The following is a 144,179-nucleotide window of genomic DNA, read 5'->3' on the forward strand; positions in this document are numbered from 1 at the left end:
AGGCTTACAGTTGTAATTCCAGGTGACAAAGTAATATACACTACTCAAAAAAAATGGAACACTCAAATAAAACATCCTAGATCTGAATGAATGAAATATTCTAATTGAATACTTTGTTCTGTACAAAGTTGAATGTGCTGACAACAAAATCACACAAAAATCATCAATGGAAATCAAATTTATTAACCAATGGAGGCCTGGATTTGGAGTCACACACATAATTAAAGTGTAAAAACACTACAGGCTGATCCAACTCTGATGTAATGTCCTTAAAACAAGTCAAAATGAGGCTCAGTATTGTGTGTGGCCTCCACGTGTCTGTATGACCTCCCTACAACGTCTGGGCATGTTCCTGATGAGACGGTGGATGGTCTCCTGAGGGATCTCCTCCCAGACCTGGACTAAAGCATCCACCAACTCCTGGACAGTCTGTGGTGCAACGTGACGTTGGTGGATGGAGCGAGACATGATGTCCCAGATGTGCTCAATCAGATTCAGGTCTGGGGAACGGGCGGGCCAGTCCATAGCTTCAATGTCTTCATCTTGCAGGAACTACTGACACACTCCAGCCACATGAGGTCTAGCATTGTCCTGCATTAGGAGGAACCCAGGGCCAACTGCACCAGCATATGGTCTCACAAGGGGTCTGAGGATCTCATCTCGCGGTACCTAATGGCAGTCAGGTTACCTCTGGCGAGCACATGGAGGACCATGCGGCCCTCCAAAGAAATGCCACCCCACACCATTACTGACCCACTGCCAAACTGGTCATGCTGAAGGATGTTGCAGGCAGTAGATCACTCCCCATGGTGTCTCCAGACTCTGTCACGTCTGTCACATGTGCTCAGTGTGAACCTGCTTTCATCTGTGAAGAGCACAGGGCGCCAGTGGTGAATTTGCCAATCCTGGTGTTCTCTGGCAAATGCCAAGTGTCCTGCACGGTGTTGGGCTGTGAGCACAACCCCCATTTCTGGACGTCGGGTCCTCATACCATCCTCATGAAGTCGGTTTATAACCGTTTGTGCAGACACATGCACATTTGTGCCCTGCTGGAGGTCATTTTGCAGGGCTCTGGCAGTGCTCCTCCTGTTCCTCCTTGCACAAAGGTGGAGGTAGCGGTCCTGCTGCTGGGTTGTTGCCCTCCTACGTCCTCCCCACGTCTCCTGGTGTACTGGCCTGTCTCCTGGTAGCGCCTCCAAGCTCTGGACACTACGCTGACAGACACAGCAAACCTTCTTGCCACAGCTCACATTGATGTGCCATCCTGGATGAGCTGCACTACCTGAGCCACTTGTGTGGGTTGTAGAGTCCGTCTCATGCTACCATGAGTGTGAAAGCATCACCAACATTCAAACGTGACCAAAACATCAGTCAGAAAGCATAGGTACTGAGAAGTGGTCTGTGGTCCCCACCTGCAGAAACACTCCTTTATTGAGTGTGTCTTGCTAATCGCCAAAGATTTCTCCCTGTTGTCTATTACATTTGTACAGCAGCATGTGCAATTGATTCAGTCAGTGTTGCTTCATAAGTGGACAGTTTGATTTCACAGAAGTTTGATTTACTTGGAGTTATATTGGGTTGTTTAAGTGTTCCCTTTATTTTTTTGAGCAGTTTATAAATGCAGTTCAAAAAGATGTCCTCGCTGATTAACGTTAAGATTATGCTCCTACACATAATATATTGCTAAATATTAAAATGATAAATTTTATTCAGTGTGTAGCCTTAACAACCTCTACAGTGCAAACAGAATTATAAAATGGACAGATTTTGTTTAAATATCTGAAACCCAAAATTTTAGGACAAGTAATAGAAAGAAAGAAAGAAAGAAAGAAAGAAAGAAAGAAAGAAAGAAAGCTCATTATGTCAAAATCATGAAAAAGGGGAAATCATGATTTCAGCGATTTTGCAGTGTTTACATCAGACCAGCTGATGGCGATAACGCTCACATTTGTTGTATGCCAGCATCAGAGGAAGAACAGGCACCAGCATGGTGAAGATGGGGACGGCTGAGTGGATAAGCTATAGTGATAGGCCCCGCCTTATTGAAACACTTTCCACCAATCAGCGCCGAGTATCACCGTAGTATTCCTCCCATTTCCTCCGTCTACCTGATCTAATGTTAACACGAGCTTCGAAGGTCTTAGCGCAGATAAACGCTTGCCGTAGCTTCTGAATTCTGAAGGTTACATTGTTTCGCAGATGTTTTACAGCTGTTGCAGGAGCTGCTGGCATTGTTAACATTTACCAGAGGGAGAAGGTCTTCAGAGATTCTGGGAAAAAATGGTAAGAGGACATTTCCAGACTAAGCTAATAGCTTTAGCCAACAGCAAGTATTCTCATTGTAGTTGTAAATGGTAAATAATCATTTACTTAATATTTAATGTAGGAACTTTTTGTATTTAACTTTCCAAACCGTTGTTACCTTTGGTAAAAGTACAGAGATCTGTTGTTTTTCATTAATTTTTATTGTTTCTTTGCTCTTTCGGTTTATTGTATTATTGTTTGTCTTTGACTTCCCTTAAAATATTCGATAGGCTAATGTAGCATCATGGACATAGTTTTTAAGTCTTGTTGTCATTATGCTATAACGATTATGAATGGCGTCTCTAGATTTTGTTGTATTTTTTTTTTCTGCAAAATGTTTTTTTTTTTTTTCTTTTTAGCTCGCATATTAATATTTTAGTAAGCCTCACATTTTAAAAGCTGAAATGTACAAAGTTGGATTCCTGGATCCTAGGGAATATTGATAGATTTCTTCTTGTTTTTGTGTTTTCTTATCCAGCCTCATCGAAAGAAGAAATCATTTATTGAGAAGAAGAAAGCTGTGACCTTTCACCTCGTCCACAGAAGTCAGAGGGACCCTCTGGCTGCAGATGAGAAAGCTCCACAGCATGTCCTCCTGCCTGCTGCAAATGTATACATTCACAGGCTTTTCTCTGGTGATGGTTCTTACATGGAGTCTTCAGAATGAAAATGAACTAAACTCGGCTCTTTTCTAATTGCATTTACACTAGAGTCACATTCACCCAATCACACTCACAACAAATACACTATCCTTCACTGACGTGCACAATGGTAGGCAACTTGGGGTCAGGTACCTTGCCCAAGGCCACACTGACATGTGGTGGGGAACTTGTAACCAAACCTACAACCTTCCAATTGCAAGACAACAATCTATTTTAGAGGTGTAAAGTTGCAACCACCATACAAGAAAACTAAGAATCCCACTTTTATTTTTACAAATTGATTTAAAGGTTTCACAATGCATGAACTATGTGTTAAATAATCTAGAATTATAGAAGAATAATTAAGTCCAAGTGGGACCAGTCCATGTATAGTGACATTAGTATCAATCATCTATCAGTTTGCAGGTCAGACTCTCCTCACAATCCTCGCTAAAGATTCAAATTGTGTCTTTCAGTCTGCTGTTGCTTACTTTATTTTTTTTCTACTTTTGTTGAGAACCCCAAATGCTGCCAGACAAACAACTTAAAAGTGGTGAATGCTTCTTCATTGTTTATAAACCGAGAGTTTTCGGCTAGTCCAATGAGGCGTGGTTATTAGTCAGGTCTGTCAACATAACAGTGAAGCTAACCAGATACCTTCTTCTTACCCTAAACTAAGAGTCTTAGTTTAGGTCTTAAAGCAGATACCTTCACATCCAGGCCTCACATTAATACCTCCCTTCACCAGAGGAAATCCCATAATGACAGCAGTGGAATATCATCCCATTTAAGTATTGCAAAATCTAGTGGCTGATCTCATTACACCCTTAATTGATTTATTTTCCAGCCACTTCAGGTTGAATAAATGTTAAATAATATTACTATTTAGACATATTGTCACATGTTTTACTGTCTGTCTGCATGGAAAGTTTATTACACATAACACAAAGACAACCTTTGCAGCAGAATTGCCAACAACTTGTACTGACTGTATGAAAATATTTATCACCATACACTTATTATTTGGACTCCTTATGCGAAGGCAACAAAAAACTGACTTAAATGTAAGGTGAACCACAATACTGCTTTAGTATGTCAAACTTATCAGCTAGCACTTCACATCTGGTCCTGGAAGTGTCAGTGCTGAAGTGATACCTTTTTCCAGGTGGATGCAGAGAAGATGCGTGAAGAGCAGAGACAATTTGGTGTTTTCTTCGATGATGATTACGACTACCTGCAGCACCTCAAGGAGGCATCAGGCCCCACAGAGCTGGTAGCCGCCGGACCTTCATACTTTGACAGTGGATCCTCTGATTTCAGGGATGAAGAGGAGGAAAACAAGGTGGAAACTGTGAGCAAGGACATTCCTGTGAGTTTGTGTGTTTATTTTATTTTTTCTTACACCTGAAGTTACCATATTATAGTTGCACCCAACTATAAGTCACAGGGCCAGCCAAACAATGAAAAAAAGTGCGACTTATAGTCCAGAAAATACCGTATTTTGTCTTAGGATACACTTATCCGAAACTTTCCAACTGATTTCCAACATTCAGCTTTTCTAAAGCTGTGACCTGCAGATACTGGTTTTAGCAGCTTTCACTTAAAGAACTCGGATATAAGAAGATACAACAATGGCATTCAAAATATTCTATTCCCTGAGGTGATGTCACATGGTGAGAGAGAGCAGTCGCTGGAAAATGAGAATTTACTATTTTATAACAAAGGCAAAATGTTCAGTATCTTATGTGAGCGATTAGCATGATTATCGTCATAACTGTTAACAGCAGTCTCTGTGTGTTCCTAGAGATTATGCAGTTGTGTTGATAATAATAGCAGTTTGGAGTTCTATTACATTCATTTTGTGAAGAAACAGGTGTCAGTCAGGTTGCTCTTATTTGAAGATGACTCCAGCACAGGTGGTAAATGCTTTTCTCTGAAAACCAGACAAAAATTGGTCGTTCCAGGCATTGTTCAGAAGAACAGCGTACTTTGATTAGGACGTTGATTGCAGAGGGAAAAACGTTTAAAGAAGTGCTGAAAATGACAGACTTATTTAAAATGGAAAGTAAAACCAGACAGACATGAAGAAAACGAAAGACCCCCATTAGAATGGATGGAAGAACCACCAGAATGGCAAAGCCAATGATCAGCTCCAGGGTGATCAAAGAAGGTCGGAAGTTAGCTGTGAGGACCGGGACAATTAGAAGACGTGTGTGAAGCTAATCTATCGGCAAAAGGCCCCCACAAAGTCCCACTGTTAAAAAAACACATGCCTGTAATGTTTACTTTTCCTTCCCATAGAAAGTACTCCTGGATCAGTGCTTCTGTGTTCTTTTTCCTTCTCTGCTCTGTTCTCTCAAACCCCCAGTCGGTCGTGGCAGATGGCCGCTCACACTGAGCCTGGTTCTGCTGGAGGTTTCTTCCTGTTAAAAGGGAGTTTTTCCTCTCCACTGTCGCTACATGCATGCTCAGTATGAGGGATTGCTACAAAGTCAATGCCAGTGACTGTCCACTGTCTCTACATGCTCATCCAGGAGGAGTGAATGCTACAAGTCACTGACTGGATGCAATCTGCTGGGTTTCCCTAGATAGAAAAACTTTTTAACCAATTTCAATAAATAACTGAATCTGACTGCACTGTTCATTAGGATGAATTTGAATGTATGAACCTGACTTGAAATCTGTATGATTTGATATAATTGACTTAGCCCATTTTAAAGTTACCCACCTTTCACACAATACAACAGGAAACAACACTCACCAATTATTTTTACCTCTGCCTTCCTCCCTGTTGGATGGAGTAAGGGGGAGTCAGGTTTAGCCTAAACCGACTCAGTTATGGTTCAGGTACAAACACACCCTCCATTTCTGCTACCTGTATGACCTCTTCTCTTTTCCAGTGATTATAATCAGTCTGACAGAGAGAGGTATCCCAATCATTGTGGTTTTTAGTATAACAATGGCCACCAGTGAGCTCTACATGGACAAACCTTTATCAGTTTATTATTTTACTTAGTGCCCCTACACATAGCCCATTCTAAAATGTCCAAACTCTAACACTCAGTAGTTTATTCTAACCTCCCCAACAACCCCGCACCAATCCAAACCTTTTTTGAAGTGCCAGGAGACGACGTGTTGTGAATTGGCGCTATATAAATAAAATTGAATTAAATGCATCATCATTGCCTTATGCTGAAGAAGAAAGCCATTGAAATGGGTGTTTCAACAAGGCAACGACCCCAGACTGCTCTAAGGATTTAGTTTTACTCACATTTTTAAACACACTTCTATTAATCTGAGCACAACTGTAGATTCTGACCTGAGCTAAGATTCTTAAAGGATGCCAACCTTCCCAAATCCTGAATGTTTATAACAGAGATTGAAAGCTCAGAAACTCTGTCCTATACCATTCAGCAGTTCTGCTGTCTGTTGAAATCCAGACGTGTTGGCATGTACAGTTTTATACAAGTAAAAAATAACTGATCTTAAAATAAATGTTGTATGTTTTATTCTACAAACTCACAGGTTAAAGTAGTAAACAATCACTCTAGGAAAATATACGATTAGGAAAAATCCTGTGTTGAAAATGCTACTTATTTAGAGTGGTTGCCTAGCAAGGGTAGAGATTTAAAGTGTATGAAAGTCCATCAGTACTTGTGAAGAAGCAATAAATAAAAAAGATCACAAATCCTTCTCTGATCTTTGATTGGTTCAATGACCAGGAAGCTACAATCCACCTGCCATCTTCAGTGTTTGCCTCGGAGTTTGAAGAAGATGTAGGACTTCTGAACAAAGCTGCTCCTGTTTCAGGTAATTCACTCAAAAGTTGGACATTTATTTGATAAACAAGTATCAGAGTTTAAATTATTTTAGAAATCAGCAACTCTACCTTATAAAGTGGAGACTGCACAAGCTGCTATTAAACAATGTTAAACATTTTTTTCTTCCTGTGGAAAAAAATAAATGTGTGTGTTTGTTTTGTAGCATTTATATTATTTTAGATGCATTGTTTTGTTACATACCTATAATGGGCCCAATCCATTCTTGTTTTGTTCTTCACTGTATGGTGTTTCATTTTAGGCCCCCGACTGGACATGGATCCTGATATTGTAGCTGCTTTAGATGAAGACTTTGACTACAACAACCCCGACAACATGCTGGAGGATGACTTCATGCTCAAAGCCAACCGTGCAGATGGAGCTCTGGATGCAGAGTAAGACTTGAAATATAAAAGCCAGAGCAGCTCCCATGCTTGGTCTGGATTGGTGAGAAAATGCACAATAAAGACATCTGATGGTTCTCCTTTAAGTTGGAATACAACAGTATTATTCTAGTGAAGATCATATTTGAAGTTATGATCTCTATGCTTTTTGATTTCAAAATCCAAGCAATGTAATCATTGCACAAAAAAGAGAGAAGCAGGGTTCTTATGCAGTCCTGAAAAGTCTGAAGAAATATGGAATTTGCTTTTTGTTGTTTAAAACCACACTTTAATCTGACAATTGAGCCTCATGGGAACACATATTCTAATTTATTGCTGTACCTGTGTGGAACAAATTTTGTCAGAATGTTTGGCATTCCAGACTTTTTTCCCTCCTATTTCTGAATGAAAAGAAATGTATTAATCTTTGGCAAACTCAGTGGATTTTACTCTGATTTATATCTAATTATGAGCTTTAAGTCACAACTTGATTAAGCTAATTTACCCATCAGTGTTTTGTTTTCTGACTTCAATGAATGCAGTTTTTCAAAGGTAAAATAGGCTATTTTATAACACCTATGGATTCTAAACAACTTCAAATTCAGGTGGTGATCTGTGGTTCTTAAAGTAGGTCTGGTTAAAATGCCAAAGCACTGGTACTGCTACTTTTAGGGTGGGATTTTATTCTCCAATGAAATGAAGGTACCAGTAATCATCGAAATGAAGCTAATTTATTTTAGTCTTGATGCCAAAACACAGTAACATGGTCCCATGACATCCCCAAAAATCAGAAACCAATTTGAGCATAATTTAGTTTTATGATGAAAAGGACCTGGTTAGTAAGAGGTTATTATGTTATACTTGAATGTCTAGAATGTTATAAAGTTTCCTTAAAGTAGACATTTGAGTTTGGAAGACTTTTGGATGTGTGGGAACACTGGACAAGTCATTGCTCTGATTGTTGTAGGTTTATTTTACATGTTTGTGATGTATAATAAGTTTTCCATTACAAATATATTGTATTTTCTAATAATTTCCTGTTTGTGTGTTTCCAACAGAGGATGCTACGATGATGAAGATGAGTGGGAGGACACAGACGAGGAGGGCGACTTTGAGTCTGAGGGAGGATTTTCAGGTGACGAGCACATGGAGGGGGACGGCCATGATGGAGAGTTTCTGTTTATGAACGAGGAGACAAAGAGTCGCTTCACAGAGTACTCGCTGACTTCTTCTGTTATGAGGAGGAACGAGCAGCTCACCCTGCTGGATGACCGCTTTGAAAAGGTCCGATTTGACTTTCTTAACCTTAACCTGCAAACACACTGAGTTCACCTGGTCATACTTATTAGTTTTGTCTTAGTTACAGAATGTTAGGGCTTCCTGTTAATAATCTGAACCAAACCACAGAGTAGCCTATGAAAATACCCTCACTGCCCACATTATAAGGTACAGCTTGCTAATACCAGGTTGCTGCTTTATTCTTTATTGCATTGATTCACCAAGATGTCAAAAACCTTCTGCAGTGATTTGATGATGGTTCCACCACATCCCAAATGTAAAGAGTTGGATTAGGATCTAGTGACTGTGGAGTACAATAAACTCATTCAGTAAAACAGTTTGAGATCATTTGAGCTTTGCGACAGCGCCTTATCCTGCTGGAAGTAGTCATCAGAAGATGAGCACACTGTTCATAAAGGAATAGCTGCTTGGATGGTACCATGAGGATATCCCCCACATCATTATACAACCAACACCAACTTAAACTGTTGATACGAAGCAGGATGGATCCATGATTTCATGTTGTTGATGCCAAATTCTGGCCCTACCATCTCAATGTTGCAGCTGAAATCAGAACTTATCAGACCAGGCAACATTTTTCTAAACTGCATTATTGTTCAGTTTTGGTGTGAACTGTAGCCTCAGTTTCCTGTTGTTAGCTTTAAAGTTGAGGCGCCCTGTGTGGTCTTCTGCTGCTGTAGTCCGTTTTCTTCAACATGTTCTACGTTCAGAGATGGTATTCTGCATACCTTGGAGGTTACAGATAGTTATTAGAGGTACCGTTTGCCTTAAACCAGTCTGCTCATTCACCTCTGACATCAGCAAGGCGTTTTCGTCCACATAACTGCTGCTCCCTGGAGATTTTTTTCTTATCTGACCATTCACTGTAAACCTGAGAGATAGTTGTGTGTGGAAATCCCAGCAGATCATCAGTTTCTTAAATACCACCCTTTCTGGCACCAATAACCATGCTTCATTTAAACTCAAATTCAGATTCTGATGCTTGCTTTGATTTCAGCAAGTTGTGATCCACTTCTGAATGCCTACATGTACTGAATTGCTGTGATTGGCTGCAGTTTTCCCAGCATCCAATTGAACAGGCATACTTACTTAAGCTGCCAGTGAGTGTAACTGTTGTAGGACCGTCAAACTGCATCAGGATGAATTATTTCTTGAAATTAGCATCTAATTACAGTGCAAGAGCCGACCCGAACACTTAAAGGCATGATTTTTATGTGTCTTTTGATAACAGCTATATAACATTTGATTGCTTTCATCAATTTTAACATATTCAACAGAACATTGGCATAAAAAACATTATTATTGCTATTAATGATCTTTTCTTCATTCTTTATTTATCTATGTATTTATATCTATGTTTCTGTCAAAATCTCTGTTTATCTGTTATATATGTATTCACATACTTACTATATGTTGTACAGCTGTTTGTACTGCCAGGGGAGAGTATTTCCCTTTTGACAGCTGCCAGGTCAAAACCTCTCATCTGGTGTGTGCTGCTTGTAAAGGGCGGGGCTTGAAGCACTTAGGCTATTTTCTAGAGTTGGATACAGATTTAGAGAGTTCTGGCTGCTACTCGCAGGAGTGTGTGTGCTGCTAACTTTACCACTCTGGGGGCTTTTAAAAATGCTGCTATATCTCAGCTTGTTTTGCAAGTGGTTGCGACATGTTTTCTGTATCTACTGACAGAGTGTGTGTTCACCTGCGCCTGCCATTGCAGACTCTGTCAGAGAGCACAAAATGACAGTGTTGTGAAAATAACAGAAATTACAAGTTCATAAAAGGACAGTAGAGACCTGTTTCCTAGCAGTAAGGCACGCTGGCAAGCTGAAGGAGAGGTCCTATCTGCTGTCGTTGGCTTGTGGGACTCCAGAGGCGGCTGACGGGTACCGTGAGGCCTAGCGTGTCACGGCCCGGGCTGTGGCAGAGGAAAAACTCGTGCCTGGGAGGAGTTTGGTGAGGTCATGGAGAAGGACTACCGGTAGGCCTAGAAGCCATTCTGGCAAACCGTCCGGCGCCTCAGGAGGGGAAAGCAGTGCACTTTTTATAGTGGGGGTGGGGGACTGCTGACCGCAACTGGGGGCATTATCGGGCGGTGAAAGGAGTACTTTGAGGATCTCCTCAATCCTGCTATTACGCATTCCATGGTGGAAACAGAGGCTGGGGACTCGGGGTTGGACTCTTTCATCACCCAGGCTGAAGTCACCAAGGTGGTTAAAAAGCTCCGTGGTGACAAGGCTTCGGGGGTGGATGAGATCCGACCTGAGTACCTCAAATCTCTGGATGTTGTGGGGCTGTCATGGTTGACACGCCTCTTCAACATTGCGTGGCGGTCGGGGACAGTGCCTCTGGACTGGCAGACCAGTGTGGTGGTGTGGCTGACTTGGAGGGTGTGTTCCAACTACAGGGGGATCACACTCCTCAGCCTCCCTGGTAAGGCCTACGCCAGGGTATTGGAGAGGAGAGTCTGGCCGATAGTCGAACCTCGGCTTCAGGAGGAGCAGTGTGGTTTTTGTCCCGGCCGTGGAACACTGGACCAGCTCTATACCCTCTACAGGGTGCTCGAGGGTTCATGGGAGTTTGCCCAACCGGTCCACATGTGTTTTGTGGACCTGGAGAAGGCATTCGACTGTGTTCCTCGTGGTGCCCTGTGGGGGGCGCCCTAGAAGTATGGAGTCAGGGGCTCTTTTATTAGGGGCCATCCGGTCTCTGTACGAGCGGAGCAGGAGTTTGGTCCACATTGCCGGCACTAAATCGGACCTGTTCCCATTGGATGTTCGACTCCAGCAGGGCTGCCCTTTGTCACCGGTCCTGTTCATGAATTTTATGGACAGGATTTCTAGGCGCAGCCAGGGGCCGGAGGGGTTCTGGTTTGGGGACCAGTGGATTTCGTCTCTTCTTTTGGTCCTGCTGGGCCCCTCTAGCCAAGACCTACAGCATGCGCTGGGGTGGTTTGTGGCTGGGATGAAGATCAACTTAAGAGCGAGGGGAGAATGGAGCGGGTGATCCATAGATGGATCGGTGCGGCTGCTGCAGTAATGGGGGCACTGTGCCGGTCCGTTGTGGTTAAGAGAGAGCTGAGCAGAAAAGCGACGCTCTCGATTTACTGGTCGGTCTACGTTCCTTCCCTCACCTATGGCCATGAAGTTTGAGTCATAACCGAAAGAACGAGATCCCGGATACAAGCGGCTGAAATGAGCTTCCTACTGAGTCTGCTGCCCCCGCGACCCGGTTCCGGATGAAGCGGGAGACGAGTAATTATTAACATGGCCGCCTAGGAAGGGTGGGGGGGTCGTTGAAGGGGCGAGTGGCCCTCTAATATATCGACAGGGGAAACACTGCTTTCATTTATAAATTGTTGCTTGTAGATTAGCTGATATTTAAATGTCATTAGACTATTTTCCGCTTTCTTGATTTACAACTAACCTGTGTCACTAATTGGGACTTCTGGCCTAAAAGCTCTGAGCTAATGGTTCCGTCAGCATTTCTACCCTGAGTAGCCTTAACATGTTTTTTCCTTAGAAGTTTTCACAGTACAGTCAGTGGCACCAACATGAAGATAAGACGCCTGCTTTCCGCTGAGTGTTCCACCGATTGGAGCTTTTCTTATTGATTCAAATATGTATAACATTTGTTGAATTTCCATAGTAACTAGATATATCTGCTAATGAGTCATGTTTGTGACGATGTGGTGTTTTTCAGTTTTATGAACAGTTTGATGATGATGAGATCGGTGCTCTGGACAACGCTGAGCTGGAGGGCTTCATTGAACCTGACAGCGCCCGCCTGGAAGAAGTCATCAAAGATTTCTTCAAACAAAAAGAGAAGGAGTGAGATTCTTTTCTGACCCTGTATTATTGATTTCTATTCACCAAACATTTTTGTAATATTTAATCGTGTTTTCTGATCAGCTCTCTGAGGCCTGAAGATTTAGGTCCTAAAGAACTTCCTGTTGTGAAGGAGGAGGAAGATGAGGAGGAAGAGATGGAGACAGTTGTTATAGATGCTTCTCAAGAGAAATGGGACTGTGAAACCATCATCAGTAAGTCTTTGTCTAACTTAATGTAAAGTCTTTTAGCTACTATAAGAGACACTTATAGGTTTTTATTCACATACAGTGCCTTGCAAAAGTATTCATACCCTGTGAACAATTCCAAATTATGTCACATTACAACTAAACATTTCAGTGCATTTATTGTAGTTTAATGTGATACATCAAGACAAAGTGGCACATAATTATGAATCAAAGTGTTATATGGTTTTCAAAATCTTTTACAAATAGAAAATAAAGATGTGTGAGTTGTATTCAACCCTCTGAACTCTGGTAAACCTAAAAGAATCGAACCAAGTTTCTTTCTTAGTCATCTAATTGGCAAATGGAGTCCACTTGTATGTAGTTTAATCCCAGTAGAAATCTAGATGTACTGTGAAGCCCAAGAGGTTTGTTAGAGAACATTAGTGAACAAACCAACATCATGAAGAGAGAGGAACACAGCAGCTCAGGAGAGACCAAAATAAAGCTTATCAGCCTACATGCATAATGCTTTGTGGCAGAACAATAACACCTAACTTAACACTTTACCTCACAATGAAATACGGTGGTGGCAGCATCATGCTTTGGGGATGCTTGAGCAGGCACAGGGAGGCTTGTCAAGAGTTGATTGGAAGATGGATTGAGCTAAATACAGTGAAACCCTGGAAGGAAGCAGGTTAGTGGCTGGAGTCTGAGGTTCACCTTCCGGCAGGACAACGACCCTAAACATACAGACTGAGCTACAACGGAATGGTTTCTATCAAAGCATCATATTAGAATGGCCCAGTCAAAGTCCAGTTCTAAATCTAACTGAGAAACAGTGGCAAAGCTTGAACATTAACCTCCTGACACTATGCTGTCCATCTAATCTGACTGTGTTTGAGCTATTTTGTAGAGAAGGGACAAAATGTTGCTCAGTGTCTGTCGGCAAACACTGAGCGAGAAGTCCTTCCACTGCACCAGTTCCTACAGAGCTGTTCCTCAGGTGCTCAGAGTGTGACGGAAACTTCAAAGGCAGGATTTTCAGCAGTAAAACTATAAACAATGATTCTGTCACAGCTACTAAACCTTGTAGCTTAACTATAACTAGTTACATATTTCCAGCTGTTACAAAGTTTCCAGGGATTTCACAGACTTCATGTTGTTTTGCTTTTAAGGGAACAGGTCATAGGATATGTGGAGTGGGGGGTGTAGTAACGCACTGAAATGAACTCTTGACAACTTTTAGAGAAAGATGGCTGGGTTTGTTAATTCATTTGAACCTGACATTTACCACTAGATGTCACCAAATCCTGGACAATGGAACATTAAATGTAGTCAGGAACGGCCTTATTTGATCAAACTTCTACAGCAATCCTGCATTATTTTATCTACAATATCTGACATGTTGCAATGGATCTGGATGTGATAAAATGAATGTTCTTCTGAGGCAGGTGGAAACCCAAATTAAAAAGTGAAACTTCTATTCTAAGTTGTTTATTTTGCCCACAACTCAAAATGTCATGCATCTTTTTAAAAGAAAGGTAACAACAGATAGACACACAAATGTTGCATCCGATCTCAATGGAGCGTTTTTAACCATATGTTACTTGTTTACAACAGCCCTGTAAGTATATCACTTTTATGAAGCTGTGAAGTTGGTAAAATCCACGATATAGAGGACTTAAATTGATAAGATTGTTTGTTGTGTTGGCACTTTTATTTATTCAGCCTATTTCCGATTCCTTAGTAACATAACTAATTACATTTGACTCTTATTCTTTATGTCTCCCCCCTAACTAGAGAAGCCCTTTCTCCTCTAACTAGAGAAAACACCTTCAAGGGAGAAAGCTCAATCACAGAGATTAGATATTTTATTATATAGAAGTGTTGCTTTCATCTAAATGTTAACTAAATATTCTTTTCTTGTTTTTCAGGTACATACTCCAACTTGTATAACAGACCTAAAGTCATTAAAGAACCACCAAAGGTATAAAAAAATCTAACCATTTGCACCCATAAAGCAGGAATAAGGGGTTAACTTTCCTTTATGTGCCGTGCCTTTTGTTACGTTGGCTTTAGATACGCCAGGACATATGGTTTGTTTTGATACGTAGAACAAAAAAATCACACAGATGCCAACTTTTGAGTTCAGTTTGGAGTGAGAGATGTTTTCTAAGGTGCAACTTCCACCACCTAATCTCTTGGGTCAAGGAACTATCTGCCTGCTCAAGCCCAGACTAGTTTACTATGTCATGACAACCAAAAACATGTAATATCTTGGAGGATAAAACTTATAGAGCATTAGTTCTATAAAACTACCATTACTGCAAAGAACATAAAAAGTTATTATAAATTTGAAATTATTTTCAGACATGCAGTCTAAGATGCTTGTTGGTTTCAGGCTGCTAGATCATAGATATATCAACTAAACATGCTTAAAACAAATCATACTACGATAAAGATATTTAGAGTGTAGGCTGGTGCCTATCTCTGGAGTCTTTGGGCGAGATGTGGGGTACACCCTGAACAGGTCACCAGCCCATCACAGGACAACAGAGACACAAAGGGTACCAGCAACCATGCACCCACACACTGATACCTGAGACCAATTAACCTAAAAAACATCTTTTCAGACTGAGGGAGGACGGTACCTGGAGAAAAAGACCCCAGGCTGGGATTTAAACCTAGCTGCAAGGCAACAGTTTTCCTAATGATAAATTCAAAGGAAAAAATATTCAACCCAACCTGACCCTGTTATAAAAGGTAACGGCCCTCTAAGCCGAACAACTGATCGTTCCACCTTTGGCAGCAACATCTGCCATCTGATGTCCTCTTGGAGGTCATACCACAGCATATCATTCCAGATAATGCCAGTACCTTCAGTTTTTTTTTTTAGCCATTCAGAGGTGGACTAGTTGGTATGTTTGGGTCAGATTCCTGCTGCAGAACCCGTGTGCTTGAGCTTCAGTCTCAATGGTCAGGCATTTTGTCTTTCTTCAGGATTTTCTGGTAGAGAGCAGAACTCATGGTTCATTTTGTTTTACAGTGATGCTCTTTGAACAATAAAAGTAGAGGAAAGCCATTTGTAGATATCCTAATAAACAGTTCAACACCAGCTGGTTGAGGTAGTTCAGGAGCTACAGAAAACCACATTTCTATTTAGAGTTCAAAGATACAAAAGTCTGAGCTAAAAGTGATGACTTCCACTGTGGGTGAATATACATTTTTCAAATGTTCCCAAAACTCGGTGAAATCCATCCATGTTAAAACCCTTCTGTGATTAAGACCAACAGAACAAATGTAAGAATGGAAAATTGATAGAATACCAAATGTATCAGGCTGTGTACTTTATTACTGTAGTGGTGCATTGATTTCTACACTTCCTGATTATTGTGGTGTTCACACAACTCTACTAGTTTGCTGTCCTCAAACTGATTGTTGAGAAATAAACACAATTGACCTAAATTAGGAATTTGTTTTTAAATTAGCAGAGTTAAATATCAGGATTTGACTAAACCGACACCAACTGATAAGTGCATTCTGACTCTTCCATACCATTCTTTGTCTGCAGCCAAAGCCGATCCGTGTGTCAAATAAGACGGGCATCCCTCTAGACGTCCTGCCCTCCAGGGGCCTTACAGCCAAGCAAGCAGAACGCATGACGAGAATCAATGACTCTGACCTGCCGCGGATGTCAACACAGGCCCGGAGCAAAGAGGAGAGCAAAGAGGAGAGGAAAGCGAGGAAGCATGTCATCAAAGAAGAACGGAAGGTGAGGAAGCTTCTAAGAGCTTCTGCTGATGCTATCAGCTGCTCTCTTCAGCTGCTGGTGTCGCTTTATCTGTTATTTGAGTTTGAAATATTTAGTTGTTTTTTCTGAGCCTCTGTTCTTCCTGGGATCAACATTGATTGTTGATGTAACTTCACGATTTTCAGCATCACAAAGCTGGTTCACGTCTCACCTAGATCTGTCACCATGGTAACATATTCAGATTAGAGATCCAGCCCGTGTGAGCACATCCTGTCAATGGATGCTCGGAGAAAAGGAAAACTGAGCAAGATTTTTTCTCCTACTCACTGGGTTATATCGTTGCTTATTACTTTCAGCAGAAAGTCTTTGAGATCTCAGAATAATCCTCCTATCTACACGAAGCAGAGACTGATTACCCTAACATTAGAAGCTGAAGATTAAAAAGTAACATTGTTACTTTTAAAAATGCCTACCTCTGACAAGATCTACTCATTGTTTAAAATCATAACTCCACATATGGTTTATGTATCTGGATGGCAGAAAGTGGGCCGACACAATTACAATATGTCTGCTGGACTAAATCATTTCCATCTTTAACCCGTGTATGGTTCGTTCTTTGGTTTTCCTGTTTCAAAACAAAATGGCAAAAAGAAAATAACCGTGTTGTTTTTTTTAGCTTTTCTGTTTTTAAAACCTAAATATAAAAATGTAATATCGAACTTATTAAAAATCCACAGTATTTGGTTTTTGCTTTAGCTACCTAAATCCAAAAGAAAATATACGATACCAGTGTTCTGATGATCGCTGCTACCTCATCAGATGTTTCTACCTTAGCTCAAGATGGTTTTATCTGCCTGTTGGTGCTACCCTTCAAAAACTGCTTCCGTCATGTTTACATGCCAAAAACCATCACAGTTAGTGTTGATCATCGGAAAACAATTGTCAATGACGGGATTGAAGTGGCAGTTTAGCAATTATACGTAGCATTGGAACAATTTATCTAAATGACAAAAACTTTTCTGAAACCAGAATATCCTACCTGTTTCATATATAAAGCTGATGCAAGAAATTCCTTCATCAGAATATCAAACCCGAAGAAGAAAAAAAGAATGAAACAGTATCAGACAAGCTTTTATTGCAAATAAATTAAATGGTCATGTCAGTCAGTCATTTTCTACCGCTTATTCCATAGTGGGTCACAGGGGAGCTGGTGCCTATCTCCAGCAGTCTATGGGCGAGAGGCAGGGTACACCCTGGACAGGTCGCCAGTCCATCACAGGGCAAAATAAATTAAATGGACATCTACAAATACAGGTTATCCCTGCATAAATAGGTTGTGTGACAGTCTTTATTATATCTGGCTCAGTCAAAATGTGCCCACCGACCACAAAGGTCACACTGCACCTGAAATGATAAAGTGTATTGATTACAGAATAATCAGTACTCAAAGATATAGAAAGGTAGTATAATTATAAGCACAAATTAGCCAGTGTTTCATGTAGACTTAAGACCAGAATACAAAAACTTAAGGAAAATAAGACATAAAATAAATTATATTTTCAAAAAGTAAATTCAAGCTACTGCAATGAACAGTTTTGAGATATACAGTACAGACCAAAGGTTTGGACACACCTTCTCATTCAAAGAGTTTTCTTTATTTTCATGACTATGAATATTGTAGCTTCACACTGAAGGCATCAAAACTATGAATTAACACATGTGGAATTATATACTGAACAAAAAAGTGTGAAACAACTGAAAATATGTCTTATATTCTAGGTTCTTCAAAGTAGCCACCTTTTGCTTTGATTACTGCTCCGCACACTCTTGGCATTCTGTTGATGAGCTTCAAGAGGTAGTCACCTGAAATGGTTTTCACTTCACAGGTGTGCCCTGTCAGGTTTAACAAGTGGGATTTCAAGCCTTATAAATGGGGTTTTGACCATCAGTTGTGTTGTGCAGGAGGTGGATACAGTACACAGCTGATAGTCCTACTGAATAGACTGTTAGAATTTGTATTATGGCAAGAAAAAAGCAGCTAAGTAAAGAAAAACGAGTGGCCATCATTACTTTAAGAAATAAAGGTCAGTCAGTCCGAACAATTGGGAAAACTTTGAAAGTGTCCCCAAGTGCAGTCGCAAAAACCATCAAGCTCTACAAAGAAACTGGCTCACATGAGGACCGCCCCAGGAAAGGAAGACCAAGAGTCACCTCTGCTGCAGACGATAAGTTCATCCGAGTCACCAGCCTCAGAAATTGCAGGTTAACAGCAGCTCAGATTAGAGAACACGTCAATGCCACACAGAGTTCTAGCAGCAGACACATCTCTGGTTTGCGTTTAGTTGGACCATCATTTATTTTTCAACAGGACAATGACCCCCGACACACCTCCAGGCTGTGTAAGGACTATTTGACCAAGAAGGAAAGTGATGGGGTGCTGCGCCAGATGACCTGGCCTCCACAGTCACCGGACCTGAACCCAATCGAGATGGTTTGGGGTGAGCTGGACCGCAGAGTGAAGGCAAAAGGGCCAACAAGTGCTAAGCATCTCTGGGAACTCCTTCAAGACTGTTGGAAAACCATTTCAGGTGACTACCTCTTGAAGCTCATCAACAGAATGCCAAGAGTGCGGAGCAGTAATCAAAGCAAAAGGTGGCTACTTTGAAGAACCTAGAATATAAGACATATTTTCAGTTGTTTCATACTTGTTTGTTCAGTATATAATTCCACATGTGTTAATTCATAGTTTTGATGCCTTCAGTGTGAAGCTACAATATTCATAGTCATGAAAATAAAGAAAACTCTTTGAATGAGAAGGTGTGTCCAAACTTTTGGTCTGTACTGTATGGTCATAAACTTCACTAAAAAGGCCTTTCCAGACTACTCTGCAATTTAGTTGCGCTCTTTTATGACGTCACAGGGATGTCACCGGGCTATAACGGCGGCAACACAGACAGCAGATTTTTCATTTAGATATATTTCAGACACTATCACAAAGAGACCCAGCAGAGTCAGAAGAAGAAAATCAGTTTTTATCAGATGGCAGAGCATAAGTGCTGCGGCGTGCAGACGGCCGTCTATTTTTGCTGGATACTGGAGCACGGCCAGAGTCGATATGGATGAATCATACCGCACCACCAGGAAACAGAACCAGGACGTCTGGATTTTCAAAATAATTCACTGAGGGACTAAATCTCGCTATATTAATAAATTGACTCATATTTATATATACACATGTAAATATTAGCAGTTAACATTAGATCAATTTGATCAGTTACTGGGTTATCTAAGGTATTATAAACTGAGCAATTAAACCTTAAATGCACCAAATAAAGCAACAAATATAGCTTCTCTCCACTCAGTGAACTCACCCAACAAAACATATGAAAATATCTGGATGCATAAAAGAAAGAATGAATCAATTTAACTGGTTTAACTTCCACAGAATGACTTGTTTTGGACTTGCTACTGCATTTATCACTGGCTTTTATTGCACAATCTGCATATGGTTCTTGGAGCTCCTCAAGCCTTCTCAGCAGACCGGACTGGGCCGGTGTAAATCCAGGATTACAATATATATACGGCACCTATGCCCCTTTTCCACTTGCTCAATTTGGCCCTACTCGATTCCACTCGGCTCGTTTTGCTACCGTTTCCATTACAGTTTTTTCTGTACTGGTACCTACTTTTTTGGTCTCTGCTCCTGAGCAGGTACGACCTGGGCTGAGTAGGGACTACATGTGACGTGACCAGACTGCTTTTCACTGATTGGTCGTGGGAGGAGGAGAAATGAGAAGGTTTTCATTGAGACAGTGCATGAAAAATTTAATTAAACTCAAGAGCAACTACAATAATATTAAGGACCACATTGGCCGAAGCAGGTCATACATGTCATTTTACCATTTACGGGTCATAAACCAGCCTGAAGGCTGACAGAAAAGAAAAAGGAAGAAATCAGCTTTCTGAATTACACGCAGGCAGAGCGCTGTATGTAATAACATCCTGATCACACATAAAATCAGCTGTTCAGAGGCACAAACATTTGCCCCAAAACACACAAAACATAACCACCATGAAACAACGTGTTTGGTTCAGACATTTATTGACGGTCCTTTAGCGAACCAGCGTCTGCAGGAGGAGGGAGCAGGCAGAGAGCAGCTGCCTGTAATCAGACTGCCTGCATCGTACCAAACAGGAGGACGAGCCTGCTGAATCTGCAGAACTTTTTCATAAAGCTCAAAATTGTAACTTCTTCAGGCAAACTTTGGAGCTTCACCATCCAGACAGCGTCTTTCCACTCTGCTTCTCCTGCCGCACCCCTCTCACATCAGAACCCCTGAGCCTTATTTTATAAGTAGCAGCAGACACAAGGGATGATTCAAGACTTGAAGACACTACCTGGTGTCATTTTTTTAACTTTATATTAGAATCTTTAGTTTTCCAGCTCTGATCCTCTTCACTTAGTGCAAACTAACAGCTGCTGTTGTAGTATTGCTGCCACCATCAGCAATGCACAGTTTCACCATATTAACGCTGTTTTTAACACAATGAATGACCGGAGACTTCCCCTTTGATATCATTTCCGGGGCGACTTTGGACTTTTTTCCATGGAATATGCATATTTTGTGTCACAATTGTCTTTTATTACGTCTTTAATCCTAATATGTCAATTACAGCACCATTCCTTCAATATAGATGTTTTCTTTCAATTTCTGCATTTGTGGAAAAAGCGTGTCAGAGGCCCTTTTAAATAAGACCTACCGTAGCACAGATTGTCAGAACACCGGAAATGACAGATGTCACCAAAGAAGAAGCGCTTTGGCTGGAAAACAGCGGAAAATAAATGAGCAATCCCTCAAGATACTGGCAATGGCTGTACTCAATCCCTGCATTGATTATAGAATCTTTGTAGATCATTTATTGTGAAGAGGGTTTAAAATGGGTGGAATTACTGCACAAACATTAAAGCTGGTACAGTCAGGTGACCCCTAAAGTGCTTATTGCAACATTTCTAGTGACTAAATGGTAGATGGATGTAATACGGCTATGATACTGGTAAGCGTATTTATTTGCACATTCATCAGCTTTTTGTGTGTCTAGATTTCTTCCTGCCTTTTCATTGGGATTGGTCCTCTTATGCCATCTCAATCTGTTTTACACCAACACATGAATCCAGTCACAAACCCTCAGTTTACAGGCTGAGAAGATAACCAACTTTGTAGTACCACTTGGGCTCAGTCCTCAATGTTGTGGTTAGTTAGGCCAGATTTAATAGAAATCCAGATATGTTGAACTTGCTTTGTAGTAAAGGGCCAAGGCTTCACTGCTTATGTCTCATTCCTCTTTGTTTTCTTTAGGAAAGAAGAGTGGAGAAGAAAGCTAACAAGGAGGCATTCAAGGAGGAGAAAGCACGACAGGAGAAGCAAATGTTGAACTTAAGGACAAACATTCAGGGCCTGAAGCTTTAGTTGCGGACTGCAGAAAGCCTTGAAACTTAACACCTTTAAATAAAATGACTGCTTTGGCCCATGGAGAATCTGGATGATTCCAGGAAAACCAAAAAACAAGTGACTGGTTGACTGACTAAACCAGATACCTCAGGAGGATTAAGTGTTTTATCTGTGTCAAAAACAGGATTTCTGTTGGAACATTAATTAAACTCCATTCAACTGAACAACCACCCAGTGTCTTGTATGTCTTTATTAAAATACTGTTAGAAATTCTGTTTACTGTCATACTGTACTTTTTTGAGAGAGTTTCTGGCAGCCCAACATGTTGACATTCCTCTCTCATGCAAACTAAGCGCAGAACAAAGAGAGGAAAACCGGTTCTAGAAAAGCAGATGTCAAATCCAGTAAGGAGCCAATTTCTTTCCATCAAAACCAGGCCTCTGGTCCGTCGGAGTTGAGGAAAGCTGATATGAAATTCAGTTAAAGAATACATAAGCACACATTAATATACTAATACAATAATAGCAGCTGTACAGAAAGTTCCTTCAATAAGGTATAAACAATCTTCTATAAAAGGAGAAGAAAACTTCATGCATTGCTTCTGGAGCCGGTTTTACATGTCACATATTTTCCATTGCCGTCACATCTTGGGTGTGAACGTTTCACGCATGTTAATGGACCTTGGAACTAAAGGCAGTTATAACAAGCCCAGATCAGATAATAAAACAATAAAAAGTCAGTTACATTTTAAATTTTCTTTGTTTATCCAGATACATTTTGAATGTAACTATGTGCAAATAGCCAAAACTTTTCACATAAGACTTTATGGACGTATCATCTGTGTGTGCTGTCTCTAAAATCACTAAATAGTCTTAAAAGATAGCCATCCTTTAACATCTAACTGCACTGCTGCATCTGTTCAAACATGTCAGGAGCAGAGAGAGCCTCCATCAGAAAACACCTGAAAGGCTACGGATCGCCTGCTGGTTTGCACCAACCAAATGAGTCCCAACCATGTTGTCATGGATGGGAAAATGATTTGGCCCTATAGCCACTGTGCATCAATGACTTCTGATTTGTTTAAACTTCCAAGTGTTCAACCATTGGCACCTTTTTCCCGCTGTGTCCCTGAGGTACAGCTTAAAACACCAGTTGAGGAGGGGGGTGGGGGGTGTCACAGTAGTTCCTTTTAATTCCCAGTGTAACCAGTGACCATTTCTCCAGCACCCATATCCATGGTCACAAAGTGTGGGCTGTCATAAGGGGAGATTTCCTCTTCAGTGGAAGATATAGAAACACACTCAGTCTGCACAGAGTCATCTGCAGAGTCCTCATCTGTCCCATTTGCTCCGGACATGAAACCCACTGCTTCCGGGTTCCTCTGCAAACGCTCTCTTCTCTCGTAAAGTCCTCTGGCAGGATGGTCGTGATCACAGCCGACGTTGCTCGTCTGGAGGTGTTTAGTGCTCTCGTAAGGCTTAATGATTGACACTGGACTGATCTTCTCTGGGTTCGCAGATATAGTACAGAACCTCTGCTGGCTATCTGCTCCCTCCAGGTTCATCTGTTAAGTGTTGGAAACAAGCAGACAGTCAGCCGGAAGGCATCTCACAAGAAAAATATTCATCCCCCAGATAGACTGTTTACCAGATACGTAGGTGGAGTAACTGTGTTCATGGTCCAGGCGTTCACTTTCAAGATGACGACTACTGCTACGATGAGTATGACAACAAAAATGGCCCCCAGCGTGACAGCGAGCACGATCACGCCTTCCACTGCAGCACCCAGAAATATAAAACAGGAAGCAGGATTAGATTTCAGTGTTAGGGGGATATGTCTTTTGTAGTTTGAAAATATTTTCAGACATTAAAACATTTAATTGTTGGTTATCTATCCAAAAAGCAGAAGAGTTTATCAGAAACTTTGATTCCACTGAGACGGAGCAGCTCGGAAAAAAAAAAAAAAACACAAAGGAAGCTGAGAAAAAGTATTTCACAGTAAAGTCAGAAGAAATGTTGTGGTCACTATTTAAAAAGATAAAACCATGGTTAACTGTGAGATGGATACTAATCCACAGCTTCCAATACCCCAAAACATAAGTTGTTTATAAGTTGAGTTCAGTGAAAAGCTAACCACTATTAGCAATGTAAGCGATTAGTGGATCTATCTGTATTTGACCATAAAGGAACATTGACTGAGGTTCTAATACTCTGTCTGCAAATAAACAGTTAATTACTGGAGGCTATAGCTATGCTTTGCCCCTGACAGCCATATTAGATTTGCAGGCTGAGGTTGGTTCCTGAAGTAGGAAATTTCAATCTGTAAGTTAAACTGAGAGACACACTTAAAATCATACCCTTTGACAAAATATTTAGTGCCAATAAATAACATGAACATCTTTTTCTTTTATAAAAACTCTAATTGCAAAAGGAAAGGTGCGGCTATATTACCATTTTAAATTGCCAGTAAGAATGTTTGCATTTGGAAAGCTTATTGAGGTGATATTTGTGATGAAAAGAAATGGCTCCACTGGTTTTGGTACACTTCAAAGGTTCTGAAATAATAGAACAGCTGTTAAGTTTTAGGCTTTTCTACTAAGCTGTATTAGTATTTGAATTTTAACATTAAGTAGTATTTGCCCGGTTACATATTTCTTCAGTTTCTCCTTTGTCGTCACACTTTAATGTTTCAGACCATGAAACTAATTTTATCAGTGAGATCAATTTCAGCAGCTACATCCAGGCCTGAATACTGCCAGATCTCTGAAATCAAGAAATCCCATAAATAGAAACTTTCTGACAACATGAAGCAGGCTAAAAGATCTCAGAAAGTAAGACATCTAAAGTATTCAATACATGAACAAAATGTCCTAATTGATGTAATCGTCAAAGGAAAATGCATTGGGAGTGGCCTACTTAAAGTCTAGATTTAAATTCGAGTTGTGTGCTGTGGCATAACCCTAAACAGGCAATCCCTTGTTAAAAACCTCCAATGTGGCTAAATTAAAACGGTTTGGCAAAAAGTGGGCTAAAATTACTTCCTGTGACTAAATTCCTCTACAGTGATGTAAAATACTTATTGTTGCCAAGGGTGACATCCAGTCTTTAGAGGCCATTACTTTTCCACATGGGCCAGGTTGGATTGAATTATGTTTCTACCCTGAATGAATGAAATCATCAATTGAAAACAGCTTTTTATATTTACTCTTCGATATTAAAATGTGTTTGCATTTTATGTGTTTTAATGAAACCTTTCTCCCCCTTTCTGGCCCCAGTAGTTACCTGTCTTTTCAGAGCAGAATTTCTCTGTCTCTTTGAATTCTATGAGGTCAACACCCAAGCTGTCAACCAACAGCCGTCCTTTTAAGGTGACACACTCCTCCACATCGTCGGGGAATGTTACATCGAGTTTGCAGTTGTCCTCCGTCACACGGCACAATCCTTCAAACTGAAATCAAAGACAAAACTATCATTTTTGGGTATCCTACCAGGAGTCATATTGTCCTCGGTCAGTTCAGGTGATGCCTTTTGGACAAGTCAGTCCAGACAGTTGAGATTAAAGTTAACAGAAATAAAGAACAACATTTTAATTTAGAGACGTATGGGTGTTTTGTTTCAATTTTCCTCCACTGTTGTACACTACATAGCTGCATAACAGATGTATCCAGGACACCTGTTGCATTCCTTGTGTTAATCCACTTCTGAACCACAGACAACTTCAGAGCTGTCTTACCTGGGCTGAGGAGTAAACAGACTGGACTGTTGCTCAGTGGGCCGAAGTCCTCTTTTCAAGTTAAAGGAAAGTTTGCCTTGAGAGAGACACAACCCAAACTGCTCTAGGTCCAGTGTGAAGTTTCCACAATCAGTGATGATCTGTGGAGCCATGCCATCTGTTGCCATTGTGAAAATTCACAACAGCCATCTATAAGCTAGCTTTAGAGCACTTCATGCTTCCTATAGCCAACAAGCTTTAAGGAGATGCTGATTTCATTTTGCAGCAGGACATGGCACCTGTCCACTCTGCCTATTCCTGCTTAACTGACCATAGGCTAGCCTGGCCTGACCTGAACCCCAGAGAGACTGTGTGGAGTATTGTCAAGAGGAAGATGAGAGACACCAGAAACAACAAGCATATGAGCCAAAGGGCGATATGAAAGCAACCTGGGTCTCTGTTACACCTCAGCAGTGCCAGTGGCTGATCGCCTCCATCCCCCGCCTCACTGGTGCAGGAGTTCATGTAAAAGGTGCCATGACCAAGCTTTAATTGCATATACTGTACAGTCCAGGGACATGCTGTTCAGAAGGCCAACGATTTTATATAAAGAAAATCCACTTTTATTGCTCTTTTGTAATATTCAAATTTTCTGAGGAATTTAATTTATGGTTTTCATTTGGCTGTCAGCAATAATCAAAGTTAACAGAAAGAAAATTTGGAATATATCACTGTGTTATGACTGTATAGAATATCCAAGTTTCCTTTTGTGAATTAAACTATTGAAATAAATGTACTTTTTACTGATATTTAATTTATTGAGCTGCACCTGAAAGTATCCTCTGTGGTATTGTGTTGGCAGGTTTGGACTGTGGTTTACCACCTGAGCTTTAACAAGATATAATGTTCTGCAAATACAGTCTGCATGAATAAAGTTTAACATGTTCCTCCTCCTCCTCTGTACTATGGAACTGTTGGCTCAGACAGCAGCTTTAGAGTAATACAACCAGAAGGTGCTTTCCAACCTCTGATCCCTCTACTGGTCATAAATCTCTAACATCCAAACTCTGCCATTTTATGCAGCTCTAATGGCCAACCACCCCATAAATACTAGAGAACAGTCAAATCAAACCAATAAAACACTGAACTCAGATTGGTTTTAAGGTGGTTGCAGCCTTAAGCATAATTCTCTCCAAACCTTGTGGTGGTTGATAACTGTAACAGCTTGTGGAATGAAATGCACTTCCACACTCACTTGTGCAGCTTCCACAAAAATAAGATGTAAGACACTCTTATAGTGATTACACTGGAAAACCAATGTAAAATCTCTCCAAACTCAGCAAATCTTCAAATATAACAGATTTTAAATGTGTTTTGCCAACAGAAACATGAAATCTGGTTGAGATTACAACCTAGTGTATTACAGCAATGAAACAAATACATGTGATATTTTTACTGTGACTACACTAAAAACATAAACACAAATAATTTCCTCCCCAGAGGTTCAGGCTGAACTGAAACATCCTATACGGCCTATATATTGGGTTGTCCATTTCTCCTGCATTGTTTCTGGCTCCTACAGTCAAAGCATTTACTTTAGGGTTCCTTTTTCAGCCTAAAATCTATATTTATCCTATAATCCCTTATTATTAGCAATCAATACTTGTGACTGTTTTTCCGTGTTCTTATGCTAAAACACTGAATAGTCTTTCAGTCTTGCAAACAATGTGTTATGTCTGCATATATTATATCTATCTATCTATATAAATACACACAGGATGGGTTTAAAAGCAAGTCAACAGTGACGGCAGCTTACTTCTGCAGGTGAAGAAACAGTATACTCGAGTACACGGTCTGGTTTGATGGTTCTCTTCAGTTCATTGTAGAACCTGAGTGGATTTTGGAAACTGACTGAAGCCCCCATCTCCGTCCCACGTACATCCACAGGTGGGAAATCTAACATACCTGAAAGAAGATAATTTCAGTTTTATCTGATCGACTCCTTTTAACTGAAATCCAAGCCAACCATCCTGTGCAGGATGGAAGCTGGCTGCAGACCAGTTCACCCTAATGCAGCCTCTGTCAAGCTTCAGCGCCTAACAAAAGGTATTTATATACCACTATTTGTTTCCTCACATTTTGTCACATTATGACCACAAACCTTAATGTGTTTTGTTATGTATATGATAAACAAAACGTAGCACATAACTGTGAAATAGAAGAAAAAAATTTTTCCCCCCAAAATTGCTTTTCACCATTAGCTTTCTGGGAGCTTCTCTGATTGATGCTCTCCTTGCCCAGCCTGGGTGGACCGCCATGTTTTGGTAGTTTTGCAGTCGTACTATCTTCCTTCCATGTTCAGATGGTTGATTGAACTGGGCTCAGAGATGTTCAATAATTGGGAAATTGTTTTAAAACCTAATCCTAATCTGCTCTTGGTTTTTAATATGTAGTTTGTTCTCAGACAAACCTCTGAGGCCTTAAGAGAACAGCTGTATTTATACTGCATTTCCCTCCATTTTCCAGTGCACTACTTTGAGTTGGTTTATCTCTTAAAATTCCTAGTAAAATACATTGAAGTTTGTGGTTGTAACAGATAATGTATGGGCTATGCAAGTCACTATTGGTTTGCAAACACTATGCATGCTGAATAATTTTACTTACATTTGATATCGACAGTTCTTAACATGTTGAAGGAGAAGGACTTTGATCGTACATCTTCAGACTGTTTGCCTCCTTGGATGGCTGTGACAGTAACACACAGGAAAGCCTGGTAGTGTTCCTGAGATTCCCACACAAAGTGGCTGAGGTCATACTGATGATCTGTGGTATTGGCTTCAAAAGACCTTCATTCAAAGCAAGAAAGCAAAGTGATTTTTTAATCCTGCAATAATGCTCAAAATGAAATACAGAGATCACATATATGATGTCAAGGATCAGTAAACGATGCTTACCTTACAGTATTAGGTACAGAGATTTTTACCCGGAAAATAGTGTGAGGTTGATGTTCGCTGTAATCCCAGCTCACTGTGGTTTGCAGATTTTGGCAGTTCACAGTTACATTTGATGGAGGTGGAACTGAAAAAAAAAACAACCCAAAAAGACTTACAGTACTGGAAAAACAGATTGCTCCTATATAGATTTCTTCTCTGTTTTATTGCCAAATGTAAGTGTTTTGGATTAAAACAAGTTTAAAAAGATAACCCAAGTACATGCAATAGGCCTTTTTAACTGATATCCTTTAGTGAGGTAAAACAAAAAAAAAACTATCCTGGCCCTGTGTGAAAAAGTAACTCCTCATCTTGTTATATAATAAATCTACAGTGACAAACCACATTTTTTATAATAAAGTTCAGTAAAATGAGGCACAGCATTTCAAGATCAGTTTTAGCAGATAAGCGGCAAGCGGAACTGTCATGTAAATCAATGCAAAACTAACAATCGCGGCTCATATGGCCAAAATCCTTCTCTTAAAACTGTTGACCAGCAAAAAAAAAAAAAAAGCATTAAACTGACAACAAACAAAATGTTAGTTTTTTTATTTTTTATTTGTCAGGATTCCTGACAGTTGAAGAGATGTAGCAATATACTGCAGCCACACAACCACACCACTAGAAGGAAAAACAAGGGCACCCCAACTAAGACTGTGACCTCGCAGTTGCACACTGTCATTCTATTGGCTTATCAAAAATATTAGCTTCATCTAAACCTTCAACTTGTATGTTAGACCCAATCCCAACCAAATTATTTAAGGAAGTGTTCCCTCTGATTACCAGCCCCATTTTAGATATGATTAATCTATCCTTAGTAAATGGATATGTACCACAGGCTTTTAAGTTAACTGTAATTAAAGCTTTACTTAACCTTCAATTCTCTTTACTATATTTATGTTTCCAATAGGTCAAATTACCAGGCAGCATGGGATACATTTTCACTGTTATGCTGATGATACTCAGCTTTACTTATCCATAAATCCTTTTGTTGTCCGATGAGCTAAGCCCTCCCCTCCTACTTCCCCATTTCTGACGGGATTGCTCAATCCAGCTCTCCATCTAACACATCCGGACTTCCCTAAACCTGAAAGGTCTTACTAAGCAGGTTTACTGAAAGTTCTGTTTAAGCTGGTGTCGGGAAATGACACGCCTAACCTCTAAGAGCCTGCATCCAGAAGTCTTGCCCTTCTTCAACTGGAGGTCTGGACGACCGATTAGCCCACAGCAGTCATCCACTCCTCAACAGTCACTTCTGTTAACGGCTGCTCATTCCCTAATATTACAACTGGCTCTTGTTATATGGGCTAGGTTAATTTTAGTGACTCGGCATGAGCCCCAAGGGCGCTGTTTTAACAAACGTGGCTAAGGCAACCTATAAAAACCTCCTAAAATCTCTTAGAACCAGGTAACAAGAATTTTTACAACCAAAAATAAGGTGACAAAAATAATTGAATGTCCACGATTTATCTAGAATTTTATATGCTTTCTTTAATTAACAACGCTTTTGCAGGGGTCAGTAACAGCTTAAATTCGGCAACACAAAATAATTTCAATTATAGTAATGAATCAATCAACCCAACCTGTCTTTCCCTAATGCTGAAACTAGTGAGTTTGGAGAGGCTTTAAAGACGGAGGCTCATTCATGCACCCAATGGGGATGTTTCTTCTGGTAACACCGAGCGATTTCTTGAAGGAAAGACGGCTTAATCTTCAGTTTCCTTCCTCTAAGTGGACAGGCACTGATGCTCCAGGTTTCGATGGTCAAACAGGAACTTTGTTGTCATATGTCTCAGAAGACAGTAGCTTCCAGAGGCTGAAGAGATGAAGGAAACCCGGAGACATAAATGAGGTTGATTCAGGACTTCCAGAAGACTGAAACTTAGAGCAATCAGTTGTTCACCGATCAAGTTCACTTCTGTTGTCTGGATAAAAAGGCCGTAGATGAAATCAGATTCTTAATTTTGAGGCACAATCCTTTCTGGGCACATGGGTTGATCCTCTTTTTAATGCAGTCGATCAGCTGTTCCTCTGCTTCATCTGTAGCGTCTTTCTCCATCCGATCTTGTTCGCTGGTCTTCTGCAAGGAAACAACCGCAGTTCCCTTTTTTGGCATTACTTTTATAGTGCAGATGCTCTTACTGGCCAGCCCTTTGTTAGGCTTCTCCGTTATTGCGCAACTTGCTATTGCCCAATACGTTATTGCTCAATACTTAGTCATGGTCTTTGTGACTTCGTGACTGGTGCTGTTTTTTGGCCTTGAAGATACCAGTAATAGCCATGCAGCTGGCTGTAGTCTCGTCCTCCCTTCCTTGCGTTGCTTGTTGGTCTTCAAAAGATTCGCTGTCAGCCCGCAGCCAGCCCTCGTCACTCCTAGTCATCCTACAGTTTTCTTCTTAATCTGCTCAGTCTTAAACTTTACACAGTATTACACATTCCATTCTAAGCTTTCTGCATTTACCTTTATACACAGTTATAAAACCATCACTTCATTCTTTTTATTCATACATCACAACTGATCAACATTATCTCTTTCATATATAGCGGATTGAGAATTATAAACCTTAATGTTTTTTATTTTAATTATCAGTTCTCAATCATATTTCAATCATACGTCTTTTAACTTGATAATCAAAGATTACTCATTTTATTTAATACTTGTAGAAAATGGAAAATCATTATACATCATTTCCTTGGTTATACTTGTTTATACTTCTGCAAAAGATAAGACAGATAATATGTGACTCCATACAGGCCTCTCCAGTCTCTCAGTCCCAGAATATGAAAATATGCTTGTTTCACTCTCTACTGCTTCAACTGTGTATTTTAAGAATTGTTGCATGGATTACACAAAAGGATATTTATTGTAATTGTTATGGATTTAACTGAGCAGTTAATGAATGTTGCATGGATTACATGAAAATATCTCACCTTATTTTGACAATCCCAACGAGCCCAACCAGTTAGATAGACTACAAGCATGTCTTGAAGACATAAAAACTTGGATGACTTTAAATGTTCTGCTTCTAAATTCAGACAAGACAGAAGTTGTCGTCTTTGGACCAGAGTCTTTAAAAAAAGAAACTGCTTAGTCAATCACTTAACCTGGATGGCATTAAATTGACCTCCGGTAGAAAAGTAAAAAACCTTGGTGTTATTTTTGACCAGGACATGTCATTTAAATCCCATATTAAACAGGTTTCTAGGATTTCCTTCTTTTACCTCCGGAACATTGACAAAATTAGAAATATTCTGTCCAGGAGTGACACTGAAAAACTAGTCCATGCATTTGTTACTTCAAGGCTGGACTATTGTAATTCGTTACTATCAGGATGTCCACAAAATGCAGTTAAAAGCCTTCAGCTGATTCAAAATGCTGCAGCAAGAGTTCTGAAGAAAATTAAAAAGAGAGATCATATTTCTCCTTTTTTAGCTTCGCTTTATGCGCTCCCTGTTAAATCCAGAATAGAATTTAAAATTCTCCTTCTCACATATAAAGCCCTTAATGATTTAGCTCCATCATACATCAGAAATCTGTTCCATATATTCCTAACAGAGAACTTTGTTCTCAGACTGCAGGTTTACTGGTGGTTCCTAGAGTCTCTAGAAGTAGAATGGGAGGCAGATCTTTTAGTTATCAGGCTCCTCTCCTGTGGAACCAGCTCCCCGTTTTGGTCCATGAGGCAGACACCCTGTCTTCTTTTAAGGCTAGGCTTAAAACTTTCCTTTTTGATAAAGCTTATAGTTAGAGTTGCTTAGGTTATCCTGAGCTATCTCTGTAGTTATGCTGCCATAGGCTTAGGCTGCTGGAGGACATAATGACCACTTTCACACTCTCTGCTACATTCTCATACTACTCTCCAGTTTTGTGTTATTTGCTGTTATTTCAGCTTTTAACTCAATGTCCTGTTTTTTCTCTTTTTAGAAGATACACCTGCCCTGGCTCTGTGTTTAGTTGTGGCACCCTCCTGGAGGGGCACATCGGCTGAGCTGCTGCTGAACCTTATGCTCACCTTCTGCAGATAATACACTTGGCACTGTTTTTCAATGTTTAACCCTGTCTCTCCTAGACATAGCTACTGGCTGAGCTTCTACTGTGACTCTATGTACTCTCTTTCATACTCAACTTGAAAACTGGCTCAGAGTTCATCTGCTTAGCTGTCTTTCTCTCCTAGATGAAGCCACTGAAGGAACCGTAACCATTAATCTTTCACTTTTCTTTCCTATAGAAAGTACTCCTGGAGCAGTGCTTCTGTGTTCTTTTTGTTTCTCTGATCTGTTCTGTTGCAGGAGTGAATACTGCAAGTCTCTTTCCTTAGATAGAAAACCTTTAAACTAATTTGAATAATAAACTGAATCTGACTGCACTGTTTGATTTATTGGAATGTATGAACCTGATTTGAAATCTATATGATTCGATTGAATTATGTTTGTAAAGTGCCTTGAGACGACATGTGTTGTGAATTGGCGCTATATAAATAAACTTAATTGAACGGTTGCTAGGCGATGGTAGCGCTCCAATCAGACAGAGCAAAAAAACTCCACAAGCAAGGAAGACGGGTTTGGGAGGCCATTTTTGATTCGTGCAAACGGGAAGCTTTGTGCGCGAGAAGGAGGAGGCAAGTGGGAGGGGGAAATATCTGTGCGAGAAGCATTAAATATGAGCGTGGAAACAGTTTTGAGTGAGAACAGAATATATCTGAAAGAAAGCAGAACTTTTCAGTACAAACAATAATAAGTTTCAGTACAAGCAGAATGAAATCCTGCTCTTAAATTGAAAATATCCGCTTTTGAATTAAGTAAATTTCCCCCATAAAGTGGCATCCCAAATCATAGAACATCTTGTCTCAAAGGATACTGCACTGGACCCGAGTTCTCATATACTAGGTCTGTATCCCAAAAATACTTTGTTTACCAAATGTGAACAGCTACAAGTTGATAAGTGTCTACTACAAGCTAAAAGACTGATTGCATTTTCTGGCAGAAAACAACAGGACCAGGTATCATGCACTGGATCAGACAAATGCTGATGACTTTACCCCTGGAACGGATAACATATACTGCCTGGCCAAATAGGTACGAGCCTCCCCATTCGATAATTACTGCATGGGCGATTATGTTTCAGCTGGCAACAAGTTATTTAACCCCATCTGGTGCAATGAGTTGCTTCTCATTTCTTAAACAACCAGGTCGAAAGACACATCCCGTAGTCATGGAAAAGATGTCAGTCTGTTTCAGAAGGGTCAAATCATTGGTATGCATCAAGTTGAGAAAACATCTAAGGAGATTGCAGAAACTACCAAAATTGGGTTAAGAACTGTCCAACGCATTATTAAGAACTGGAAGGATAGTGGGGAACCAACGTCTTCGAGGAAGAAATGTGACCAGAAAAAGAAATCCTGAATGATCGTGCACGGCGATCACTTAAACGTTTGGTGAAATCAAATCGCAGAAAAACAGTAGAACTCCATGTTATGTTTAATAGGGAAAGGAAGAGCATTTCCACACACACAATGCGAAGGGAACTCAAGCGATTGAGACTTAACAGCTGTGCAGCCTTAAGAAAACCACTAATCAGTGAGGCTAACCAAAAAAAAAAAAAAAGGCTTCAATTTGCTATGGAGCATAAAGACTGGACTCTGGAGCAATGGAAGAAGGTCATTTGGTCTGATGAGTCCAGATTTACCCTGTTCCAGAGTGATGGACGCATCAGGGTAAGAAGGGAAGCAGGTGAAGTGATGCACCCATCATGCCTAGTGCCTACTATACAAGCCTGTGGGGGCAGTGCTATGATCTGGGGTTGCTGCAGTTGGTCAGGTCTGGGTTCAGCAACAGTATGTGTCCAAACAATGAGGTCAGCTGACTACTTGAATATGCTGAATGACCAGATTATTCCATCAATGGATTTTTTCTTCCCTGATGGCACGGGCATATTCCAAGATGACAATGCCAGGATTCATCGGGCTCAAATTGTGAAAGAGTGGTTCAGGGAGCATGAGACATCATTCTCACACATGGATTGGCCACCACAGAGTCCAGACCTTAACCCCATTGAGAATGTTTGGGATGTGCTGGAGAAGGCTTTGCGCAGCGGTCAGACTCTACCATCATCAATACAAGATCTTGGTGAAAAATTACTGGGTGGAAATAAATCTTGTGACATTGCAGAAGCTTATCAAAACAATGCCACAGTGAATGTGTGCTGTAATCAAAGCTAAAGGCGGTCCAACAAAATATTAGAGTGTGTTTTTTTTTGGTGGCGACTTTTTTTTTCTGGCCAGACAGTGTATCTGCTAAAAGGGAAAGGCAAGTTGTTTGAAAACATATAGAGACCCCTCAGGAATTTATGGAAGGTGTGGACATATCGCAAGTGGAAAAAACCTACTAAGGACAAGAATGACCAAACAGAATGTTAAGAGGCTTTACAATCACTATTCACTATGCTGTCTCTAGTGTGTCTAGAAAATATGCAGATGTGTATTTTATAAGGGTGCTTATTGTTCTTGTTGTTTGAATATGAGAAGTGTATGTCAATGTAAATGAAAAACAATAAAAAATATTGATGGAGAAAGTAATAAAAAAAAAAATCAGAATTCACTATTTTCATTCAGAATAAATATATCACAATAAAATCTTCAGTCCATATCATTTATCCCTTCTTGCTAATTTCTTTATTCTGCCAAAAAACTCAAATCAGTTGATTTTTTAGATATATAAGTGCTAATACCTACCTACCTATCTACCTACCTACAGTCACCAGCCACTATATTAGGTACACCTGTCCAACGGCTCGTTAAAGCAAATTTCTAATCAGCCAATCACATGGCAGCAACTCAATGCATTTAGGGATATAGACATGGTCAAGACGATCTGCTGCAGTTCAAACCGAGCATCAGAATGGGGAAGAAAGGGGATTTAAGTGACTTTGAACGTGGCATGGTTGTTGGTGCCAGATGGGCTGGTCCGAGTATTTCAGAAACTGCTGATATACTGGGATTTTCATGCACTACCATCTCTAGGGTTTACAGAGAATGGTCCGAAATAGAGAAAATATTCAGTGAGCAGCAGTTCTGTGGGCGCAAATGCCTTGTTGATGCCAGAGGTCACAGGAGAATGGCCAGACTGGTTCGAGCTGATAGAAAGACAACATTAACTCAAATACCCACTTGTTACAACCAAGGCATGCAAAAGAGCATCTCTGAACGCACAACACGAACCTTGAGGCGGATGGGCTACAGCAGCAGAAGACCACACCGGGTGCCACTCCTGTCGGCTAAGAACAGGAAACTGAGGCTACAATTCGCACAGGCTCACCAAAATTGGACAATAGAAGATTGGAAAAATGTTGCTTGGTCTGATGAGTCTCGATTTTTGCTGCGACATTCGGATGGTCGGGTCAGAATTTGGCGTCAACAACATTAAAGCACGAATCCATCCTGCCTTGTATCAATGGTCCAAGCTGGTGGTGGTGTAATGGTGTGGGGGATATTTTCTTGGCACACTTTGGGCCCCTTAGTACCAATTGAGCATCGTGTCAACGCCACAGTCTACCTGAGTATTGTTGCTGACCATGTCCGTCCCTTTATGACCACAGTGGACCCATCTTCTGATGGTTACTTCCAGCAGGATAACGTGCCATGTCATAAAGCACAAATCATCTCAGACTGGTTTCTTGAACATGGCAATGAGTTCACTGTACTCAAATGGCCTCCAAAGTCACCAGATCTCTATCCAATATAGCAACTTTGGGATGTGGTGGAACGGGAGATTCACATCATGGATGCAGCTGACAAATCTGCAGCATCTGTATGATGCTATCATGTCAATATGGACAAAACTCTCTGAGGAATGTTTCCAGTACCTTGTTAAATCTATACCACAGAGGATTAAGGCAGTTCTGAAGGCAAAAGGTGGTCTAACCCGGTACTAGCAAGGTGGCCAGTGAGTGTATATTCTACTGATCTTCAGGTACATTAAATAGAGTTTAGATAGACCAGAACTTCAGCAATAAGCTCTGGCCAATATTATTGTGATTAAAACTATTTCCATAATCGAGTAGCCCTATACAAAGATTTTTACAGAAGTCAGAACTGGACCAAAATATGGCAGCGGATGTGTCTGTATAAATGACCATCTGGGTGCAGTACAGAGCATTCCTTAGTGAGTCAAATAGAGGGTAGGTGGGTGGGTGTCTTAGACAACATGAGAATGGACCCAAATTCAAAGGCAAAACCCACTACTTATTCGGTCATACCTGTGCAGATAAAGATCTGCATAGATTAAACAGCAAAACTCCAGGCCATCAGGGTTGTGATTGCCTTCATGTTACAGTACTGCACAAAGCTACAATAGTGTTTTACACAAAACTTAAATTAACACCACAATCCTCTGTACTGCACCCAGATCCTAACAGCGTGGTGTTGACAAATGAGAGTAACTGGTTTACTCTGTTGCTCTTCAGCATTCCAGAGTTATTGTTTTTCAATTGCCAGCCAGCAAGGACATTTAAATACTTTATGTTTTGAAAAAGAAGCTGGGTGGGTTGAAAAAAAAGATCACAGAACAATGTGATGCCATCAAATTATGCCGTGTTTTTCAGAAGACCAACTTAATTTAAAATTGTGTTTAGTCATTCAAAGTGGCAACCAATTTTTTATTTGTTCTCCTTTGCTTTAGGAACACTACGTTAATGGTTCTATGTTCTATGGTGCAGGTTTTTTGTACTTTGTGATGGACATAGGATTATGTATCGAACATGATAAATGGCTTAAAGGAGAAACTACATCAGCAACTGCTGAGGAGGCAGCCAATGGCCTGAGGTGACCAAGTGAGGATGCATTCCAAAATGTAGGACTTCTTATACTAAAACTGCCTTCCCTTTTGTTGCCATGAGTGTTCATCATGCTAAGGAATGGTTACTATCAAAACAGATGTGCCCCCATTAGTGTTGAATGTGAATGAATGAAGCCATGGTTTTCACAAAGTGTGTGTAGGGCTGTAGTCTGAATGATTTCACTGGTTCTAGAAAGATTGTAATTTATAAATGTATTGAAACTGTATACTTGTACATTGTTCTACCATTACATTCATACATTTCTGTAATTTTTTTTCTCATGTTAAAAACAACAACCTGCCCAGAGAGTACAGGTGGAAATGAGCATTTATTGCTATAAGCTGGTACCATGCATTTTACCTTTATTAAGGTCAATGAAATGTTGTACATTGTCTTGGTAAAAATAAACACGGTCATCATCATCATCATGGAATGTGGTGTGCCCTGAATTGGAGGGTGGGAAGCAGAGCCATTAGCTGACTACCACTGCTTTGAGTGTTCACCCCATGGGTAACAGGATGAATAAGTTCTGGCACACACCATGAACATCAATTAAAACACAGCTGTGTTTTTGTTTGTGACCAGCTCCATAGCTACATCTATCAATACAGCTATCATCCTCCCATCCACACATTAACAGTGGTTGGTGTGCTGGGAGACCCTGACCCTGATACTTTGGTGCATACCTGGGTTAAAACTCAGAGCAATAATAGAAATATTAAAAACTATTGTCACCAATCAGCCAGTACAAAAACTGGCTACCATGGAGACAGAATGCATGCTAGAAGAGACATTGCTGACAAAGGACTCACACTGATTTCTTAGACCAATGTCCCTGTAGCTAAGGTGATGTGACAGGTTCGGCAGCCCCACCTCTAATAGAGCATACTACTTCGTCAAAATCATCTGGACAAGACAGAAACTGCTGACTTTCACTGTGTGTGTTTTTTTTTAAAAAGATTTCTTTAGGCGGCACTAGTGGCCTTTATTTTTTCCTGAGTTTTTCCAACAGTGGCCATAGAGGAAACAGGGGTGGAGAGAGGGGAAGACATGCGGCAAATGTCGCCAGGGCCAGGACTCAAACCCAGGACCGCCGCATCTAGGATCAAAGCCTTTATACATGGGCCACGCACTTCAACCCCTACACCATCAGCACCGCGCCCTGTTTTATATGCATATGAAATGACAATGATCATACAGCACAACAATGTTTATTTGTTAACAAATGTTCTTACTATTGTACTTTGTCATTTTGTCTGATTGCTCTTTATGTGTGTTTTAACGATGAGGTATATTTGTTGCAAAGGTTAATGGGGTCAGAGGTTATGTCCTGGGTACTTGATAAAACTGGAGTTCACCAACTTGAGGCCAAATGTAAAGGGATGAATCATTATGACTGCAACTCTATTCAAAAAATAAAGTCCACATCTAAAATGACTTAATTTAAACACTTGACTCTCCTGAACAGAAAAAAGTAAGGACTTGATTTTTATTATAGATTCAACATTGAGTCATGGATGGAAAAGTGTTTTACACCAGTGGGAGCTGGAATGAGTGCGTGACTTAACTGAACATGAAGTTCCTACTTAAAACTTTTCATTTACATTAGAGATGCACAGCTAAAGCCCAAAAATAATGGCATGTTAAATGTGACTTGTAGGTAGAAGAAAATTAGAACATATACACAAACAACACATAATATAAAATACACGGTCCTTTGTATGGATGTTCTAGTTAGAAGATGTCAAGCATGATTTCGGCATTTATTTAGCATCAAGCATAGGAGAAGAAATATTCAATATAAAATGCCATTACTAAATAAAGGTTTAGGATCACAGCTTTTGATTACTGGCCAAAAGCTTGCTTCAATACTTCATGACATTTAACAAATTACATTAATGTTTGCAGGCAAACCAAGACCTCGCTCAGTCTTTATTTTTATTTTTAAAAGGAGTTTGCAATTATACATATTTAATGCTTTGACCTTTGCTTTATAAACTGAAATGTTTATAGCTGTAAAGGTGTTGAGTTGCAGGTTAAACTCCACAGTCCAAATGAGCCAACAAGGAAGCTTAAAGAACCCACTGATAGGCAAAGCAGAAAACAGCCTCCGACTGGTTAGTCATTTTCCAAGAAGCACAGCAGCACAACAGTCAACAACAAAATAACAAATAAGTAATAGTAAATAATAGATGCCTGCTGTATCCCTAGTTTCAGAGGTTGAACCTAACCCTGAATTAAACTTCTCCACAACTTTCTCCCTGACCTGCTGTGTTCCTTGGTCCTCATGATGCTGTTTGTTCTCCAACAAACCTCTGAGGCCTTCACAGAACAACTGGCTTTATACTGAGATTAAGTTTAATGCACCGGGTTTTATTTGGATGTATGAGAATAAAGTGGCTGTATACAAATGCATGCCACAAACATTCAGATTTTTTATTAGAAAAGAAATATGTGAAAATTGTGTGCATCATTTGCTTTCCACTTTAATTTTTCACTACTTTATGAAGACCTATCACATTAAAAACCCAGACAATACACGGTTTACTCAAACTGTTTCTGTTTGTAATGTGAAAATGTGAAAAGTATATGAATGGATATGAACACTTTTGCAAGGTATTTTAATTACCATACCTGACAGACCATTACTTCTCCAGAAGTACTTTCCCAAACATCATTTCATTGTCTTATAATAAGAAAATTCTAACGCCAAAGATAAATCTCTCATGTTTGGCTCTTTAAATCCAATCACTGACAGAAAATGAAGCAGTCAGAAGGAATGTTCTGACTTGGACAGAAGTTTGCATGATGGGTATGCAAGTAGTTTGATTGGGAAGAACCTGGCACCTGTAGAACTGACACCTGAGGGTATCACACATGCAGGCAGATACAGTGCCTCATAGATGGATGAAACAACCTTTCCAGTACTTAGAGCTTGAAAGGGGTTGAACGGTTAGGCCGGGTGGGCCTATCTGGCAGATGTCCGATATGTGGGCTGAACAATGATCAACACACATGTTATCACATAGTGTCTTTTCACAGTGTTTAAGTGTTGGGCGATCACCTAACTGTCAACACTTGAAACATAAAAACGTATAAAGCATAAAGTGTTTTGGATGGAGGTCAAATGAAAAGTAGCAGCATTGTTAGTTTGGTAGTTTTTTTCTACGCAGCTTTCTTGTAAAAACAGTTTCTGATTTAGAAATAAATAAATAGATACAAAATTTAACACATTTTAGCATTTCTCAGCTTTGATATGTTTGGGTACGAGACTCCACTGCAAACACTTTCTGTGTCCAGTGTTCCCAAACCAATCAGTTCATCCTACCAAGTATTCCACTAAAACTGCCTCCTCCACTTTGTAACAGTTAAAGCAAACCTGAATGTGCAGTTTTTCCCCCAGTTGGACCAAATTACACAAATCTAGCCTTGTTTCAGCATGATGTCCCAAACATAATTGGTGGAAAAGTACAAGTTACAGCAGAGTTGCATTTAAACAGGCTGAGCATGTATTAAAAGAGGAAGAAAAAACTACTTTCAGCACCTCTCATCAAGCAAACAGGTCGGCCCAGATGCCTTTCACAATCATTCACACCTCCGGTCAAGTGATTACATCTCAAAGGGTGTACTGACAAGTTAGACAGTCATAGATAAAAACAAAGGTGTAGCTTATCGACCTAATCAATGACAAATATATCAAATGAGAACCTATATATCTGGAATTCCCCAACCCTGTTATAATAACGGAGCAAAACTTTCAGATTTTATTTTTAAGACCTAAAAAGCTCAGATAAAGTCAATTTATGAATTTCATACTTACTTAGCTGTTAACTGCTAAAGGAAGAGCCCAAAACTGTATTTACATCACAGAAACAAACAAACAAAACTTCCACTAAAATTTTGAAGGTTATTTTCTCTCAATCGTGGTTTTCTTTGTGGTGCATTCATATCGATCAATCTTTATTATAGACAACAAATAAAATATCGGTAACAAGTAACATTCCTTTTCAGTAAATGCAATTTACTATTGTTCTAACGTACAAGTTGAATAGTTTTTTCTTTAATATCACAACTTATTCAAGAATAGTTAGAAATATTACAATGACTTTATATTGTTGATGTTCTATTTCTCAATAAACCCTTTTTATTTAAAGATGGTGGTGTTTGTAGCATTGATATATCTTTCTAAACTGTCTACATACTAGCTATAGAGCTCTATTTAAAATCTATGTATCTATATTTTCGCCTTTAAAACTGACCAGAAAACTTTCTTACCAGCGACAGAAGAAACCCCGCAGATGATAAGAAGCAGGGCAGTGAACGCACCATCCAGCTGCATGGCTCAGGCCTCGGAACAGTTCTGATAAATATTCAGTTTGGACTTCCTCTTCAGCCACAGACTGCGAGAAGTAAATGAATAAAACCTCAGCTCCCCCCCATTTGGCAAAAGAATCAAAATCTCAACAACTGCAACACAGCGTGATTTCACATAGAAGCTATTTTTCCTCGTAAGTCAGTTTCTTCACACACGTCCCGTCAATGGAAGGTGAGTCTGAGCTCTGATGCGTCCTCAGGCGTGAGTCGTAGAGACAATGATCGCTCATTAACCTGTAAAACACCTTGATGTGACGTCACCAGGTGGATCTGTTCACCAAAATGTCTGTACACTACCGCCGTCTAGTGGTAGAAGCCAGAATATGAATAAAAGAGAAATGCTAAAACAAAGTCTCAAACGCTTGAACAAAAGGGCCTGACTTACAAATGGACCTTGTCACACTGTCACATTTTCTTGTTTTCTATGTCAAAAGTTGAGGCCAGTGCAGTTGCTGTTCTTGGGCCATGTAACATTTTAAAATGAAACCTCAGGGAAAAGTCCTGGTGTAATTTTTGACAGTTCTTATATAATTAATAAGCAGATGATTTCAAAACTAGCTTCTGAGCAATTATGTCTTGTTGCCAGGGTAAAGTCTTGTTTTTCAAAGCCTTTGAGAAAGTCATTCATACATTTTTCTCAACAAGCATAGACTACTACTACATAATCCTTTCATCATCTTCAGGTGTTTCAGAATGCTGCTGTTAATTTTTTCTTGCTTCTGTTTAATAACTGCTGTGCTGCACATTGGTGCAACGTCTATTTGTTAAAGTGCTACATAAAGGAGTGTGAACTTGACACTACCATTTCCCTGGATAATGTACACAACTCACAAAACGTTAGGAATATTTAGCTTTCGGTTAAGATTTATGGAAAAAATAAAAAGCTTACGCTACAGTGATATTATATCATGAAAGTAGGACATTTAAGTAGAAGCATATTATGATGATTTCATCATTTCAAACAATTGATCAAAAGAAAAGCCAATAGTGGTGGGTATACCACAAGAAAACATTTAAATACCTCAATAACGTGTCATGTGTCCTTGAGCATCAATCACGGCTTGACAACAACATCTGATGCTGCTCAGAAGTCTACTTATTGTCTTCTAAGGCTGACATTCCACTCTTCTTGAAGGGCGGCTCTCAGGTCATTGAGTTTCTGGGGTACATAATTAAAAGCTTCTAGAGCGCGACTCAGATGATCCAATAGGTTGTCTATGGGATTCGGGTCTGGAGAAAGTACAGGCCACTACATTTGAGGTACCCCAGTCTCCCGCAGCACTTCCCTAGTGATGCCGCCTCGACCGGCTGGAGCATTGTCGTCCATGAAGATGAAATTAGGCCTGTGTTGTTCATGCAGGGTCCAATGACTGGATTAATGATGTTATTCATTATTTTGGGCTTGTCACTGTGCCATTCACAGTATCTAGGGCAGTTGCCCGTGTAGGGCATTTCAGCTCAACATGAATCGATTTTTTTTTTCCCCTCCTTGAACCACCACCTTAACGTGGTGGAGGGGTTTGAGTGCTAAAATGATCCTAGAGGCTATGTTGTCTGGGGCCTAAATGCCCCTGGTAGGGTCTCCCATGGCAAACAGGCTCAAGGTGATGGGTCAGACAACGAGTGGTTCAAGAATCCCTCATGAAGAATAAAATATCGAGGCACGTGACGTCGCCCGGTACGGCGGAGCCAGGGTCCCACCCTGGAGCCAGGCCTGGGGTCGGGACTCGTCGGAGAGCGCCTGGTGGCCGGGTTGCTCCTCGCGGGACCCGGTCAGGCCAAGCCCGAACGAGAGACGCGAGGCCATCCCCCAGTGGGCCCACCACCTGCAGGGGGAACCGTGAGGGACCGGTGCAAAGAGGATTGGGTGGCGGACGAAGGTGGAGACCTCAGCGGCCCGATCCCCGGATGCTTAGGCTGGCTCTAGGGACGTGGAATGTCACCTCGCTGGGGGGGAAGGAGCCTGAGCTTGTGCGGGAGGTTGAGAAATATCGACTAGAAATAGTCGAGCTCGCCTACACGCATAGCGTGGGCTCTGGAACCCATCTCCTTGAGAGGGGTTGGACTCTGTTCTACTCTGGAGTGGCCTACGAGGAGAGGCGGCGGGCTGGTGTGGGTTTGCTTGTTGCCCCCCAGCTCAGCCGTCTCGTGTTGGGGTTTACCCCAGTGGATGAGAGGGTCGTATCCCTGCGCCTTCGGGTTGGGGAGAGGTCTCTGACTATCATTTCAGCCTACGGGCCGAGTGGCAGTGCAGAGTACCCAGCCTTCTTGGCGTCCCTGTTGGGGGTGCTGGATAGTGCCCCTCCCGGGGACTCCATTATTCTGCTGGGGGACTTCAACGCCCACGTGGGGAACGACAATGACACCTGGAGAGGCGTGATCGGGAGGAATGGCCTCCCCGATCTGAATCCGAGTGGTGTTTTGTTATTGGACTTCTGTGCTAGTCACGGATTGTCCATAACGAACACCATGTTCAAACATAAGGGTGTCCATCAGTGGACTTGGCACCAGGACACCCTAGGCAGGAGGTCGATGATCGACTTTGTTGTCGTATCATCAGACCTTCGGCCGCATGTTTTGGACACTCGGGTGAAGAGAGGGGCTGAGCTGTCCACTGATCATCACCTGGTGGTGAGTTGGATCCGCTGGAGGAGGAGAAAGTCGGACAGACTTGGCAGGCCCAAGCGCATAGTGAGGGTCTGCTGGGAATGTCTGGCAGAGCCCTCGGCCAGGGATGTATTCAACTCCCACCTCCGGGAGAGCTTCGACCAGATCCCGGGGGATGTTGGAGACATAGAGTCCGAGTGGACCATGTTCTCCGCATCTATTGTCGATGCTGCTGCCCGTAGCTGTGGCCGTAAGGTCTGCGGTGCCTGTCGCAGCGGCAATCCCAGAACCCGGTGGTGGACAAGGGCAGTAAGGGTTGCTGTCAAGCTGAAGAAGGAGTCCTATCGGCTGTGGTTGGCTTGTGGGACTCCTGAGGCAGCTGACGGGAACCATGAGGCAAGGCGTGCTGCGGCCCGGGCTGTGGCAGAGGCAAAAACTCCTGGGAGGAGTTCGGTGAGGCCATGGAAAAGGACTACCGGTTGGCCTGGAAGAGATTCTGGCAAACCGTCCAGTGCCTCAGGAAGGGGGAGCAGTGCTTCGCCAACACTGTTTATAGTGGGGGTGGGAGGCTGCTGACCTCGACTGAGGACATTATCGGACAGTGGAAGGAGTATTTTGAAGATCTCCTCAATCCTGCCATCACGCATTCCCTGGTGGAAACAGAGGCTGGGGACTCTGGTGACAAGGCTTCGGGGTGGATGAGATCCGCCCTGAGTACCTCAAATCTCTGGATGTTGTGGGGCTGTCATGGTTGACACGCCCCTTCAACATTGCGTGGTGGTCGGGGACAGTGCCTCTGGACTGGTAGACAGGGGTGTTCCAACTACAGGGGGATCACACTCCTCAGCCTCCTTGGTAAGGCCTACGCCAGGGTATTGGAGAGGAGAGTCCGGCCGATAGTCGAACCTCGGCTTCAGGAGGAGCAGTGTGGTTTTCGTCCTGGCCGTGGAACACTGGACCAGCTCTATGCCCTCTACAGGGTACTCGAGGGTTCATAGGAGTTTGCCCAACTGGTTTACATGTGTTTTGTGGACCTGAAGAAAGCATTCGACTATGTCCCTCATGATGCCCTGTGGGGGGTGCTCCAGGAGTATGGAATTGGGGGCCCTTTATTAGGGCCCATCCGAACCCTGTACGAGTGGAGCAGGAGTTTGGTCCGCATTGCCGGCACCAAGTCGGACCTGTTCCCGGTGCATGTTGGACTCCAGCAGGGCTGCCCTTTGTCACCGGTCCTGTTCATAACTTTTATGGACAGGATTTCTAGACGCAGCCAAGGGCCGGAGGGGGTCTGGTTTGTGGACCAGTGGATTTCGTCTCTTCTTTTTGCAGATGACGTGGTCCTGCTGGCCCCCTCTAGCCAAGACCTACAGCATGCGCTGTGGCGGTTCGCAGCCGAGTGTGAAGCGGCTGGGATGAAGCTCAGCTCCTCCTCCAAGTATCTCGGGGTCTTGTTCATGAGTGAGGGAAGAATAGAGCGGGAGATCGACAGATGGATCGGTGCGGCTGCCGCAGTAATGGGGCCACTGTGCCGGTCCGTTGTGGTGAAGAGAGAGCTGAGCCAAAAAGCGAAGCTCTCGATTTACCGGTCGGTCTAAGTTCCTACCCTCACCTATGGCCATGAACTTTGGGTCATGACCGAAAGAACGAGATCCCGGATACAAGCGGCTGAAATGAGCTTCCTCCGTAGGGTGCCCGGGCACTCCCTTAGAGATAGGGTGAGGAGCTCGGCCATCCCGGAGGGGCTCGGTGTAGAGCCGCTGCTGCTCTACATCGAGAGGAGCCAGTTGAGATGGCATCTATACTGGATGCCTCCTGGACGTCTTCCTCTGGAGGTGTTCCAGGCACGTCCCATGGCCCAGAACACGGCCCAGGACACGCTGGAGGGACTATGTCTCTCGGCTGACCTGGGAACACCTTGGGCTCCCCCCGGAGGAGCTGGAGGAGGTGTCTGGGGAGAGGGATGTCCGGGTGTCTCTGGTGAGTCTGCTGCCCCCGTGACCCGGTCCCGGATAAGCGGAAGACGACGAGTACGACTACGAGCATTGTTCAAGTGTTAATGTAAAGGAAGACTAACACCCGAGTGGTTTGTCCAGATAACTCCTGGTCTCTCTCTGGTCTCAGAAGTTTGCCTTGAAGCCATCTTTTTTCTATAAAAATACAAATCAGGAAATCAATTAGCAAAAGAAAGAATCACAAGATATTCAACAGCCATAAAGAAGTACAATTAAACTGCTTACCTAAAAATGATAAAGGCAGACAAAAATAAACCAAAGAGGAATATAAAAGTGATTGATCCAGCAACAGCAGTTGTAGCTGAACCTAGGATAAAGGGATAAAATTAAATAAACATTTAATGAATACCTAACACTCCCAGAAATAGAAACATGCAAATGGACAGGAAAGTGCCAGGCCAGTAAGGAAATTAATACATAAAACAATATTAAAGGGAAGTTGAAGTAGGAAGTCACAGAATTAATAAATTAAATGGTTCTTTGACTTTCTTGTTTTAGCAGTTGGCATAAAAAGTATAAACTTCCAGCCAGCTAACAGTGAGGATCTGCCAAAGGATATGGAACAACAAGGTGTAATTCACACACATGGCGTGTACCAGCTGATACAATACAGGTAAAGCAATTTGCAAACATAGCCTAGATGTGTATAGACAGCAGAATGTAGTCCGTCTAAAAGCCTTTCACATGACAGCTCTATCATAATCTCCAAAGACCCGCTCTTCTTGAAGCCGCTTATTTGGACCACATCCTGCATATTCTCAGTTCAACCCCCTCCCCCATGCTACCTTAATCCTTACAGAGGTCACACCGAGACGATGTACCACAGACTGTTATATGCACACCACGATGGACCCAGATGTCAGCAGAGACATAAACAAGTGATGTTTAACTCAGGTACGGTAAAGGCCTTAGGGCAGCCTGTTTTTAGATTGTTTTCATCGCCAAGTTGGGTTCACATTGAGAAGAAAAAATTCAAAGTGAAGATAAATGTCTGTTTTTGATTTTTTTGTGTGTGAAGTTCTGTGCCAGCCTGAAGAAATGGGAAATTTTTAATTTGTATTGCTTTAGATGCAAATGAGCATCTTTAAAGAATTCAGTTTTTAATATTGAATATATTAAAATATTGATTATTTTGACTAACTTGTCGGATTAATTAGCTATAAAGAAAATAAGAAGCTACTATTTTTCATATATGTTTCAAAGAAGTGGCAGTTCAAAAGCACTGAATAACACAAACTTCTAGCTGGAGCTGCTGCCTAAATTTTCGAGATCTAAGCCAAGCTTCAAAAGTATCTAAATCTTGTTTAATGGAATAACTACTCCTAAATTATTATGGATTATATTAAAAGGTTCATGAATTCTAAAATAGCAGATATAACATATTTACCTTGAGAAATACCCCTTTTTTTAAAGAACTTTGACATATATTCACACGGATTCAAACACACCGTTTCTTGATTGTTACACATCTGGATCATAAACATTGCATGCTTTGACAATCTCAGGAAGATCATCTGCAGAACCAAATATTATTTTAGCTCCATCAGACCTTATGCTGAAGACCTGTGTGTGCACGTGTGAAGAAAAACATTTAATTCAGTAAATATATTCATTGTAATTAATTAAAATAGCTTACTTAAAACCACAATCAGATATAAGGTGGAGTTATGGTGTCCTCTGCTATTTCTGGCCTGACAGTAATAATTTCCACCATGTTCATGTCTGATGGCCTCAATGGTGAACATTTGTCCAGATGCTGCTGGTGAAGTTGTGCTTTCTTTGTACCAGGTATAGGTAGCTGCTGGGTTAGCAACACTGCTGCAGATCAAGTTCACTGAACCACCCACTGCTATCTCACCAGGAGGATTCACAGACACAGAGGGAAGCCTTGGAGAATCTGGAGGAGAAGGAACATAAAAATGCTTCATGTTTAGAGCAACTTTTTATCAAGCAGCCTAATTTAAAAATCATATGTCAGAAGAGTGGTAGTAAATATTAACAAAATTTTACATGTTTTTAAAAATAAGCTTCACATTTTAAAAATTGGAATTCATTGCATATACAGTATAATGCAGTTTAGTATAATAGTTGGAACAAACTGCATCTTTGTTACAAGGCTCCATACAAAAAAGTCTCTAAAGGTCTGATTTAAAACTGGTGCTGGTGGTTTGGGGTGACTTAGGCATTCCAGGATATAATCAGTAATATTACAAGTTTGGTTCCTCTGTCAAGGTTATGCAAAAGTATTTAGACAAACTTTCTGATGGTACCAATTTTGTACTTACACTCCACATTTATATGGACAGATGAAGAGCTGATCAGTCCATATTGGTTCTCAGCTTGACAATTGTAGATGCCGCTGTCCTCAGACCTGACAGAAGTTAATTGATACACACCTTGTTGTCCTTGAAGCATCATTTGGTTGTCTTTGTACCAACTGTAATTAGGTGCTGGGTTACCATCACTGCTACAGGTCAGATTTACTGAAACACCCTCCACTACTTCCCTGTGACTCTGTGACACATCTGCACGCTTTGGAGCATCTAAGAGAAAAGGAGAAACGTCTGACAATGTGTCGAGAGACTTGTTATTACTGTACATGGAAAGTAGCCAAGAGCTAGAGTTCTAGAACCTCTACTCTGCCAGTGAAAGCGAGTCATAATCTACAACCTGGAAAGGAGATGTAGACCTACAGCCTAAATACGACAGAAGGGATTTCCCTGGGTTAAACTGATGCACAATCTTAAAAAACAAAATTTGTAGTCAAACCAGCTGGATTACTTACATTTCACATCAACATTAAGATATTTAGATTGGCTTTCCCCCAACTGGTTCTTGGCTACACAGCAGTAATCTCCAGAGTCAGACAATTGGATGGAGCTCAGGAAAAGCTGTGAATCTTCACTAACATGTTGAAGAGCTGAAGTTTTAGTCTTCTTGTACCAAGTGTAGTAAGCGGGTGGATTAGCTTGACTCCTGCACCTCAGTGTTGCTGGCTTGCCTTCAAATATGTCACCTGAGGAATTGACTGACACAGAAGGAGAAACTGGAGCATCTGGAGAAGATGGAAATAACAGGCTATTTTAGATTTTTGTAGGAAACTGGTCATGGTCTGTGTCTGCAGGTGTGGGAGATGTGGAGAACCGTTAATTACTTTCTTCAAATTCCGAAGTCTACATACACCAAGATTACTATTCCTTTAAACTATTGGGAAAGGCACACATAATGATGTCATTGCTTTGTAAGCTTCTCATAGATGAATTCATAACATCTGAGTTCAATAGAGGGACATCTGAGGATGTATTTTAAGGGAACACCTTGAACTCGCTGCTAGAAATCAGAAATCAGGAAAAGAAATCGGGGCAAGATATCAGGAAGAGTGTCATGGACCTCCAAGTCTGAAACATCATTGGGTACAACTTCCAGAAGCCTAAAAGATCCCCATTCACCTCTTCAAACAGTTAAATGCCGTTACAAACATCATGTCCAGCCATCATATTGTTCAGGAAGAAAATGGGTTCTATGTCAAAAACATAAATTCCAGAAAGAATCCCAGAACGAAAGCATAGATGGTGAAAGAAGCGGATAATTTTGGCCATTATCCAGAGTGAAGCGAGTTCCAACATGGTCTGAAAGGCCACTCAGAGAGGAAGAAGCCATTACTCCAAAAGCAACATAAAAAGCCAGATTAAAGTTAGCAAACTAAGGGACAAAGACCTTCATTTTTGGAGACATGTCCAGTTGTCTGTTTTTGCCCACAATGACTATCTTTACTTTTGGAGAAAAAATGGGGAATCTTTAAAGACTGAGAATCCCATCCCAACCAGTGAAGGTTTATAAAATGAGCAGTCATGCAGGGCGACAGAGAAAGGCAAGCAAGTGCCCCGGATAAGAATATACTTCTATAATAATAATGATCTGTCAGTTTGTCAGAACAGGTTTTCTGTTGCTTTTATGCATGTGCTGTTTCACATCCTGCTGGCTTTTGTCCTAAGAAAGATTAGCTCTGAGTCTGAATTTCAGTTATCCCTGCAGTGACAACTGAAAATGTCAGCGTGATTGTGTGTTTTTTCTGCCCTTAGAGTCAACTCACACACTTCCGGAGCTCTGTATTCCTCATGCTCTGATACAGCACAGGAGATTTTATCTGTAGTGTTAATGGGGCCTTTATAGGTAGATTCTGTATGGCCAAGGTTCTGTCCATTCTTGAACCAGATGTAGTGATAGACAGCTGGAGTGCAGCTGCTGTGACACTTCAGCTCTGCATATGTTGTGTCCTGCAAAGCTGAAGTTTTTGTCACTTGAATCTGGAGAGCTGGAATAGGACACAAAGAAGCACATGAGTCATAAACCACATTCTCTCAGTAGCAAATAAGACTGTACGGTTGGTTTAAATATTCAGCAGTTAATGTTCATCAGTACCTGTGACAGTTAGAGTTGTTCCATGTAAATCACTCCCCCACTTAAACCTATGTGTTTGGAACATAAATCGATACTCTGCTGAATCACTCTCTCTTAAGTTAGTAATTGTCAGGTTGGACTGCCCTGTTGTGTAAGTGACATCCACACGACCTGCATACTGAGAGTCTTCTATGAGGGTCTCTGGGTTCAAGGGATCCATCCATTTCTCACTGCGTCCAGGACTGAACCAGAATGCTGATACGACATTGAATCTATTGTAAAAGGAACCAATGGTCACAGAAGAACCTTTGAATGCACAGATTCTTCCTTTACTGTACGTTACTTTATAGCAGTAGTAGCCGGTACCTGAAAGATAAACATTTGTTTCATCCACTGTGATAATTTTTACTTTTGTAGTTTATGAGTGTAAATCAGACTTTGGTGTAAAACATGAAGGAAATCATCAAACTATAACTAACCCTAACCAAATTTAAATAATAATAATAAACTCACAGAATAAAGGGGAAGGAAAGTCCTCGTGTCCTTTAACAGCGCAGGCCATGCTGTCAAGGTATGAAAATGGGCCAGAATATACAGACGTCACTGTGTCGATTGTTTTTCCATTTTTGTACCACACATATGTAGAACGGGGAGGTAAAAGACACAAGGTGGAACATTCCAGCCTTGAATATGACTTTTTGACAGTTAAATGTGGGTCTGTGAGGAAAGAAAATAAATGTAATTTTTGACATACAGCACAATGATAACTGTTTTATCAGTGTTAAACATTTAGACATGCCAACCTGAGACATATAATTGGACTCCTGGTTCACCAGTATAACGTCCATCTACTTTGTTAGTAATGAACCTAAACTTGTACAAAGCTGAGTCGCTTTCTTTCAGGTCTTCTATTATCAAAGTGCAGCGTTTCTGCGTTCTTTGGTATTGCACACGACCTGCATACTCCTCTTGTGTTTCCAAATCAACAGGGTCCTTATTAGTTTTAGTAAACCAAAATGTTTTCTCAACATTGATGGTTATGCCATCTTCACTGTATGGGTGACTATACGTGCAGTAAATGTTCACTGTTGATCCTTTTATGGCACACACTGTCTTAGAAGGGCAAGTCACACTCCACTCGCCGTAACTCTGTACAGCTGTAACACAGAGCACAACAGAAACATATTTAAGGATGTGAAACTGTCTTGCTTTTCTAGCATGACCCTACATGACCCCCCTGAAAAGAAAGAGAAACAGACTAATGTGATCATTTTAAACAGTTAACTTGAGTTTGTTCAGGGATGTACATTTTGTTTTGTTGCCATTCTTGTAGTTCTTGTGAAACATTAAATGTCCTGTATGTTCTGAAATTTCATCTCTTCACTTTAAAAAAAATAATCTGTTCAAATTACAGTATTGGATTAGTATTTAAAGATAATCCAACAAAACTCACACAGCAGAGAGGAAATACAAGGCTAATATATAATTTATAAAAATGATTACCAGTTCAAGTAAAGAAACAGAAGTGAGTTTTTTTTGTTGTCAGTCACTAAATATAAGTTCAGATTTATATATCACAAGGGTGTGAACCAGAGCCTGCTTTGCTTGGCTGCTCAACAGGCAGCTGAACAATCTCAAATGTAAATTGGGAACTTCAGCAGAAATTACTATAACATGGTTATACAGTATATAAAAACAACCATGGTATGGTATATATAAACTGTTTACACCTTTCTGATTTTTAACAATGACAATAATATTAGGTATAAAATATGTTATTTAATTTAACATTGGTTTGTTCAGCATATAAAATACCAGACATTGAACAGGCTTGCCTAATACCTCCAGTTACTTTAAAAGATTTTCACTAGCAACCATTTATCTTCAGTACACTTTCAAGGTCTTCATACATCACCATCATCTTGGCAATAGATTCAGGGCAGAAACTTAACCTGGAGGGGGTCGGGTTTGGGGACCAGTGGATTTCGTCTCTTCTTTTTGCAGATGACGTGGTCCTGCTGGCCCCCTCTAGCCAAGACCTACAGCATGCGCTGTGGCGGTTCGCAGCCGAGTGTGAAGCGGCTGGGATGAGGATCAGCTCCTCCAAGTCCGAGGCCATGGTACTCGACCGGAAAAGGGTGGCTTGTCCTCTTCAGGTTGGAGGGGAGTTCCTGCCTCAAGTGGAGGAGTTTAAGTATCTCGGGGTCTTGTTCACGAGTGAGGGAAGAATGGAGCGGGAGATCGACAGACGGATCGGTGCGGCTGCCACAGTAATGGGGGCGCTGTGCCGGTCCGTTGTGGTGAAGAGAGAGCTGAGCCGAAAAGCAAAGCTCTCAATTTACTGGTCGGTCTACGTTCCTACCCTCACCTATGGCCATGAACTTTGGGTCATGACCGAAAGAACGAGATCCCGGATACAAGCGGCTGAAATGAGTTTCCTCCGTAGGGTGGCCGGGCACTCCCTTAGAGATAGGGTGAGGAGCTCGGCCATCCGGGAGGGGCTCGGAGTAGAGCCGCTGCTCCTCCACATCGAGAGGAGCCAGTTGAGGTGGCTCGGGCATCTATACCGGATGCCTCCTGGACGCCTTCCTCGGGAGGTGTTCCAGGCACGTCCCACCGGGAGGAGGCCCAGGGGACGGCCCAGGACACGCTGGAGGGACTATGTCTCTCGGCTGGCCTGGGAACGCCTTGGGCTCCCCCTGGAGGAACTGGAGGAGGTGTCTGGAGAGAGGGACGTCTGGGCGTCTCTGTTGAGTCTGCTGCCCCCGCGACCCGGTCCCGGATAAGCGGAAGATGACGACGACAACGATGAATCGATTTTCATCAGAGAGTAGCAGACCACGCTGATGGAAATGGTTTTGAATGGTGAGACATGAAACTCAGATATATCATGTTGAATTTTTTTTTCCTGTTGAATTAACTGAGACTTTTAGTAAAACCACTGCAAGCTAATTTTCAATCTCTATAATCATTAAAATGCTGTTGTAAGCCTCATGATTCAATTCAAATTCAAAAATACTTTATTAATTCCGAAGGGTATCTTTTTCATCGATTATGATGGGCAATGTGAGATTGTTGGGAAAGAAGTTGGATGAACTCCAAGCCCTACAAAGGAGCCAGCCAGAGTATCGGGAATGCAGTAATATGTGTTTCACTGACACATGGCTGCAGGATCCTATCCCTGACTCCAGCATCTCTCTGCCAGGCTTTCTGACCAAACGAGGAGGTTTTAAAGAGGAGCGGCAAACACAAAGGAGGTGGACTAGCAGTACTTGTGAATGTTGTGATTATGAATCTGAGAATATTATTTAATATTTAATATTAATATTTTATCAAATAATATTTCGGTCTGTTAAGGGTTATCCTGTGAATACCAGCCCAGTAAAGAGATGGTATTAGGACAAAATAGAAAGGTGGGAGACGAGCTCTGACATTATTGAACAGCAAAAACTCTGCACACACATGGAATGAATTCACACAATTTCTTAAAATACAAGAATTTATTAACAAAAATAAGTCAACTCAACTCTTTACTATGCTAAACAATCCAACTAATTACCTATCAGAATTAAAGAATGACGAAGACTAATGGGCTATGTACAATATAAACAAGTTGATTAAAGATGATTGAGAACCCTGACTGAAGGAGTGATGCAACATTACCATGCAATGTTATTTATTCAATTCAATTCAATTCAAAAATAATTTATTAATGCCAAAGGGAAATTAGATGTTGTTATAGCTCATATTATGAAGGTTTCTTCAAAGAGCCGTTGTAGATGCTGATGGCTGTGGGCAGGAAGGATCTCCTGTAGCGCTCCGTCTTACAGCAGATCTGAAGAAGCCTCTGACTGAAGACACTCTGTTGCTGTAGGACAGTCTCATGAAGAGGATGCTCAGAGTTCTCCATAATGTTCTTCATTTTATGAAGAATCCGTCTTTCCACAATGATCTCCAGAGGTTCCAGAGGAGTCCCCAGAACAGAGCCAGCCTTTTTTATCAGCTTGTTGAGCTTTTTTTAAGTCCCTGGTTCTGATGCTGCGTCCCCAGGAGATGATGGTAGAAGAGATCACACTTTCCACAACAGACTTATAGAAGATATGCAGCATCTTGCTGCAAACACCAAAGGACCTAAGCTTCCTCAAGAAGTACAGTCTGCTCTGTCCCTTCTTGTAGATGGCTTCACAGTTACATCTCCACTCTAGTCTGTTGTCCAGGTGAACACCGAGGTATTTACACTCCTCCACCACCTCCACTTCTTCTCCCATGATAGAAATAGTTTTTGACTTATTCCTGTTTCTCTTAAAATCTACAATCATCTCCTTTGTTTTAGTCACGTTCAACATGAGATGATTGTTTCCACACCATGCCACAAAGCGGTCCACCACCATCCTGTACTCAGCTTCTTGTCCATCTCTGATCCACCCCACAACTGCAGAATCATCCGAGTATTTCTGCAGATGACAGGAGTCTGTCTTGTACTGGAAGTCTGAGGTGTACAGAGTGAAAAGGAATGGTGAGAGTACAGTCCCCTGTGGTGCTCCTTTGCTGCTGACTACCTGGTTAGACTCACAAACCTTCAGTCTCACAAACTGTGGTCTGTTTGTCAGGTAGTCTTTAATCCAGGAGATTGTTGAGGCCTCCACCTGAGTCTTCTGGAGTTTCTGACAAAGCAAATCAGGTTGGATTGTATTAAATGCACTGGAGAAATCAAAGAACATGATCCTCACAGTGCTGCTGGCTTTGTCCAGATGACAGTGGGTTTGTTGAAGCAGGTGTATGATGGCATCTTCAACTCCAACTCCACAGCGCTAAGCAAACTGAAGGGGGTCCTGATGGTTTACCGTTTGCTTACTCAGGTGGGCCAACAGGAGTCTCTCTAGGACCTTCATGATGTGAGATGTCAGGGCAACAGGTCTATAGTCATTGAGGACTGATGGGTGAGTTTTCTTTGGTACCGGAACAAGACAGGAGGTCTTCCACAACACCGGAACCTTCTTCTGGGCCAGGCTAAGGTTGAAGAGGTGCTGCAGAATCCCACAGAGCTGCTCTGCACAGGCATTCAGGACTCTAGGGCTGACATGATCTGGACCTGCAGCCTTATTCCTATTCAGTCTCTCCAGTTGTCTCTTCACCGGACTTCTTGAGACACACAGGTGGAAGGGGGAAGCAAAGGAAGCATCAGCATCTTCTGATATGGTTGATGGCAAACATGTAGAAGCAGAAGGGTCTAGGGCTGAGGTGGAAGATAAAAAATGTCAGGTGTTACTGGACAGCTGTGGGTCCTGTGGGTCAAAGGAGGGTGGGATGTCTGTTTGGCTGTGAGCAGGAGAGGAGGATGCTGAGCTTCTTTCTGAACTGAACCTATTGAAGAATAAGTTCAGTTCATTGGCTCTGTCCAGATGTCCATCGGTCTGATCATCCTTCTGCTTGAAGCCTGTGATCTTCTTCATCCCTGTCCACACATCTCTGATATTGTTTTGCTGGAGCTTGCTCTCCAGCTTCTTCTTGTACACCTCCTTGCTGTCTCTTATCTTGACTTTAAGTTGCTTCTGTAAACTCCTCAATAATTCTCTGTCTCCCTCTCTGAAGGCTCTTTTTTTCTTGTTAAGCAGGTCCTTCAGGTCACTGGTGATCCAAGGTTTGTTATTGGGGAAGCATCTCACGGTTCTGGTGGGGATGATGTTATCCACACAGAAGTTTATATAGTCGGTTACACACTCAGTCATGGCATTGATGTCCTCTCCATGTGGCTGGCACAGTGTGTCCCAGTCTGTAGCCTCAAAGCAACCTTGCAGAGCTTCTTCAGCTTCCTGTGACCATTTTCTCACAGTCCTCTTTATTACAGGTTTCCTCTGAACAAGGGCCTTATATTTCGAGCAGAGAAAAGCAAGATTGTGATCTGATTTGCCTAGCGGAGGTCTTGCTGTAGAGATGTCAAGAGAGTCCTTGACATTTGCATAAAACAAATCCAATGTTTTGTTTTCTCTGGTAGAGCAGCTGACAAACTGTTGAAACGTTGGAAGTATAGCAGAGTGAAACGTGGTTAAAATCACCAGAAATTGCCACAAAATCATTGGGGTTTTGTGTCTGTAGCTGAGCAACAACTGAGCTGATGGCATCACATGCAGTGTCGGCAACAGCGGAAGGTGGAACGTAAACTGTTGCCAAAATAACACTGGTGAACTCTCTGGGTAAATAATATGGACAAAAACTTACTGCCAACAGTTCAATATCTGGACTGCAGAGTTGACACTTCACAGTAACATGTCCTGGATGACACCATCTGTTGTTCACAAATACTGCCAGTCCACCTCCTTTACATTTGCCGCTCCTCTTTAAGTCTCTGTCTGCTCGTATGGTTAAAAAGCCCGACAGAGAAACGCTGGAGTCGGGGATATGATCCTGCAGCCATGTCTCAGTAAAACACATAATACTGCATGCCCGGTACTCTGGCTGGGTCCTTTGTAGGGCTTGGAGTTCATCCAACTTGTTTCCCAACGATCTCACATAATCGACGGAGGAGATGGTTTGAACTTCCTCCTTCTCTCTCTTCTCTTAGCTCCTGCTCTGCATCCACGGCGTCTCCTTTTCAACTCATCAGGGATTTGGGGTTGTAGTTGAAGTATTATTTGAGCTTTTGAGATATTAATCAGCTGCTCCCGGTTGTAAGAAACAACCCCGTTGCCATGGCAATGCATCCTAACAAATGTCCAAAAATAGAAAGTATCAAGAAAAATCCTCCAAGCTGCACAGCATCCGACACCGGAGTGGACAGTAGTCCAAAAGAAAATCAACTGTATCCACCACAAGAGGAATAGTTCCCAAAAAATAATAAATCAGAATCAAAAGTAACAGAGCTACTCCAACCTGCTGCCACCTTGAGCAGCGCAATTGAATTTATTGCAAAAAATTGAATTTATGTTTGAGAACCAAGGATTATCTTGAAGAACCTGGAAGTGAAGTTAAGTTAGTCTTGGAACTAACGTAGGCAGTAATCAGCATACCTGTAGACAAACATTCACAATGCAAGATCAGATAAAATATTATTTTAGTAAAATAATGCTTTAAAGAATGATCTGCTGAATAAAACCAACCTTCTGGATGACTAATTCTCAATGGTGTCTCATTAGCTGCCTTTATTTATTAAAATAATATTTAAAGAAATATTGTTAAGGAATGGTAAAATATTTAAGGAAATATTTTGGAAAAGAGCCAAATTTTTCTGGAGAAATGGGGCTTAATGGTGTTTATTTAGTTATCAAGTTTAATAAAACAATGTTTAGGGAACTATTATTTACTGGATTGAAAACTAATAACCTTTCTGGGTAAATATTCTTTAACAGGCAAGCACGTGTCCTTAGCTGTTAGCAGTTAAAGCTAACAAAGGAAGCTGAAAGCTTAGCACTAGAATCAAACACACACCTTTAAAAATACCGTCAATAAAAGGGTTAAAATCGCGGACGGCGCGTTATGGACGATCTTCTCTGTTTAAAGTCACCCTTTAAATAAAGTTTTTCTTAACTTTAAAAACCCACAAACACAGAACACTAGGGAACAAAGGGTTAGCTTCCAGCTAACCTCCGTAGGTGTGGATCAAAGACGGCTCACTGTGTCCGCCAACCAACTGCACGTTACCGTAACCACGGTGATGCGGCTCCTCTTGTCATCCTTTCAGACTTGGCTTGTAGAGACAGCGTCTCTGCAGGAGATTCTCTGGAACAGTTTGGTTCTGCAGGCCTCAGAGACAAAGTAAAGCAATGCTTATACCTTAATTTCCCCTCTTTATGAATGAAATCACCGGGTACACAAACAGTGATTCACTCGTACTTAACTTTGCATATGATCGCGTGATCTTATGACACCCTCGGATCCAGTTTGAAGAGTTTATGTCTTTTTGCCAGCAAAGAGACATTAGCACGCTGTTTCACCGGCCAGCCTCACACAGAGTCCGGATGGTAGAGAAAGGACCATTGGAAAGGTGGGGGTTTTATACGGCCTGTGGCATCATGGGAAGTCCGCTGCTACCCCCCTTTCCCCTTCTGAAGTTGTGCTGAAAGTCGGTTAAATGCAATTTATTTTGAAAGTTCCAGAAAAGTTTGTACCGGAGTTTTCATGTTGAAATCCATGGCTGTGGTCCCAACATGAACAACAAATGGTGTAATCAAGGACATGTTACTGTGAAATGTCGTCTCTGCTGCCCAGATATTGAACTGTTAGCAGTTAGTTTTGGTCCATATTATTTACCCAGAGTTCACCAGTATTATTTTGGCAACAGTTTTACGTTCCACCTTTAGCTGTTGCTGACACTGCATGTGATGCCATCAGCTCAGTTGTTGCTAACCTACAGACACAACACCCAATGCGTTTGTGGCAATTTCTGGTGATTTTAACCATACTTTACTCTCTGCTAAACTTCCAACATTTCAACAGTTTGTCAGCTGCTCTACTAGAGAAAACAAAACGTTGGATTTGTTTTATGCAAATGTCACATCTTGAAGGTCCTAGAGAGACTCCTGTTGGCCAACCTGAGTAAGCAAACAATGAACTATCATGAGACCCTTCAGTTTTCTTATCACTGTGGAGTTGGAGTTGAGGATGCCATCATACATTTTCAACAAACCAACTGTTATCTGGAAAAAACAGCAGCACTGTGAGGATCACATTCTTTGATTTCTCCAGTGCATTTAATACAATTCAACCTGATTTACTTTGTCAGAAACTCCAGAAGACTCAGGTGGAGACCTCAACAATCTCCTGGATCAAAGACTACCTGACAAACAGACCACAGTTTGTGAGACTGAAGGGTTGCGTGTCTAATCAGGTAGTCAGCAGCACAGGGGACGGTACTCTCACCATTCCTCTTCACTCTGTACACCTCAGACTTCCAGTACAAGACAGACTCCTGTCATCTGCAGAAATACTCGGATAATTCTGCAGTCGTGGAGCGGATCAGAGATGGACAAGAAGCTGAGTACAGGAAGGTGGTGGACCGCTTTGTGGCATGGTGTAGAAAAAATTATCTCATGTTGAACGTGAATAAAACAAAGGAGATGATTGTAGATTTTAAGAGAAACAGGAATAAGTCAAACTCTATTTCTATCATGGGAGAAGAAGTGGAGGTGGTGGAGGAGTATATATATCTCGGTGTTCACCTGGACAACAGACTAGAGTGGAGATGCAACTGTGAAGCCATTTACAAGAAGGGACAGAGCAGACTGTACTTCTTGAGGAAGCTTATGTCCTTTGGTGTTTGCAGCAAGATGCTGCATATCTTCTATAAGTCTGTTGGGGAGAGTGTGATCTCTTCTGCCATCATCTGCTGGGGAAGCAGCATCAGAACCAGGGACTTAAAAAAGCTGATAAAGAAGTCTGGTTCGGTTCTGGGGACTCCTCTGGAGATCATTGTACAAAGGATTCTTCATAAAATGAAGATCATGCGAACCCTGAGCATCCTCTTCATGAGACTGTTGTACAACAACAGTGTCTTCAGTCAGAGGCTTCTTCAGATCTACTCTAAGACAGACCTACAGGAGATCCTTCCTGTCCGCAGCATCTACAACAGCTCTGTGGAGAATCCTGCATAATATGAGCTACAACAACATTTAATTTCCCTTTGGGATTAGAGTTTTTTTTTATTGAATTTTTTAATTGAGTTGAAATGAAATGTGTTAAAACTCTTATTCTCTCCTACTCCCATGTTTGCCACATGAGCCCCAAGCACAGCCATCTTTTCCACATTGGGAACAGTAATCCTGCACCTCTTCATCCCTGAAAGGACTGGGCATCCTGCTGGGTCAGTTTCAGACCGATTTTCAACTCAGCTGGACTGGGAACATGTAAGGAGAGCTTTAAACAACACTGCTGTCAACTCAATTTGTTTGGTTCTCTGCTGTGGTCAGAAATGTTTTGTGATTTATTCTGATTTACCAATTCATGCTACATTTTTTTCTATCCAGCTGAAATAAATGAGACTTCTAGTAGAATGATTACCAATAAATACCTAAATCACAAAATTTCATTCAAACCTGTGGGAAATGCAGGAAATACAACTGGACAACATGGTGGTGTAGTGTCTGTAGTGATGAATATCACACCCATGTCAGGGTGAACGTTAGCAGAATGCTACCTGGAAACCTCCCTTTGGAGGTTTTCTGGATATGTTTCACCAGGATGAGACCCTGCCCAAAGAAGGGGCATATATCTGGCCCAGGAATGCTCCAAGATCCCCCTGTCAACCCTTTTGGGATTTGTCTGACCCACATGCAAACCAAATTCAGGAGAAAAATAAAGTTGAGAAAAGATTTATTTGAACAGCTCAGATTTAAGTTCATGGGCTCCTTGGTCAGGCAACCACAGGTAGGAACACAGGCTTCTAGGATTCTCTGGACAGAGAAGCACAGGTTACTTTGGAAGGTTCTTTCAAAAAAAAAAAAAAAAAAAAAAAAAAGGCCAAATTGGGCTTACTTGGTCTCAGGTTGTTACTGAACCAGGGAGGGCTTCTGAGGAGGTTGGGAGTCCGGTAGTCCAGGAGGTGATTCAGCAGTACGATATCCACGCCAGGTGTGAGTTCTCCCAGGGACAACATCCTTGGAGGTTTAGGAGCCAAGTCAACATCCAAAATTGCAGGAAATCCAAAGTCACAAACTGTCAGTAGGGAGTCCAGGTTTGATCAAGGTCAGGGTAGCAATAATCTGCCCACACCTCACAGGTACTGGAAGGAAGCAGGAAAAACAAGGCACTGGTTAGTAACTAGACACAGAGAATGACTGGTAGTTACTCAGGCTTGGAGATTACCACATGAGCAAAACACTCAGGCATCGAAGGACTGGTGGCTGGCTCCTACGTACTCCTCCAAGGCACCCACAATTAGCCGTAGATCAGGAACACCTGTATTAGGAGCATGTTGCGGCTCGAGGACGACCTCTGGTGGACCAGCACAGCATGACACTCCCGAGCCCCAACACCCCCAACAGGAGCTGAAGAGTGTCACCTGAAAGAGGGAAATCTGTCTGCTTACATTAAAGGCCGGACTTTTCAAAAATGTCAGTGTGAGACTGAGCTACTTTAATAAAAGATACATTTACAATATTTTATGACTTTTTTATACATGTTTACTGGGGTGACAGTGAATGTAGCCAGCACTGTAGATAAAGTTCATCCATGACATTTAAACAAACAGGCCTGTGTAGTGGACATCTCATTGAGGATTAATGAAGGTACTTGGATGCCACAGACTTGCAGCAACTACAGGTCCTTCTCAAAATATTAGCATATTGTGATAAAGTTAATTATTTTCCATAATGTCATGATGAAAATTTAACATTCATATATTTTAGATTCATTGCACACTAACTGAAATATTTCAGGTCTTTTATTGTCTTAATACAGATGATTTTGGCATACAGCTCATGAAAACCCAAAATTCCTATCTCACAAAATTAGCATATTTCATCCGACCAATAAAAGAAAAGTGTTTTTAATGGTCAGTAAACCATTTACCAGTGGTTTTGGCACTGTGAGCAGGTGCCAGGTTGTGCTGAAAAATGAAATCTTCATCTTCATAAAGCTTTTCAGCAGATGGAAGCATGAAGTGCTCCAAAATCTCCTGATAGCTAGCTGCATTGACCCTGCTCTTGATAAAACACAGTGGACCAACACCAGCAGCTGACACGGCACCCCAGACCATCACTGACTGTGGGTACTTGACACTGGACTTCTGGCATTTTGGCATTTCCTTCTCCCCAGTCTTCCTCCAGACTCTGGCACCTTGATTTCCGAATGACATGCAGAATTTGCTTTCATCTGAAAAAAGTACTTTGGACCACTGAGCAACAGTCCAGTGCTGCTTCTCTGTAGCCCAGGTCAGGCGCTTCTGCCGCTGTTTCTGGTTCAAAAGTGGCTTGACCTGGGGAATGCGGCACCTGTAGCCCATTTCCTGCACACGCCTGTGCACGGTGGCTCTGGATGTTTCTACTCCAGACTCAGTCCACTGCTTCCACAGGTCCCCCAAGGTCTGGAATCGGCCCTTCTCCACAATCTTCCTCAGGGTCCGGTCACCTCTTCTCGTTGTGCAGCGTTTTCTGCCACACTTTTTCCTTCCCACAGACTTTCCACTGAGGTGCCTTGATACAGCACTCTGGGAACAGCGTATTCGTTCAGAAATTTCTTTCTGTGTCTTACCCTCTTGCTTGAGGGTGTCAATAGTGGCCTTCTGGACAGCAGTCAGGTCGGCAGTCTTACCCATGATTGGGGTTTTGAGTGATGAACCAGGCTGGGAGTTTTAAAGGCCTCAGGAATCTTTTGCAGATGTTTAGAGTTAACTCGTTGATTCAGATGATTAGGTTCATAGCTCGTTTAGAGACCCTTTTAATGATATGCTAATTTTGTGAGATGGGAATTTTGGGTTTTCATGAGCTGTATGCCAAAATCATCCGTATTAAGACAATAAAAGACCTGAAATATTTCAGTTAGTGTGCAATGAATCTAAAATATATGAATGTTAAATTTTCATCATGACATTATGGAAAATAATGAACTTTATCACAATATGCTAATATTTTGAGAAGGACCTGTGCTTACTACCATCCATCCATTTTCTATACCCACTTCTTCTGTCCAGGGTCGCGGGGGAGCTGGTGCCTATCTTCAGCGGTCTACTGGCGAGAGGCGGGGTACTCTCTGGACGGGGCGCCAGTCCATCGCTGGGCAACACACGGCACAAACAACCATGCACACAGCCATTCAGACCTAAGGGCAATTTAGAGAGACCAATTAACCTAACAGTCATGTTTTTGGACTGTGGGAGGAAGCTGGAGTACCCGGGGAGAACTCACACATGCACGGGGAGAACATGCAAACTCCATGGAGAAATACCCCTACCTGGGAGTCGAACCCAGGACCTTCTTGCTGCAAGGCAACAGTGCTTCATTTACTACCATTTTAGACTTAATACTCACTGTGACTCACTCATTTGTGTGACTGTGACTTTATTTCCGCAAAGCATCTGTAATACACATATGCACAAAGACTCTTACTGCAGAGGTCCCAAGGTTACTGTTATTTCATTTTATCATTTTATTGCCTGTTCCATGTGACTGAGGTTTAAGACAAGCCAAACCCTTTTCTCTCACCAAGCTTTCCCCACACACATCTCAAACAGTTACTGTGATGAAGGGCAGACACAGCCAAGTTAATCCCATCACTGGGCGGTTTCTCTTCCTCATGTGTAAGCATGTGAGCAGCTGCTTAAACCCTGGTCCCTCCCACCACATCCTGCTACACACAGCTGCACAGAGGGTCACTCATCTCGCCGTTAACTCAAAGCTGCCTCTCACTCCCCTCCTCCTCAGACTATTTTGTCCAAAACACAAGACCAAGTGGCTGATCAGCATACACAGTTGCTCCATACAGCCTTTCACCATCCATCCATTTAACCATCATGCGGATGCTGCTGGACAGCAGCTGGATGAGGTTTGGAGCAGCAGGCGATGGGCAGGATGACTGGGTGACAGGACCGCTTCCAACACGGGAGCAGCAGGTGTGTGGAGTTCTGGTTCAACTGGATTAATATATCAATTATGCCTCTTATCCCTAACCTACAGGTCCTTCTCAAAAAATTAGCATATTGTGATAAAGTTCATTATTTTCCATAATGTCATGATGAAAATTTAACATTCATATATTTTAGATTCATTGCACACTAACTGAAATATTTCAGGTCTTTTATTGTCTTAATACGGATGATTTTGGCATACAGCTCATGAAAACCCAAAATTCCTATCTCACAAAATTAGCATATTTCATCCGACCAATAAAAGAAAAGTGTTTTTAATACAAAAAACGTCAACCTTCAAATAATCATGTACAGTTATGCACTCAATACTTGGTCGGGAATCCTTTTGCAGAAATGACTGCTTCAATGCGGCGTGGCATGGAGGCAATCAGCCTGTGGCACTGCTGAGGTCTTATGGAGGCCCAGGATGCTTCGATAGTGGCCTTTAGCTCATCCAGAGTGTTGGGTCTTGAGTCTCTCAACGTTCTCTTCACAATATCCCACAGATTCTCTATGGGGTTCAGGTCAGGAGAGTTGGCAGGCCAATTGAGCACAGTGATACCATGGTCAGTAAACCATTTACCAGTGGTTTTGGCACTGTGAGCAGGTGCCAGGTCGTGCTGAAAAATGAAATCTTTATCTCCATAAAGCTTTTCAGCAGATGGAAGCATGAAGTGCTCCAAAATCTCCTGATAGCTAGCTGCATTGACCCTGCCCTTGATAAAACACAGTGGACCAACACCAGCAGCTGACACAGCACCCCAGACCATCACTGACTGTGGGTACTTGACACTGGACTTCTGGCATTTCCTTCTCCCCAGTCTTCCACCAGACTCTGGCACCTTGATTTCCGAATGACATGCAGAATTTGCTTTCATCCAAAAAAAGTACTTTGGACCACTGAGCAACAGTCCAGTGCTGCTTCTCTGTAGCCCAGGTCAGGCGCTTCTGCTGCTGTTTCTGGTTCAAAAGTGGCTTGACCTGGGGAATGCGGCACCTGTAACCCATTTCCTGCACACGCCTGTGCACGGTGGCTCTGGATGTTTCTACTCCAGACTCAGTCCACTGCTTCCGCAGGTCCCCCAAGGTCTGGAATCGGCCCTTCTCCACAATCTTCCTCAGGGTTCGGTCACCTCTTCTCGTTGTGCAGCGTTTTCTGCCACACTTTTTCCTTCCCACAGACTTCCCACTGAGGTGCCTTGATACAGCACTCTGGGAACAGCCTATTGGTTCAGAAATGTCTTTCTGTGTCTTACCCTCTTGCTTGAGGGTGTCAATAGTGGCCTTCTGGACAGCAGTCAGGTTGGCAGTCTTACCCATGATTGGGGTTTTGAGTGATGAACCAGGCTGGGAGTTTTAAAGGCCTCAGGAATCTTTTGCAGGTGTTTAGAGTTAACTCGTTGATTCAGATGATTAGGTTCATAGCTCGTTTAGAGACCCTTTTAATGATATGCTAATTTTGTGAGATAGGAATTTTGGGTTTTCATGAGCTGTATGCCAAAATCATCCGTATTAAGACAATAAAAGACCTGAAATATTCCAGTTAGTGTGCAATGAATCTAAAATATATGAATGTTAAATTTTCATCATGACATTATGGAAAATAATGAACTTTATCACAATATGCTAATATTTTGAGAAGGACCTGTATAATTCACTCTCATTTAGATAAAAGTTTCACCAAAAGAGACAGAAATAAAAAAATTTCAGATCTTTCTTATAGCTTTTAAACTAAATAGTCCAATCTTTGTCCTTTCTGTATATCTTGTGCCACTGACTCCCATTCAAAATGCATTTTTTGAATACACTACTGTTGCATATTGATAGGTATTCTTAATTTTGCTTTATTTTCTTGAAATGTTTTCAGTTTCAATAACAAGTTTCCTAAAACTTGTTGCTTTTAAGGGGTTAGAAATATCTGAAATGACATAAATACTTCCTCTGCGTGGTAAGGACTGAAGTTTAAAATGTAATTCATTAATATTTTAAGGGAATCTGTGAAGGAACATTTTGTGAATCATATGAAGTCAGCTCCAAGACTTAACAGAAACCACCAGGCCCAACTTCATGAGGCATTTCTCAATACTTTAAAGACAACATTTAAGTAAAGAAATAATGATGCAACCGTATTTCTAAATCCATTAATGATGGTGCAGATTGTAACACAACTGAACAATTTGTCCCTTTTAACTGATTTATTCAGAAATAAAAAGCATTAATTGTAGTTAGAAAGACATGATATCATATAATTATTATTTGTAGTCTACACAAATGGGATTACTTTTGTGATTAGAATTAAAAGAAACACTGCAATAACATGCAATTACATGCTTTGATATTTCACTTAATTCTGGGTAGCTGTGCCACCTCCTGCATCCACCATCAACAGTGCCCCCCCAACCATTGCCACTCCTCATTGCAACAGTGGAAGAGATCCTGACCCATCTCTTGAATACAGATGTTTTTTGTTACAATGTGTATTTATTTTGAAACCACTTCTTAAACTCAGCATGTGAAACATGTTAGAATGTTCCACTATCAAAGGGTTTGTATTTTAGATCTCATTACAAGACAGGACCAATTCTCTGACCTGGTTTTTGTAATGCCAGCAATGCAATCTCTGCTATTTTGCTCTTTTTCTTCTATTGCAGCAAAATTACCACCAGTCTTTTCCAGTGCAATCTGTATAATGCAAATGCTTTTGGAGAATGAGGAGTTATTTGCAGGAATACACAAAAACTTTGCAGGTTTTCAGATGAATCCACTCATAATGCCTCAGTTAAGTGTGAACAAACCCCACCAAAGCAGAGAGTAGCTGATTCTTGGGAGAGGTATTTCTGCTTCTGCATTTAGTTTAAATAGCTTTCTGTTGCTGTCCTTCAGTTTTATTAAATATTATAAAATTCTATGGATTGAGGATAAAAAGATTAAATAGAGTTCACCTAAGAGTTAAAAATACCTTGTTCTCATGATAGTACATGGCCTTGTTTGAGAGAAACCAACTTTCCACTGAGAGGAGCTTGGAGTGAAACGGTGGGTGCAAATGCCATCTGTATTTAAAAAAGTGGGATGTCATTGATATATATAATTTTAAAGAAACATGTACAAAATCAATTTTGGTCAATAATACTTTGTTATGAGAAAAGACAAAATCAGTTCTTTATTATTTTCTTTAATGAAAGTCTACATGTGCAAATGAAGGTCTTGGTAAAATACAAAATTATAATTTATCAATTTATTTAGAAAACACTCCCCAAGAGTTGTCACCTTTTGCACATTGGATGCAATTCTGTTTCGAGCCTACATTTTCTTTACATTGTATTTGTATTAAGTGATGGATTGGATTTAATAATATAGTGTAACAAATGGGAACATATTTTGTTAGGTATTTTGAATAAAGCCTCATGTAGCTGTGATTTGGATCTGAATAGTGGAACAGTTGGTTGCACTATAGCCTTGCAGCAAGAAGGTCCTGGGTTTGAATCCTGACCTGGGGCCTTTCTGTATAGAGCAGGGGGGTCCAAAGGCGGTCCTCAAGGGCTGGTGTTCTAAGTGTTTTGATGTTTCACCTTATTCAGGTGACTGCAATTCAGCAAAAGCCTGGTGATCAGCCATAGATAGAAATCAGGTGTGCTGAAGCAGGGAAACATCTAAAACATGCAGGACACCAGCCCTCGAGGACCATTTATGGACACCCCTGGTATAGAGTTTGCATGTTCACCTTGTGCATGTGTGAGTTTTCTCCAGGCACTCTGGCTTTCTCCCACAGTCAAAAAACATGCCTGCTAGGTTTTATTGGTCTCTCTAAATTGCCTTTAGGCATGAGTGGGTGTGTGCATGGTTGTTTGTCCTGTGTGGCTCTGTGTTGCCCTGCGATGGACTGGCAATCTGTCTGGGGTGTACCCAGCCTCTTGCCCAATAACCACTTGAGACAGGCACTAGCCTCTAGATGGTGGATGGACAGGTATGATTTGTTGAATCTGTATTCTTTTCGTGATCTAAACAGATTATTGTCCTAGTTTCCAAAACTGCTGGCCTGACTTGATTTTCCCTGACCGATGACTGCCATAAACCAGAGAAAAACACAGAGTAGAAGGGTACACAGCAAATCTGAAATTGCAAATTTAACACCCTCAGAGTTAAAATGAACACTTTCCCAGGGTTTATATGGGAACCACAGGCAAAGTGTTAAATTAACACTTTTTAATTAGTTAAAATTATAAACAATAGGCAGTGATGCTTAACAAACTCTTACAGTGTTAAATATTAACACTACAGGATGACTTAAAATTATTAACACTGTGACAGTGTTGTCTAATAAACTCTTACAGTGTTAAATATTAACCCTAACCCCTAACCCTAACCCCTAACCCCTAACCCTAACCCCTAACCCTAACACCCGCTACACGACCGAGGACGTTTAGAAAAAACATTTAAAATTAATTGGCTACTTAACCTAAATTGTTCAAAACTATATTTTAGAGAGGAATTTAGTTTAACGTTAACACACAATGTCTTAACATGACATGAAATAAACGTTAACGTTCAGGCAGGTCTGCTTAAAGTTAGTAAAAAACGGCGACGAAACCTTGTTATAAATGCCAATAAATTTTAATCTGTCTCCAAATTTAGAAACAACGAGTCAGCGTAAACACATTTTAATAAAAGTAGCAATGGTACGATGACTAATTTGTGAAATTTTACTCACCAGTCTCTCCTTCTCGTGCGCCATGTGAGTGTGAGAAAATGGCTGCTGACAAATTCCTTCACGTGGGGTACTTGTCCAAGTACCCGGATGTTCAAAGTGTCACTCATTAGTGTTAAATACCGTCAACTCTGTGATTTGACACCAACACTCTTACGTTTCATTAGTGGAGAGTTGATACTACCAAAATCAACACCAATACATCAACACTTAACACTGAAAAAGCCTAACACCAGCATTTTAACACTGATGAATTTGCTGTGTAGTAAACGCCATTCTCTAATTTTCTTTTCCTTTTTGGGTCTCTGATAAAATCTGAAATCTTCAGCAGCTCTGTGTTGTTCAAGCATCTTTCAGTGTTAAGAGATGACTAGCAGAGCACTGGGTCATCCAGACAGCATAAGTGATTACTGGAAGGGAAAGGGGAATTAGGGACACTGATATAAATAGCTACACAACATGCTGTAGGCCTACCGTCCCAGCTGGAAACGGACAGGATCAGCCTCATGTGTGGATCAAACCCAGATCAAGCTTTTATCATATGTGCTGATCCAGCTTTATATCAAGACAAAATCCAACCTTTCTTCTGCAGCTTAAGGCAAATCCCCAGAAGCCTTTAATTTCAGTGCAACATAGTTAGAGGGTGCACAGTTTTTCTGTTTCCACACAACAGGCCTTCATTAGGGTCATGGCACTGAAAATGAAACAACATGGCCATAAAGACTTCCATAGAGAGGTAGGATGACTGTAAAAAATTTAAAATAACAGAAAACAACACACGTTTTGGTCAGCTGTGCTGAATAAAATAGGACACCATGTTAGGTCTAAAAAAAACCCAAAATAACAAAACAGGAAAAAACAGCCTACAAAATACTTACATATAATCAGTAATGATTTTTGATGTGAGGGATATGGCTCACCACCTACAGCGCATTTCTATATGAGCGATGAGCACCCAAAGAAATACAATTTGGCATTAGGGCTACTAATATTAGACACGCATAAAAAATAAAGAATATGAAATGAAACATTCTGCATTGACTTCAAATTCTTTAAAGGGAGAGTTTGGATCTTTTGAAGCAAAGTTTGGTCAGTCAGTCAGTCATTTTCTACCGCTTATTCCATAGTGGGTCGCGGGGGAGCTGGTGCCTATCTCCAGCAGTCTATGGGCGAGAGGCAGAGTACACCCTGGACAGGTCGCCAGTCCATCGCAGGGCAACACACATACAACCATACACACACTCATTCATACACAAAGTTTGGTGAGGTTCTCATATAGCAGTGAGTTTGTAGGAAAGTGAAATAACCTATAGATCAATAGTCAGACAGATGCCCCATCAGAGATTATTTTATCTATCTGCATATTTTCATATCTCTAGAAAAAAAGCTATATAAGTGGAATGTAAATGTCTGCATTTTAATTAGAGACTATTAAGTTTTTACTGTTTTTTCAGACAAAAAATGCCTCTATTCCATCACCCTACTCTTTAGCCCTCTCTACATATTCTCTAGCATACTTATTGAGTCAATCACAGTTACAACTCTTGAAAGTCTTTCTTCAAGGTTTAGGAGTGCGTTGTCTTCTCTTAAAAGTGCACTGGTGAGGTCAGATGGTTACACTGAATGAAGCCTGATTCACAGCTCTCTGCTCTAATGCATCCCAGAAGGAGCTCTATTTGGCTGAGGTTAGGTTCATCCTTATAAATCAACACACTCATACAGCCTTTAAGCAGTATAATAAAACCGCAAATCTCTTCTCATGTCTACTAAGATTTTCTGCTCTGATGTTTTTCAATAAAAACATTAAAACTGTTATGCAGCTTTTCTGTATAATCACTGCTTGTATATATGTGTTACTTTGCAGATATTATTTTGGATAGAATAGAATAGAATATAATATAATAGAATAGGGCTGCACGGTAGCGCAGTTGGTAGCACTGTTGCCTTGCAGCAAAAAGGTCCTGGGTTCAATTCCCAGCCAGGGGTCTTTCTGCATGGAGTTTGCATGTTCTCCCCGTGCATGCGTGGGTTCTCACCAGGTACTCTGGCTTCCTCCCACCGTCCAAAGACATCCCTGTTAGGTTAATTGGTCTCTCTAAATTGCCCTTAGGTGTATGAATGAGTGTGTGTGTGGATGTTTGTGTGATGGACTGGTGACCTGTCCAGGGTGTACCCTGCCTCTCGCCCATAGACTGCTAGGCACCAGCTTCCCCACGACCCACTATGGAAGAAGCGGTAGAAAATGACTGACTGATGAGAATAGAATAGGAAGAAGGGAAAATCAGGTGTGCCATTAGCAAATTGAAGTATATGTGTAAGAAAAGCAGTGTTTTAAAATCTTATCTTTTCTTGCTGATCTTCAGAACAACTGGCCTGACGTGACGTTAGAAGAGGACAGACGTTTAGAGCTGGCACTCTACATTGGTCTCCCTATCGTCACCATCTTCCTGCTGGTTCTCTTGGTTGGTCTGATCTATCAACGTTGTTTCCGCCGTAAACTTAGCCTGGCCAACATAATCGCCCTGGATACCCAGGTTGCAGATGGTAATGAAGAGTTTCTTGCCTCACTGACCAGAAACGTTGAGCGCCACACCAGCACCAGCTCTGACGGATCAGATGGAGTCTTCATCATGGTTTATCTCCCTCCCCCACATGTGGAAACGCTCACCAAAATCACCCGAGCTGCCAGCCTGTCCAGCTCCCAAGACATAGAGTCAATAAAGATAGAAGATCTGGAGGCCATGCTGTGCCCTGAGCTCAAACATAACAGGCAGTGTGTGTAATATGCACTTTACTCCAATATAAAAAAAAACTATATAACTACAGGTTTATAACCTGATGGTCTGTAAAATGTACTCAGTGTGTGTGATCAACCACTAAAGCTCTGAAGAGTATGTTGCCTCCTGATTTTAGTTTTAGAGCTGTTTAATTTACGATTGCATGTTCAATATTAAAAGTATATTTTTTTCTGTAACAGAAAAACTGGTCAGAAAAATTCATTGCCTAACAGCAAATGGAAACAACAGACAAGGAAGCGATGCTGACCCAAAAGAGATCAACAGGAACCTCTCAATGTGTTTTTGACATTTTCAGCACTCTGATCTCAAAGGAATAAAGAAATGTTCAATAGGCAATCTTCACATATACTTAATGAATAATAAACATATAGAAATCTCTGCAGTGATCTGTTTGTTTGGGTGGGAAATAAAAACCGAGGATATGGGAACAGAAATAATTTTTGTTATCAGTCCACACGTGACAGTACAGTAACTGTAAACACTTGGAATTAAATTCCTTTATACTAAGTTTCACTACAGGCAAATAAATCCTCATATAAACAATAACACATGATATTGATTATGTAACATAAATCAAGCTAAAATGCAGAACTACAGCATCACCAAAATATTCAACAGCTTAATGAATTCTACACCAGACACACACTTGAAAGGTTTAAAAGTTTAAAGGTAGTCCTCTTCCTCCACCATTACTTTATCCACTGTGTGCAATGTACCAGTACTTTAAAGTACTTTAAAGTACTTTAAAGTAATCATCTCCCATATGAGATTTTTGACAGCCAGGCTTCAGCTGACATACAGACTGTCAGAATGCTAAGATCATTGCTAGTCTTTTCTCCTGAACAATGGGCAAACACACTATTGTAATTGGTCCTTCCACATGATATTAATCAGGTGATCTGTCCTCTTGATTATTAACACCAATCATCTTATTATCAAAGGTACATATTCTCTATATGGCAGACTTACTTTCCTTTCAGAGACGAAATATTAAAAATAAGATTAGAATAGACCCTTTTTTTGTGTCTTTGTAATCTAATGTAATGATGTTATGTAATGATAAGCCATGTAATGATTTAACAAACTTTCCAGCCTGTCCTCCAACATAAAACAGGAAATAGACCCATACAAATACTTCTTTTGCTACATTTGCTAATAACCTATAGTTATCCTCGGCAGGAAAGATTCAACATTTTAAGATGGGTTTGGCAACGGATTTAAAATGTAATACCTAAATTCAATGGAAAAAGAGAGACTTTCATGTGTTGAGAGAAAAACATGCTGAAATTAAAGTTGATTGGAGAAGGTATAACATGAAGAAGGGCAGAAATGATAGGTTGCTAACCTAAAATGATCTTAAATGCTTTGTAATGAAAACCAAAACCAGGAAGGCTTAAAGGAAAATGAAAAACTAAGATTAAAATGGATCAGAGAAAAGCCAACTTGTCTTAAAGGATTCGCAAGCGCCTGCAAAGTTTGATCCTGGTCTAAACAGAAATAAAGCAATGGACAGATGAAAACCAGACTGTTATTTTTGTGTCTAGGGCCCACAGACAGTTTATCAGATGACCCCAAACCCAAATCTGAATTTCAAGGAGGGTCAACAGAGGTTTTATTTATAGCAGAGACCCACCATTTGTGTCTACAATTATATTTGTGGTCCTTTTTGAGATTGATCTTTTATTGAAAGCTGTTTACTTTTTCTTTGCCAGTCAACAGGTTGTCGTTGAAGATGAAAAACTGCCTGTAATATTAGTAGTATAGTGAATATTTGCTATAAGATTATTGGAGCTAAATACTAAACTTTTTTCTATTATATGTTGTTTTTTACTTTGAGGATACATACTAGAGGTCAATGTATGGCCTAAAAGGCTGCAAATGTTTTACCAATTGGAACTAATGAAAGTGTCTGAATCTGTATGACAGTGGTCATACAGAATGTACCTAAATGCTGTGTTATTGGGTCATCCAAGAACCTCAAAGCAGACTAAAACGTGGATTTATGCAGTTCAGAAAACTGTTTCTAAATAACCTGGAGTAGACGTTAAACCATTCAGGGTGGCTTATGTGTAACTATGATGCCTACTTATGCATAATTCACAACATACCAATGATAGTACTGGAAGCTTTGTAGCACCACCTAGCTGTGAGACCCCAAATATGCTTCATCTTACTATTTGCAAACCAAATGCCTACATTTATATTTATTGTTTCTTTGTGCTATATTCATAATTTACAATTTGTAATTATTTAAGAACCGTTTTGACAGCAAAAACACAAATAATATAGTTTTTATACAATTGTACCATAAATAAATTTAGGTTGTGACGGTATCACATTCAACATTATTCATACAACTAACTGTATGTGAGCAGCAAACTAAAAAAGTTCCTTTTTTTACTGAAGTCTGGAAGAAAGAATGTGCTGTAACAAACATTTTTAAAATGTCTTCTTTAATGTTTTAGGTCAACCAGAGTCCAGTAACCATCATCTGGTAATCTATTACTGCATGCTGAATATAAGTAAATTAAAGGTGGAATTTCTTTCACATTTTGCTGTGTGAGATTATAAGACTGTAGTAAAAAAATGTGAAAGAGTTGATTGAATATTCCCAATTAAGCAGGAAAAAGTGATTTGTATGTATCTGCTAAAATCAACTTTTTTGGGTAAAAAAGGCCCATGCTTTCACCCATCCAAAAGTTACATTATATCTTGTCCATAATTACCCTAAAGTATTTGTTATCACTTTGCAAAAGTGATCGGAAACATGAATTTTCTTCTTCTAAACACAACAACACATGGCACATGCTGCATAGTTTTATTTATTTATATTTCTGAGCAGTGTGATGAAAGAAGACTGATCATTCTATTGAGATTTAAAGATGATACAACGTTTTCAGCATTCACCGAAGTACTGATTAAGATTCTTGCACTTGTCGTCTATGAGTTGCTTGACACTGTAAACAAACAGAGAGAATCTGCGTCACTCAATGTCAGGACATATCATTTGTTAACTAAAGTGTCAACTTATTGAAAACAACATCTAAATATCTAAGAAAAGTAAAAACTAGAACTTACACATTCCAAACCTTCTTTGAGTTCTCCGTCATAAAGCCATTTTTGCTGTTTAGGAAAGTAAAAAAAAAAGAGGTTTGTCTGTTTGCAATCATTTTTCATTGTCTTGTTTCAGTTAAGCAAGGTACAGTGCTCTGAAAAAGTGTTCCCCACCCCTACACATTTCTTTTTTGCCACATTCGAATGTTTTACATCAAACAAATATTAATACTGGATAATATTAACCTGAGTAATATAAAATTCAGTTTTCAAATGATAGATTCATTAAAGGGCAAAAGCTACCCAAAAGAGCCTGGTTACAAAATCTAGAGCTTTGGGAATCCAGTGAACCACAGCAAGATTGATTATGCATTGATAAAGAAAACAGAACATTTCCTTCAGGTAAAGTCCGTGGTCATGATTGAACATTAAGAGAGAGACTAGGCAAAGAGGTCATCCAGAGGAAAATATTAAAGCCAAGACCACTGCTTACTAAAATGAAGACAAAGGCCCGTCTCACAATGGCCAAAAAATAATATTGATGATCCCCAAGACTTTTGGGGAAACACTCTGTGGACTAACGAGACAAAAGTGGACATTTTTGTGTTTCCTCTTACAACTGATCTAAAACTAAGGTAACATTTCATTTAAAAAAATGTTAAACTCACAGTCAAACATGGTGGTGGTAGTGGGGCTGCTTTGCTTCTTCCAGACCTGGATGATTAGCTATAATTGATGGAACCATGAATTTTGCTCCCTATCTGAAATTCCTTAAAGAGAATCATCAGTTTGTGACCTTAAGCTCAAGCTGACTTGTGTATTGCTACAGCACATTGATCCGATGCAAATCGACAAGTTTTAGAGTAGCCTAGTCAAAGTCTAGACTTAAATCCAGAAACAGATTGGTTTGTATAGCTTTTTTTGTAATAAATTAAATGATTATTTTAAAATAACATTTTATGTTTATTCAGGTTATCTTTATCCAAGACTTAACTTGTTTGATGATCTGAAACATTTAGGTGTGACAAAAAATCAAAAAACGGAAGAAATCCATAAGGGGGCAAACACTTGAAAGAACAGCCCCCCACCACAGCAACCCCAATTCCCATGTAATCATCAGATTGAACTGAGGCAGAAATAAAATTTCCCTTTCAGATATCATGCTGTTAAAGAAAAAAACACAGTAGTATTAGTTACAAATAATTGAGAATAGTAAATGACATGCCCGTTACCAACAGGACATTGATGTCCCACTTTGCTACAACATCCAGAATGTAAAACCAAAAGTGAAATAAAAAACTTACACAATATCAGTGAGGAGCTTCACCACACAGCTGATGTCATCAGAAATATCATCATCAGTTAGTTCTAATAAATAAGCAAAACAGTATTTTCTGGTTTAAGATGGTAGAACAAGCTTGGCTTGAAACTTACAAACATGAAGCAAAAAAACTTAAAAACAGTAAAAAAAAAATGTGACACTCCTCATGGCATGCATATATTAAATGTAACACTGATAGTTAAACAATTAGCAACTTAAAAAAAATGCTTACTGTTGCAACTGATGCCACACAGATTGGGTAATGTGATGTTGTCGCTGCAAACCAGGCCTTCTGGGAGTTGGAAAAGGCCGTAAAGAGTCGTATCTTTATCGTCCTTCTTGCTTATTCCCCCCTGTTTTTGCGGGGACCGTTGTTTGCGATTAGGGGGCGTGCTCTTGCCCCCCTCATTAGATGCAGATCCACTCTCACTCGACTCCTGACTCTGTTTTCCCAGCTGAGTCACAGCACTGGTGTTAAAGCCTGAAAGCTGCTCCACATGACAGACCACTGAAAAGTGCAAAATGGAATCAATAATCAGTCTATGACTGAGGTCTTTTCATCATTTGTTCATGTGGAGTTTTCCTAAATCATTTTTCAACAAAAGATACCAACCATTAAGAAAATGTATACAGCTCATTGCACTGCTGACAAAAAGGGTAATTTGGACATTGGTTTTAACTAGTTATCAGTCTTGTACAATGGGTTACTCAGTTGTTACCAGGCGGACTATTTTCCCAAAGTGTCAGTTCAATTTTAGCAGTTGCTAAGACATAACAAAGTCAAACATTTCGGGGTGGGCGATATGGACTTAAAATGTTATCAAGTTATGATAAAAAAAGTATTTACAACTTCTTTGAGGTCTCTTTTAGGTATAACTGTTATGATATGAACAGTGACAAAAATATTAAAACTAACAATTCTGACAATAATGTCAGTCTTTGGGATTTTCCAACACCATGAAGTGGAATTTATTGTTGTCACCATAAATTCAAATTCTTGTCATGATGAGTAATTTTTCCCAATAACAATTAATAATACGATAATCGCCCACACCTATAAACAGTATTAAAGAGTGAGACTGGGTTAGTTACCAGTCATGGCTTCTTCCATCTCAGGTTCTAATGAAGAGAAACACTTCTAATTCTGACTATTTCATTTTGTTTTGTTGAATTTCTCACTGAGACTAGTGATGGGAAGGTTAGTTGTCTCAGGGTTGCAGTCCTCCATAACATCCAAATACAGTCAGATGCTGCTGCTTTTTAATATTGGTTTTCCCTTCAAAATAAAGTCCTGCCTGTCTGAGCAGAAGTGGTCGTGACCAGCTCATCACGAACTGAGAAACATGATTTAACCACAGTGTCTTCCAAGGGTTTGTGAAAGTAGTGATCTTGAAGCTGAAGGTGTCTAAGAAAATCTTAGTTACCATCACAAAATGTTAAAAATCTATATATAAAAAAAATCAGCTTAGAAGTAATGATTTATTGTTGTTAATAAAACAACAAATATTAATCTCACGTGTTTCTTATCTAGAAGGAACATTTGGTACCAACCCTTGGCCAAGAATCTGTCTCCACTCAGTCCTGATTGCTTTATGTTGTCCGGCAGGGAGTTGAAAACCACCGCAAGGTGCTGCTTCAGCTCACATTTGGACACAAGTCGAGCTCCAGCCAGGCTGCAGCCCAGCACAGCAAAAGCAAAAAGCACAAGTACCTTCATCTTGACAGCAACTATCTTTTCTGACTCTGAGACTGTGTTACACAATGCTTATATGTGCTGTTAGCATCATTCGCAGCAAAGAATCACGGGACATCTATTGTCCTCCTGAATAAAGGCCACTCCCTAAGCTCTCAATGCTGATGTAAAATCTCACAGCTAAACTGAGTTTTAGATTACCGAAGGGGCTCAGCGAGGAAACTGATACATTCACCTGAAATTATCTTTTCTCATTTATAGGTCACATCTGTTCCAGCTGAAAGGAGACTGTAAACCTGGTAAGATGAAACGATTTATCTTCCCACGTCACCATAAGGCATCTATGCTTTCCGCGAAAATAGAGCTTACTGACTGAAAGAACATCCTTACCACAGCTATCAGGTTAAAACTGCTTCCAAAGGAAGAACAAAAGCAAAAACAACAAAAAACAGCATAATTAATTCCTGATCACACTGTGCCCCAGGAATCTAAAAGAAAAATTAGGTATTGTGGTAAAGGTTTTATTGCACAGAAAGTTACACTGAGAGATAATAATTAACCTCAAACAGCATTATGTGCTGTAAACACAAACCAGCAGGGGGTGGTCATATGTTAACACAGCTGTACTGCAAAAAAAATGAATCCATGCAGGTTTATTGGTAATGTTATGTATTTTTATATATGAACATTTTTCCTGCTGTCATAAAGTGGGTTTTTGATGGACCAAAATGCAGGGAAGAACTCCTGAAGCTCAATGTTTTCAGGTAAGATGAGTCTTTATTATCCATGGCAGGACACAGACAGGGTAGCAAACACAGGAGATCGCACATAAACTCACATAAGGAACCAGCGGGGAACAACGGGAACAATCGGGCTTAAATACAAAACTGAACAGCAGAGGGAACCAATGACAAACGTGACCAGACAATCAGTGGAAAACACAGAACAGGTGTGGGCTTGGGGTGCAGGGAGACAGAAAACAAAGGACAAGACCAGGTAATATTACAAAAACACAAGCAGGTATGACACCTGCAAGTTATATTTGAGTAACAAAATCAGTGAGAGTTTGCATGCAGTGGTCATTTTTCCACACATGATGGCTGAAACCTTCTGAACAGTAACAGCTTTGTTTAGAGTATGTGCAGTTTTCTGGGTTAACCAGCTAGTGTTAATCACTTAGTAAAATTTAGGACACTCTTGCTGCAAGGCAACAGTGCTAACAATATGCAGCCCTACATTACTGACATTCAAAATGATGCACTACTGTTTACTGCACTAAGTACCATATGTTTCACCCAAACGTTTAGCTTCTGAAGCTGCACATTCCAGTTGATGCTTCTTCTTGGTCAGGCCTCTGTCACTGTGGACAGTGTTAATGGTGTTTCAGCAGTTACCTGCTCCTTGAAGGTTCCTGGGTTGTTCCTGAACATCCTAACTAACTAACTAACTACCAACATTTAATTGAGGGTGACAGTTTGTCTCTTCTTCCAGGCTTTCAAGTGGTGACACATCTGAACAATAATGTGAAGTTGTTTAAAAATGGCTCCTTGTTCTTTCCCATTGTTTTCCGCCTTGGTTAGTCCAGTGAGTGCTGTCAAACAAAAGCTCTTTAAACAGACGAATACAAACTACCAGCTGGCAGGCAGTCATGCTCACTAACCAGAAGTAAATTGATTTTGGCCGTATCAGGTTAAAACACATTGTACAACCTTTATTATCACAAAAAAGATTCAATTCAATTTAATCATATATATTTGACTTTGTATGCACAAAGTCGATTCAGTGTGGACTAGAGAAAAATTCAAAATGCAAAAAAGTTTGCACAAAATGCAAGCTTGTGCAAACTTAATTCAAGTTAAATTAAAAACATGTGCATGCCCATAAATAGTTTTTTATGTACAGTAGACTAGAAGTGTACCTAAATCCATCTTTTCACATTTATTGGTCAAGACTGGTCACACTGAAAAGAGAGAAAACCTGCTCAGGTTAAACAGTTTATCTTTCATGTAATTATAATGTATTAAAGGAGAACAGAATGTACTAAATGTAAGAACACACTGAGTGCAGCTATCCTGTTAAACCTGACAAAAGTAGAACAAAAGCAGCAGCAACAACGCAGCATGATAAAAAGAAGAGCAGTCATTTTGGTTGGAGAAGTGTTTCTGTTACTTTAATCCCATGTTTTCAAAATGCCTACCTTGGCAGTATTTTAGACCTCTATCAGAGCGGTTAGGAGAGTAGAGGAAGAAAAATTATTGTGTGGGAGAAAATACTATACTGAACCTAAACTCTGCTTTAAACCCAGTACAGCTGAAGGTTGGCATACAGTGTCTTTAAACAATTTGAAAATGTTTCCATTTTACTCAAATGAATTAGTCACCTTGGCAAATACCTTAGTTTCCAACCATAATATACTACCAGCTAGGTAGGTAGGGAGGTAGGTAGGTAGGTAGGTACAAATCTGGGACTCATGACAGAAAAACAGTTTTATTTCAGATTCATTAGATTCGCTATAATTGATGTTAGATGTGAACCCAAAAATAAATAAATTTAAAAACTGAATTAAAATGTGAATAAAACTAAGCATTTGTCTAATGGTGTGTTTACCTATGTAGAATGTTCCTTGATGTTAGGAAGATTTTAAAGCTAGGCAGATTTTACAGACAGACCAAACATACGATGTGCTTTACAGAAAAGTGAAGAAAAAAAAAAAAATCTCACTTTAAAAAGTGCAGAAACGGATAGTTCAACCTGAAAAGACTCAAAGCACAAAGATGGCGATTAGAGAAGTTTATTGATAAAAGTTAATATCTTTGGCGCTCGGACCCTGAAAGAAGACATGAATGCTGAGAATGACATGAGCTCGAATGAATGTCTTAGGCTTAGAATTAGATGAGTCTTCCCCCCTTTGGGATCCGATACTGGTGGGGGAGTGAATGCCTAAGAAGGTAAGGGAGCCAGAAGAAGTATGGAAGAGAGATGGTGGAGGTGGGGCGGAGGAGAGTCGAAGCTCAGCTGATGAGCGGGGAATCCATGACTGGAGGTCCTTAAAAGCGAAGCCTTGGAGGATGATTGATTGAAGACACATGCGGATCTGACACTGATTGGATGGAGGAGAGACGGACGGTGGAGTCATAGGACGGCCGCGGGGTGGAGGCGAGTCTTTCAGTTTGAATTTTCGTCAAAACTCCAAATGTGAAAGAATTAATCATTAAAAAGATTAGTGTTGCTCATTTTATCTATGTAATCTAAAAACACAAAAAACAAAAGCTTATTGGGAAATGCTCAGTGATGGACAGACAAATAAGAAAAATATTCCAGTAATATTTTTAGATTGTTTTAAAGAGCTATCAGATGTTGACTCTACAAATACAGCATCGAGTTTAAAAGAGACAAATTAGTCCATACAGTAGTTGATCCTACCCAACTTAGTAGCACATTCATGGAGAAAGAGATTAAACAAGTTATTTTCAGGATGAAACATTTGAAACAGTTGGAATTACCTATACTTTATTTGTTGCAGATGGATTAGAAGATGGTTGCATATATGTTCCAGAGCAGTTTTACTCTACAAAAAGGATATCTCAAGACGGTATCCTAATGGTGTTAATGACTTTATTAAATTAATTTGATCAAGCATCAAAGTAGACAGGCCACATTAATATAACAGTAACCTGTGTTTGTATGATATTTAGCCAACTGGGTTATTTATGTGTTGGCGGGTGCATACAAGTATGTGTGTGGGTGAGCGCATGTGTAGAAATAAGTGTGTCTGTGGTAAGTGGGTGTATTTGAGCAAGTTTGTCACCTGGAGATGCACAGTTGTAAGTGTGGCTACAATGGTAGAAGGCCTGCAACGAATAGCACCGAAGGGAACCCCCAGCACCCCCAGGGAAGATAGGCACAGAGTGAGACACATTGCACCGAGCCCCATCCCCAACCCTCACCAGCTCACTGCAGCAGCCAGAACTAAGAGGGACCAAGGTAGGAAGGGCACATTCCATCCATCCTGTTGAGCCAGCCCCTGAGAGGTCAAGAGGGATGCCCACCAGAGCCCAGCGCAGCCCCTGCGGTGCACCACCAGGCCAACACCCCCAGGAGCCATAGGCCACCAGAAGGGAGCCCACCACTCTGGGGTGTGGCCAGTGGACCCACACAAACAACACCCTACCAACGGGGGCTGCCCCCCACCAGGCCTAGATCCCGTCAGGCCATCCCCACACCCCCAGTCCCCGCCGCACCAGCAGAAGCCATGTGGCAGTAGCAAGAGGAACATGCGGTGCCTCCTGCCGAGCTGGAGAGGACTGGTTTAATGTGGGAGACATGGAAAGTGGGGTGAACATGAAGGTGAGATGGCAGCCTGAGGGAAATTATTGAAATACTGATGGTCAAGTGTATTTTGAAGGGACTGAGGAATCTGGGTGCAAGTTTTCTGGAGTAAGTTTTGAGTGGGAAGTTTCTGGAGGAAACCACACAGATGGAAGAGCTGATTCAGGGAAGGATGAGAGAAGGAGTGAAAGTTGGTATCTGAATGAAACTTCAAAGGGAGATAGACCAGAAGCGGGAGTTGTAAGCACACTTTGCCCAGATGAGGTAGTGGCTCCAGGATGTTGGGTTGTTGGTCCAAAGGCATTGGAGGGTTTTTTCCATTTCTTGGCTGAGTTGTTCTCATTGGCCGTTAGCTTTGAGGTGAAAACCTGAGGAGAGTTGAGGCTTGGCTCCTGGAGCAGAACCAAAATCCCTCCACATTTGGCAGACAAACTAAGGTCCATTGTCAGAAACTCTTTCAGCAGGGATTCCATGGATTCTGAAACTGTGGTTGATGAGAAGTTGAGCTGTTCCTGCAGCTGATGGAAGCTTGAGAGAGGGAAATGAGATCACAGGCCTTACAAAATTGATCGATAATGGTGAGAATGACAGTTTTATTTGTGGAAGGAGGTTAACCAGTGACAAAGTCTAAAGCTATGTGGGACCAAGGGTGACTGGGAATAGGAAGTGGTTATAGAAGGCCTGCCGGGGGTCTGTAAGAGCTCTTATTTTGTGTGTATATGGAACCTTGCAGAAATGTATTCCACCATGGCTTTACTGACGGAGGGCCACCAGAAGTAGCGACAGAGGGAGGCTATGGTGCGACTGGAACCTAGATGACACAAAAAGTTAGATGATTGTAGAATGAAGCCGGAAGCGGGGGTATTCGGATTGGCGAACAGTGCCTGCCAGGACACCCTGAATTGCTGGTGGGCTAGGTTTTTGGACAGATTGGGCAATAGAGACGGTAATGACCAGATTCTCTCTAGTAAAGACATTGCCTGGCGGTTAAACGCCTTTGTGTTTCTTCTGGGGACAAGCGAGTTCTCCTCAGCTGCAAGGGTTCAGTCTGGCAGCAGGAGCCAGAGGTTAGAGAATCCCTACTTGCTGATGTCACAATTGGTTCAGAAACATTATGCCTTGGTACAGGTTGGTTTAGGGTTCTCTTTTCTTTGGTTTCATTTTCGGTTATCGATACACATGGAAAGACTGATAAGAGTGTCTAACGTGTCAGGTTCATCACGACAGGCTAGTTCATCCTTTAACTTTTCAGTAAGGAATACAGTAAGGAATTGACCTTTAAGAGCTGGTGTCAGGCCACGGAGCTGAGTACAGGATTGATGTGCTGTGTGAGTGTTGTATCTCTGTTCCTCCACTAGGGTGCGACAGGCAGGTGCAGCCGCATAGCTGAACTGCATTAGGAGCAATCACCGAGGAACGTCTTAAGCAGCTGAGTCCCCTGAGGCGGATTGTTTACTCTGCTGAGTGGTAATCAGACCAACAAACCCTGCTCTGTGTTTGCCTTTGTGCTTACTTGCCTTTTGCTAATCCCAGCTCTGTTCCTCCTTGAAGGTTGCTGTCAGTGAAACCCTGCTCTGGATAAACCTATTGTGGTTCTGGTTCTTACCCTGGCTGTCAGCAAACCAGCTTCCTGGAAAACCCGTCATGGTTCAGCCTCCGGTCAAACGATATATACTTCACTGAATTTACCTCAGCCCGAGGACCACTCAGGATCCACAAAATCAGATTGTAAGATCGCTTCACCTGCCCTGCCTGTCCACCCTCCAATGCCACTCACCACCTGGAAGAACCCGCTCACACAGCACGCTTGCCTGTCAGCCTCAGTGTGGCTTGCTCACTTCTCCCCAGAACCAACACACTCATCCACAAGTACTCCTGGAATTCTTACCTTCCACATTCAGAACCATCTGCCTTATAGTAACCGTTCTCTCTCTCCTAGTGAGCCGATCCCTGACACTTCCCAGAAACACTATTTTAATAAACTTGTTTAAACCTTTCCTGTCTCTCCATTGGGCTACTCTAGAGTATTCTGGTATAGAACCCAATATGACAGCTGGTGGGTTCCTGTCTGACTCTGCTGCTAACGCGTGGAATTCGATAGCCATTTCTGCAATATATTTGTTGCCTTGTTTTAGAGTATATTTTTTGGCAGTCTCCTTCTCATTGTGTTTACAAGAGAAAGTTAATTTGATTTCTTCCAGAAACTGGAAGAAAAAAGGAATAGTGGTCTCATCAATTATAACTTAATGCTTTTCCTCTTAGTAAGCCCTCGATGTAAGAGACCTTACTGAAGTCATCGGGGAAAGAATGAGGTGAATGTCAGAAGACCTGAGCACATGGAGAACCCATGACACATATCGAGCTCCCAGGAAAATGGTTCTGGAGTGGGGGAGGCGACCTTATGAACAGGGGTTGCCACCTCAGCATAACTGGCTGAAGGGAAAACAGATGGGTTAGTGGAAGAAGCATGGGTCTAAGATCTTGTAATTGATGAGTGAGGGCTTGCAAGGTGGTGGCTTGTTGTAGGTTTAAAGACTGAAGGAGGAGCTCCTGCTGGCCGAGTAAAATTCTGTGCTAAGAAAGTGCCATCCGTAATTGTGCTGCAGAGTCGGGTTGGCCAGATTGTTTTGTCATGGTGGTTAAATCGACTCTAGTGCTGGAAACAATTACAGTGATGGAGTAGTGATTAAAAAAGGCAGAAGCAGGTGGACTGTCAGGATGCCTAGTTGTGGTCGGTCTGTGCACTGAGAAGAGGTAAGTGATTAATATTTGTATGGTTAAAGGAGATGTGGTTCCGTGAAAAGTATGGAGTCTTACTGTTGCGGTAGGAGGTTGATTCCCAGGAGGAGGTACGTTAAACCACAGAAGCTGAGATTGACGAGATGTTTTTGATGAGCTCTGCTGAATCTCTCTTTGTTTTTTTTCCCAAGTGGAGGTGTGGACAGGAAGGTGAGCTTGAAGTAGGTAATTGAGAGAAAATGTTCACAACTTCCTTTTGGAGGTAGGTTCCAGGAACAGGAAGGAGACTCATGGCTGGATTAGTACAGCAAAGTGTTTCCAACCAACCAGGGAGAAGGACTTGGAGCCTCAGGGGAAAAACCCGGCCTCGGATCTTGTAACCATTTTCTGAAAGGATAGGAGCACAATATCAGGCAAGACCTAGGATTAAAACAGAGAAACGCTCCGCTCTGATTAGACTTGATGCACCCCAGCTGTGGAGCTGCACCTGCCTGTCACAACCCTGCAGAGAAAAGGTGAGAAAAACCCCAGCACAACATAAAAACCAGCCTGCACGCAGCTCTGTGGCATGACAACATCCCCGACAGAGGGCTACAACAAGCATGCCCAGCAGACCCTTACTACACGCTTGGGTCTGCTCAACCACCACTCAACGACTGGTCAATAAGACAGATTGTACAAATTTATAACGGCAAATTTATACGTTTCATCTAGAGGTTGTAATAACTACATTAACTAATATTATTAAATATATATATACATATATATATATTATATGAAAATATAAAAAATTTACAGTTTTTGGTTTTGTTAATGGTTTTCCCAAGCACTTAAGTAGAAGGCAACTTGACTTCTTCTCTTATGTCTTGAACATGTTTCGCTTCTCATCCAAAAGGCTTCTTCAGTTCTCGACATAGTTGAAGGTAACAGGCTCTTAAGTTGTAGTCAGAACGATCACAGAATTTCAGTTAGGGTTGTCATGTCCTGTATGACTGAAAATCCACACCAGCATGCTAATGGTTGTCAGTCAGATTTTTTTTCTGACTCCTGTGTGTGTAAGACAATGTGAGAAATTCTCACCACTTTTATTTTCCCACTACATTGGTTTAGGTGAGCTTATTGTTCAGTGAATTGAACTTGATTCAGTTGGAGAACATGGAAACTGAAAGCCATATGAACCTCAGGTTTTTGTTGTATGCAGGTGAAACAATAGTCCTGGATTTAACAAAAAAGGTGGCTTGGCGCAGCAGAAAACCACCCCTGTGTGGGTGGTTTTCTGTGAAAAATAGAAACTAGAAATTAATGGTGATAAAACTAACGTTACTATTTTCACATGTAAAGAAAAGCATTTAAAGAAAGATGGATGGATGTTTTACATTGTATGGAGAGCCCAAGTTATGTAATTCTGGAAACAGTCAGTCAATTTCTCCAGCAGTCTATGGGCAGGAGGCGGGGTACACCCTGGACAGGTTGCCAATCCATCGCAGGGCAACACACAAACAACCATGCACACACTTATTCACACACCTAAGGGCAATTTGGAGAGACCAACCTAACACGCATGTCTTTGGATGTGGTAGGAAGCCGAAGTACCCAGTGAGAACCCCGATGCACAGGGAGAAAGTGCAAACTCCATGCAGAAAGACCCCAAGCCGGGAGTTGAACCCAGGACCTTCTTGCTGCAGGGCAACAGTGCTACCAACTGTGCCACTGTGCAGCTCAGTTCTGGAAATATTTCAATTAAAATTCTAGAAGTATATTTCAAAGGTTAAATTGTTAACATGTAATGGAGAACTTGGAAAATGTCCATTGTCTATTTCTGTAAAAAAGAGAGAGGTTATGGGTGAGGCTTATGATTAGTGTAAAAAAGTGGCAGAATGTATGATATCTTATTTGATTTGTATTACATGTGGAACTTATTTCACCTTTGACAGTTTAAGTAAATACTAGATAAAATGTGTTTTTTCTTACTTGATCAGAAATGTGAAAAGACTTAAAGACCAGCTCATACAGAAATCCAGGGCTATTATTGATTTTAGGTTATCCAGCTGAAGAATTCCAAAGGTTAGTTGAAAATACAGAGGAATACATCGGAATGATAGGAATTATATATTGTGTGATAAACGCTGTAATAGAGACAAACATCATTATTTTAGAGAGTGACTCAAATGCAGACATAGATTTTTACCCAGATATTAGTTACTTACGTTTTTGAGTTGGCCCTAATAAAAATAATAGAAAATACTAAAGTTTGACATGGACTTGGAGTGTTCAAAAACATGTTTTTTTTTTATTTACAGATAATTGCTGTTATATCAGTGGTTGTTATGTTGTTTATCTGAAGTTTGACATTTATGCGCTATACCATCTGACATGGTCAAGACAAATCAAGTGAACTGAGGTTATTGCAGCTTATTTATTTTCATTTCTTCTCCTCAACGGATTTATTTTATTTTGAGTGGAATTATGCATATTTATGAAGGACCAATTCTGACATATTTAAAAAATAAATACATAAATAAATAAATGCTCAATAAATAAGCATACAATTAAATGCACAAAAAATATAGTTAATAAATAAGTGTAGGGGGTAATTACTTTATACGATGAGACATAAATGTATATCTCTTTAAATTAGCTTCTTTATTTATTCCCCTTTGTAATAATTACCTTATTTATTTATTGTCCATTATAATTTTCAACTTTATTAATACTTATTTTTTATGTATGTATTTATGTGTATGTTTTAATATTTTTTGTCTGTTTATTTCTTCCTTTGTATTTTTTCACTGTATTTATGTCTTGCATGCGATTTATTTCTGCCTCTCCTTTTTACCTTTCTGTATGCATTTCTGCCTCATTATGCAGTCATTATGCAGGCGCGAGAAAGGGTTTTCCAATCTCCCTTTTGCAGTTTGCTATATTCTTTTAAACACTGGTGGATGCAATTTGTGAAAACAAAAATATTTATGAAATTGAAACAGCTAATAGAATCCACTCAGTTTCAAAACTCTCTCACTCATAGGAAGAGTGACTGTAATCAACATGATTGTCCTCCTTAAAATAAACTATATCTTCTTCATGATCAAATTTCTTATGGATATCTAAACCTCCCCGCAGGAGTTAAAAAACTTTACAAAAGGCTAAAAGTCTAGAAAGGTTTGGAAAACCCATTTATATATATATTTATAAATATTACCTGGCACACAGAGTACAATATTTCCAAACATTTTTTTAAAAAATAATCAAAAGACAACCCATGGGGAGTGAACAAACACTATGTAAGGAAATCTATTGAGAGATGGCAGAGGGGATTTAGGTAATGCCCAGTTGGACATTGTGGGTATTTAAAACTGGGGGCACCTGCCCGAGCATATTGATTCTGGGGGTCCTGGAAGGTCCGGTGGATCCTGGGCTGCTGACAGTGGTCTTACCTCACTTGGCTGGTCCTGATTCTTTCAGTCTTCTCCCACCTGGGGTTTTGTTGCCCTGTGGGGGATCCCCTATGGCGGCTTGTACCATGTGTGGGAAGCCATTTGGGAAGATGGCTCCCAGGGGGGAATTGTGGTTCCTGTTCTTAGGCCAATGGCTTTCGAGATGTGTTGGACTAGCTGTGGGCCACAGGCACCTTCTCAGGACACCCACACACACACACATCCGTGTTTTACTATCATTATGAGGAGTTTTCAGTTACTTCCATTGACTTCCATTCATTTTCCTTGATTTCAAGTGCCTAACCCTGACCTTAAAACTCACCCTAACCATAACTCAATTCATACCCTAGACCAAAACACACACCCACACACACACACACACACACACACACACACACACACCTATACTCAAATAATCAAAGTCATAAAAACACAGGTTCACATTCCAGAAATCTAGTCTGTCTACTTTGATGCTAGATTTGTTTTGACTTAATAAAGTCAATTACGCAATTAGGACTCCTTCTTGAAATATCCATTTTTTTGTAAAAAAAAAAATATATATGTGGTATGGCTGAAATAATGAGAGGATATGTTTAAAAAGGAAAGGAAAATGTGCTGATGCATATGCTGGATTCACAAAATAAACATGAGCAATTCAAAGCTCCCGCTTTGTGCCAACATACAATAGAAATCTTTATATGACACACCTAAAATTTTACACTTTGGATCAAAATCACATTTTACTTTTATTTTATAGTCTTTTTGGTGCATTTGAAAAGTCATTACATTAATCAGGATGTGCTTGGATATTAGAAGAGACAGGCAGGTCAATAATCAGTAATCACCTTCTGCAACCATATGAAACAGTCACACTCAGTTTTCATCTTTACTGCCTTTAGAAATTAGGCATTACATAATTCACTTAGTTTTCAAACAACAAAAAGCCCTAAATCAAATTGCAGAAAAATTATCTCTAATATAATGATTTAAAGAAAGTACACTGATCATCAACAATGAAAAAGAAAGCAATACTTCACCATACAATTCAACCATCTACAACTCAGAGTAGAGGTACACTTGTTGGCAGAAAATTGCTCTCACAGACACCTAAGAACAATCATGTAGGAATGTTTTTCTGTCATTGAAACACTCGTGAGAGAGAGTCCTGAAGAGAAACCTGTTTAATAAAAAAAGATCATCTTAAAAATTATGACGTAAACAGCAAAATGTGGCAATAAATATGTGTGAACAAGAACATATAAACTTTTTCATGTCACAGAGACTACATATATGAAGGATCCAAATCAGAGTAAACATTTTCTGCTTTAGGCCAGTTGGAATCCATACAAATATTTTGCATGTGTTAAATGCCAAAATTATGAGATTTTAAAAATATATTACATTCTTCTGGGTGTATTTTAAGGCATCACCACAAACACACTGCCTCCTTGACTGAAATCATGTTAAAATTAAAAGACATCAGCCAAAATATCAAATAGAGAATTGTGGACCTCCACCTCAGGTTCATCGTTGATTTCTGCGATCCATATCAATACACCTAAAGGTGCCAAGTTAATCTTTTTAAACAGTTATACATTCACATTATGTATATGTCCATCATCACAACACTTAGGAAGGACAGGTTCTGTGTCCCAGAGATGAATGTTTCTGGTGTGTAATGAGTGTATCAATCCCAGAACAAAGGCAAAAGACAAGATGCTGGCTGAAGCTGGTAAGATAGCGTCCTTACTCACAGTAAAATTGGTCCTACACCGACAGGGGCTAATAGGCCTCCCAGCAAGGAAGTCATTAATCCAAAGGCAACATTAAAAGCCTGACTACTGTTTGCAAATACACTCAGGGAAAAATGTCTTACTTTTTGGAGGCATACCCTGTGGTCTGATGAATCTTAAATGTGTGTGCCCAGCCATAACCATACGCTCATTGTTTATAAGCGTATCGCCCTTTGACTGACATCTGAGTTCCCTCCGCGGTGTCTTTATGTCAGCTGTAGCCCATGCGCTGAGTCAGTTCCTGCTTCCTTTCACCCTATGCCACCGTAACGGTAAATCTTTCTAAACTTATGTCAGCTTCGAAGGGTGGCTATAAACGGCTTCATATCAAGACGGGCCTGCAGACGAAAATCTTTTCTCCCCCCTCCGCTACAGTTTCCTGGTGAGAACAATGTATTATGTGGAAATATTGAAGCAACAGCTCAAAACATCAGTCACAGTTGAAGCTTGGGTAAAAATGGGTCTTCAAATGGACAAAGATCCTAACCATAATGCCAAATTAGTTTTAAAGAGGCTTAACTACAACAAAGTCTGTATTTTGGAGCAACTATCACTTAATCCTAATCTCAAATCTAATAAGGAAATTTGCTGTCAGAGTTAAAACGGTGTGTGTGAGCAAGGCTGTCTAAAAACCTGACTCAGTTACACTAGTTTTGGCAGGAAGAATGGGCTAGAATTCCTGCACACTATTGTGAGAAGATTGTGGAAAGATACCCAACACACTTGACCCAAGTTATACAGTTTGAAAGGCAGTTCTACCAAATTCTAAGAAAATGTATGTAACCTGAATTTGAAGAAAGTAACAAATAAATCTTAGAAAAATTCTCTCTCAGATTTTTTGGGCATTTAACAAATAGAAACTATTTTGATAGGCCTAACTGACATAAAATACGAAATGTTTGGTTTGATTACTGTCAGAAAATAAGTGAAAACACAAACACCTTTTTCACAGTGTACGTAAATAGTTAGTTTCAATGATAGGTCTTACAAGGAAAGGAATACCCGAACGTATAATGTATTTAAACCAACATTTAAAAATGTTGACTTTATATTTGGCTTACCAGTGGTAGTTAGAGTTGATGAAGCACTCAATGTCATCTGTTATGTCGTCATCAGTAAAATCTTTAGAGCGAGAAAGAAACATTAAGAACATGCAAAATATCTCAAATAAAACAAGTGCTTTTTTTCACTTGTTACAGTGTCTTAAACCCACCTGAGCAAGATTTCTGGCACAGATTCCTGGACCAACGGTAACCAGAATCACAAAAATGGCTGTCTCTCAGCTGGAAGACACCATAATAGCCGAGGGACCAGAGAGTTATCTTGTTGGGATCCTGTTGATATGAGGATCTGTCCTCATCAGAGCTGCCCTCCTTGCTCATGCGCTCATCATCTTGCTGCATCTGTTCCTCATCAAACCTGTTTTCCATATCATTAAGTGATTCCTGTGAATCAGGACTTTTTCTGGAAGGAGCTCTTTGCTTTTTTCTGATGCTGACAGACGCTGCTGCCATTGTTTTGGTGGTTTCTGGTTCACTTCTTCCAGTTGTTGGCTGGGCTGTGGCCAAGGGATGGCGGATACCATCTACATTGACCAGGCTGGTATTCCCATTAGACCTCCTAAAGATCTCACAGATAACTGCAGCAAACCAGTCACGTAAGGTGATGCAAAGAAGAAACAAGGAGAAAGACAAGCTGATCAGAAAACTGATTATCAACACCAGTCACAGACACTCAAGAACTTATGGTATGCAGTTGGCAACTAATGTCTGCTGGGAAGAAGGAAATAACATAATATCTCTTGCATAAAGCTGCAGACCTTTTTTGCCCTCTACATTCTTCACACTTAAAACTAAAATAGAACAATGATAATTGTTTCTATACAGATTAGGAAAACAAGCATTTTCTCAACACTTTCTTTTTTTGACCAATTTTTCAAAAGATTTGTTGTTTCCAGTTTGTAGAAACAATCCTGTAAAAATAGTTATTTCATGGCATTTTACATATGCTACTTACTTATTGACAGGATTTCATCATCATGACTCTTAAGCTTTTTAGGCAGGTTGATTTCCTCCCCAAGTTTGTCCTTCAGCTCACATTTGGAGACAATCCGACTTTCGGAAAGGCTGGGTAGCAGTGCCACCACAAACAGACCCAACAGCAGGCACACCTTCATGTCTACCAGAGGTGAGAGCAAGACAACCCGTTTTTTGTTAGTACGAGTTAACAATAATTTGCAACAACCAGTAATGTAATAACAGTTGACAATGTAATACCTATGAATAACTTTTATTACTTTGGTCATTTTAAATGTGATAAAGCCAATAACATTGTAGTTTGCTAAAAATATCATAACGTGATTGAGCCAACAACAAAATAAAATTTCGCCTGGTTGTAATAAGCTCTTGCATCATTGGTGTAGCATTAAAAAATCTTTTAAAGTGGAATAAACACTGCTGGCAGTGGTTTAAGACACAATTAGGACAACTTATCTTGGAAATGATTAATCTTTTTACAGTTTTTGTTTTTGGAAGGTTGGAAGAGCCAATTCAAAGATTAATTGTTTAACAAAATATTTATTTAGAATATTGTTTATTCGCTTAGATATATCAATTCATAATTGTATGTATAGAGGAATATATTGACTGGTAGGTAGTGGTAGTGAGATCGATAAATGGAATGTGATAGAATTCAGGAAGATAACCTGGGATTTACGTGTTCCACAAAGTTATTACATTAACAGAGGATTTTTTTTATGCTACAAAATAACTAATAACTAGCCAATAATGAAATATTACACTATTGGCAAAATGTTATATTATTGACTCCACAATATGGTGAAAATAGTGATAAATGTATATGATTTTGAGGAAAAAATATTATAAATAACCATATTATTGACTGAATTACTAATATACATAAGCCCACATTAATGTTATTGCTAATATTATATGGAATTGGATATTTTTTACTGTTGGCATTTTGGTGTCAGAAAACGTAATTTGTGTCTTATGGAAAAAACCCAAGCAGAGATTCTTGTGAAATATAATCACATATAAAAGTGCATCTGTCTTTAACCCTTTTCCTGTCATTCTTTTCTTAGCATTAAAAACAGATTATAAGGAAAACAGGTCTAATTTGATAAAATGCAATACCAAGGGTCATTCAGAGAACATTTTAAGACAGTTTAGTGACAAAACTTACTTTATTTGTCCTACTGGCAGACCGTCACTTGATGGGAATTCAGAGAATAATAAACCATGTGACTTCTTCTGCTTTTTATACTGTCCTTGGTCCATACCAGCGGAACAACCTGTTTTACTGGCTTGAATTTTTTTTTGCATAGCTTCCTCAAAGGAAGGACATTTTGAAAGTAGTTTGCACAAACATGAGGGCTTTCTTTCTTGGCATTAATCACCATTAACACATACTGTAAGACCTTAATGCTAATATGACAGCATTAGCATGTATTCATGACGAAAGACAGAAAAAATAACTGAGTGCTACTGTATTACATAGTTTATGTATAAACTACTATGTGCAAAAGTCTTGAAGCATAACTCGTTTTTAAAATTTGACAACATATGAAGATTGCAAAATTTTTAAGGGGTAATGAGCAAAATTTGCCCATGTTCTTTTAAGGTTATTTAAAGTTTTTCAGTCTTTTTCCTTTTTTTTATAGAAATGCTTTCTTTGCTTGTTCAATTTAATTCATTTTTTTTTGTACACAGCACCAACTGTCAACCCTACGGTGGCCAGGGGGTGCAAAACACTTTTACACGTACTGAAACAAATTTACATTTCAGAAAACACTTTTACATTTCAGAAAACACTTTTACATTTCAGAAAACACTTTTACATTTCAGAAAACAAATTTACATTTCAGAAAACAAATTTACAATTCAGAAAACACTTTTACATTTCAGAAAATCAACCGGAAAGGGAATGTACCAACGCCGAGGCTGACCCGGAAGGCAGCCTCAGGGCTGCATCCTTCAAAGGCCGTATTTGTAGGCCGATTACGTTACAGTGCGGCGACGAAGGCTGTCCCAATTCATGAATCATTCCGAGCAAATGCTGCCGACAAATGTGTCCTTATTTTGCCCGATTTGAAGGATGCGTTGTGAGTATCCTTTGGGCCCATTATTTCCCATCATTCATTGCGGGTCGAAGCGGATTGGTCAAGCAGGGGAAGCCATGGCGGACCATAGCAACAAAAGCTGTGAGTAAATTGTGGAAAATTACACTTTCTGTAACACAAATGAACTTCTACAATGTTTTTAGTGCGGGAATATAACTATTTAGACGTGAAATATCTGCTTGATTTATCTAGACATCGCTTAATTTCAAACGTGCTCCGACGTGTTCGGAGTTTTCCGTTCCCACCGTAGTAACCGGCTCGCCTCGCCAGCCCTACCGGCGGTGAGGTGAGCTAGCCCGGTAGAGATCTGACCGGACTATCGGCACTAAGCTTCCGCTGGCAGTCATCACAGTGAACGTTTAACACAAGTGATTTCTAACAGTTTATGTTATTATTTTAATTGTTACTGAAAATCGATTTAATATTTCAGGTGATATTAAGGTTAACCAGAATAAATGGTCAGTTTTATGTAATCCAACTGTATCGCTGGAGAGTGTGATTGAGAATAAATACGCTTTTCAATATGAATTTTTAATGAAGAAATGTGCTATATGTTTTAAAAGTGTATTTATAATTCAGTTAGCATTATAATTTCTGATTCCAGGTACAATCCAGAGACAATCATGTTCAGGTAAAAAAGATGTTTGATTTAACTAGCCAATAAACAAAGAGATAGCAACTTTATGGCTAATGTATGTCGGCATATTTTATTTATATATATATATATATTATAAACAACAACTTTAAATTTTAAGATAGATGGGAATTATAAGGTATTTGATCCCCTCTGGCTGTTCTTAGATAATTATATAATAATGCAGTGTTTTTGGTGTATTAGTATCTTCTTGCTTTGATTACTTACAATATCCAGAAGCATGCCTTAAAAATAATGTGTTTTTCCATCTCCATTCTTCCCTTTTCTAGACCAGACCCCTTTTCTGCAGGATCAACCTGAGTGTCCCAGTCCTGAAACGCTTCTTCAACCAGGAGGACACCAAGCCTGATTTTCAGCTGAGCAGGGAGTCTCTGGCAGTGCTGCTTAATCTTTTTCACCAGGACAGGCGACATGGATGGGTGCTACTATTGAGACCTTGGTTTTTCTTTTCTTCGTGGCAAGTGGCACATCCTACAGAGTGGTCTGCAGAGTGTTTGGGATGCCTCGCTCTACTGTCCATCGCATCGTCCACAGAGTTACAGAGGAGATCGTGGCTATTCGTCACCAGGTCATCTACCTTCTAAAGACCCCTGAGGACTTAAGGCAGTGTCCCGTGAGTTTGCAGGGCTGGCACGCCAGAGTTTTTCTTAAAGCTGTGGATGCAATTGACGGCTGCCATATCTACTTCAGGTGTCCAAGCAGCCTTGATGGTCAGTGCTACAGGAACAGGAAACTCTTCCCTTCCATAATCCTGCAAGCAGTTTCTGAGAGCCATTTTATTGACACGTATGTGGGCTGGCCTGGGTCAGTGCATGACTCTAGGGTGCTCCGCCACAGCCCACTATACAGTTTATCCTCCTCCAGGGCATTTGATCCTTGCTGATGGAGGGTACCCATGCCTCCAATATCCACTCCCTTCATCACTCCCTACAAGAGGACAAGACAAGGTGTGGGAGCCCAGCGCTTTAACAGCCATCATTCGGAATGATGAAGACCAGATTCAGGGCCATCTTCCTGCAAGCGCTGGAGGTGCACCACACCTTTGTACCTCACCTAAGTTTTGACCTAGATCCATTTTATGTATACATTATACATAATATATACACATACACATATGTTAAATTGTTTTCAGGTCATAACAGCATGCGCCATCCTCCACAACATCTGCCTTGGTGCTGGGGATGTCATGGCCCCAGAGGATGACCCAGAGGAGGCTGTAGAAGAGGATGAGGGGGAGGTTTGGACTGAGGCTGTCAGCGTTGCTCTCTGGCAGGACCAGTTTTCAGCTGAGATGTCCGCCCTGGAGGAGGTACCACCAGAACACGACTACTGTGTGCAGCCAAGTATAATATTATAGATGTGATTAATGTTTGAGGGGTATAACTAATTGTAATATTTTGTGAGCACCATCTTCTAATTCTGCATTTTTCTAATGACCTCTTAGTGATGTGGCAGCTGTCAATTCAGCCAGCCCTTTAAACCCACTTGATGGACGATGACGTGGACAGTGGAGAGAGGCATCACAAACATCTGCAGACCACCTGTGTGATGCTTCGCTCACCATCCAGAAAGACTAACCACAGATCTCAGTTGCAGCATCCCATCCATGTCTCTGACCTTGTGAAAGATTTAGCCACACCGCCAGAGACTTTCTGTTCAGAAAGAAATCTGCCTCTTTGTTCTGTTGAAGAGGTTTTTCCAGGAACTGGTCACTCAGGTTGATCCTGCTGTCGCCGTTGTAAATACTTGTACATAGTTTTATTTTATGCCTTTTGTCTTGTAATCTTGATCTGTTTGAATTTTTTCTTCCCCCATTCTGTTTAAAATGCTGTTTGTATTTTTCATAATAAATTCTGTTTATAACTTTAAATGAAGTTGATGTATTGTTAGATCAAATGGAAATAACTAGTGACAAAACAATTTTGAAATTTATGAGAACACCTTAAAACTTTAAGAAACAATCTGAACAAAACTTAATATTTCTTATGTAGCATCTTATTTTGGTGCCATTCTTTGAAAAACAATCTGTCCATTCTCTGTACCCTCATGTCCTCCCTGATCAACTCCATCATCTCTGTCCCTCTTTCTTTTCTGACCCCTTCCTGCTGGCTCACTGTCTTCCTTCTCCATCTGGTTGACCACCGCTCCGCTTGGCCCTGGATTGTCCTCAGGGATGGAGGCAATTAGGACAGGAGGTGTTGTGGAAGACCTCTGTCCCAACACCTCATCCATAAGGACAAACCAGGGCCAAGTAGCAGCAGTGGGCTTTTCACTGACTCCCTCTCCTGACCCTGGATACTTACAATCCTAAAGTTAGAAGGAAGAAAAAAATAAAACAATATTTACTAAACAGAGAAACCAACAAGACTTTTAGAAATATTTTTTTATTTGTGTGTGACATGAGAACTTCTGAACATACTCTAAATTGTTTTTTTTTTTTTTCAAATTGTCCCACATTGTTTTGGCCTGCAAAGGGGCTGACCTTCCCCTGTTGGTCCATCTTCTCCAGAATTGTCCTAAACCGAAAGAAGTATGTTAATCACTGGATGGATATTTATGAAAGTTAGAAAGATAGGAGTTATTGAAACTGGACAGAAACTGACTGTAAAGAATGTTGTTATTGTACCTCCAAGCCACGGTGGCTGAGTTTTTAGCTCCAGTAAAAAGGTGGTCATTCTCACCCCTGAGATTGATAAACTGGCCCGTCTGCTGCTTTGTACCTAAAAAAAAAAAATATCTTGCTTAATATCAGAGCAAAAATAAAGCCTTTTTTAATTTCACATTTGTCTTAATTTGAAGAAAATATTAAAATATTTCTATGCAAATGTCTAAAACAAGCTCTTTCAAACTTTTCACTTCTTTACTGAGATTCACTTACATTTGGAGGTGTATTCCTCGTCAGGTTTATCTGGAATCAGAAATTATAATGCTAACTGAATTATAAATACACTTTTAAAACATATAGCACATTTCTTCATTAAAAATTCATATTGTAAAGCTTATTTATTCTCAATCACACTCTCCAGCGATACAGTTGGATTACATAAAACTGTCAATTTATTCTGGTTAACCTTAATATCACCTGAAATATTAAATCGATTTTCAGTAACAAATAAAAAAAATAATAACATAAACTGTTAGAAATCACTTGTGTTAAACGTTCACTGTGATGACTGCCAGCGGGAGCTTAGTGCCGATAGTCCGGTCAGATCTCTACCGGGCTAGCTCACCTCACCGCCGGTAGGGCTGGCGAGGCGAGCCGGTTACTACGGTGGGAACGGAAAACTCCGAACACGTCGGAGCACGTTTGAAATTAAGCGATGTCTAGATAAATCAAGCAGATATTTCACGTCTACATAGTTATATTCCCGCACTAAAAACATTGTAGAAGTTAATTTGTGTCACAGAAAGTGTAATTTTCCACAATTTACTCACAGCTTTTGTTGCTATGGTCCGCCATGGCTTCCCCTGCTAGACCAATCCGCTTCGACCCGCAATGAATGATGGGAAATGATGGGCCGCGAAGGATACTCACGACCCATCCTTCAAATCGGGCAAAATAAGGACACATTTGTCGGCAGCATTTGCTCGGAATGATTCATGAATTGGGACAGCCTTCGTCGCCGCACTGTAACGTAATCGGCCTACAAATACGGCTTTCGAAGGATGCAGCCGCTGAGGCTGACTTCCGGGTCAGCCTCGGCTTTGGTACATCCCCTTTCCGGTTGATTTTCTGAAATGTAAAAGTGTTTTCTGAAATGTAAAAGTGTTTTCTGAAAAGTAAATTTGTTTCGCATCTTGTTAAATTGTTTTCTGAAATGTAAATTTGTTTCGCATCTTGTTAAATTGTTTTCTGAAATGTAAATTTGTTTCGGTACTTGTAAAAGTGTTTTGCACCTGTTTTTCTCCTTATTTAAACAAAAAAGATTATTCAGTCAACAGCACAGCGTAACAGAAGTAACTTGAGATAAAATGAGGCATTGAGCCACTGCAGGCTGTATTGTAAAGATTTTTGTTTTAGAGTCTGTTTGTGTTTTTTTTTTTTTACTAATCTTACGCTTCTACCAGACAGGGATGCTTTAATTGATTAATACAAAAACTATTCATACAGAACTACAATCTATCAGGAATAATGAGAAGGAATTTCACTGTTTATTTACAGCTATATTTATTTTTCAGCCATATAGAGCCATATATCAAAAAGTGTCAGAAACGCTTTTCTGGGTTGAATTGCTTCTACTGGTTTCTTTCTCCCTTTATCCTAAAGCACTATGCAACCATTTTTAAAAAACTGCTCTTTTCACGCCTACTTGGTTGCTCAGTTTTGTATTTACTTACGTCATGTACCTAAAACATGTTTAACTTGATCAGAAGCTGTTACATAAGGAAAACTAGTTTCATAACAGTTCCTGTTATGATTTCTTGAAAAGGAATGAGTGTGGCAGCAATTTTTGTCTTCAGCTGGCTCACACACACACAACCATGCCAAAGACAAAATAACTGTGTTCATTGTGACATTAACTTCCTTGTAATTTACATTGTACAGTTAACCTGTAAATAATCTTAACAATAAATAAACGAGAAAAGTGAATACATTTAATGTCATCATATTTCTTTTTTTTTATTACTGAAAAAAATTTAAATTCTGAGTGCTACTCTGCCGGACAGAGTAGCACTCAGAATTTTAGTCTGAGTGCCAAGAAGAAGCCCAACAGATTTGTTTTCACAAGTGGGGCAAAGGAAAAAATAAGAAGCAAGAAAGAGAGATTGGTGGGGCAAAAAGGAAAACGGGAGAGAAGGAGAAAATAATGAAAGAGAATGAAGGATGAAGGGAATACCCGATAGCACCCTAGAAGACTGCTCATACACCTGCAGAAATTTCTACAATAACAGCATCTTTACCAAAAAGTGCACGGTACTGATGAATGCAAGATGTATTTGGTGGTAACTGCAGCTCAATATGGAACATCTATGTATCTGTTAACACCTGAATCCAAACACCTGTGGGTGCAAGTGTGACAACGCTTGTGTACATAAGGTTTCTTCATAAAAATATGCAATACTGAGTGCGAGGAGCTACAGACCTGCCCCCAAGAGCACGGGAACCCCAGGATAACCACTACTGGGACTACTGCAACCCCCCCAGAGAAGAGCCCGAGGGGAACCACCCAGCAGACACAGTGCAGAAGCCCCAGGGAGCTGCTGCGACAAGCCCACAGGCCCCGCCGGCAGCCATCTACGCTGAAGCAGATCCAGTCATGGACCCAGGGACCCGAGGACACATCCCTCCCCAAGCACAGGCCTGACAGGGCCAAGGGGCCCAGGCAAGCAGCCACCAGGAGTGAACCGGCACACACCAAAGCACCCAGCCCCGGACACCAAGAACCACAAATACACCAGCGGGCAGAGACACCAACCACCGGCAGGTAGTGTGGCGGGGAAGAAATATTTGATGGGAGGGCCCAAACTGATTCAGGAGAGGGAGCAGCCCAAGAGCCAACCTGACACAAAAACACCCTCATGCGTACACATAAAAATACTCGCACGCAACGTAAAGACGCGCAACAATGGACGTCGTACACTCACTCACACTCCCCATATATACTCTATATTCCCAGGTTCGGGTGACGATACCCCACAGGGGCAACCAGCCCAACCATGTCATCATATTTCTTAGAGGAACTATTCTCTGCCCTATTGGAATGTACTTGTGAAACCTCTACTTTGGTTGGAACTTCTTTAATTTTATCGATTTCTTTCCTAAGGCTTGACTATAATGCAAAGCCCTGATTCCTCTTGACAGGCAGGATCAAGCCATATATGGACTTCCTTTAAGTTCTCCTCTATCTCACTTCTATCATTTTCTCAGATACAGATTGCTGAAAGCTCCTCTAGCCCTGTGATGACCCACAACTCCCCACATGGATGGCCTCTCCATCCGTAGACACCCTGTCGTTGGCCTTGACTGATGCCCAGAGGGATTGAAGAACTTGGACGAGGTGGATTCTTTCTACACCAAACAGAGGGCTGACCTCTGATCCTTTGCCACCTCTCCATAGCATAGTTTTCTTTATTTTTTGTGAATATTGGGTTTCAGCGATGAAACCTCAAGCAGCAAAAATTATAGGGTTTGTTTCTTTCAAAATTTCCACATTTGTGATTCAAAAGACTAACTAATAATAAATAAGAGAGCTCAACTGGATGAACACTGTGTAAACAAAGATCAGGTTCAATAGCAGTAACCTAGTTATGGTGTTTGGGAGAATCCCTAGAATTTTATGTCTGATAGAAACTTTTTTATTTTAAAGAAGTCCATGAAATCATCACAACTGAAATGTATAGGGCTATATGGCTCAACAGAGCTATTACTGTATTAGTCTAGCTACTGTACTAAGAAGAAAACAATGGTTATTCGTGTTCTCCTCAATTAATGACTACTTTGCTGTTGTAGCTTTGATAAGAGTTTTCTTACAATTTACAATGCCATTTATTCTCCTGTTTCCTAAAGGTGTGTATTAGATTCTCCAGCTCTGTTTAACCAGTTCTTTTAATGCGACCAACATGATCTATGGCTGCAACATTAAACCCCTATTGGGCCACCATTAGCGGAAAGAGGCAGATCAGACTACACCTCACAGCATTCATTGCAGTTCCAGGATTCTGCTGATGTAACAGACTGAGGTTATATAAGGAGGTCACGCACGTAAATATTTCATTTTTGCTGCCTGCAAGGCACACCGGAGTATCTCAGCATGAGTGGATTTATTAACTTGATGGCAATTGAACTTTTTCCCTTAAACCTTTGAAGAAGATAAAAGAAAGATTTTTCTCAGTTTTAAGTTTTTCTTAGAATTTTCCCTTGGTATGACAAAAGTTTTTCACAAAGCACCTTAGGCCATAAGAGAGCTCCTAACGTGAGAAAATATTAAGAGTAGTGAGGAAGACTTTTAGTGAGCGTAAGAGTGTCTGAAGTAGAAAAGACGGAGGAAAGACAGAAAAAGGAGAGATATTCTACATACAACAACCAACAGTGAATAAATAACATGCTACCAGCTCGATCATACAGAGATCCACCACCTAAACAGTCGAGTAAATGAGCACATACACTTCTTCACAATGAATAAAAAGTGAAAAGATTTACAAACAATATAGTACAGAAGAGTTTTGATATTATTTACAGTCTGTAAAATGCTTTCAAAAATAAACTTTTTGAACAAATAGGAAAAAAGTGGAAAAAAGTATATAAATAAATGCACACTCTAGACTAGATAAGGTACAATAATATAAACACTATATACATAAAAAGACGATGTAAATTAGGTGAATAAGTATTTGCTGTATTGTACATGAAGATGTCCACAGCCATAAGCTAAATGGTCATCTAAAACACCCACCTGTCTGTGGAGAAGCTCCCTTGTGTACTGCAATCGCCTCTCATGCTTTAGATTGCACCACCTATACCACATCTCACATTCCAGGCTGGTGTGTGAAAGTAGAGGGAACGAGGCATTAATCTGCTTGGCAATGAGCTCCCAAGTCTGCGTCTTTGTCGCACAGTCAACATGGGACCAAATTTACTTTTCAACACTCATCTATTCTTCTTGTGGGAATATTTTTATTAGTATCCATGTGTTTATTGTGTTTAAGAATTATTAGAGGTATGGGTAATTCTTGTCTGGTTAAAGGAGAATGGGAGATCAAAATGCAGCCCTCTACGTACGTACTGGTGACCTCTTGGGTTTTGCATGGGGGTCAACAGTTGTGTGTAAGACACATCCCCAGAAGGTACCATCCATTTACAGATTGTCATGATGAGTGTTAAGGTAGGATCCTAATGCAGAGTGTAGTGGATATGACGAGAAGGATTTAATGAAAAAAAACTTAGAGTTTGACCAGGTACACGAACTCAGGCAGGTGAATAACATAAACAGGAAAATGACAGGAGTATGGACTCAGGTAGCAGTCAGGGTAACAAATGGTAGGAACCAGTGGCAAACAATGAAAACCAGAAAGCTTAAATACTGAGGGAAGTGGAGTGTGGACAATGAACTGGGAGGGGAGATAATCAGATAAACATGGAACAGCTGGTGACAAGAGCTGCAGGAAGACTGAGGGAGAGTGCCTAATTAACCTGGATGAGCAGGGAGTGTAAGAAGAAAACAGGGACATGTCTACTGAACAGAAAATGTAAACAATGAATCTAAACTAGGGGAGATAACCAAGGGGAAACAAGAGCTATAAGGAAATATAAACTAAACACCTCTAACACAAGAATCCAGGAAGTAACAAAACTAAACAGCAGGAATCCAAATAAACCTGAATGAACAGAAAAGCACCAGGTTGAGCAGAAAGTAAACAAACACAAAAACCTAACACAGACTGATCCTGACACAGATGGGTGTCCCTATAAGTCTTTAGAAGGGAACATAGCATCATTTGCTGTTGTTAAAGCAAATGAAGACAGACAAATGCTCATTGTGGTTAAGAGAGGAATCATACCACTCTCTGTATCTGCACAGCTGGCAGAAATAACAGCCTTAACAGAAGCACTGAAGCATGCTGAAGTAAAAACAGTGAACATTTATACTGCTAAAGAGGACCTGCCCATTTTAACTGAAAATGACATCAAAGACATGCAGAAAGCAGCTGAGGTCTATGGACAAAATATCTGGGCTCATAAGGGAGCTACAGAGAGCAGCATACTGTGGCGATAATTTAATGGCAGATTAGTTGCATCAGCAAAACTATGTAATCTGCTGCTAAAACAAGCCTATGGCCCAGCGCATTAAAGCAGGAAAAAGGCTCAAGCCAACATGGAAGAGAATTGGTGGCACCATTTCATGTCAGAAGTAGTTGCTACCTATGTGGAAGATTGTCAAACTTGCAATGAACACAACCCCAAGAAGCTGCTCAAGTTGTCCCCTAGGCCGGTTTCCTGTACCTCCTGCACATTACGAAGACATCACCATTGATTTTACTGACATGGGTGCAGACAGCTGAGTTTAAGGGCTTAGATGTATGTTGTTAATGATTGAATGATTTACCGATGAGTTGAAGCCATCCCATACAGAAATGAAACAGCTGAAGCAGTCATAAAGTGGTTGAAGAATGAGCTAATTCCTAGGTTTGGAGTTCCTAAACAGATTACGTCAGATAATGGGACTCAGGTGGAAAACGCATTAGGGATAACTTACAGGTTTGGCTCAGTCTATCATCCTGAGTCTTGAGGCTTAGTGGAATGAGCAAATCAGACCTTGAAGAGAAAATTTCCCAAAATTTGCCATGGCAACACATTAACATGAGTGCAATGCTTCCTTTTGCACCTTTGTCAATAAGAAACTCACCTGGCATCAAGACACATCTAACGCCTCATGAACTATTGACAGGAAGAAAAATTGTCCACTTGGAGGAGGTAATATGCCTTTATTGGACATCTGTGCTATAAATTTAGATGACTACATGAAAGCTCTGACTAACTTGTCTAGAGTTTGGCTAGACAGGTGCAGAGAGCTGAACAAGAGGCATACCAAACACAGACTCCAGCTGTAAGTGTCGGAGATTGGGTGACAGGTAAAGTTCACAAACACAAGTGGGCTGAACCCAGATGAATAGTACCTTGTGAGGTAATAAAGGTTACTTTACATGTTGTCCAACTAAAAGAAAAAATAATCTGGAGCCAATTGGCACCATCTGACTCAGTTATCTGAGTGTACATTGTGTGTGTGAGTGTACATCAGTTATGTATTGGAGGATTACTGCAGTTATTCTTGTTATTGCATGCATCATTGTTTTTCCTGTAATCATTCGTTTTGAAGAGTTAAGTGACAATCAGAATCTAAATTACACCAAGCATTCAGTGGTGGGTTCAGCTGGTGTTGTAAAGAGGGATTTCAAATGGCTGAAAAATAATGCATGGTATCAGTTTGCTAATTATGCAGCAAAATCTACCAACAGTAAACAAATCAGCCCTGCCTTGTTTGTATGTCTGCTAATGGCCCAGAGACTTATGTTGTCATGCCATGGGAAAATAATCTATTTAACTGTATAACGTCATGTTAAAATAAAACTGGCCCAGATCATCCTTCATTTAATAATTCACTCCAATCCATGCCGTATTTTAATCTCACTGTCTATTCAACCCTACATCAAATGACACATGTATTGTTTGTGTCTCTCACTGTGTCATGGCAGCATCCACTGGTATTCTTTCATTAGAAGGATGGACTAAGGCTTGAGGTGTTTCAATATATTCTGTCCCACCCAAAAGTCAGATTTCATTACCTCCTTCTCCGGATGCTGATTTAACATGTTTTATTGTTACTAGAAATTCTCCTAACAGCAGATATGTTACCTATTTAGACTATTTTAAGGGTAAATGTTCCACTGTATTTACTTATGACATCTCCACTAGTTGTACCTTAGATCCTAGTATTGAGGATTCCACATTTTGGCATTGCCTTCATTCTGGGTGGCTGTGGTCAAGGGTATTAAATGCTCAGATGTAACTGATGTAACGGCAGCCCACTGCTCCCTATAAGGGATGGGTTAAATGCAGAGGGTCTAATTTCCCCTCGGGGATCAATAAAGTATCAATTATTATTATTATTATTATAGGTATTGGGCTTGAGGCTATGGCAGACTGAGAATCTCATTGCTTGTTAATTGGACAGGCTTATGTGCGCATGTTGAACTGTGAACACCAATTCCTATAGTTCCAGCAGGAGTTGACTCTTTAAACCATTTATTATAATCAGCAAAGGTTCATTAATGCTATGTATGATGCTATTAAGGGAGTGTTCATCTTGATGGCTGACCATGCCTTCCAAAGCACATTGGATTAAATTCAAACACAGTGAAAATACCAATATTTGATAGAACCAAAAAGCATACAGTTCAAACACATTGAATTAAAACATTGACAATCCTGGATCTGTTAGGTCACAGAGCTAGGTGCAGGTTGGTAGTTTGTTGTGTGGAGTTTGTCTCTCACCTTTTTCCACAGGGTGTGATAGGTGATAGCTGTGATAGGTCACAGCTGTTGCTCATCAAGGAGCAATCAGGGAAAACTCTTAAGCTGCTGGAAACAAGGAGGAGGCATCAGATTGTTTGTCTACTTAGAGTGGTAATCAGACCAACAAGACCAGCTCAGAGTTTTGCTTGTTTGATCCTAATCAATCTGATTCTTACCTTGGCTGTGCTCCTTTCCCTTAAGGTTACAACCAATGAAGACCCTGGTCAGGTTTCTCTGTCTTTGATCCATCCTTTGTCTGGTAGATAAATACTTAAGTGTATTTATCACTGCTGAAAGCCTTCTCATTTCCCTGGACCATTAAGCACAAGGAAAGAGCTCAGAACCCGAGAAACAGCTGCTCAACGTTCTGCCTCTCCACACTCCAACACTACTCACCTCCTGGAAGGGACTCCTTGCAGCTTACTCCAGCCTGCCAGACACAGTCTCTGTGGCTTACTCCCCTATCCCGGAACATCTTCTTCCACTCCCAAGTAAGCGTCTTCTCAATCTTACTTCTAATCTATATCCTGCCCGGACTACGAGAAACGGCACAAAAGAAATGTGTTTACTTGAGCGATATCTTCTCCCGGACAGGTACGACGATTGTGAGCGTTCACACATCCATGTAAGGCTTAGAAACGGTCAGCAGGAGAGAAATATGATGAACCGTAGCCAGTCGACTGGAAAAAAAAAAGCAGGTAGACTCATCCTGTTGGAAAATCCTGAGTTGGACTTTGTACACCTGGGTTGCAAACTGCAACGTTTAGGTCTTTGATCAGAATAGTGAGATCTCAAGCTTTGTCAAGCTCTTCAAAGTATTGATTAGGAATAAGTTATCTTGTCCTGTATGTTTATTCATCCTCCGAGGAAGTTTCCCACAATGGGCCTTCGTTGCGAGGTAACACGAAAGGCAAAGCTGCTTGGCTTGCAGGGGATATAAATCACCTCTGCCGTGATGTCAGAGGTGCAATGAATGCTGCGAGGTGAAGTTACACTGAAGCAAAAATGTCAATGGCCAAACATAATTTTAATTTTGCATCAACAGTCCCAAACTTTGGCCACTGTTTGTTCTGCAGTGTGTTGCTTATATTTTCCCTTTTTGTCCTTTCCCCTGCTTGTTTCCCGTGTGCGGTTTCACTCTACTGTCCGAAGCTAGTTAACCAAGCCAACACCTAGCCATGTTATCATGGTTCCTCACTTTCTCATTTGGTCCAAAGCTTTGATTATTTTTCATTTCCAGATTTTCAATACACATCAAAAAGTGATTTGCTGTCCGGCAGCCTGTGGTTGTAATACAGTTACAATAGGTGATTTTGGTTAAAAGTTATTAATTATTAATAATTATTATACTTACCTGCTAGTATCCCAACAATCAGTTTCATTCTATATTTTGAATATGTAAACATTGCAGATGATTTTAGTCAGAAATTATTAAATATAATTAATGCAGCAAGAGTTCTGATGAATACTTTGGCTTCCCTTCATTGGCTCCCTGTTAAATCCAGAATAGAATTTAAAATTCTCCTCCTCATATATAAAGCCCTTAATGATTTAGCTCCATTATACATCAGAGATCTGATTGTTCCATACGTTCCTAACAGAGCACTTCGTTCTCAGACTGCAGGTTTACTGGTGGTTCCTAGAGTCTCTAGAAGTAGAATGGGAGGCAGATCATTTAGTTATCAGGCTCCTCTCCTGTGGAACCAGCTCCCAGTTTTAGTCCATGAGGCAGACACCCTGTGTACTTTTAAGGCTAGGCTTAAAACTTTCCTTTTTGATAAAGCTTATAGTTAGAGTGGCTTAGGTTATCCTGAGTTATCTCTGTAATTATGCTGCTATATGCTTAGGCTGCTGGAGGACAGAATGACCACTTTCACCCTCTTTGCTACATTCTCACACTACTCTCCAAATTTGCATTATTTGCTGTTATTTCAGTTTTTAACTTTATGTTCTCTCTCTTTTCTCTTCCTAGAAGCTACACCTGGCCTGACTCTGTGTCTGTCTACCTGTGACACCTTTCTGGGCATCGTCCAAGCTTCTGCTGGCAATGACTTAATGCTCACCCTCTACAGATAATCCACATGGCCCTGTCTTTCAGTGTTTATCCCTTTCTCTCTCCTAGACATGGCAATTGACTGAGCTTTTACTGTGACTAACTCTATGTGCTCTCTTTCAGACTCTATCCTTGAAAACTGGCTTAGAGTTTATCTGTTCTTTCTTTCAAGGTGAAACGACTAAAGGAGCTACAATCATTAACATTTACATTTACTTTCCCTTCCCATAGAAAGTACTCCTGGATCTGTATTCTTTGTGTGCTCTGTTCTCTCAAACTCCCAGTCGGTTGTGGCAGATGGCCGCTCACACTGAGCCTGGTTCTGCTGGAGGTTTCTTCCTGTTAAAAGGGAGTTTTTCCTCTCCATTGTCGCTGCATGCATGCTCAGTATGAGGGATTGCTGCAAAGTCAACGCCAGTGACTGTCCAGTGTCTCTAAATGCTCATCCAGGAGGAGGGAATGCTATAAATCTCTGACTCGATGCAATCTGCTGGGTTTCCTTAGACAGAAAAACATTTTATCCAATTTGAATAAATAACTGAATCTGACTGCATTGTTCAATGATTTGGATTAATTGGAATGTACAGTGCCTTGCAAAAGTACTCGGCCCCTTGAACTGGTCAACCTCTTGCCACATTTCAGGCTTCAAACATAAAGATATAAAATTCAAATTTGTTGTGAAGAATCAACAACAAGTGGGACACAATCATGAAGTTGAATGAAATTTATTGGATGTGTCAAACTTTTTTAACAAATAAAAAACTGAAAAGTAGGGCATGCAATATTATTCGGCCCTCTTGCATTAATACTTTGTAGCGCCACCCTTTGCTGCAATTACAGCTGCAAGTTGCTTGGAGTATGTCTCTATCAGTTTTGCACATCAAGAGACTGAAATTCTTGCCCATTCTTCCTTGCAAAACAGCTGGAGCTCAGTGAGGTTGGATGGAGAGCGTTCGTGAACAGCAGTCTTCAGCTCTTTCCACAGATTCTCGATTGGATTCAGGTCTGGACTTTGACTTGGCCATTCCAACACCTGGATACGTTTATTTGTGAACCGTTCCATTGTAGATTTGGCTTTATGTTTTGGATCATTGTCTTGTTGGAAGATAAATCTCCGTCCCAGTCTCAGGTCTCTTGCAGACTCCAACAGGTTTTCTTCCAGAATGGTCCTGTATTTGGCCCCATCCATCTTCCCATCAATTTTGACCATCTTCCTTGTCTCTGCTGACGAAAAGCAGGTCCAAACCATGATGCTGCCACCACCATGTTTGACAATGGGGATGGGGTGTTCAGGGTGATGAGCTGTGTTGCTTTTACGCCAAACATATTGTTTTGCATTGTGGCCAAACAGTTCGATTTTGGTTTCATCTGACCAGAGCACCTTCTTCCACATGTTTGGTGTGTCTCCCAGGTGGCTTATGGTAAACTTTAAACGAGACTTTTTATGGATATCTTTGAGAAATGGCTTTCTTCTTGCCACTCTTCCATAAAGGTCAGATTTGTACAGTGTACAACTGATTGTTGTCCTATGGACAGACTCTCCCACCTCAACTGTAGATCTCTGCAGTTCATCCAGAGTGATCATGGGCCTCTTGGCTGCATCTCTGATCAGTCTTCTCCTTGTTCAAGATGAAAGTTTAGAGGGACGGCCGGGTCTTGGTAGATTTGCAGTGGTCTGATACTCCTTCCATTTCAATATGATTGCTTGCACAGTGCTCCTTGGGATGGTTAAAGCTCGGGAAACCTTTTTGTATCCAAATCCGGCTTTAAACCTCTCCACAACAGTATCTCGGACCTGCCTGGTGTGTTCCTTGGTCTTCATGATGCTCTCTGCACTTTGAACAGAACCCTGAGACTATCACAGAGCAGGTGCATTTATACAGAAACTTGATTACACACAGGTGGATTCTATTTATCATCATCAGTCATTTGGGACAACATTGGATCATTCAGAGATCCTCACTGAACTTCTGGAGTGAGTTTGCTGCACTGAAAGTAAAGGGGCCAAATAATATTGCACGCCCCACTTTTCAGTTTTTTATTTGTTAAAAACGTTTGACACATCCAATAAATTTGATTCCACTTGACGATTGTGTCCCACTTGTTGTTGATTCTTCACAAAAAAATTGAATTTTATATCTTTATGTTTGAAGCCTGAAATGGGGCAAGATGTTGTCCGGTTCAAGGGGGCCGAGTACTTTCGCAAGGCACTGTATGTACCTGACGTTTGTGAAGTGCCTTGAGATGACGTGTTGTGAATTGGTGCTATATAAATAAACTGAATTGAATAATTCTTAATATTTTTTGTAAAAGTATGGAGAGAAGAAATAGAGGAGGGTAGGGCACAAGGTTTGAAAGAGGAATGGAAGGATATAGCATTAAGTTAAAGGAATAGGGAATAAATCCTGAAAATAGAAGCATCCATACCCCTTGTCTTTTCCATACTTATTTAGACATACAAAATAATAAAAGCAAATTCCATACTTTTGTACACTGCAAAGGAACCCTGCTGGTACATTTTAACATTCCAGACAGTTTAAAATTGCATGTACAGGCAAACAAAACCAATGTGAACAAGGTACTGAGTAAGACTAAATCCCAAACACACCATTAAAAATAAGGAGTGATCCAGTTCCAGACAGGAGATATGTAACTCTGTGTTCAAACTAATTTTTTCTTTATTTTTAGGATGCTTGTAAATTACCAAATATGTTTTTTTGATTAGCAAATGCATTAGTGAATTAGTTCCAACCTTTAAATGAACTCCTGTCTGCATATTGCTTTCACTTTATACTCCAAGTTAAATACACAGTAGGTAGGAGAAAGTGCTGCAAGACCAGACAGGAATGTAGGTTTGGGTGATTAATGCTTATTGGCCATTGATTAAAAGTAAAGCAGTCTCCTGGAAAAAAAAAATACACACATAGGTTAGTTTTAATTGCAATTCAATGTTCAATTTCTCTGTTTTCTTAATGGTTTACTTGGTGTCTGTGTTCACAGTTGAGTAGATATAATTAGATGACAGGTGCAGATAAGTGTCTGTCATCCCTCTGTCTAAAGACATAGATACAGTGAGCTGACACAGTTTTTTTAATATAATCAGATTGTTGATTAGTTTTAGTTATTAGTTTTAGGTAGGCAATCTTGACCAGAGGAAACGGCTGGTGCACTAATGAATTTATCTATTCCTCGATTCAGCTCCGCAAATTGTCAACTTTTATAAGATGTTGGAGTATACAGCTAAATCGTAGGAAACAATACCTTCAAAAAGGTCTTGAGCGATACATAGGGGCAGGTCAGGATTGCAAACATGGAAGTTTGATAGCTCACATTTTGCTAACATTTCATGATATAAGTCCTCAGCCAGAACATGTTTTATAGGACTGCACAGTCCTATTAAGTCTTGTTGTGAGTTCATTGGAAATGTAATTTTTGTTTGAATTTCACAGAACCTGCAGAAACTGCTGGTGCTAAATTTTCAGCAAGTTGACAACGATCAGATGTTTGTGCATCTGTTGATCAAAGAACAAGCAAAAGTTATGTTCTGCTTTTCAAGTACCCGGTGATCATGTGAAATTAACATGAGCTGTCTTAAGCTTTCTTTCTGAGCTTTTGCAGAAGAATCTGAACCAGAGATCCCCTCAGATGAGACGTGTCTCTAATCAAGTCAGTGATATTTGTGTTTGGGGGCATGTGTTCATGTGTTCATTTGTGTCCTGGCTGGGGATGGACCTGTGGGGAGGTTCATGTTGAGGTCCATAGGGGGTTGGAGGTTAATGTGGATGAGACTGGAATCCATTGGGGGGTTGGGACTATATTGTCCTGGGGCAACTCCAGCTGGCTGGCTCATTTGGACTGTGTGGACAGCATTTATTATTAATTTTTTTGGCCCTGTCTGTGGATGAGGTCTGGGTCGTTGGGGGCCAGAGGGTAATGAAAGGAATGAAAGAGAGCAATTAAAGGAAAGTTGGACTGAAAACTTAACTAATAATCTTTAGACAGCACAGTCAAAGGCCACTCTAAACAAATACATTTTTACTCTTGATTTGAAGCAACTTAGGGTTTTAGCGCTTTTACAGTTTTCTGAGATGACCAATTCTCAATGGTATTTAATTAGCTGCCTTTATTTATTAAAATAATATTAAAAGAAATATTATTAAGGAAATAGTAAAATAATATTTAAGGAATTATTTTGAATAAGAACCAAATCTTTCTGGATAAATGGGTCTTAATGGTGTTTAATTAGTTATCAATTTTTGTAAAATAATATTTAGGGAAATATTATTTCCTAGATTGAAACAAACAACCTTTTTGGGTAAATGATCTTTAGCTGACTCAAAGTAGGCAAGCACGTGTTCTTAGCTGTTAGCAGTTGAAGCTAACAAAAGAAGCTTATAGCTTATCATCAGAATCAAACACATGCCTTTAAAATACCACTAATAAAAGGATTAAAGTGAATAAGCGTGGACGGCTCATTATGGCTGATCTTCTGTGTTTAAAATCACCCTTTAAATAAAGTTTGTCTTAACTTAAAAAAACACTGAACACACAAACTGAGCATGTGCTGAGCAGCTAATCTGCTAGCACTAAGATGGCTGAGTTCTAAACACAAACAAAACCAAACCTCATAAACCAAACACTGTTTAGATTATTTCATTGAAAACTAACCTTCTCTGCCCAAAACACTACCTCTTACGTGAACCTGTGCTGAGAAGTTGTTCGGGGCAACGAAGTTGAGGAAAGCATCCACAGTGAACAAAGGGCTAACTTGCAGCTAACCTCCATAGCTGTGGGAAAGGGGGGTGACTCGTTCTGATGGTCCGGGCAGAATTGCACATAGAGCGGCGTATTGTGTTACGGTACCTCTGTCCTTCCTTCAGACCAAGAAAAACTGCTCCACTCGGAGTTGTAGAGACAGGGTCTCTGCTGGGAACTCTCTGGAACACAGTTTGCCTTAGTAGACATCAGAAAGAAAAGTCAAGCCACGCTTGTACCTTGTACAGACTTGCTTGTACCCCGTTCATGAGTGAATGAATAACAGATACACAAACAGCAACTCATTCCTACTTAATTTAGTGCATATGATCACGTGATCGTATGACACTCTTGGATCCAGTTCGAAGAGTTATGTCTGTTTGCCAGCAAAGAGACATTAGCGCGCTGTGTCCCTCTGTTCAGTTCCTCTTGAGACCTGCATGGAAGAGGTCTGCTTGTTGGCGCGCTGGGTTTTTATTCAAACAGTGACGTCACGGGAAGTCCGCTGTTACTCCCACCGTTAATCTTGTTGGATGTGGTTCGTCCTTCTTGGTGGTATGCTGACATTACCTTGGATACCGTGGCTCTTGATACATCACAAAGACTTGCTGTCTTGGTCACAGATGCGCCAGCAAGACGTGCACCAACAATTTGTCCTCTTTTGAACTCTGGTATGTCACCCATAATGTTGTGTGCATTTCAATATTTTGAGCAAAACTGTGCTCTTACCCTGCTAATTGAACCTTCACACTCTGCTCTTACCGGTGCAATGTACAATCAATGAAGACTGGCTACCAGGCTGGTCCAATTTAGCCATGAAACCTCCCACACTAAAATGACAGGTGTTTCAGTTTTATTGTCCAACCCCTGTATATTTCCTGGAATCTCGACCCAGAACCAAGAAGTAGAAGCTGACTCCGTATGAGAAAACTCATCTAAACAATGGAAACTATTTCCTGACTAAATAATAATAAAAATACCTCTAATCATTTTTAAGGTGCTGACTCTCATTGATCCATGCAGATCCTGCATTTCTGGTGAACATTGAAATATCTATTTTTCAAATGTGTTTTGCTGTAATTAAAAAAACACAATGACTGGGTTTTAACTATAAAGGTGAGCCAACCCACTCTAACTTTTGTATGTCATAATGTATTTGTCTCATGAAGCTCAGAGAAAAGGCCAAGAGTGTGCAAAGCAGTAATCTAAGCAAAAGGGGGCCATTTTGAAGAATGTAAAATATGAAAGATGTTTTGAGTTATTTCACAATTTTTTTGTTTGCTATCTAATTATATATCTGTTACTAAATTGTTTTGATGTCTTCTGTATGTATCTAGAATGTAGAAAGTAATAAAAATAAAGAAAAGCCATTGAATGACAAAGGAGGGTCCAAACCTTTGACTGCACACTCTGCATTCTCTATATGAGCTTCATGACCTGAAATGGTTTTCCAACAGTCTTGAAAGAGTTCCCAGAGGTAGTAATAAATATAAAGACAAACCATTGAATGAAAAGGTGTTTCTAAACTTTTAACCGGCAGTTCAGCTTCATTTTTCAAAATCTATGTGCTTTGAACTCCTCAACTATACCTGTCCCTGACACCCCCTTTTTATTCTGTATTTGTCCATTTGGCCATTTGTTAAGTGCTGAAAAAAAATACAAAATGCAATAAACTGGATTAAATTTTGGCATGACGCAGCTTTCAAATTATGAGCATCTGTCAAATTAAAATCCATTACTGAAGTTTTTCCATCAGAGCCGGATATATTTATGTCTCTTGGATAGTTACAATCTAAGTTTAAGCTTGATAAATATACTACTTTAAGTACCTACAACTGACAGCTTTTGTAAATGCCAATGGTAGTAATCTTAACAAGTTTCCCCTACATCACTGGAAAAATTGATGATTAAAATAAATTGAGAAGGGGTACTATAACATATTCTTTATAAATTGCTGTTCTCTAATACATCAGAGAACTCAAGAAATAGACTAATGTTCTGGAAGGGGGACCTGTCATTATCCGTAAAGGAGCAAGACAGGGAAAGGGCTTGTGCCAAAGCACATACTATGTCTATAAACAGCCACCTCAGAATGCTACAATTGAAATGGCTGATGCAAGTATATGTTACACCTGTTAAACTGAAAAAATATAACATAACAGATGTATGCATAAGGTGTGGCTCCAAAGGGACTTTATTTCATTGCATGTGGGAGTGCAGACAAATAAAAACCTTTTGGGGGGGGAAATAAAAAGCAAAGCAAAATTGAGATGATAATTTCTAAGCAGAATTTACTGGATCCAAAATTGTTTCTACTGGCTTTATACCCAGAGAAACATTGTTATAGTACATCTGGGTGCACTTTCATAGATATTTTTGGCTTCAAATCAAAGTATACCTTTGGCTTGGAAGATTGTGAATGGACCTAGCGCCACCCAGTGGTTAAAATAAATGATGTCTAGCCTTCTACCAAAAAGAATAACATTACATTAGGACATCAAACATTTATTTGAGAAGATTTGGAGACCTTTTATTAGCTTTATCCAAAACTTGAGTGTAACAGATGATTAATTGGACTTTTGAGTTTTGAAGATTTAAACACAAGTATACAATTGCAGTCATGTTATAATGAGACAGAAGTTAAATTAATAATGCTCGATTACCTCTTCTGATGATAGAAGGTTTGTTTAGGGTGTTGTCTTTGTTTGATTTCTTTTTTGGATACAATACTATGCAGAGCGGTCATACAGCAGTCATGAAGGAATTTTGTATGGATCAGACGACATTCTATTGTATGATTGTAATTTTATGGTCAAAATGTCAATAAAAATATTTTGGCAACAAAAAAAAAACAATGCAATTCATACACATACATTTTCTTCTCCACATTACTGAGAGTGCATAGTATATACTGTTCCCAGCTGGCCTGGATACCTTTCAAATCCTTCCAGATGTTCTTAAGATAACTAGAATTATTAGTTCTGTATAAAGTGTCTCTGAATCCCACCCTCCATTGACCCACAGGACCCACAGCTGTCCAGTAACACCTCACATTTTTTATCTTCCACCTCAGCCCTAGACCATTCTGCTTCTACATGTTTGCCATCAACCATATCAGAAGATGCAGATGCTTCCTTTGCTTTCCCCTTCCACCTGTGTGCCTCAAGAAGTCAGGTGAAGAGACAACTGGAGAGACTGAATAGGAACAAGGCTGCAGGTCCAGATCATGTCAGCCCTAGAGTCCTGAAGGCCTGTGCAGAGCAGCTCTGTGGGATTCTGCAGCACCTCTTCAACCTTAGCCTGGCCCAGAAGAAGGTTCCGGTGTTGTGGAAGACCTCCTGTCTTGTTCCGGTACCAAAGAAAACTCATTCATCAGTCCTCAATGACTATAGACCTGTTGCCCTGACATCTCACATCATGAAGGTCCTAGAGAGACTCCTGTTGGCCCACCTGAGTAAGCAAACAGTAAACCATCAGGACCCCCTTCAGTGTGCTTATCGCTGTGGAGTTGGAGTTGAAGATGCCATCATACACCTGCTTCAACAAACCTACTGTCATCTGGACAAAGCCAGTAGCACTGTGAGGATCATGTTCTTTGATTTCTCCAGAACATTTAATACAATCCAACCTGATTTGCTTTGTCAGAAACTCCAGAAGACTCAGGTGGAGGCCTCAACAATCTCCTGGATCAAAGACTACCTGACAAACAGACCACAGTTTGTGAGACTGAAGGTTTGTGAGTCTAACCAGGTAGTCAGCAGCACAGGAGCACCACAGGGGACCGTACTCTCACCATTCCTTTTCACTCTGTACACCTCAGACTTCCAGTACAAGACAGACTCCTGTCATCTGCAGAAATACTCAGATGATTCTGCAGTCGTGGGGTGGATCAGAGATGGACAAGAAGCTGAGTACAGGAAGGTGGTGGACCGCTTTGTGGCATGGTGTGGAAACAATCATCTCATCTTAAACGTGACTAAAACAAAGGAGATGATTGTAGATTTTAAGACAAACAGGAATAAGTCAAAAACTATTTATATCATGGGAGAAGAAGTGGAGGTGGTGGAGGAGTATAAATACCTCGGTGTTCACCTGGACAACAGACTGGAGTGGAGATACAACTGTAAAGCCATCTACAAGAAGGGACAGAGCAGACTGTACGTCTTGAGGAAGCTTAGGTCCTTTGGTGTTTGCAGCAAGATGCTGCATATCTTCTATAAGTCTGTTGTGGAAAGTGTGATCTCTTCTGCCATCATCTGCTGGGGAAGCAGCATCAGAGCCAGGGACTTAAAAAAACTCAACAAGCTAATAAAAAAAGCTCTGTTCTGGGGACTCCTCTGGAACCTCTGGAGATCATTGTGGAAAGACGGATTCTTCATAAAATGAAGAACATTATGGAGAACCCTGAGCATCCTCTTCATGAGACTGTCCTACAACAACAGAGTGTCTTCAGTCAGAGGCTTCTTCAGATCTGCTGTAAGACGGAGTGCTACAGGAGATCCTTCCTGCCCACAGCCATCAGCATCTACAACGGCTCTTTGAGGAAACCTTCATAATATAAGCTATAACAACATTTAATTTCCCTTTGGGATTAATAAAGTATTTTTGTATTGAATTGAATTGAATATGCAGTGCTGGGCAACAGAAAAAAGCTTTATTCAGATTACAGCAATCAAACTTTTCCTATCGCGGAGGATGAAAGCGTTTCCTTACCATCACCGTAATCTTTAGCACGCCCCACAGATTCTGTATGAGATTTGACTCAGGACTCTGGCTGGGCCACTCCAGTGTTTATAATGAAGGGGTAAACCATGCAAGATGGCATAAGCTCAAGATATCTACTTAAATCGTGGCGACTTTCTAATAGGGCACCCCACCTGCAACACCTGATTGCAAAGATTCACTATTGACACACCATGGAGGAAGTAATAGAATAAGTTTTGACCAAAAAGTGGGCCCCCAGTGGGCCCACCACCTGCAGGGGGAACCGTGAGGGACCGGTGCAAAGAGGATTGGGTGGCGGACGAAGGTGGAGACCTCAACGGCCCGATCCCCGGATGCTTAGGCTGGCTCTAGGGACGTGGAATGTCACCTCGCTGGGGGGGAAGGAGCCTGAGCTTGTGCGGGAGGTCGAGAGATATCGACTAGAAATAGTCGGGCTCGCCTCCACGCACAGCGTGGGCTCTGGAACCCATCTCCTTGAGAGGGGTTGGACTCTCTTCTACTCTGGAGTGGCCCACGGGGAGAGGCGGCGGGCTGGTGTGGGTTTGCTTGTTGCCCCCCAGCTCAGCCGTCTCGTGTTGGGGTTTACCCCAGTGGATGAGAGGGTTGTATCCCTGCGCCTTCGGGTTGGGGAGAGGTCTCTGACTATCATTTCAGCCTACGGGCCGAGTGGTAGTGCAGAGTACCCTGCCTTCTTGGCGTCCCTGTCGGGGGTGCTGGATAGTGCCCCTCCCGGGGACTCCATTATTCTGCTGGGGGACTTCAACGCCCACGTGGGGAACGACAGTGACACCTGGAGAGGCGTGATCGGGAGGAATGGCCTCCCCGATCTGAATCCGAGTGGTGTTTTGTTATTGGACTTCTGTGCTAGTCACGGATTGTCCATAACGAACACCATGTTCAAACATAAGGGTGTCCTGGTGCCAAGTGCACTGATGGACACCCTTATGCATATTTCATCACCCAGGCTGAAGTCACCGAGGTGGTTAAAAAGCTCCGCGGTGGCAAGGCTTCGGGGGTGGATGAGATCCGCCCTGAGTACCTCAAGTGTCTGGATGTTGTAGGGCTGTCATGGTTGACACGCCTCTTCAACATTGCGTGGCGGTCGGGGACAGTGCCTCTGGACTGGCAGACTGGGGTGGTGGTCCCCCTTTATAAGAAGGGGGACCGGAGGGTGTGTTCCAACTACAGGGGGATCACACTCCTCAGCCTCCCTGGTAAGGCCTACGCCAGGGTATTGGAGAGGAGAGTCCGACCGATAGTCGAACCTCGGCTTCAGGAGGAACAGTGTGGTTTTCGTCCCAGCCGTGGAACACTGGACCAGCTCTATACCCTCTACAGGGTGCTCGAGGGTTCATGGGAGTTTGCCCAACCGGTTCACATGTGTTTTGTGGACCTGGAGAAGGCATTCGACTGTGTCCCTCGTGATGCCCTGTGGGGGGTGCTCCAGGAGTATGGAATCGGGGGCCCTTTATTAGGGGCCATCCGGTCCCTGTACGAGCGGAGCAGGAGTTTGGTCCGCATTGCCGGCACTAAGTCGGACCTGTTCCCAGTGCATGTTGGACTCCGGCAGGGCTGCCCTTTGTCGCCGGTCCTGTTCATAACTTTTATGGACAGGATTTCTAGACGCAGCCAAGGGCCGGAGGGGGTCTGGTTTGGGGACCAGTGGATTTCGTCTCTTCTTTTTGCGGATGACGTGGTCCTGCTGGCCCCCTCTAGCCAAGACCTACAGCATGCGCTGTGGCGGTTCGCAGCCGAGTGTGAAGCGGCTGGGATGAGGATCAGCTCCTCCAAGTCCGAGGCCATGGTACTCGACCGGAAAAGGGTGGCTTGTCCTCTTCAGGTTGGAGGGGAGTTCCTGCCTCAAGTGGAGGAGTTTAAGTATCTCGGGGTCTTGTTCACGAGTGAGGGAAGAATGGAGCGGGAGATCGACAGACGGATCGGTGCAGCTGCCACAGTAATGGGGGCGCTGTGCCGGTCCATTGTGCTGAAGAGAGAGCTGAGCCGAAAAGCAAAGCTCTCAATTTACTGGTTGGTCTACGTTCCTACCCTCACCTATGGCCATGAACTTTGGGTCATGACCGAAAGAACGAGATCACGGATACAAGCGGCTGAAATGAGCTTCCTCCGTAGGGTGGCCGGGCACTCCCTTAGAGATAGGGTGAGGAGCTCGGCCATCCGGGAGGAGCTCGGAGTAGAGCCATCCGGGAGGTGGCTCGGGCATCTATACCGGATGCCTCCTGGACGCCTTCCTCGGGAGGTGTTCCAGGCACGTCCCACCGGGAGGAGGCCCAGGGGACGGCCCAGGACACGCTGGAGGGACTATGTCTCTCGGCTGGCCTGGGAACGCCTTGGGCTCCCCCTGGAGGAGCTGGAGGAGGTGTCTGGAGAGAGGGACGTCTGGGCGTCTCTGCTGAGTCTGCTGCCCCCGCGACCCGGTCCTGGATAAGCGGAAGACGACGAACGAACGAACAAAAAGAATTTGAGGCTTGGTGATGACCGCATTCAGATTTTTAGGGATTTGCCACAAGCTATCGTGAAGCGCTGTGCAGCGTTTGCCCCAGTTAGGAACCTGGTACGCAATAAAACTAGAGTTAAGTTTGGAATTTTATATCCTGCCAAACTCAGGGTGAAACACAGAGGCACAGCACTAGTGTTCACACATTCCAATGAAGCCCGGCGCTATGCACAAGAACAACGAGACCTTGACAGAGACAGATCTAAAACAGGTGATCGAAGATGGATGGCAGAACATGAGCTAAGGACACTTTTCTTTATATAGCCCAGATCTAGTTAAGGTAAGACAAGCACAAACATGATCACTCTGGACAGAATTTCTTTTTGCATGGGCAACATTAAATTAATTCTCACTCAGACATCTTGACTCTGCAATACATGTTCCCTTTATCTTGTATTTTACAGCATGGGTTCCATAGCAGGAAAGGAAGTGAAACACCTTTTTTCAGGCCAGGCATTGCCTCACTCTAATTAGCACAAAAGGCACTTTATAAATTTTCCATCACACAGGTTATAAAGTCCTTTAAATTAATAAATTATTTTTCACATTTATTTTTTCCCTTTTGTCAAGCCCAAGGGAGCCACAAAAAAGGAGTCTGAAGAGCTACATGTGGCTCTGGAGCCAGGGGTTGCCGACCCCTTGACTAGTCTAACCTCTTCCCAGAAACTGCTGTGAAAACAAGGAATTTTTACCTTCCATTTATAAGCATAAGTTTTCGCTTGTGGATTATTTTACACCTGCTATACTTACTGTGACAGACTGTAGAGAGACTTTTACTCCATCTGAGGTGGATATCAACATTATTCCTATTTCGCACATTAAGTTTCTTCCCATGTGATTTATGGGCACAACTCCGACAGCAGGACACATTGTCTGAAGGAGAAACTCAATCAGAGTTACACATGCAGTGGGGTTTTTAAAGTGCTCCTTCATGGTCTGTCCTGAGGCTGACACAGAAACACATTACCGCTGAGTATTGGAGGTGTTGAAAATTCCTCTGCCTTTCAATAACTAAAATAGTTGCCCCTGAATCTACCATATAGAGAAAGAGAACTTGCATTTCTAAAACAATCAACTGGAAAGTGTCAAATGAGCATTTCTGAAGGAAAATATTCTAAAACAGAAATAGAATTTAACCCGTTACAACTCTCAAAGTCAAGCAAATGTTTTTTTCTTGAGAAATGCATGAGCAACAGTTAATAAGCCTTTTTTATTGCATAAAATAGAAAAGATATATGCAAAAATGTGTTTGTGTGTTACGTCCCTTACGTCCCTGGGGGGGCCGGTTTCTAATCTCCAGACTGAACAACACTGAGGGGGCATTCAAATCCAATGTGTGTGTGTGTGTGTGTGTGTGTGTGTGTGTGTGTGTGTGTCTGTGTGTAAGAGGCAGGAAAAAAAGGTTTAGTAGGTGGTTCAGATTTTGCACAAACACAAATCAGTCAGTCGTCAACATACCTGCCATTTCCATTTTCTTCTCTTTTTTTCCATTTTCTCTCATTCTCTCCTATCACTTTCTTAAACCTTTTTAATATTGTAGGGCTAAATGAGCCCCCTGTCAGAAAATCCCCGTCTTCACAGGAGACGTTTCCTGGTACTCTACAACCTTCCCCTCAAAAGCCCCCCCTATTTCTAGAGGAACCCACAACGGAGTCTTATACAGCGAACCTCTGCTTTTTGCGGTAAGTTCTCGGACAATAAACTTTTCACTGTTAATGGGAAAAAACCCTAATTCACCTTTGTCCCCAGTAGATAACTTTATGATTTTAAACCTCTAATTTGATTAGCAGGACCTTTTAGACATTTATGATTTTTTATAATCTTTTATTATTTTGATTTTAGGCATTTGGTTATATTTTGTGTTATCTTTAACAAGTTTTTAAGCAAATAATATAATTAAACTAGAAAATTTCGGAAGAAATTTAGACGGGGCCTGCCTCTTGGTGCGTGCTTCTCGGACCAGAGCCTAACTGTGGCCGAGTTAAGCTTATGCCTCCTTGCATTGCCATGGTAAGCCCTATAAATATTTCCAGTTTAGATGTGGATAATAATAGGTGACTCTTTGCAATATCACTGGGAGCAGTGAAGCAAGCCCATTCACTCCTATCCCTCTACTGCTATGGCAAGCCCCAACTAAGGAATGATGAGGCTTATCTTTTGAAAGGATAAAGTAGACCAATTTCCATCACTGAGTCTCAGCAGTACTGTTAAGACCAATGCTGCAATTATCGCTGTATGAAATACAAATACTTTTATTTTTTAAAGTATGTCTAGGTGTTATTTTGAATGTCCTGCATGGTTGTCCTTTCAGGTCTGGGTTAGTTCGATTAGTTATATAGAACCTGCTTGCTATTTTAAAATCATTGTCTGTGCTATTGTCAGTTTAAAAAAGTACTAGTAACTCTGGAAGACTGAGGCTTTTATTTTGAAATTTTCAGTAAGCCTTATTTTAAGAGGTCAACACTGGGTGAGCTCCAACATTAGTGTGAAGCCCAGTCCTGAAACGATCTATTGTTTAAAATGCAAAGGCTTTTATTTTGTAGAGCATGTTTTGTCTTATTTTGAAAGTCCAGCATGGTTGTACTTTCAGGTCTGGTGTAGTTCCACTAGTTATATAGAACCTGGTTGCTATTCTAAATTCATTATGTATGCTATTATCAGCTTAAAATGTTACTAGTAACTCTGGAAGACTGAGGCTTTTATTTTGAAATTTTCAGTAAGCCTTATTTTAAATGGGCAACACTGGGTGCTAGTGTGAAGCCCAGTCCTGAAATGATCTATTGTATAAAATGCAAAGGCTTTTATTTTGTAGAGCATGTTTTGTCTTATTTTGAAAGTCCAGCATGGTTGTCCCTTCAGGTCTGGGTTAGTTCCATTAGTTAAATAGAACCTGCTTGCTATTTAAAAATAATTTTCTATGCACTTGTCAGCTCACAAAATCCATAGTAACTATGGAAGGTGTGGGCTTTTATTTTGGAAGTTTCAATAAGCCTGTTTCAAAGGACCAGCAGTAGTGTGAAGCCCACTCCTGCAATCATCTATTGATTAAAGGCTTTTATTTTGTAGATCATGTTTTGTCTTATTTTGAAAATCAAGTATGGTTGTCCTTTCAGGTCTGGGTTATTTCTATTAGTTATATAGAACCTGCTTGCTATTCTAAAACCATTGTGTATGTTATTATAAGCTTTAAATAATCATTAGTAAGCATGGAGGGTTGATGAAAGAAATTGACCTTTAGGGTCAATCACTGTTGTCTGGGTGTTGGAACAGCAGTACATGCTGTTTAAGTATCCCACAGAACATGGCCAACATGTAGTTGCCTCCTATGAAGATGGTCAAAGGGTTAGGGGTCGGGTCAGGTTTAAGCCATAGAAATGACTGAAAATCAATGAAAGTCAATGCAAAGTCCTCAGAAAGATAGTAATCCATTGATGTGTGTGTGGGTGGGTCTGTGTATGTATGTGTGTGTGTCTGTGTGTGTGTGTGTCTGTGTGTGTGTGGGTGTGTGTGTGTGTGTGTGTGTGTGTGTGTCTGAGTGTGAGACACAGAGAGGCAGAAAGAAAGACAGAATCACATCCAGACATATACAGTAGGAGATACACAGAGCAATAAATAGAACAGTGAGGAATGAATCAGCCAATCAGCAAAGAGCGTCAGTGTAACTTGACACCTGCTGTTTCTCACTCACGCAGCACCTCACTCTGTGTCTCCCCTGGTCTAGGCTTTATAACATGGAGGCGCATGCTCCTGAACAACTGGCCATAACTCGGAAACTGTAGGGGCGATCGATGTCATTCTTGGACCGTTTTTATCAGAACGGACAGGGGAACATTAATATTCATCCTTTATTTTTGAAAATATAATAATAAAGACACAACACTGGGTGAAAAGAGGGGGAAAATGGAGAAAAAGACAAAAATGCCTGAACATGCTCCCGAACAAAGTCTAATATCTCGGAAACCGTACATGGTATTTGAAATGTTTTTAAACTATGGGCGACAGCTATCCCTCATCCCCAATCATGGAGATTTTCATAGCTCTATGTCATTCATAGTATAAAATATGATTATGGAAACAAATGGTGTCACTCATGGATTACAGGTCAAACTCTCATTGAAAATACATGGGAGGCCTACAGAATTCCAGTGAGTCTTGGCGATCGAGGGGGTTTTGACAGAAAACTATGAGACCTAGAACAATTTTGAAATTATTGTGTGAAAGCAGGGGCCCGGCCCTACAATCTGACCGAAAATTGTGACTGTAGAGGGAAATCTGTGGCCGTGAGTGCCAGTTAAAAATCATTTTTCCTGGAAAAATCCCCTCTTTCTACACTCTAGTAACTGCCATCTCCACTGTTTAGAGTGTGATTTTCTCGCAAACATTGTGTCGCTTGGAGTCTAATTTTAGAGAAACCGTAGCAGTTATCAACAAACCATTTTCACTTCTAAAAAGCCGGCGGATTTTTCTACAAACTGAAAGTCAAACTGTGTTTGTAGGTGAAAGTATGGCGATACAGTAGAGCCTCAAAAACAGTGAATTTTGAGGATTCCTCCGCCCCTGACTCCATTCATTCCTATGGGGATTTTGGGGGGGTGGTTTTTCGTAAATTACGTCGCCATGGTAACTCGAAACGCCAAAACAAAGTAATAGCACACCTCCCGGGACCGAGCCGGACGTTTTGATGTATATATTGTGGGGGTGCGCGCTGCGGTTCGGGCCCCATTAAAGTGGATAGGTTTTGACCAGGTGAATAATAATTGGGGCCTGCCATAGCAATGCATAGGAGAGCAGTGCATTGCTGATTAAGGATATCAATGTCTCTAAAAAAGTTAAGTTATTTTTAGGATTCCAGTGCTGATTCTCCAAGAACATCGAGTCAGAAGTTCTTCCTTCCCTTTTAACTATAATCGGGGTTGAGGCAAGGAAGCTCCTCCCAGGTTAATCAGGCCCTTCTTTGGTCGAGGTCCACGGAAGGAATCAGTGAAGAAATCTCAATTAATTTATTAAATAGTTGTGTAAACATTCATATATAACAAAAGATGAGATCAATGATTGAGACAAGATCAATCAAACCAGATTTTTTATTAACGGTTTACAGCATAAGACGTGTTCAGGAGGTCTGCTGTATCTTTTCTAACTACACAAAGAAAGAGCGCTCTCTTATAGCAGTGTTATCTGTAAGGGATGTCACACCACAGTCTCTTAAAAGAAGCTTGAGGAACTTCAGCCTGGCTTTTGTGAGCAGCATTGAAGTCAAAGATTGAACCTTGGACTTATGGGAGAGTTCTGTCTTTCTCTCTGAACCCTCTCTAAAGCCTGGCAGATAGAAATATAATGAGCTCTAACATCACTGTTATCCTGCACCTGGAGTGAGCAGAGTCAAAAGTTTTTTTGGTTATACAAACAATGAAAGAGAAGCTACTTTCTAAAATTCACATAACCATTGCTGACAATTTTGTGAGGAAGGTTCAGCTTCATTAGTTTGGGCACTCTGCAACAAGGCAACCACCCACCTGGCAGTGTTCTGTAACTGTGCCAGTTATACAAACATGAACAAACAACATAAAACATGCTAGTCAGTTAGCGTTAGCATATCTCAAGTTTACAACTACATGCTGCCAACAGATAGCGTGTAAGGTTAGTTACTAAAATATTTTAACTGAATGTCGTGCTACGGGAACAACAAGCTGGGTTACACCCTATATGCGCAGAATATTGTGCATCGGAAGACATACATAACTTACCTCCTGATGGTCTTCTTCTTCTTTTTCTTATGATGGCCAATCACAGAGAACAGAGACTGTAACCAATCGTGTGTAGTGTGATATGTTGCTGGTCCTACCTACTGAGAGCAGAGTAAAGTTTTTGCCAGTAACAAAGGGAGGTTTAAGTTGGGTTTGAGACATCTGGGGTCAGTGTTCTGTTCCAAAGGCAGCACGACAACTTTGACTTTCAACTAGTGGTTGAATGTTTAGTTATATACCTGTGAATATTGTAACTGTTCCTTTTTTTACTTCCTTTTAGCCTTCAATAAAATGTGACTTTTCTTTTGTATGGCAGGTGCCTCCTCCAGTGGGCCTATAAAACCCAAATGAGGCTTGTGGGGAATGTTTGAATCATCATTTTATACTTTGCTTCGAATAAAAAGTATTTGAAACATAATTTACACATAACAAATTTATGACAATTTGTCTCTTAAATGTATTAAGATACAGTGAAAAAACTGATATGGTTTAATTAAACTGGTAAGAAATGGTTTGTGTACAGGTGCAAATTGGAAGTAGAATGGGATGAAATGGCAAGGCTTAAAGTGTAACTAAACCCCATGTAAAAGCATAACCCCAATCCCAGACAAATTTTGAAAAATGCCACGAAAGTAAACAGTGCCAAGAGACACTGAGGGACACGGCCAAGTGTGGGGATAAGCAGAAAGGGTTAAGCGAGGGTGTGGTCAGGAGGATGAGGGAAAGTGGCAGCTAGCCTAATTTGAAATATTGAAACATGGAGAGTGAGCAGAGCGACGATGATTTTCGTCACAGATAGATCTTTTGAGATCTATCTATGGGATTCTATTTAAATAAAGCTGATTCTAAAAACAAATTCACTGGCATACTCCCGAAGATGATTACTTCAACCGAGACAACATTGGAAGTAACTGTAGAACCTGATCTGTCTTTGGATTGTTTTGATCCTTTGGAGCTTCCTGAGTTATCAGAAATATTAGCTTCATCTAAACCTTCAACTAGTACAGGTCCTTCTCAAAATATTAGCATATTGTGATAAAGTTCATTATTTTCCATAATGTAATGATGAAAATTTAACATTCATATATTTTAGATTCATTGCACACTATCTGAAATATTTCAGGTCTTTTATTATCTTAATACGGATGATTGTGGCATACAGCTCATGAAAACCCAAAATTCCTATCTCACAAAATTTGCATATTTCATCCGACCAATACAAAAAACATCAACCTTCAAATAATCAATGCTTCAATAGCGGAATTTAGCTCATCCAGAGTGTTGGGTCTTGAGTCTCTCAACGTTCTCTTCACAATATCCCACAGATTTTCTATGGGGTTCAGGTCAGGAGAGTTGGCAGGCCAATTGAGCACAGTGATACCATGGTCAGTAAACCATTTACCAGTGGTTTTGGCACTGTGAGCAGGTGCCAGGTCGTGCTGAAAAATGAAATCTTCATCTCCATAAAGCTTTTCAGTAGATGGAAACATGAAGTGCTCCAAAATCTCCTGATAGCTAGTTGCATTGACCCGGCCCTTGATAAAACACAGTGGACCAACACCAGCAGCTGACACGGCACCCCAGACCATCACTGACTGTGGGTACTTGACACTGGACTTCTGGCATTTTGGCATTTCCTTCTCCCCAGTCTTCCTCCAGACTCCGGCACCTTGATTTCCGAATGACATGCAGAATTTGCTTTCATCCGAAAAAAGTACTTTGTACCACTGAGCAACAGTCCAGTGCTGCTTCTCTGTAGCCCAGGTCAGGCGCTTCTGCTGTTGTTTCTGGTTCAAAAGTGGCTTGACCTGGGGAATGCGGCACCGGTAGCCCATTTCCTGCACACGCCTGTGCACGGTGGCTCTGGATGTTTCTACTCCAGACTCAGTCCACTGCTTCCGCAGGTCCCCCAAGGTCTGGCATCGGCCCTTCTCCACAATCTTCCTCAGGGTCCGGTCACCTCTTCTCGTTGTGCAGCGTTTTCTGCCACACTTTTTCCTTCCCACAGACTTCCCACTGAGGTGCCTTGATACAGCACTCTGGGAACAGCCTATTCGTTCAGAAATTTCTTTCTGTGTCTTACCCTCTTGCTTGAGGGTGTCAATAGTGGTCTTCTGGACAGCAGTCAGGTCGGCAGTCTTACCCATGATTGGGGTTTTGAGTGATGAACCAGGCTGGGAGTTTTAAAGGCCTCAGGAATCTTTTGGAGGTGTTTAGAGTTAACTCGTTGATTCAGATGATTAGGTTCATAGCTTGTTTAGAGACTCTTTTAATGATAAGCTAATTTTGTGAGATAGGAATTTTGGGTTTTCATGAACTGTATGCCACAATCATCCGTATTAAGACAATAAAAGACCTGAAGTATTTCAGTTAGTGTGCAATGAATCTAAAATATATGAATGTTACATTTTCATCATTACATTATGGAAAATAATGAACTTTATCACAATATGCTAATATTTTGAGAAGGACCTGTATGTTAGACCCAATCCCAACTAAATTATTTAAGGAAGTGTTCCCTTTGATTACCAGCCTCATTTTAGATATGATTAATCAATCTTTAGTAAATGGATATGTATCACAAGCTTTTAAGGTAGCTGTAGTTAGATCTTTACTTAAGAAATCTTCATTTTATCAAGATAACTTAATAAATGACAGACAATTACAGATATCCAATCTTCTGTTCTTATCTAAAATTCTTGAGAAAATAGTTTCTAATCAAATATGTGAGCATTTACACAGCAATGACCTGTTTGAAGAGTTTCAGTCAGGCTTCAGAGCTCATCATAGCATTGAAACAGCTCTGCTGAAAGTCACTAATGATATTCTTATGGCCTCAGATAATGAACTTGTGACTGCCTCAGATAATGTACTTGTCCTGTTAGATCTCAGTGCTGCATTTGATACAGTCGATCACAATATTCTCTTAGAAAGGCTGAAATATGCTGTAGGGATCAGGGGAACAGCACTGCGCTGGTTTAAAAATAGGGTTAAACACTTAACGACGAGGCCAATTGTATCATCGGTAGAGGGTGAGCATTAAGTTGTTGACAGCAGAAGCTTGGACGATGCCCCCCTCCAGGATGGTGTCACAGGTAGATACAGTCAGGCCAGGTGTAGCGTCTAGGAAGACAAGAGAGAGAGAACATAAAGTTAAAAGCTGAAATAACAGCAAATAATGCAAACTTGGAGAATAGAATGAGAATGTAGCAGAGAGAGTGAAAGTGGTCATTATGTCCTCCAGCAGCCTAAGCCTATAGCAGCATAACTACAGAGATAGCTCAGGATAACCTAAGCCACTCTAACTATAAGGTTTATCAAAAAGGAAAGTTTTAAGGCTAGCCTTAAAAGTAGACAGGGTGTCTGCCTCACAGACTAAAACTGGGAGCTTGTTCCACAGGAGAGGAGCCTGATAACTAAATGATCTGCCTCCCATTGTACTTCTAGAGACTCTAGGAACCACCAGTAAACCTGCAGTCTGAGAACAAAGTGTTCTGACAGGAATATATGGAACAATCAGATATCTGATGTATGATGGTTTAGATCATTAAGGGCTTTATATGTGAGGAGGAGAATTTTAAGTTATATTCTGGATTTAACAGGGAGCCAATGAAGGGAAGCTAAAATAGGAGAAATATGATCTCTTTTTAATTTTCATCAGAAGTCTTGCTGCAACATTTTGAATTAGCTGAAGGCTTTTAACTGCATTTTGTGGACATCCTGATAGTAAAGAATTACAATAGTCTAGCCTTGAAGTAACAAATGCATGGACTAGTTTTTCAGCGTCCCTCCTGGATAGGATATTTCTAATTCTGGCAATGTTCCGGAGGTGAAAGAAGGAAATCCTAGAAACCTGTTTAATATGGGATTTAAATGACATGTCCTGGTCAAAAATAACACCAAGGTTTTTTGCTTTAGTACCGGATGTCAATTTAATGCCATCCAGGTTAAGTCATTGACTAAGCAGTTTCTTTTTCAAAGACTCCAATCCAAAGATGACAACTTCTGTCTTGTCTGAATTTAGAAGCAGAAAATTTAAAGTCATCCAAGTTTTTATGTCTTCAAGACATGTTTGTAGTCTATCTAACTGGTTGGGCTCATCAGGATTTATGGATAAGTAAAGCCGAGTATCATCAGCGTAACAGTGAATATGTATCCTATGCTGCTTGATAATTTTACCTATTGGAAGCATATATATAGTGAAGAAAATTGGCCCAAGTACTGAACCCTGTGGTACTCCACAATTAACCCTGGAGTTTGAAGATGATTTATCATTTACATGAACCAACTGGAATCTGTCAGACAAATAAGATTTCTCCTAGACATAGCTACTGACTGAGCTTCTACTGTAACTAATTAAATGTAGTCTCTCATACTCTAAACTTGAAAACTGGGTCGGAGTCTATCTGTTCTTTCTTCCTAGATGAAACCACTAAAGGAGCTACATCCATTAACATTTACTTTTCCTTCCTATAGAAAGTACTCCTGGATCAGTGCTTCTGTGTTCTTTTTGTGTCTCTGCTCTGTTTTCTCAAACCCCCCTTGGTCGTGGCAGATGGCCACTAACATTGATCCTGGTTCTGCTGGAGGTTTCTTTCTGTTAAAAGGGAGTTTTTCCTCTCCACTGTCGCTACATGCATGCTCAGTATGAGGGATTGCTGCAAAGTCAACGCCAGCTACTGTCCATTGTTGCTACATGCTCACCCAGGAGGAGAGAATGCTGCAAGTCACTGACTGGATGCAATCTGCTGGGTTTCCTTTGATAGAAAAATTATTTAACCCATTTGAATGAATAACTGAATCTCCCTGCACTGTTCGATAGTTAAAATTAATTGGAATGTATGTACCTGACTTGAAATCTGTATGATTCGATTGAACTGACTCTGTGAAGTTCCTAGAGACGACGTGTTGTGAATTGGCGCTATATAAATAAAACTGAATTAAATTGAATTGAGATGGAGGATTTTTCACCCCTCTTGTCACTGGAGATTAAGGGAGGCTTTGTGGAGCCCAGCGGGCCTTAGCCTTATCAGTCCGAGCCGCTGGCTAAAGTTGCTAACTCAGCTATGCCCGAAGCCGGCACTGTCAAGACAGTGGGGGGCGGAATGGGGGCGTCTGAGTGAGATAATTTTATACCCGACATGTGACAAAGACATGTACCAAGCCGTACCCTTTGAACTAATAGGAAAATTCAACCGCATTAGCCACCGTTCAACCCAAAGAGGGCATCATTAAGATGGTTTTAATACAAATATGTAGAATTACACAAGTTTCCATGAAAATGTAAAAAATTGCACTGGAACATAAATATAGCACCATTAGGACCCATTTTAGTTTATCTGCAAAAAAGTTCAGTTTAGCTACTCTCTAATTATGAAATTTGAATGGACCTGAACTATAGTTAAACTCTTCTCTAAACTTTAGATTAGATCCTTAAACTTTTTTATTTTTATATTTCACGTGTCCTTCATGTGTTACCTTTCTAAAATACAAATTTGTTTCTGTGCTGTTTCAAAGATTTGATGATGAATTGTAACTGAAAGGTTTTCCATTTTAAAATCTTGTATTTTGTAACAATAACAAAAGTCTGGAAAAACTTTACACTTACACTGGGCAAAGATCCCCGTTAAACATTTATATTATAAGATATTTTGATGACTTCCCAGATACAGCAACAATAGAAGAACCATTTTGAGATATTATAACAGGTAGTTACACTCACAACAATTGTTTTCACCATTATTTTGTTTAAAAGCCAGAAGTTAGATAAATCATTAGGTGTTCAAACAACCACAGTGTGACCTAAATCCAAATTTTATTATCTTGAATGATTCAAAATGATTCAAAGAAAGACATTATGGTGATTATCAACAATGAAAAAAGCAGAATATAATTCAACCTCTACAACTTGTGGCAGTAAACCAGTTGGCAGGAAATGTGCTCTCATATACACTTAGGAACAATCTTGGAGGAATGTTTCTGCTTCACGATCACACTGGAGAGAGCGGGTCTTCAGAAGATACCTGTGTAAAAAAAAAAGTAGATATTTTAAAAACTATTAAAAAACCAAAAAAAAAAAAAATTAAGAGTTAGCTGTTTGTGTTCCTGGCATTTGTTTTGTTGTACTTATTATTATGATTTAAAACATTATAAAACATCGATACGATGTGGTACTGTCACAAAGACTCCATAAATAAAGGTTTCACTTTGTGTTGTAAGATATCCGTGTGCTGGAGTTTGTACATAGCATATATGCACATGTATGTAATTATAGACAATGATAGAAACAGAATGCATCATCTAAATCATCTAAAAATAATAAAGTGGTCCTTAAAAAGAGCTATCAGTGCTTGTACTTTCTTAAGCTTTGTAGATTTTTAATGTTTACAGGAAAATTATGACTCTTAGTCTATTGAAGGACACGAATCCCTGATTTTGTTTCAGTCAAGCTAGGCAGGTTGGTGAAATTATCAGCCTCCCTCAAAGTTCCCTATTTGCTGAATTTGAGTAGCATTGGTGCAGAAAGCCAGAACCATTGTGATAAACCTCCCTCTGCAGAAAGAGTCCCTCAGGCTGTAGGCACCCAGGCACACTAGTGAGGACTAATATCCAAAACATTTTTGTTTTCTATGCAATACCATTTTTAAACAAGTAAAAGTGATTCTATTCCATTATACTGCATTGCATTTTGCTATTTTTATTGCTTTGTTGAGAGTCATGTATTGTTTTGTGTACTGTGTGATCTTGAATGTGGGTGGTTTTGGTCATTGTACTGTTTCTGAGGACCTGTTGACAAACAAAGTATCCCATCAGGATACAAAAAAATGATAGATGGATGAATTTTGACTTACCCATCAAAGAATTCCTTTAAGAAACAGTCAATGTCATCTGTTATGTGATCATCAGTGAAATCTTCAGGGGGGCATAAAGAACCATTAAAACATGCAATATATTTATTGAATAAACAATGCTTCGTTTTTTATTTGTCGTTGTGTCGTAAACCCACCTGTGCAGGATTTCTGGCACAGGTTTCTGGACCAGTGGTAACCAGAATCACAAAAATGGCTGTCTCTTAGCTGGAAGATGTCATAGGAGCCAAGGGACCAAAGAGTTATCTTGTAGGGATCTCTGCAACCTAAAAATCTGTCCTCTTCAAAGCTGTCATCCTTGCTCATGTATTCATCATCTTCTGCCATCTCTTCCTCATCAAACCTGTTTTCTATTTCATTCAGTGTTTCCCCAGAAAGATGGTGTCTGGAAAGGAACCCTCGTTTTTTTCTGCTGTTGCCAGATGCCACTGTTGAAATTGAGGAGACTGCTTTAGTTGTCCCAAAGCTCTCAGCGCTGTCTTCATTACTCATGTCCTCACTGTCATGCTCCAGCCCTCTCTCATGAGACTTATATTTCTCCTTTCCCCCGTTTTTTTCTTAGTGGTACCTTCTCCTGTCATGGACCTCCTTCTTCCTTCTGCTGCTACCAGTTGCTGCAGTTGAATTTGAGGAGGTTGGATTTGAGGAGACTGCTTCAGTTGTCCCAAAGCCCTCAGAGCTGTCTTCATTACTCATGTCCTTCCTGTTGTGCTCCATCCCTCTCTCATGAGACTTGTCTTTCTCCTTTCCCCCGTTTTTTTCCGAGTGGTACCTTCTCCTGTCATGGGCCTCCTTCTTCCTTCTGCTGCTACCAGTTGCTGCAGTTGAATTTGAGGAGGTTGGATTTGAGGAGGATGCTTCAGTTGTCCCAAAGCTCTCAGTGCTGTCTCCATTATTTAATTTCCCTTTGGGATTAATAAAGTATTTTTGAATTGAATTGAATTGAATTACTCATGTCCTCACTGTTATGCTCTTGCCCTCTTTTGTGAGATTTGTCTTTTCCCTTTCCCCCCCCTTTTTTCTGAGTGGTACCTTCTCCTGTCATGGGCCTCCTTCTTCCTTCTGCTGCTACCAGTTGCTGCAGTTGAATTTGAGGAGGTTGAATTTGAGGAGACTGCTTCAGTTGTCCCAAAGCCCTCAGAGCTGTCTTCATTACTCATATCCTTCCTGTTGTGCTCCATCCCTCTCTCATGAGACTTGTCTTTCCCCTTTCCCCTGATTTTTTCTGAGTGGTACCTTCTCCTGTCATGGGCCTCCCGCTTATTTATGCTGCTGCCAGTTGCTGCAGTTGAATTTGAGGAGACTGGTTCAGTTGTCTCAAAGCTCTCAGAACTGTCTTCAGTGGTCATGTGCTTATCGTGTTTTTCCATCTCTTTCTCCTTTTTTCTGAGTGGTGTCTTCCCCTGGAAGGGGCACTTTGCTTTTGTCTGCTGCCAGATGCTGCATTTGAAATCGGTTGAGCGGTTGTGAGAAGATGGCGAATACCCTCTATTTTTACTACGCTGGTGTCCAAATTAGACCTCCTGCTGACTACAGCAAATCAGTCATGCAAGCAGGGGAAACAGCAAACAAGAAAAGAGGAAAAACACATTAGAAGGATGGTAGTTAGCATGAAGTTTGTTGTGTGATTTACACATGCTATTTACACCGAGCTTCCAGAGTCCATCTTATCTAAGAAATACATTGCTTAGTAGAATGAGACTAGAAAGTAACATGCTGATGGAGCTAAGACTCTTTGGTTCCACAATCTCACCAGAATGACATAAAAGCACATCATATTTTAAACGTTTTTCAAGTGAGTTTTTGTTTTCTTTACAGTTTGGAGAAACTGCAATATACCATAGGCCACTTACTTGCTGCCAAGATTTCTTCTGTGACCTCTTCTGGACCTCTGGTCTTGTTGATGGCTTCTGCGAGTTTGTCCTTCAACTTGCATTTGGAGACAATACGACTCTCAGAAACGTTGGACAGCAGTGCTGCCAAAACCAGCAGCGCCAGCAAGACCAGCTTCATGTCAACTCTGTCTAAGAGTAAAAAAATGTGGTTGTTTGTAAGTACACAAAGTGATGCCATCAGTTTTTGAGACTGACTGCCATTTAAGGAAATAAAGAAAAAAAGTATCATTTTGTGGTTTAAAATTAAAGTAAGGATGGGTACAACTTAAAACATTGTTAGAATGGCTTATAATGTTTATGGTTTCATGGGAAAGACATTGGGAAAACAACGCATTAATCTGGCCATTCCTCAAAAGGCACTGACCTATTGTAAACAATCGTTTTGTTTACAAAGTTACCTACGTATAGAACTTAAATGTGTACATTACCAACAAACAAGATTCCTAACATTTATTTGAAACTGAATATTTTTCTGTTGGAATTTTAATGTCAGAATATACACATTTGCAAGTTGAAAATACATCTGTTCATGATGTTCCCTGTGTTTGTTTTTAAAGTGTTAAAAACAGAATATTAAGAAAACAGGTGTGATAAAATACACTTTTAGGGATCAGTTAAAATTTACTGTAATACAAAGAGAAGACTCCTTACTTTGTTACTCCTGCTGGTAGATTCGTCATCTGATGTGGATTCAGAGCATAAGAAACCTTGTGTGTGTCTGTGCTTTTTATATGCTCCATAATCTGTGCAAGTGGACCAACCTGTTTCACTGCCTTCATATTTTTTGCATAGCATTCATATAGGAAGGATATTTTGAAAGGGGGATGAAGCCATGCACAAACGCAAACGCTTTGTTTCATCGCATGAAAGAACAGTTGCAACTACACTAACACTCACATGACTGCATTACTGTGCACAATGCAAGTGACAGTCCACTGTCACTACATGCTTCTTCAGGAAGAGTGATTATTGTGATATAATCACTCTGACAAAGTGATTATATCACAACCAGAGACAGAGAACCCAAATTCAGCCAAACAGAAAGTGATAAGTTAAAAGGTTTATTCAGAAACTCAGGATCAGAGAGCAGGAGAACAGCAGTCAGCTTCCAGGAACCACTGAGAACAGAGAGACTAGTTAGTGGCTGAATAAAACTCAGAAGGTTAGTGGCTTTATCTAACTCCTTGAAAATCCTCAGTCTGGGAATGAGGCACAGAATCCAGAGGAAGAAGTGATCCAGACAGTTAATGAGGAAGCGTCTAACAGACTGAAGTCGGATTGCCGACTGATCCAAATCCTCCGAGGAATCAGCTGAAGTTGTGACGGGAACACAGAGAGCTGTGATTGTCCTCTTGACAATAATTCCAGGCAGACTAGAGAGCCAGGCGGGCTCAGGCTGAATAAACCAGTGGATAGGCTGAGGCGTAAATCCACGGACAGAAACAGGGTCGAATTCCAGGGCTAGAGGCATCAGACAAGGGGCAGGCAGAGGCAGAAAACCAGAGGCAGAAAACAGAGTCGAAATCCAATCCGTCAGACAAGAGGCAGGCAAGAAGGCAAAATCCGTAAGGCAAGGTAAGGTCAGAGAACAAGATCAGTCAGGAAGGAACGCTGGATAACTAGTCACAAATGTTTTCGAAAATCTGGCACCGTCTGCCTGTCAGAGGGCTGTATATAAACTGCAGCTCCACAGGTGTGTGGCATGACGGTGACTGTGCAGCAGCGCTGCAGCAGACAAGTGAAGCAGATGAGTTGATTGCATGAGTGAGAGCAGAGCAGGCAGACAGGCCAGAATCAAAACAGTACCCCCTCCTCAAGGTCCGGCTCCGGACGGACCCTGATGCTTATCAGGATGGAAGCGGTGGAAATCCCGGATGAGGGCTTTGTCCAGGAAAAAATCCAGGACCTCTCCTCAGGACCATAGCCCTCCCAGTCCACCAGATAATGTATGCCACGTCCCTGCCATCTCGATTGGATGATGCACCGGACAGCGTAGACTGGACCATCTGCAAGAAGCCGGGCGGGTGGAGGGGGCCTGGAGGTGGGGCCGAGATGGGACACCACATAGGGCTTGATCCGGGACACGTGAAAGGTAGGTTGAACTTTCATGGCATGAGGCAGACGTAAACGAACAGCCACAGGATTGATGATCTTGGATATGGGAAAGGGTCCCACAAAATGAGGTGCCAGCTTACGGGAGTCAACGAGAAGCGGGAGGTCCTTGGTGGACAGCCAAACCTTCTGTCCCACCTGGTAGCTTGGAGCAGGGATTCTCCGACGATTTGCTGTGCGTGCCTGCACCTCCGACATTCTGATCATAGACCTTCTTGCCTTCCTCCAGATGCGCTGACATCTTAGGGCCACGGCCTGAGCATAAGGAACCTCAGCTTTTTTCTCCTGGACTAGGGGGAACAAGGGTGGCTGAAAAGCAAACAACTTGGAAAAGAGATAACCCCATGGCACTAGCCTGGAGGGTGTTGACAGCATATTCAACCCAGGGTAAATTTTGACACCATTTAGTTGTGTCTGACTCACATAGTGCGCGAAGTTTGGTCTCCACCTCCTGGTTGGCCCTCTCAGTCTGTCCATCTGACGGTGGGTGAAATCCTGAAGACAAACTAACAGTAATCCCCAGCAAGGAACAAAACTCTTTCCAGAAACATGACACAAACTGGGGCCCTCTGTCTGAGACAATGTCTGTGGGTATGCCATGATTACGAAAAACCTCACGTGCCAGAATGTCCCCCATTTCCTTGGCTGAAGGCAGCTTCTTAAGAGGAACTAGGTGAACCATCTTTGAAAATCTGTCGATGACAGTTAACAGAACTGTGAAGCCATTAGAAACTGGCAAATCTGTGATGAAGTCCATGGCTGTGTGTGACCAGGGACGAGGAAGAATGGGTAGGGGGTGCAAGAGTCCAGCAGGAGGGCGACGAGAAGACTTGGCTTGGGAACATTGAGTACATGCCATGACCTAATTCTGTGACATCTTTGACAAGAGATGGCCACCAAAACTGAGTCCGAACCATTTGCAACGTCCTGCTGATACCAGGATGACAGAACAGACTTGAATTATGGCACGTATTAAGTAACTTGGGTACAAGGCGCTCCAGGACAAAACACCGGTCAGGTGGGCATGAACTTGGGATAGGGAGGTCTTTGGTGGCATCTCTAACCTCTCCCGCCAACTCCAACATGGTGACAGAGAGTCTCACTGATTCCGGGAGAATAAACTCATCCTCCCCAGAGGCCTGTGACTCGGAGGGTTCCTGTATTCTGGACAGGGCGTCCGGTTTGCCATTTTTGATTCCAGGTCTAAAAGACAGAGAGAAGTTGAATCTTCCAAAAAATAATGCCAACCTTGCCTGCCTGGGATTAAGGCGCTTCGCTGATCTCAGGTACTCCAGGTTCTTATGATCTGTCCATACAAGAAACGGTTCCTTAGCCCCCTCTAGCCAATGCCTCCACTCCTTGAGAGCCAACTTGACTGCCAACAGTTCTCGGTCCCCCACATCATAATTGCGCTCTGCTTGGGACAAAGTCCTAGAAAAGAAGGCACATGGATGAATACGGTCATCAGAATTTCTTTGGCTTAGGACTGCTCCAACCACAGTGTTAGAGGCATCAACCTCCTCAATGAACCGTTTATCGGGGTTAGGGGACCGTAGAACAGGAGCAGATGTAAATAATCCTTTGAGCTCAACAAAAGCTCTTTCTGCCGTCTCGTTCCAAACAAACCTTGTCTTAGACGATGTGAGAGCATTAAGAGGGGCTGCTACAAGGCTATAATTCCTGATGAATCGTCTGTAAAAATTAGAAAACCCCAGAAACCTTTGAAGCTGTTTGCGGTCGGTAGGAGAAGGCCATTCCAAGACCGCCTTGACTTTGGATGGGTCCACTATGACTTGGTCTGGAGAAATGATGAATCCAAGGAATGAAGTGGTAGTGGTGTGAAACTCAAACTTTTCAGCTTTGACAAACAGATGATTTTGAAGAAGACAGAGGAAAACAGTCCAAACATGACTTCTGTGAGTTTCCAGATCCTGGGAATAAATCAGAATGTCGTCAAGGTAAACAAAAACAAACTGTCCAACCATGTCCCTCAGGACATCATTCACCAATGCCTGAAACACTGCAGGGGTATTAGTTAAACCAAAAGGCATTACGCAGTACTCATAGTGACCAGTGGGAGTGCTAAAGGCTGTCTTCCATTCATCCCCCTCCTTGATACGAACAAGGTGGTAAGCGTTTCTCAAATGCAACTTAGAGAAGATCTTGGCGTCTTGAATCTAGTCGAAAGCAGTGTTCATAATTGGCAGAGGGTATCGGTTCTTGATGGTGATGTCGTTTAAACCCCAGTAGTCGATACATGGTCTCAAGGAACCATCCTTCTTTCACACAAAGAAGAAGCCTGCCCCTGCTGGAGAAGAAGAAGGTCTGATAATACCAGCTTTTAGTGACTCATCAACATACTTCCTCATGGCTTGGTTCTCTGGTCCTGACAATGAATACAATCGACCCCTAGGGGGAAAAGTGCCTGGTAGGAGCTCAATGGCAAAGTCATAGGGTCTATTAGGTGGAAGTGCCGTGGTCCTAGACTTGTTGAAAACCTCCTTAAACGCATAATATTCGGGCGGCACCTTGGACAGATCGGGGTATGTTTCCTCAATGTCATTCTCTGGAATAATATCTGTAGAGGCAGAAGACAGACAAGTGGCCGAGCAGGACTTAGCCCAGCCCAATATCTCTTTGGCTTAGCAGTCAATGTGGGGTTTGTGCTTTTGTAACCAGGAGGCCCCTAAAACAATAGGTAGTTTAGGCGAGTTGATGATCCTGAATATGACTTCGTCTTGATGATTTCCCCCCAGTGTGAGTCTTATTACCTCTGTTTTGTAGTGTGAACTGTTGATACTATGACCATCCAATGCCAGAACATTACAGGTGTCAGACGTGGGAAGGAGCTTGATGTCATGGTCCCTGGTGATCAACTCATCCATAAACTCTGTGTCCGCCCCTGAGGCAATGAACACTGACACCTGATGAGAAGTAGAAGACACTTGAATGGTTGCAGGAAATGAGCATGAGGAGACAGACAGTTCACTTCGGCTCAGTAGAGTTCTCCTCACCTCACTTGAAGGCAACATGACCCTGTCCACCACAATAAAAACACAAGTTATTCTTCCTTCGTCGATCACGCTCCCCCGCAGAAATCTTTGAACGACCCAACTGCATGGGCTCCGGGTCACAACGGTGATCAGAAGGGGGTGGAAGACCCTTGGGTTCTAGGTGGGGAACAGGACTGTGAGCTGAAGAAGGGTTAACCCCCTATAAAGCCTCTCCCTCCTCCTTTCTGTGAGTCGCAAATCGATGCGGGTTGCCAGGTCCTCAAGTCGGTGAAGGGAGGCAGAGTAGTCCTGGGTAGCCAGTTCATCCTTGATGTTCTCATTAAGACATTGCATGAAAGCATCCATTTAAGCATGCTTGTTCCAAAAACTCTCTGCTGCCAATAAATGAAAGTCAATGATATAAGATGTGACGCTTCTCTCTCCCTGTTTAATGGAGAGTAAACCTCTGGCAGCTTCATGACTAGGAAGTACTGGGTCAAAAACCCTGATGACCTCCTTGGAGAATGCAGAATAAGAAGCACATGTGACCGAACCATTTTGCCACTCAGCAGTGCCCCATTGCTTAGCCTTTCCAGATAGCAGGAAAATAACAAATGCCACCTTAGAGCGCTCAGAAGGGAACGAAGATGGCTGAAGCTCAACATGAATCTCACACTGAGTAAGAAAAGCACAGTACTGGTCAGGATCTCCCTTAAACAGCTCAGGAGGCGTGAGTCTAGGTTCTCTTACCACAGCGGAAAGATCAGGAACTCTGGGGGCAACAGGCTGTGAGGGTGCTGACATGGAGGCAGGAAACATGGAGCGCAGCATAGAAATTATTTCCTCCATGCCGGAATCTAGACGGGCAATAGAGTGATCAACATTAGTGCGCCACTGCTGTGCTGACGATGGGTCCATCTTTTGGCCAGATTTTACTATTACGACCAGAGACAAAGAACCCAAATTCAGCCAAACACAAAGTGATAAGTTAAAAGGTTTATTCAGAAACTCAGGATCAGAGAGCCGGAGAACAGCAGTCAGCTTCCAGGAACCACTAAGAACAGAGAGACTAGTTAGTGGCTGAATAAAACTCAGGATTTGCAAGGAGTTAGATAAAGCCACTGACTTTCTCAGTCTGGGGATGAGGCACAGAATCCAGAAGAGGATGTGATCCAGACAGTTAATGAGGAAGCGTCCAACAGATTGAAGTCGGATTACCAACTGATCCAAATCCTCTGAGGAATCAGCGGAAGCTGTGACAGGAACACAGAGAGCTGTGATTGTCCTCTTGATAATAATTTCAGGCGGACTTGAGAGCCAGGCGGGCTCAGGCTGAATAAACCAGTGGTTAGGTTGAGGCGTAAATCCACAGACAGAAACAGGGTCGAATTCCAGGGCTAGAGGAGTCAGACAAGGGGCAGGCAGAGGCAGAAAACCAGAGGCAGAAAACAGAGTCGAAATCCAGAAATCCAATCCATCAGACAAGGAGCAGGCAAGAAGGCAAAATCCATGAGACAAGGCAAGGTCAGAGAACAAGATCGGTCAGGAAGGAACGTTGGATAACTACTCACAAATGTTTTTGAAGATCTGGCACCGTCTGCCTGTCAGATGGATGTATTTAACTGCAGCTCCACAGGTGTGTGGCATGACGGTGATTGCGCAGCAGTGCAGCAGCAGACAGGTGAAGCAGATGAGTTGATTGCATGAGTGAGAGCAGAGCAGGCAGACAGACCAGAATCATAACAGATTATCATTTTTGTCAGTGAGTTTATTTACGAGAATGTGTTTGCTTTGACAGATCTAATGCAAAGTACAGGGGTTGGACAATGAATCTGAAACACCTGTCATTTTAGTGTGGGAGGTTTCATGGCTAAATTGGACCAGCCTGGTAGCCAGTCTTCGTTGATTGCACATTGCACCAGTAAGAGCTGAGTGTGAAGGTTCAATTAGAAGGGTAAGAGCACAGTTTTGCTCAAAATATTGAAATGCACACAACATTATGGGTGACATACCAGAGTTCAAAAGAGGACAAATTGTTGGTGCACGCCTTGCTGGTGCATCTATGACCAAGACAGCAAGTCTTTGTGATGTATCAAGAGCCACAGTATCCAGGGTAATGTCAGCATACCACCAAGAAGGACGAACCACATCCAACAGGATTAACTGTGGACGCAAGAGGAAGCTGTCTGAAAGGGATGTTTGGGTGCTAACCCGGATTGTATCCAAAAAACATAAAACCACCGCTGCCCAAATCATTGCAGAATTAAATGTGCACCTCAACTCTCCTGTTTCCTCCAAAACTGTCCGTCGGGAGCTCCACAGGGTCAATATACACGGCCGGGCTGCTATAGCCAAACCTTTGGTAACTCATGCCAATGCCAAACGTCGGTTTCAATGGTGCAAGGAGCGCAAATCTTGGGCTGAGGACAATGTGAAACATGTATTGTTCTCTGATGAGTCCACCTTTACTGTTTTCCCCACATCCGGGAGAGTTACGGTGTGGAGAAGACCCAAATAAGCGTACCACCCAGACTGTTGCATGCCTAGAGTGATGGTTTGTGCTGCCATATCATGGCATTCCCTTGGCCCAATACTTGTGCTAGATGGGCGCGTCACTGCCAAGGACTACCGAACCATTCTTGAGGACCATGTGCATCCACTGGTTCCATGAATGGATTTTTACATGTTCAGGACCTCTAGTCTTGTGTCTAGCATGGCACAGATACAGAAAGCAACTCTTCAGTTGTTTGTATAGCATCTAAACAAGTTGGAAGTTTTCAGTAGGAACTATAGCAAGGTGTATTTATTTTATTTTTTATTCTTTATTCTTCATACCTTTATAAATAAGAAACTATCAGGACCCCCTTCAGTTTGCTTATCGCTGTGTAGTTGGAGTTGAAGATGCCATTATACACCTGCTTCAACAAACCCACTGTCATTTGGACAAAGCCAGCAGCACTGTGAGGATCATGTTCTTTGATTTCTCCAGTGCATTTAATACAATTCAACTTGATTTGCTTTGTCAGAATCTCCAGAAGACTCAGGTGGAGGCCTCGTCAATCTCCTGGATCAAAGACCACCTGACAAACAGACCACAGTTTGTGAGAATGAAGGGTTGTGAGTCTAACCAGGTAGTCAGCAGCACAGGAGCACCACAGGGGACTGTACTCTCACCATTCCTCTTCACTCTGTACACCTCAGACTTCCAGTACAAGACAGACTCCTGTCATCTGCAGAAATACTCTGAGGATTCTGCAGTCGTGGGGTGGATCAGAGATGGACAAGAAGCTGAGTACAGGAAGGTGGTGGACCACTTTGTGGCATGGTGTGGAAACAATCATCTCATCTTAAACGTGACTAAAACAAAGGAGATGATTGTAGATTTTAAGACAAACAGGAATAGGTCAAACACTATTTCTATCATGGGAGAAGAAGTGGAGGTGGTGGAGGAGTATAAATACCTTGGTGTTCACCTGGACAACAGACTGGAGTGGAGATGCAACTGTGAAGCTGTCTAGAAGAAGGGACAGAGCAGACTGTACGTCTTGAGGAAACTTAGGTCCTTTGGTGTTTGCAGCAAGATTCTGCAGATCTTCTATAAGTCTGTTGTGGAGAGTGTGATCTCTTCTGCCATCATCTGCTGGGGTAGTAGCATCAAACCAGGGACTTAAAAAAGCTTAACAAGCTGATAAAGAAGGCTGGCTCTGTTCTGGGGACTCCTCTGGAACCTCTGGAGATCATTGTGTAAAGAAGGATTCTTCATAAAATGAAGAACATCATGGAGAACCCTGAGTATCCTCTTCATCAGACTGTTGTACAACAACAGAGTGTCTTCAGTCAGATGCTTCTTCAGATTTGCTGTAAGACGGAGCGCTGCAGGAGATCCTTCCTGCCCACAGCCATCAGCATCTACAACGGCTCTTTGAAGAAACCTATAATATGAGCTACAACAACATTTAATTTCCCTTTGGGATTAATAAAGTATTTTTGAATTGAATTGAATTGAATTGAATTATGCTTTCGGTTGAAAGAACAATGGTCGTAACTCTGATAAAAATCTGATTTTGAGATAATAGTAAACAAGATTTTCTATCAGTTAAAAGGCACAATCAGATTATCCTCTGTAGTTTGTAAACCTTTTTGGGAAATTTACTCTAAAGCAAACTTTAGCGTTAAAGCAAGATCTAAGTTTGCTTTAGTTTAACTGTATTCCATCAGACAAAAAAAGAGGTTTGATTAAAAAAAAATGTATTCTTCCAAATAAACAGCTGACCCTCTGGAACCCCTCATCAGTTTGGTGTTCAGTGGCGTCAATTTCTCAAACAGAGCAGTCAGACTGGTTTTAGATGACATTCTGCAGATTCATGATACTAATCTGCACTGAACTTGGACACATTTCTCTTTGTTAACTGCACATGCTGTTCCCTCCCTTTAGAAACAACAACATTCAAAGAATCAAATGATCAAGTTCTGTCAGAATGGTGTAAAGTACATTTTTACACAATTTTAACAATTTACACAGGTCTTCCACCACATGTACAACCTAAGCCTCAGTCTGGAGAAGGTCCCTGCCCTGTAGAAAACCTCCTGTGTGGTTCTGGTTCCTAAAACAACAAATGCCAAGGAACCGCCCCCCTATAGACCAGTCGCCTTGACCTCCCACCTGATGAAGACCATGGAGAGGCTCATCCACACCCACCTCCG

At 41.1% G+C, this 144,179-nt stretch overlaps 5 protein-coding genes and 2 long non-coding RNA genes across 8 annotated transcripts; 1 reads left to right on the forward strand and 6 right to left on the reverse strand.

The window, feature by feature from the left end:
- Window positions 1-2,079: 2,079 nt before the first annotated feature.
- ltv1 (LTV1 ribosome biogenesis factor) lies at window positions 2,080-21,888 on the forward strand. Its single transcript, XM_047365885.1, has 11 exons — window positions 2,080-2,283; window positions 2,783-2,914; window positions 4,111-4,314; window positions 6,668-6,755; window positions 7,026-7,158; window positions 8,205-8,430; window positions 12,145-12,272; window positions 12,354-12,484; window positions 14,392-14,444; window positions 16,029-16,229; window positions 21,566-21,888. Exons 1-11 carry the CDS (start codon window positions 2,281-2,283, stop codon window positions 21,674-21,676), a joined length of 1,410 nt encoding a protein of 469 aa, XP_047221841.1. The 5' UTR covers window positions 2,080-2,280; the 3' UTR covers window positions 21,677-21,888.
- Window positions 21,889-21,890: 2 nt separating this feature from the next.
- Window positions 21,891-41,776, reverse strand: ifngr1 (interferon gamma receptor 1). Its single transcript, XM_047365886.1, has 7 exons — window positions 41,468-41,776; window positions 28,324-28,447; window positions 28,034-28,215; window positions 27,186-27,334; window positions 24,940-25,105; window positions 23,306-23,433; window positions 21,891-23,222 (listed from the first exon to the last, which is right to left on the reverse strand). Exons 1-7 carry the CDS (start codon window positions 41,529-41,531, stop codon window positions 22,848-22,850), a joined length of 1,188 nt encoding a protein of 395 aa, XP_047221842.1. The 5' UTR covers window positions 41,532-41,776; the 3' UTR covers window positions 21,891-22,847.
- Window positions 41,777-46,110: 4,334 nt separating this feature from the next.
- Window positions 46,111-51,945, reverse strand: LOC124868557 (B-cell receptor CD22-like). Its single transcript, XM_047365959.1, has 9 exons — window positions 51,390-51,945; window positions 51,100-51,303; window positions 50,608-50,952; window positions 50,279-50,500; window positions 48,971-49,240; window positions 48,471-48,728; window positions 47,822-48,082; window positions 46,411-46,492; window positions 46,111-46,320 (listed from the first exon to the last, which is right to left on the reverse strand). Exons 2-9 carry the CDS (start codon window positions 51,146-51,148, stop codon window positions 46,227-46,229), a joined length of 1,581 nt encoding a protein of 526 aa, XP_047221915.1. The 5' UTR covers window positions 51,149-51,303; window positions 51,390-51,945; the 3' UTR covers window positions 46,111-46,226.
- Window positions 51,946-60,874: 8,929 nt separating this feature from the next.
- Window positions 60,875-61,542, reverse strand: LOC124869123. The gene is made up of 3 exons (XR_007038493.1): window positions 61,384-61,542; window positions 61,054-61,300; window positions 60,875-60,971 (listed from the first exon to the last, which is right to left on the reverse strand). It is a non-coding gene; the product is annotated as an uncharacterized LOC124869123 (long non-coding RNA).
- Window positions 61,543-74,448: 12,906 nt separating this feature from the next.
- On the reverse strand, window positions 74,449-77,761 carry LOC124868815 (lysozyme C, milk isozyme). The gene is made up of 5 exons (XM_047366416.1): window positions 77,571-77,761; window positions 76,252-76,527; window positions 76,003-76,066; window positions 74,723-74,767; window positions 74,449-74,601 (listed from the first exon to the last, which is right to left on the reverse strand). The coding sequence occupies exons 1-5, from the start codon at window positions 77,734-77,736 to the stop codon at window positions 74,541-74,543; spliced, it is 612 nt and encodes a 203-aa protein (XP_047222372.1). The 5' UTR covers window positions 77,737-77,761; the 3' UTR covers window positions 74,449-74,540.
- An 11,115-nt stretch (window positions 77,762-88,876) lies between these two features.
- Window positions 88,877-92,183, reverse strand: LOC124868558. Its single transcript, XM_047365961.1, has 4 exons — window positions 92,024-92,183; window positions 91,221-91,646; window positions 91,069-91,129; window positions 88,877-89,391 (listed from the first exon to the last, which is right to left on the reverse strand). The coding sequence occupies exons 1-4, from the start codon at window positions 92,181-92,183 to the stop codon at window positions 89,322-89,324; spliced, it is 717 nt and encodes a 238-aa protein (XP_047221917.1). The 3' UTR covers window positions 88,877-89,321.
- Window positions 92,184-105,780: 13,597 nt separating this feature from the next.
- LOC124869157 lies at window positions 105,781-112,814 on the reverse strand. Of its 2 annotated transcripts, none has more exons than XR_007038506.1 (3): window positions 112,536-112,814; window positions 105,991-106,350; window positions 105,781-105,877 (listed from the first exon to the last, which is right to left on the reverse strand). It is a non-coding gene; the product is annotated as an uncharacterized LOC124869157 (long non-coding RNA). The 2 variants fall into 2 exon arrangements; XR_007038505.1 differs by lacking the exon at window positions 112,536-112,814 and having other exon boundaries at window positions 105,991-106,124; window positions 106,211-107,321.
- Window positions 112,815-144,179: the final 31,365 nt, after the last annotated feature.

Source organism: Girardinichthys multiradiatus, chromosome 5 (genome assembly GCF_021462225.1).
Source record: "Girardinichthys multiradiatus isolate DD_20200921_A chromosome 5, DD_fGirMul_XY1, whole genome shotgun sequence".
In the NCBI taxonomy this organism is placed as follows: domain Eukaryota; kingdom Metazoa; phylum Chordata; class Actinopteri; order Cyprinodontiformes; family Goodeidae; genus Girardinichthys; species Girardinichthys multiradiatus.

Excerpts from the sequence above, each read along its gene's own strand:
- LOC124868557 (XM_047365959.1), bottom strand. The coding sequence starts at position 51,148 with ATGGCCTGCGCTGTTAAAGGACACGAGGACTTTCCTTCCCCTTTATTC. Across the intron at positions 50,501-50,607 it reads AACAACTCTAACTGTCACAG|CTCTCCAGATTCAAGTGACA; the intron begins GTACTGATGAAC and ends GTCCTATTCCAG. Across the intron at positions 48,083-48,470 it reads TGTCCATATAAATGTGGAGT|ATTCTCCAAGGCTTCCCTCT; the intron begins GTAAGTACAAAA and ends CTTCTCCTCCAG.
- LOC124868558 (XM_047365961.1), bottom strand. The coding sequence starts at position 92,183 with ATGAAGGTGTGCCTGCTGTTGGGTCTGTTTGTGGTGGCACTGCTACCC. Across the intron at positions 91,647-92,023 it reads TGATGAAATCCTGTCAATAA|TTATCTGTGAGATCTTTAGG; the intron begins GTAAGTAGCATA and ends GGTTTGCTGCAG. Across the intron at positions 91,130-91,220 it reads GTGCCAGAAATCTTGCTCAG|ATTTTACTGATGACGACATA; the intron begins GTGGGTTTAAGA and ends CTCGCTCTAAAG.
- ifngr1 (XM_047365886.1), bottom strand. The coding sequence starts at position 41,531 with ATGCAGCTGGATGGTGCGTTCACTGCCCTGCTTCTTATCATCTGCGGG. Across the intron at positions 25,106-27,185 it reads CTGTTTCTTCACCTGCAGAA|TTTGAAGGATTGTGCCGTGT; the intron begins GTAAGCTGCCGT and ends CTTTGATTTCAG. Across the intron at positions 23,434-24,939 it reads ATTCTGCTCTGAAAAGACAG|TGGAAGGCGTGATCGTGCTC; the intron begins GTAACTACTGGG and ends TGGGTGCTGCAG.
- LOC124868815 (XM_047366416.1), bottom strand. The coding sequence starts at position 77,736 with ATGAAGGTACTTGTGCTTTTTGCTTTTGCTGTGCTGGGCTGCAGCCTG. Across the intron at positions 74,768-76,002 it reads AAGCTCCTCACTGATATTGT|CAAAAATGGCTTTATGACGG; the intron begins GTAAGTTTTTTA and ends TTTCCTAAACAG. Across the intron at positions 74,602-74,722 it reads TCAAAGAAGGTTTGGAATGT|TGTCAAGCAACTCATAGACG; the intron begins GTAAGTTCTAGT and ends GTTTGTTTACAG.
- ltv1 (XM_047365885.1), top strand. Across the intron at positions 7,159-8,204 it reads GATGGAGCTCTGGATGCAGA|AGGATGCTACGATGATGAAG; the intron begins GTAAGACTTGAA and ends TGTTTCCAACAG. Across the intron at positions 12,485-14,391 it reads GGACTGTGAAACCATCATCA|GTACATACTCCAACTTGTAT; the intron begins GTAAGTCTTTGT and ends CTTGTTTTTCAG.